Source organism: Hemitrygon akajei, unplaced genomic scaffold, assembly GCF_048418815.1.
Source record: "Hemitrygon akajei unplaced genomic scaffold, sHemAka1.3 Scf000098, whole genome shotgun sequence".
Taxonomy (NCBI): Eukaryota; Metazoa; Chordata; class Chondrichthyes; order Myliobatiformes; family Dasyatidae; genus Hemitrygon; species Hemitrygon akajei.
The window spans coordinates 625,496-769,674 of record NW_027331984.1 but is presented as its reverse complement, the minus strand read 5'-3'; positions in this window follow the sequence as shown (position 1 = coordinate 769,674).

Genomic DNA, 144,179 nt, shown 5'->3' with positions numbered 1-144,179 from the left:
TGTCTCACTGGAAGGTACCAATGCAGAACTCCACACAAATATGCATTTTTGCTGTACCCCTCCATAACCTCCCTGTCTCACTGGAACGTACCAACGCAGAACTCCACAGAAATATGCCCTGAACCTGTACCCTCCGTAGCCTCCCTGTCTCACTGGAACGTAACAATGCAGAACTCCACATAAAAATATGCCCTGAACCTGTACCCTCTGTAACCTCCCAGGCTCACTGGAACGTACCAATGCAGAACTCCACAGAAATATGCCCTGAACCTGTACCCTCCATAGACTCCCTGTCTCACTGGAACGTACCAATGCAGAACTCCACACAAATATGCCCTGAACCTGTAACCATCCATGACCTCCCTGTCTCACTGGAACATACCAATGCAGAACTCCACACAAATATGCCCTGAACCTGTACCCTTCATAAACTCCCTGTCTCACTGGAACTTACAAATGCAGAACTACACAAAAATATGCCCTGAACCTGTACCCCTCCATAACATCCCTGTCTCACTGGAACGTACCAATGCAGAACTCCACACAAATATGCCCTGAACCTGTACCCCTCCAAACCTCCCAGTATCACTGAACGCACCAATGCCGAACTCCACTCAAATATGCCCTGATCCTGTACCGTTCATAACCTCCCTGTGTCACTTGATCGTACCATTGCAGAACACCACAAAAATATGCCCTGAACCTGACCCCTCCATAACCTCCCTGTCTCACTGGAACGTACCAATGCAGAACTCCACACAAATATGCCCTGAACCTGTACCCTCCATAACCTCCCTGTCTCACTGGAACGTAACAATTCAGAGCTCCACACAAATATGCCCTGAACCTGTACCATCCATAACCTCCCTGTCTCACTGGAACGTACCAATGCAGAACTACACACAATATGCCCTGAACCTGTACCCCTCCATAACCTCCCAGTCTCACTGGAACCTACCAATGCAGAACTCCACACAAATAAGCCCTGAACCTGTACCCCGCCATAACCTCCCTGTCTCACTGGAACGTCCCAACACAGAACTCCACACAAATATGCCCTGAACCTGTACCCCTTCATAACCTACCAATCTCACTGGAACGTACCAATGCAGAACTCCACACAAATATTCCCTAATCCTGTCCCCTCCATAAACTCCCAGGCTCAGTGGAACGTACCAATGCAGAACTCCACAGAAATATGCCCTGAACCTGTACCCTCCATAGCCTCCCTGTCTCACTGGAACGTACCAATGCAGAACTCCACACAAATATGCCCTGAACCTGTACCCCTCCATAACCTCCCTGTCTCACTGGAACGTACCAATGCAGAACTCCACACTAATATGCCCTGAACCTGTACCCCGCCATAACCTCCCTGTCTCACTGGAACGTCCCAACACAGAACTCCACACAAATATGCCCTGAACCTGTACTCCTTCATAACCTACCAATCTCACTGGAACGTACCAATGCAGAACTACACACAAATATTCCCTGATCCTGTCCCCTCCATAAACTCCCAGGCTCAGTGGAACGTACCAATGCAGAACTCCACAGAAATATGCCCTGAACCTGTACACTCCATAGCCTCCCTGTCTCACTGGAACGTACCAATGCAGAACTCCACAAAAATATGCCCTGAACCTGTACCCCTCCATAACCTCCCTGTCTAACTGGAACGTACCAACGCAGAACTCCACACAAATATGCCCTGAACCTGTACCCCTTCATAACCTACCAATCTCACTGGAACGTACCAATGCAGAACTCCACACACATATTCCCTGATCCTGTACCCTCCATAAACTCCCAGGCTCACTGGAACGTACCAATGCAGAACTCCACAGAAATATGCCCTGAACCTGAACCCTCCATAGCCTCCTTGTCTCACTGGAACGTACCAATGCAGAACTCCACACAAATATGACCTGAACCTGTAACCATCCATGCCCTCCCTGTCTCACTGGAACATACCAACGCAAAACTCCACACAAATATGTCCTGAACCTGTACCCTCCATAACCTCCCTGTCTCACTGGAACATACCAATGCAGAACTCCACACAAATATGCCCTGAACCTGTACCCTTCATAAACTCCCTGTCTCACTGGAACTTCCCAATGCAGAACTACACACAAATATGCCCTGAACCTGTACCCCTCCATAACCACCCTGTCTCACTGGAACGTACCAATGCAGAACTCCACACAAATATGCCCCGAACCTGTACCCCTCCATAACCACCCTGTCTCACTGGAACCTACCAATGCAGAACTCCACACAAATAAGCCCTGAACCTGTACCCCGCCATAACCTCCCTGTCTCACTGGAACGTCCCAACACAGAACTCCACACAAATATGCCCTGAACCTGTACCCCTTCATAACCTACCAATCTCACTGGAACGTACCAATGCAGAACTCCACACAATTATTCCCTGATCCTGTCCCCTCCATAAACTCCCAGGCTCAGTGGAACGTACCAATGCAGAACTCCACAGAAATATGCCCTGAACCTGTACCCCTCCATAACATCCCTGTCTCACTGGAACGTACCAATGCAGAACTCCACACAAATATGCCCCGAACCTGTACCCCTCCATAACCACCCTGTCTCACTGGAACATACCAATGCAGAACTCCACACAAATATGCCCTTAATCTGTACCCTTCATAAACTCCCTGTCTCACTGGAACTTCCCAATGCAGAACTACACAAGAATATGCCCTGAACCTGTACCCCTCCATAACATCCCTGTCTCACTGGAACGTACCAATGCAGAACTCCACACAAATATGCCCCGAACCTGTACCCCTCCATAACCACCCTGTCTCACTGGAACCTACCAATGCAGAACTCCACACAAATAAGCCCTGAACCTGTACCCCGCCATAACCTCCCTGTCTCACTGGAACGTCCCAACACAGAACTCCACACAAATATGCCCTGAACCTGTACCCCTTCATAACCTACCAATCTCACTGGAACGTACCAATGCAGAACTCCACACAATTATTCCCTGATCCTGTCCCCTCCATAAACTCCCAGGCTCAGTGGAACGTACCAATGCAAAACTCCACAGAAATATGCCCTGAACCTGTACCCTCCATAGCCTCCCTGTCTCACTGGAACGTACCAATGCAGAACTCCACACAAATATGCCCTGAACCTGTACCCCTCCATAACCTCCCTGTCTCACTGGAACGTACCAATGCAGAACTCCACACTAATATGCCCTGAACCTGTACCCCGCCATAACCTCCCTGTCTCACTGGAACGTCCCAACACAGAACTCCACACAAATATGCCCTGAACCTGTACCCCTTCATAACCTACCAATCTCACTGGAACGTACCAATGCAGAACTCCACACAAATATTCCCTGATCCTGTCCACTCCATAAACTCCCAGGCTCAGTGGAACGTACCAATGCAGAACTCCACAGAAATATGCCCTGAACCTGTACACTCCATAGCCTCCCTGTCACACTGGAACGTACCAATGCAGAACTCCACAAAAATATGCCCTGAACCTGTACCCCTCCATAACCTCCCTGTCTAACTGGAACGTACCAACTCAGAACTCCACACAAATATGCCCTGAACCTGTACCCCTTCATAACCTACCAATCTCACTGGAACGTACCAATGCAGAACTCCACACAAATATTCCCTGATCCTGTACCCTCCATAACCTCCCAGGCTCACTGGAACGTACCAATGCAGAACTCCACAGAAATATGCCCTGAACCTGTACCCTCCATAGCCTCCTTGTCTCACTGGAACGTACCAATGCAGAACTCCACACAAATATGACCTGAACCTGTGACCATCCATGCCCTCCCTGTCTCACTGGAACATACCAATGCAAAACTCCACACAAATATGTCCTGATCCTGTACCCTCCATAACCTCCCTGTCTCACTGGAACATACCAATGCAGAACTCCACACAAATATGCCCTGAACCTGTACCCTTCATAAACTCCCTGTCTCACTGGAACTTACCAATGCAGAACTACACAAAAATATGCCCTGAACCTGTACCCCTCCATAACATCCCTGTCTCACTGGAACGTACCAATGCAGAACTCCACACAAATATGCCCCGAACCTGTACCCCTCCATAACCACACTGTCTCACTGGAACGTAGCAATGCAGAACTCCACACAAATATGCCCTGAACCTGTACCCCTCCATAACCTCCCAGTATCACTGGAACGCACCAATGCCGAATTCCACACAAATATTCCCTGATCCTGTACCCTCCATAACCTCCCAGGCTCACTGGAACGTACCAATGCAGAACTCCTCAGAAATATGCCCTGAACCTGTACCCTCCATAGCCTCCCTGTCTCACTGGAACGTACCAATGCAGAACTCCACAAAAATATGCCCTGAACCTGTACCCTCCATAACCTCCCTGTCTCACTGGAACGTACCAATGCAGAACTCCACACAAATATGCCCTGAACCTGTACCCCTTCATAACCTACCAATCTCACTGGAACTTACCAATGCAGAACTCCACACAAATATTCCCTGAACCTGTACCCTCCATAACCTCCCAGGCTCACTGGAACGTACCAATGCAGAACTCCTCAGAAATATGCCCTGAACCTGTACCCTCCATAGCCTCCTTGTCTCACTGGAACGTACCAATGCAGAACTCCACACAAATATGACCTGAACCTGTAACCATCCATGACCTCCCTGTCTCACTGGAACATACCAATGCAAAACTCCACACAAATATGTCCTGAACATGTACCCTCCATAACCTCCCTGTCTCACTGGAACATACCAATGCAGAACTCCACACAAATATGCCCTGAACCTGTACCCTTCATAAACTCCCTGTCTCACTGGAACTTACCAATGCAGAACTACACAAAAATATGCCCTGAACCTGTACCCCTCCATAACCTCCCAGTCTCACTGGAACGTACCAATGCAGAACTCCACACTAATATGCCCTGAACCTGTACCCCGCCATAACCTCCCTGTCTCACTGGAACGTCCCAACACAGAACTCCACACAAATATGTCCTGAACCTGTACCCCTTCATAACCTACCAATCTCACTGGAACGTACCAATGCAGAACTCCACACAAATATTCCCTGATCCTGTCCCCTCCATAAACTCCCAGGCTCAGTGGAACGTACCAATGCAGAAATCCACAGAAATATGCCCTGAACCTGTACACTCCATAGCCTCCGTGTCTCACTGGAACGTACCAATGCAGAACTCCACAAAAATATGCCCTGAACCTGTACCCCTCCATAACCTCCCTGTCTCACTGGAACGTACCAATGCAGAACTCCACACAAATATGCCCTGAACCTGTACCCCTTCATAACCTACCAATCTCACTGGAACGTACCAATGCAGAACTCCACACAAATATGTCCTGAACCTGTACCCTCCATAACCTCCCTGTCTCACTGGAACATACCAATGCAGAACTCCACACAAATATGCCCTGAACCTGTACCCTTCATAAACTCCCTGTCTCACTGGAACTTACCAATGCAGAACTACACAAAAATATGCCCTGAACCTGTACCCCTCCATAACATCCCTGTCTCACTGGAACGTACCAATGCAGAACTCCACACAAATATGCCCCGAAACTGTAACCCTCCATAACCACCCTGTCTCACTGGAACGTAGCAATGCAGAACTCCACACAAATATGCTCTGAACCTGTACCCCTCCATAACCTGCCTTTCTCACTGGAACGTACCAATGCAGAACTCGACACAAATATACTCTTAACCTGTACCCTCCATAACCTCCCTGCCTCACTGGAACGTACCAATGCAGAACTCCACACAAATATGCCCTGAACCTGTACCCCTCCATAACCTCCATGTCTCACTGGAAGTTACCAATGCAGAACTCCACACAAATATGCATTTTTGCTGTACCCCTCCATAACCTCCCTGTCTCACTGGAACGTACCAACGCAGAACTCCACAGAAATATGCCCTGAACCTGTACCCTCCGTAGCCTCCCTGTCTCACTGGAACGTAACAATGCAGAACTCCACACAAATATGCCCTGAACCTGTACCCCTTCATAACCTACCAATCTCACTGGAACGTACCAATGCAGAACACCACACAAATATTCCCTGATCCTGTACCCTCCATAACCTCCCAGTCTCACTGGAACGTACCAATGCAGAACTCCACAGAAATATGCCCTGAACCTGTACCTTCCATAGCCTCCCTGTCTCACTGGAACGTACCAATGCAGAACTCCACACAAATATGTCCTGAACCTGTAACCATCCATGACCTCCCTGTCTCACTGGAACATACCAATGCAGAACTCCGCACAAATATGCCCTGAACCTTTACCCTCCATAACCTCCCTGTCTCACTGGAACTTCCCAATGCAGAACTACACAAAAATATGCCCTGAACCTGTACCCCTCCATAACATCCCTGTCTCACTGGAACGTACCAATGCAGAACTCCACACAAATATGCCCCGAACCTGTACCTCTCCATAACCACCCTGTCTCACTGGAACCTACCAATGCAGAACTCCACACAAATAAGCCCTGAACCTGTACCCCGCCATAACCTCCCTGTCTCACTGGAACGTCCCAACACAGAACTCCACACAAATATGCCCTGAACCTGTACCCCTTCATAACTTACCAATCTCACTGCAACGTACCAATGCAGAACTCCACACAAATATTCCCTGGTCCTGTCCCCTCCATAAACTCCCAGGCTCAGTGGAACGTACCAATGCAAAACTCCACAGAAATATGCCCTGAACCTGTACCCTCCATAGCCTCCCTGTCTCACTGGAACGTACCAATGCAGAACTCCACACAAATATGCATTTTTGCTGTACCCCTCCATAACCTCCCTGTCTCACTGGAACGTACCAATGCAGAACTCCACAGAAATATGCCCTGAACCTGTACACTCCATAGCCTCCCTGTCTCACTGGAACGTACCAATGCAGAACTCCACAAAAATATGCCCTGAACCTGTACCCCTCCATAACCTCCCTGTCTAACTGGAACGTACCAACGCAGAACTCCACACAAATATGCCCTGAACCTGTACCCCTTCATAACCTACCAATCTCACTGGAACGTACCAATGCAGAACTCCACACAAATATTCCCTGACCTGTACCCTCCATAACCTCCCAGGCTCACTGGAACGTACCAATGCAGAACTCCACAGAAATATGCCCTGAACCTGTACCCTCCATAGCCTCCTTGTCTCACTGGAACGTACCAATGCAGAACTCCACACAAATATGACCTGAACCTGTGACCATCCATGCCCTCCCTGTCTCACTGGAACATACCAATGCAAAACTCCACACAAATATGTCCTGATCCTGTACCCTCCATAACCTCCCTGTCTCACTGGAACATACCAATGCAGAACTCCACACAAATATGCCCTGAACCTGTACCCTTCATAAACTCCCTGTCTCACTCGAACTTACCAATGCAGAACTACACAAAAATATGCCCTGAACCTGTACCCCTCCATAACATCCCTGTCTCACTGGAACGTACCAATGCAGAACTCCACACAAATATGCCCCGAACCTGTACCCCTCCATAACCACACTGTCTCACTGGAACGTAGCAATGCAGAACTCCACACAAATATGCCCTGAACCTGTACCCCTCCATAACCTCCCAGTATCACTGGAACGCACCAATGCCGAATTCCACACAAATATTCCCTGATCCTGTACCCTCCATAACCTCCCAGGCTCACTGGAACGTACCAATGCAGAACTCCTCAGAAATATGCCCTGAACCTGTACCCTCCATAGCCTCCCTGTCTCACTGGAACGTACCAATGCAGAACTCCACAAAAATATGCCCTGAACCTGTAGCCCTCCATAACCTCCCTGTCTCACTGGAACGTACCAATGCAGAACTCCACACAAATATGCCCTGAACCTGTACCCCTTCATAACCTACCAATCTCACTGGAACTTACCAATGCAGAACTCCACACAAATATTCCCTGAACCTGTACCCTCCATAACCTCCCAGGCTCACTGGAACGTACCAATGCAGAACTCCTCAGAAATATGTCCTGAACCTGTACCCTCCATAGCCTCCTTGTCTCACTGGAACGTACCAATGCAGAACTCCACACAAATATGACCTGAACCTGTAACCATCCATGACCTCCCTGTCTCACTGGAACATACCAATGCAGAACTACACAAAAATATGCCCTGAACCTGTACCCCTCCATAACCTCCCAGTCTCACTGGAACGTACCAATGCAGAACTCCACACTAATATGCCCTGAACCTGTACCCCGCCATAACCTCCCTGTCTCACTGGAAAGTCCCAACACAGAACTCCACACAAATATGTCCTGAACCTGTACCCCTTCATAACCTACCAATCTCACTGGAACGTACCAATGCAGAACTCCACACAAATATTCCCTGATCCTGTCCCCTCCATAAACTCCCAGGCTCAGTGGAACGTACCAATGCAGAAATCCACAGAAATATGCCCTGAACCTGTACACTCCATAGCCTCCCTGTCTCACTGGAACGTACCAATGCAGAAATCCACAAAAATATGCCCTGAACCTGTACCCCTCCATAACCTCCCTGTCTCACTGGAACGTACCAATGCAGAACTCCACACAAATATGCCCTGAACCTGTACCCCTTCATAACCTACCAATCTCACTGGAACGTACCAATGCAGAACTCCACACAAATATTCCCTGATCCTGTACCCTCCATAACCTCCCAGGCTCACTGGAACGTACCAATGCAGAACTCCTCAGAAATATGCCCTGAACCTGTACCCTCCATAGCCTCCTTGTCTCACTGGAACGTACCAATGCAGAACTCCACACAAATATGACCTGAACCTGTAACCATCCATGACCTCCCTGTCTCACTGGAACATACCAATGCAAAACTCCACACAAATATGTCCTGAACCTGTACCCTCCATAACCTCCCTGTCTCACTGGAACATACCAATGCAGAACTCCACACAAATATGCCCTGAACCTGTACCCTTCATAAACTCCCTGTCTCACTGGAACTTACCAATGCAGAACTACACAAAAATATGCCCTGAACCTGTACCCCTCCATAACATCCCTGTCTCACTGGAACGTACCAATGCAGAACTCCACACAAATATGCCCCGAAACTGTAACCCTCCATAACCACCCTGTCTCACTGGAACGTAGCAATGCAGAACTCCACACAAATATGCTCTGAACCTGTACCCCTCCATAACCTGCCTTTCTCACTGGAACGTACCAATGCAGAACTCGACACAAATATACTCTTAACCTGTACCCTCCATAACCTCCCTGCCTCACTGGAACGTACCAATGCAGAACTCCACACAAATATGCCCTGAACCTGTACCCCTCCATAACCTCCATGTCTCACTGGAAGTTACCAATGCAGAACTCCACACAAATATGCATTTTTGCTGTACCCCTCCATAACCTCCCTGTCTCACTGGAACGTACCAACGCAGAACTCCACAGAAATATGCCCTGAACCTGTACCCTCCGTAGCCTCCCTGTCTCACTGGAACGTACCAATGCAGAACACCACACAAATATTCCCTGATCCTGTACCCTCCATAACCTCCCAGTCTCACTGGAACGTACCAATGCAGAACTCCACAGAAATATGCCCTGAACCTGTACCTCTCCATAACCACCCTGTCTCACTGGAACCTACCAATGCAGAACTCCACACAAATAAGCCCTGAACCTGTACCCCGCCATAACCTCCCTGTCTCACTGGAACGTCCCAACACAGAACTCCACACAAATATGCCCTGAACCTGTACCCCTTCATAACTTACCAATCTCACTGCAACGTACCAATGCAGAACTCCACACAAATATTCCCTGGTCCTGTCCCCTCCATAAACTCCCAGGCTCAGTGGAACGTACCAATGCAAAACTCCACAGAAATATGCCCTGAACCTGTACCCTCCATAGCCTCCCTGTCTCACTGGAACGTACCAATGCAGAACTCCACACAAATATGCCCTGAACCTGTACCCCTCCATAACCTCCCTGTCTCACTGGAACGTACCAATGCAGAACTCCACACTAATATGCCCTGAACCTGTACCCCGCCATAACCTCCCTGTCTCACTGGAACGTCCCAACACAGAACTCCACACAAATATGCCCTGAACCTGTACCCCTTCATAACCTAGCAATCTCACTGGAACGTACCAATGCAGAACTACACACAAATATTCCCTGATCCTGTCCCCTCCATAAACTCCCAGGCTCAGTGGAACGTACCAATGCAGAACTCCACAGAAATATGCCCTGAACCTGTACACTCCATAGCCTCCCTGTCTCACTGGAACGTACCAATGAAGAACTCCACAAAAATAAGCCCTGAACCTGTACCCCTCCATAACCTCCCTGTCTAACTGGAACGTACCAACGCAGAACTCCACACAAATATGCCCTGAACCTGTACCCCTTCATAACCTACCAATCTCACTGGAACGTACCAATGCAGAACTCCACACAAATATTCCCTGATCCTGTACCCTCCATAACCTCCCAGGCTCACTGGAACGTACCAATGCAGAACTCCACAGAAATATGCCCTGAACCTGTACCCTCCATAGCCTCCTTGTCTCACTGGAACGTACCAATGCAGAACTCCACACAAATATGACCTGAACCTGTGACCATCCATGCCCTCCCTGTCTCACTGGAACATACCAATGCAAAACTCCACACAAATATGTCCTGAACCTGTACCCCTCGATAACCTCCCTGCCTCACTGGAACGTACCAATGCAGAACTCCACACAAATATGCCCTGAACCTGTACCCCTCCATAACCTCCATGTCTCACTGGAAGTTACCAATGCAGAACTCCACACAAATATGCATTTTTGCTGTACCCCTCCATAACCTCCCTGTCTCACTGGAACGTACCAACGCAGAACTCCACAGAAATATGCCCTGAACCTGTACCCTCTGTAGCCTCCCTGTCTCACTGGAACGTAACAATGCAGAACTCCACACAAATATGCCCTGAACCTGTACCCCTTCATAACCTACCAATCTCACTGGAACGTACCAATGCAGAACACCACACAAATATTCCCTGATCCTGTACCCTCCATAACCTCCCAGTCTCACTGGAACGTACCAATGCAGAACTCCACACAAATATGTCCTGAACCTGTACCCTCCATAACCTCCCTGTCTCACTGGAACATACCAATGCAGAACTCCACACAAATATGCCCTGAACCTGTACCCTTCATAAACTCCCTGTCTCACTGGAACTTACCAATGCAGAACTACACAAAAATATGCCCTGAACCTGTACCCCTCCATAACCTCCCAGTCTCACTGGAACGTACCAATGCAGAACTCCACACTAATATGCCCTGAACCTGTACCCCGCCATAACCTCCCTGTCTCACTGGAAAGTCCCAACACAGAACTCCACACAAATATGTCCTGAACCTGTACCCCTTCATAACCTACCAATCTCACTGGAACGTACCAATGCAGAACTCCACACAAATATTCCCTGATCCTGTCCCCTCCATAAACTCCCAGGCTCAGTGGAACGTACCAATGCAGAAATCCACAGAAATATGCCCTGAACCTGTACACTCCATAGCCTCCCTGTCTCACGGGAACGTACCAATGCAGAAATCCACAAAAATATGCCCTGAACCTGTACCCCTCCATAACCTCCCTGTCTCACTGGAACGTACCAATGCAGAACTCCACACAAATATGCCCTGAACCTGTACCCCTTCATAACCTACCAATCTCACTGGAACGTACCAATGCAGAACTCCACACAAATATTCCCTGATCCTGTACCCTCCATAACCTCCCAGGCTCACTGGAACGTACCAATGCAGAACTCCTCAGAAATATGCCCTGAACCTGTACCCTCCATAGCCTCCTTGTCTCACTGGAACGTACCAATGCAGAACTCCACACAAATATGACCTGAACCTGTAACCATCCATGACCTCCCTGTCTCACTGGAACATACCAATGCAAAACTCCACACAAATATGTCCTGAACCTGTACCCTCCATAACCTCCCTGTCTCACTGGAACATACCAATGCAGAACTCCACACAAATATGCCCTGAACCTGTACCCTTCATAAACTCCCTGTCTCACTGGAACTTACCAATGCAGAACTACACAAAAATATGCCCTGAACCTGTACCCCTCCATAACATCCCTGTCTCACTGGAACGTACCAATGCAGAACTCCACACAAATATGCCCCGAAACTGTAACCCTCCATAACCACCCTGTCTCACTGGAACGTAGCAATGCAGAACTCCACACAAATATGCTCTGAACCTGTACCCCTCCATAACCTGCCTTTCTCACTGGAACGTACCAATGCAGAACTCGACACAAATATACTCTTAACCTGTACCCTCCATAACCTCCCTGCCTCACTGGAACGTACCAATGCAGAACTCCACACAAATATGCCCTGAACCTGTACCCCTCCATAACCTCCATGTCTCACTGGAAGTTACCAATGCAGAACTCCACACAAATATGCATTTTTGCTGTACCCCTCCATAACCTCCCTGTCTCACTGGAACGTACCAACGCAGAACTCCACAGAAATATGCCCTGAACCTGTACCCTCCGTAGCCTCCCTGTCTCACTGGAACGTAACAATGCAGAACTCCACACAAATATGCCCTGAACCTGTACCCCTTCATAACCTACCAATCTCACTGGAACGTACCAATGCAGAACACCACACAAATATTCCCTGATCCTGTACCCTCCATAACCTCCCAGTCTCACTGGAACGTACCAATGCAGAACTCCACAGAAATATGCCCTGAACCTGTACCTCTCCATAACCACCCTGTCTCACTGGAACCTACCAATGCAGAACTCCACACAAATAAGCCCTGAACCTGTACCCCGCCATAACCTCCCTGTCTCACTGGAACGTCCCAACACAGAACTCCACACAAATATGCCCTGAACCTGTACCCCTTCATAACTTACCAATCTCACTGCAACGTACCAATGCAGAACTCCACACAAATATTCCCTGGTCCTGTCCCCTCCATAAACTCCCAGGCTCAGTGGAACGTACCAATGCAAAACTCCACAGAAATATGCCCTGAACCTGTACCCTCCATAGCCTCCCTGTCTCACTGGAACGTACCAATGCAGAACTCCACACAAATATGCCCTGAACCTGTACCCCTCCATAACCTCCCTGTCTCACTGGAACGTACCAATGCAGAACTCCACACTAATATGCCCTGAACCTGTACCCCGCCATAACCTCCCTGTCTCACTGGAACGTCCCAACACAGAACTCCACACAAATATGCCCTGAACCTGTACCCCTTCATAACCTACCAATCTCACTGGAACGTACCAATGCAGAACTACACACAAATATTCCCTGATCCTGTCCCCTCCATAAACTCCCAGGCTCAGTGGAACGTACCAATGCAGAACTCCACAGAAATATGCCCTGAACCTGTACACTCCATAGCCTCCCTGTCTCACTGGAACGTACCAATGAAGAACTCCACAAAAATATGCCCTGAACCTGTACCCCTCCATAACCTCCCTGTCTAACTGGAACGTACCAACGCAGAACTCCACACAAATATGCCCTGAACCTGTACCCCTTCATAACCTACCAATCTCACTGGAACGTACCAATGCAGAACTCCACACAAATATTCCCTGATCCTGTACCCTCCATAACCTCCCAGGCTCACTGGAACGTACCAATGCAGAACTCCACAGAAATATGCCCTGAACCTGTACCCTCCATAGCCTCCTTGTCTCACTGGAACGTACCAATGCAGAACTCCACACAAATATGACCTGAACCTGTGACCATCCATGCCCTCCCTGTCTTACTGGAACATACCAATGCAAAACTCCACACAAATATGTCCTGAACCTGTACCCCTCCATAACCTCCCTGCCTCACTGGAACGTACCAATGCAGAACTCCACACAAATATGCCCTGAACCTGTACCCCTCCATAACCTCCATGTCTCACTGGAAGTTACCAATGCAGAACTCCACACAAATATGCATTTTTGCTGTACCCCTCCATAACCTCCCTGTCTCACTGGAACGTACCAACGCAGAACTCCACAGAAATATGCCCTGAACCTGTACCCTCCGTAGTCTCCCTGTCTCACTGGAACGTAACAATGCAGAACTCCACACAAATATGCCCTGAACCTGTACCCCTTCATAACCTACCAATCTCACTGGAACGTACCAATGCAGAACACCACACAAATATTCCCTGATCCTGTACCCTCCATAACCTCCCAGTCTCACTGGAACGTACCAATGCAGAACTCCACAGAAATATGCCCTGAACCTGTACCTTCCATAGCCTCCCTGTCTCACTGGAACGTACCAATGCAGAACTCCACACAAATATGTCCTGAACCTGTAACCATCCATGACCTCCCTGTCTCACTGGAACATACCAATGCAGAACTCCGCACAAATATGCCCTGAACCTTTACCCTCCATAACCTCCCTGTCTCACTGGAACATACCAATGCAGATCTCCACACAAATATGCCCTGAACCTGTACCCTTCATAAACTCCCTGTCTCACTGGAACTTCCCAATGCAGAACTACACAAAAATATGCCCTGAACCTGTACCCCTCCATAACATCCCTGTCTCACTGGAACGTACCAATGCAGAACTCCACACAAATATGCCCCGAACCTGTACCTCTCCATAACCACCCTGTCTCACTGGAACCTACCAATGCAGAACTCCACACAAATAAGCCCTGAACCTGTACCCCGCCATAACCTCCCTGTCTCACTGGAACGTCCCAACACAGAACTCCACACAAATATGCCCTGAACCTGTACCCCTTCATAACTTACCAATCTCACTGCAACGTACCAATGCAGAACTCCACACAAATATTCCCTGGTCCTGTCCCCTCCATAAACTCCCAGGCTCAGTGGAACGTACCAATGCAAAACTCCACAGAAATATGCCCTGAACCTGTAACCTCCATAGCCTCCCTGTCTCACTGTAACGTACCAATGCAGAACTCCACACAAATATGCCCTGAACCTGTACCCCTCCATAACCTCCCTGTCTCACTGGAACGTACCAATGCAGAACTCCACACTAATATGCCCTGAACCTGTACCCCGCCATAACCTCCCTGTCTCACTGGAACGTCCCAACACAGAACTCCACACAAATATGCCCTGAACCTGTACCCCTTCATAACCTACCAATCTCACTGGAACGTACCAATGCAGAACTACACACAAATATTCCCTGATCATGTCCCCTCCATAAACTCCCAGGCTCAGTGGAACGTACCAATGCAGAACTCCACAGAAATATGCCCTGAACCTGTACACTCCATAGCCTCCCTGTCTCACTGGAACGTACCAATGCAGAACTCCACAAAAATATGCCCTGAACCTGTACCCCTCCATAACCTCCCTGTCTAACTGGAACGTACCAACGCAGAACTCCACACAAATATGCCCTGAACCTGTACCCCTTCATAACCTACCAATCTCACTGGAACGTACCAATGCAGAACTCCACACAAATATTCCCTGATCCTGTACCCTCCATAACCTCCCAGGCTCACTGGAACGTACCAATGCAGAACTCCACAGAAATATGCCCTGAACCTGTACCCTCCATAGCCTCCTTGTCTCACTGGAACGTACCAATGCAGAACTCCACACAAATATGACCTGAACCTGTGACCATCCATGCCCTCCCTGTCTCACTGGAACATACCAATGCAAAACTCCACACAAATATGTCCTGATCCTGTACCCTCCATAACCTCCCTGTCTCACTGGAACATACCAATGCAGAACTCCACACAAATATGCCCTGAACCTGTACCCTTCATAAACTCCCTGTCTCACTGGAACTTACCAATGCAGAACTACACAAAAATATGCCCTGAACCTGTACCCCTCCATAACATCCCTGTCTCACTGGAACGTACCAATGCAGAACTCCACACAAATATGCCCCGAACCTGTACCCCTCCATAACCACCCTGTCTCACTGGAACGTAGCAATGCAGAACTCCACACAAATATGCCCTGAACCTGTACCCCTCCATAACCTCCCAGTATCACTGGAACGCACCAATGCCGAACTCCACACAATTATTCCCTGATCCTGTACCCTCCATAACCTCCCAGGCTCACTGGAACGTACCAATGCAGAACTCCTCAGAAATATGCCCTGAACCTGTACCCTCCATAGCCTCCCTGTCTCACTGGAACGTACCAATGCAGAACTCCACAAAAATATGCCCTGAACCTGTACCCCTCCATAACCTCCCTGTCTCACTGGAACGTACCAATGCAGAACTCCACACAAATATGCCCTGAACCTGTACCTCTTCATAACCTCCCAGTCTCACTGGAACGTACCAATGCAGAACTCCACAGAAATATGCCCTGAACCTGTACCTTCCATAGCCTCCCTGTCTCACTGGAACGTACCAATGCAGAACTCCACACAAATATGTCCTGAACCTGTAACCATCCATGACCTCCCTGTCTCACTGGAACATACCAATGCAGAACTCCGCACAAATATGCCCTGAACCTTTACCCTCCATAACCTCCCTGTCTCACTGGAACATACCAATGCAGATCTCCACACAAATATGCCCTGAACCTGTACCCTTCATAAACTCCCTGTCTCACTGGAACTTCCCAATGCAGAACTACACAAAAATATGCCCTGAACCTGTACCCCTCCATAACATCCCTGTCTCACTGGAACGTACCAATGCAGAACTCCACACAAATATGCCCCGAACCTGTACCTCTCCATAACCACCCTGTCTCACTGGAACCTACCAATGCAGAACTCCACACAAATAAGCCCTGAACCTGTACCCCGCCATAACCTCCCTGTCTCACTGGAACGTCCCAACACAGAACTCCACACAAATATGCCCTGAACCTGTACCCCTTCATAACTTACCAATCTCACTGCAACGTACCAATGCAGAACTCCACACAAATATTCCCTGGTCCTGTCCCCTCCATAAACTCCCAGGCTCAGTGGAACGTACCAATGCAAAACTCCACAGAAATATGCCCTGAACCTGTACCCTCCATAGCCTCCCTGTCTCACTGGAACGTACCAATGCAGAACTCCACACAAATATGCCCTGAACCTGTACCCCTCCATAACCTCCCTGTCTCACTGGAACGTACCAATGCAGAACTCCACACTAATATGCCCTGAACCTGTACCCCGCCATAACCTCCCTGTCTCACTGGAACGTCCCAACACAGAACTCCACACAAATATGCCCTGAACCTGTACCCCTTCATAACCTACCAATCTCACTGGAACGTACCAATGCAGAACTACACACAAATATTCCCTGATCCTGTCCCCTCCATAAACTCCCAGGCTCAGTGGAACGTACCAATGCAGAACTCCACAGAAATATGCCCTGAACCTGTACACTCCATAGCCTCCCTGTCTCACTGGAACGTACCAATGCAGAACTCCACAAAAATATGCCCTGAACCTGTACCCCTCCATAACCTCCCTGTCTAACTGGAACGTACCAACGCAGAACTCCACACAAATATGCCCTGAACCTGTACCCCTTCATAACCTACCAATCTCACTGGAACGTACCAATGCAGAACTCCACACAAATATTCCCTGATCCTGTACCCTCCATAACCTCCCAGGCTCACTGGAACGTACCAATGCAGAACTCCACAGAAATATGCCCTGAACCTGTACCCTCCATAGCCTCCTTGTCTCACTGGAACGTACCAATGCAGAACTCCACACAAATATGACCTGAACCTGTAACCATCCATGCCCTCCCTGTCTCACTGGAACATACCAATGCAAAACTCCACACAAATATGTCCTGATCCTGTACCCTCCATAACCTCCCTGTCTCACTGGAACATACCAATGCAGAACTCCACACAAATATGCCCTGAACCTGTACCCTTCATAAACTCCCTGTCTCACTGGAACTTACCAATGCAGAACTACACAAAAATATGCCCTGAACCTGTACCCCTCCATAACATCCCTGTCTCAATGGAACGTACCAATGCAGAACTCCACACAAATATGCCCCGAACCTGTACCCCTCCATAACCACCCTGTCTCACTGGAACGTAGCAATGCAGAACTCCACACAAATATGCCCTGAACCTGTACCCCTCCATAACCTCCCAGTATCACTGGAACGCACCAATGCCGAACTCCACACAATTATTCCCTGATCCTGTACCCTCCATAACCTCCCAGGCTCACTGGAACGTACCAATGCAGAACTCCTCAGAAATATGCCCTGAACCTGTACCCTCCATAGCCTCCCTGTCTCACTGGAACGTACCAATGCAGAACTCCACAAAAATATGCCCTGAACCTGTACCCCTCCATAACCTCCCTGTCTCACTGGAACGTACCAATGCAGAACTCCACACAAATATGCCCTGAACCTGTACCTCTTCATAACCTACCAATCTCACTGGAACGTACCAATGCAGAACTCCACACAAATATTCCCTGAACCTGTACCCTCCATAACCACCCAGGCTCACTGGAACCTACCAATGCAGAACTCCTCAGAAATATGCCCTGAACCTGTACCCTCCATAGCCTCCTTGTCTCACTGGAACGTACCAATGCAGAACTCCACACAAATATGACCTGAACCTGTAACCATCCATGACCTCCCTGTCTCACTGGAACATACCAATGCAAAACTCCACACAAATATGTCCTGAACCTGTACCCTCCATAACCTCCCTGTCTCACTGGAACATACCAATGCAGAACTCCACACAAATATGCCCTGAACCTGTACCCTTCATAAACTCCCTGTCTCACTGGAACTTACCAATGCAGAACTACACAAAAATATGCCCTGAACCTGTACCCCTCCATAACCTCCATGTCTCACTGGAAGGTACCAATGCAGAACTCCACACAAATATGCATTTTTGCTGTACCCCTCCATAACCTCCCTGTCTCACTGGAACGTACCAACGCAGAACTCCACAGAAATATGCCCTGAACCTGTACCCTCCGTAGCCTCCCTGTCTCACTGGAACGTAACAATGCAGAACTCCACACAAATATGCCCTGAACCTGTACCCTCCATAACCTCCCTGTCTCACTGGAATGTACAAATGCAGAACTACACACAAATATGCCCTGAACCTGTACCCCTCCATAACCTCCCAGTCTCACTGGAACGTCCCAACACAGAACTCCACACAAATATGCCCTGAACCTGTACCCCTTCATAACCTACCAATCTCACTGGAACGTACCAATGCAGAACTCCACACAAATATTCCTGGATCCTGTCCCCTCCATAAACTCCCAGGCTCAGTGGAACGTACCAATGCAGAAATCCACAGAAATATGCCCTGAACCTGTACACTCCATAGCCTCCCTTTCTCACTGGAACGTACCAATGCAGAACTCCACAAAAATATGCCCTGAACCTGTACCCCTCCATAACCTCCCTGTCTCACTGGAACGTACCAATGCAGAACTCCACACAAATATGCCCTGAACCTGTACCCCTTCATAACCTACCAATCTCACTGGAACGTACCAATGCAGAACTCCACACAAATATTCCCTGATCCTGTACCCTCCATAACCTCCCAGGCTCACTGGAACGTACCAATGCAGAACTCCTCAGAAATATGCCCTGAACCTGTACCCTCCATAGCCTCCTTGTCTCACTGGAACGTACCAATGCAGAACTCCACACAAATATGACCTGAACCTGTAACCATCCATGACCTCCCTGTCTCACTGGAACATACCAATGCAAAACTCCACACAAATGTGTCCTGAACCTGTACCCTCCATAACCTCCCTGTCTCACTGGAACATACCAATGCAGAACTCCACACAAATATGCCCTGAACCTGTACCCTTCATAAACTCCCTGTCTCACTGGAACTTACCAATGCAGAACTACACAAAAATATGCCCTGAACCTGTACCCCTCCATAACATATCTGTCTCACTGGAACGTACCAATGCAGAACTCCACACAAATATGCCCCGACACTGTAACCCTCCATAACCACCCTGTCTCACTGGAACGTAGCAATGCAGAACTCCACACAAATATGCTCTGAACCTGTACCCCTCCATAACCTGCCTTTCTCACTGGAACGTACCAATGCAGAACTCGACACAAATATACTCTTAACCTGTACCCTCCATAACCTCCCTGCCTCACTGGAACGTACCAATGCAGAACTCCACACAAATATGCCCTGAACCTGTACCCCTTCATAACCTCCATGTCTCACTGGAAGGTACCAATGCAGAACTCCACACAAATATGCATTTTTGCTGTACCCCTCCATAACCTCCCTGTCTCACTGGAACGTACCAACGCAGAACTCCACAGAAATATGCCCTGAACCTGTACCCCCCGTAGCCTCCCTGTCTCACTGGAACGTAACAATGCAGAGCTCCACACAAATATGCCCTGAACCTGTACCCCTTCATAACCTACCAATCTCACTGGAACGTACCAATGCAGAACACCACACAAATATTCCCTGATCCTGTACCCTCCATAACCTCCCAGTCTCACTGGAACGTACCAATGCAGAACTCCACAGAAATATGCCCTGAACCTGTACCTTCCATAGCCTCCCTGTCTCACTGGAACGTACCAATGCAGAACTCCACACAAATATGTCCTGAACCTGTAACCATCCATGACCTCCCTGTCTCACTGGAACATACCAATGCAGAACTCCGCACAAATATGCCCTGAACCTGTACCCTCCATAACCTCCCTGTCTCACTGGAACATACCAATGCAGATCTCCACACAAATATGCCCTGAACCTGTACCCTTCATAAACTCCCTGTCTCACTGGAACTTACCAATGCAGAACTACACAAAAATATGCCCTGAACCTGTACCCCTCCATAACATCCCTGTCTCACTGGAACGTACCAATGCAGAACTCCACAGAAATATGCCCTGAACCTGCACCCCTCCATAACCTCCCTGTCTCACTGGAATGTACCGATGCAGATCTCCACACAAATATGCCCTGATCCTGTACCCTCCATAAACTCCCTGTCTTACTGGAACATTCCAATGCAGAACTCCACACAAATATGCCCTGAACCTGTACCCCGCCATAACCTCCCTGTCTCACTGGAACGTCCCAACACAGAACTCCACACAAATATGCCCTGAACCTGTACCCCTTCATAACCTACCAATCTCACTGGAACGTACCAATGCAGAACTCCCCACAAATATTCCCTGATCCTGTCCCCTCCATAAACTCCCAGGCTCAGTGGAACGTACCAATGCAGAACTCCACAGAAATATGCCCTGAACCTATACCCTCCATAGCCTCCCTGTCTCACTGGAACGTACCAATGCAGAACTCCACACAAATATGCCCTGAACCTGTACCCCTCCATAACCTCCCTGTCTCATTGGAACGTACCAATGCAGAACTCCACACAAATATGCCCTGAACCTGTACCCCTTCATAACCTACCAATCGCACTGGAACGTACCAATGCAGAACTCCACACAAATATGCCCTAAACCTGTAACCATCCATGACCTCCCTGTCTCACTGGAACGTACCAATGCAGAAATCCACACAAATATGCCCTTAACCTGTAACCATCCATGACCTCCCTGTCTCACTGGAACATACCAATGCAGAACTCCACACAAATATGCCCTACACCTGTACCCTCCATAGCCTCCCTGACTCACTGGAACGTACCAATGCAGAACTCCACACAAATATGCCCTGAACCTGTACCCCTCCATAACCTCCATGTCTCACTGGAAGGTACCAATGCAGAACTCCACACAAATATGCATTTTTGCTGTACCCCTCCATAACCTCCCTGTCTCACTGGAACGTACCAACGCAGAACTCCACAGAAATATGCCCTGAACCTGTACCCTCCGTAGCCTCCATGTCTCACTGGAACGTAACAATGCAGAACTCCACACAAATATGCCCTGAACCTGTACCCCTTCATAACCTACCAATCTCACTGGAACGTACCAATGCAGAACTCCACACAAATATTCCCTGATCCTGTACCCTCCATAACCTCCCAGACTCACTGGAACGTACCAATGCAGAACTCCTCAGAAATATGCCCTGAACCTGTACCCTCCATAGCCTCCTTGTCTCACTGGAACGTACCAATGCAGAACTCCACACAAATATGACCTGAACCTGTAACCATCCATGACCTCCCTGTCTCACTGGAACATACCAATGCAAAACTCCACACAAATATGCCCTGAACCTGTACCCCTCCATAACCTCCCAGTCTCACTGGAACGTACCAATGCAGAACTCCACACTAATATGCCCTGAACCTGTACCCCGCCATAACCTCCCTGTCTCACTGGAAGGTCCCAACACAGAACTCCACACAAATATGCCCTGAACCTGTACCCCTTCATAACCTACCAATCTCACTGGAACGTACCAATGCAGAACTCCACACAAATATTCCCTGATCCTGTCCCCTCCATAACCTCCCAGGCTCACTGGAACGTACCAATGCAGAACTCCTCAGAAATATGCCCTGAACCTGTACCCTCCATAGCCTCCTTGTCTCACTGGAACGTACCAATGCAGAACTCCACACAAATATGACCTGAACCTGTAACCATCCATGACCTCCCTGTCTCACTGGAACATACAAATGCAAAACTCCACACAAATATGTCCTGAACCTGTACCCTCCATAACCTCCCTGTCTCACTGGAACATTCCAATGCAGAACTCCACACAAATATGCCCTGAACCTGTACCCTTCATAACCTCCCTGTCTCACTGGAACTTACCAATGCAGAACTACACAAAAATATGCCGTGAACCTGTACCCCTCCATAACATATCTGTCTCACTGGAACGTACCAATGCAGAGCTCCACACAAATATGCCCCGAAACTGTAACCCTCCATAACCACCCTGTCTCACTGGAACGTAGCAATGCAGAACTCCACACAAATATGCTCTGAACCTGTACCCCTCCATAACCTGCCTTTCTCACTGGAACGTACCAATGCAGAACTCGACACAAATATACTTTTAACCTGTACCCTCCATAACCTCCCTGCCTCACTGGAACGTACCAATGCAGAACTCCACACAAATATGCCCTGAACCTGTACCCCTTCATAACCTCCATGTCTCACTGGAAGGTACCAATGCAGAACTCCACACAAATATGCATTTTTGCTGTACCCCTCCATAACCTCCCTGTCTCACTGGAACGTACCAACGCAGAACTCCACAGAAATATGCCCTGAACCTGTACCCTCCGTAGCCTCCCTGTCTCACTGGAACGTAACAATGCAGAGCTCCACACAAATATGCCCTGAACCTGTACCCCTTCATAACCTACCAATCTCACTGGAACGTACCAATGCAGAACACCACACAAATATTCCCTGATCCTGTACCCTCCATAACCTCCCAGTCTCACTGGAACGTACCAATGCAGAACTCCACAGAAATATGCCCTGAACCTGTACCTTCCATAGCCTCCCTGTCTCACTGGAACGTACCAATGCAGATCTCCACACAAATATGCCCTGATCCTGTACCCTCCATAGCCTCCCTGTCTTACTGGAACATTCCAATGCAGAACTCCACACAAATATGCCCTGAACCTGAACCCCGCCATAACCTCCCTGTCTCACTGGAACGTCCCAACACAGAACTCCACACAAATATGCCCTGAACCTGTACCCCTTCATAACCTACCAATCTCACTGGAACGTACCAATGCAGAACTCCCCACAAATATTCCCTGATCCTGTCCCCTCCATAAACTCCCAGGCTCAGTGGAACGTACCAATGCAGAACTCCACAGAAATATGCCCTGAAACTATACCCTCCATAGCCTCCCTGTCTCACTTGAACGTACCAATGCAGAACTCCACACAAATATGCCCTGAACCTGTACCCCTCCATAACCTCCCTGTCTCATTGGAACGTACCAATGCAGAACTCCACACATATATGCCCTGAACCTGTACCCCTTCATAACCTACCAATCTCACTGGAACGTACCAATGCAGAACTCCACACAAATATGCCCTAAACCTGTAACCATCCATGACCTCCCTGTCTCACTGGAACGTACCAATGCAGAAATCCACACAAATATGCCCTTAACCTGTAACCATCCATGACCTCCCTGTCTCACTGGAACATACCAATGCAGAACTCCACACAAATATGCCCTAAACCTGTACCCTCCATAGCCTCCCTGACTCACTGGAACGTACCAATGCAGAACTCCACACAAATATGCCCTGAACCTGTACCCCTCCATAACCTACATGTCTCACTGGAAGGTACCAATGCAGAACTCCACACAAATATGCATTTTTGCTGTACCCCTCCATAACCTCCCTGTCTCACTGGAACGTACCAACGCAGAACTCCACAGAAATATGCCCTGAACCTGTACCCTCCGTAGCCTCCATGTCTCACTGGAACGTAACAATGCAGAACTCCACACAAATATGCCCTGAACCTGTACCCCTTCATAACCTATCAATCTCACTGGAACGTACCAATGCAGAACTCCACACAAATATTCCCCGATCCTGTACCCTCCATAACCTCCCAGGCTCACTGGAACGTACCAATGCAGAACTCCTCAGAAATATGCCCTGAACCTGTACCCTCCATAGCCTCCTTGTCTCACTGGAACGTACCAATGCAGAACTCCACACAAATATGACCTGAACCTGTAACCATCCATGACCTCCCTGTCTCACTGGAACATACCAATGCAAAACTCCACACAAATATGCCCTGAACCTGTACCCCTCCATAACCTCCCAGTCTCACTGGAACGTACCAATGCAGAACTCCACACTAATATGCCCTGAACCTGTACCCCGCCATAACCACCCTGTCTCACTGGAACGTCCCAACACAGAACTCCACACAAATATGCCCTGAACCTGTACCCCTTCATAACCTACCAATCTCACTGGAACGTACCAATGCAGAACTCCACACAAATATTCCCTGATCCTGTCCCCTCCATAAACTCCCAGGCTCAGTGGAACGTACCAATGCAGAAATCCACAGAAATATGCCCTGAACCTGTACACTCCATAGCCTCCCTGTCTCACTGGAACGTACCGATGCAGAACTCCACAAAAATATGCCCTGAACCTGTACCCCTCCATAACCTCCCTGTCTCACTTGAGCGTACCAATGCAGAACTCCACACAAATATGCCCTGAACCTGTACCCCTTCATAACCTACCAATCTCACTGGAACGTACCAATGCAGAACTCCACACAAATATTCCCTGATCCTGTACCCTCCATAACCTCCCAGGCTCACTGGAACGTACCAATGCAGAACTCCTCAGAAATATGCCCTGAACCTGTACCCTCCATAGCCTCCTTGTCTCACTGGAACGTACCAATGCAGAACTCCACACAAATATGACCTGAACCTGTAACCATCCATGACCTCCCTGTCTCACTGGAACATACCAATGCAAACCTCCACACAAATATGTCCTGAACCTGTACCCTCCATAACCTCCCTGTCTCACTGGAACATAGCAATGCAGAACTCCACACAAATATGCCCTGAACCTGTACCCTTCATAAACTCCCTGTCTCACTGGAACTTACCAATGCAGAACTACACAAAAATATGCCCTGAACCTGTACCCCTCCATAACATCCCTGTCTCACTGGAACGTACCAATGCAGAACTCCACACAAATATGCCCCGAAACTGTACCCCTCCATAACCACCCTGTCTCACTGGAACGTAGCAATGCAGAACTCCACAGAAATATGCTCTGAACCTGTACCCCTCCATAACCTGCCTTTCTCACTGGAACGTACCAATGCAGAACTCGACACAAATATACTCTTAACCTGAACCCTCCATAACCTCCCTGCCTCACTGGAACGTACCAATGCACAACTCCACACAAATATGCCCTGAACCTGTACCCCTCCATAACCTCCATGTCTCACTGGAAGGTACCAATGCAGAACTCCACACAAATATGCATTTTTGCTGTACCCCTCCATAACCTCCCTGTCTTACTGGAACATTCCAATGCAGAACTCCACACAAATATGCCCTGAACCTGAACCCCGCCATAACCTCCCTGTCTCACTGGAACGTCCCAACACAGAACTCCACACAAATATGCCCTGAACCTGTACCCCTTCATAACCTACCAATCTCACTGGAACGTACCAATGCAGAACTCCCCACAAATATTCCCTGATCCTGTCCCCTCCATAAACTCCCAGGCTCAGTGGAACGTACCAATGCAGAACTCCACAGAAATATGCCCTGAACCTATACCCTCCATAGCCTCCCTGTCTCACTGGAACGTACCAATGCAGAACTCCACACAAATATGCCCTGAACCTGTACCCCTCCATAACCTCCCTGTCTCATTGGAACGTACCAATGCAGAACTCCACACATATATGCCCTGAACCTGTACCCCTTCATAACCTACCAATCTCACTGGAACGTACCAATGCAGAAATCCACACAAATATGCCCTTAACCTGTAACCATCCATGACCTCCCTGTCTCACTGGAACATACCAATGCAGAACTCCACACAAATATGCCCTAAACCTGTACCCTCCATAGCCTCCCTGACTCACTGGAACGTACCAATGCAGAACTCCACACAAATATGCCCTGAACCTGTACCCCTCCATAACCTACATGTCTCACTGGAAGGTACCAATGCAGAACTCCACACAAATATGCATTTTTGCTGTACCCCTCCATAACCTCCCTGTCTCACTGGAACGTACCAACGCAGAACTCCACAGAAATATGCCCTGAACCTGTACCCTCCGTAGCCTCCATGTCTCACTGGAACGTAACAATGCAGAACTCCACACAAATATGCCCTGAACCTGTACCCCTTCATAACCTATCAATCTCACTGGAACGTACCAATGCAGAACTCCTCAGAAATATGCCCTGAACCTGTACCCTCCATAGCCTCCTTGTCTCACTGGAACGTACCAATGCAGAACTCCACACAAATATGACCTGAACCTGTAACCATCCATGACCTCCCTGTCTCACTGGAACATACCAATGCAAAACTCCACACAAATATGCCCTGAACCTGTACCCCTCCATAACCTCCCAGTCTCACTGGAACGTACCAATGCAGAACTCCACACTAATATGCCCTGAACCTGTACCCCGCCATAACCTCCCTGTCTCACTGGAACGTCCCAACACAGAACTCCACACAAATATGCCCTGAACCTGTACCCCTTCATAACCTACCAATCTCACTGGAACGTACCAATGCAGAACTCCACACAAATATTCCCTGATCCTGTCCCCTCCATAAACTCCCAGGCTCAGTGGAACGTACCAATGCAGAAATCCACAGAAATATGCCCTGAACCTGTACACTCCATAGCCTCCCTGTCTCACTGGAACGTACCAATGCAGAACTCCACAAAAATATGCCCTGAACCTGTACCCCTCCATAACCTCCCTGTCTCACTTGAGCGTACCAATGCAGAACTCCACACAAATATGCCCTGAACCTGTACCCCTTCATAACCTACCAATCTCACTGGAACGTACCAATGCAGAACTCCACACAAATATTCCCTGATCCTGTACCCTCCATAACCTCCCAGGCTCACTGGAACGTACCAATGCAGAACTCCTCAGAAATATGCCCTGAACCTGTACCCTCCATAGCCTCCTTGTCTCACTGGAACGTACCAATGCAGAACTCCACACAAATATGACCTGAACCTGTAACCATCCATGACCTCCCTGTCTCACTGGAACATACCAATGCAAACCTCCACACAAATATGTCCTGAACCTGTACCCTCCATAACCTCCCTGTCTCACTGGAACATAGCAATGCAGAACTCCACACAAATATGCCCTGAACCTGTACCCTTCATAAACTCACTGTCTCACTGGAACTTACCAATGCAGAACTACACAAAAATATTCCCTGAACCTGTACCCCTCCATAACATCCCTGTCTCACTGGAACGTACCAATGCAGAACTCCACACAAATATGCCCCGAAACTGTACCCCTCCATAACCACCCTGTCTCACTGGAACGTAGCAATGCAGAACTCCACAGAAATATGCTCTGAACCTGTACCCCTCCATAACCTGCCTTTCTCACTGGAACGTACCAATGCAGAACTCGACACAAATATACTCTTAACCTGTACCCTCCATAACCTCCCTGCCTCACTGGAACGTACCAATGCACAACTCCACACAAATATGCCCTGAACCTGTACCCCTCCATAACCTCCATGTCTCACTGGAAGGTACCAATGCAGAACTCCACACAAATATGCATTTTTGCTGTACCCCTCCATAACCTCCCTGTCTCACTGGAACGTACCAACGCAGAACTCCACAGAAATATGCCCTGACCCTGTACCCTCCGTAGCCTCCCTGTCTCACTGGAACGTAACAATGCAGAACTCCACACAAATATGCCCTGAACCTGTACCCCTTCATAACCTACCAATCTCACTGGAACGTACCAATGCAGAACACCACACAAATATTCCCTGATCCTGTACCCTCCATAACCTCCCAGTCTCACTGGAACGTACCAATGCAGAACTCCACAGAAATATGCCCTGAACCTTTACCTTCCATAGCCTCCCTGTCTCACTGGAACGTACCAATGCAGAAATCAACACAAATATGTCCTGAACCTGTAACCATCCATGACCTCCCTGTCTCACTGGAACATACCAATGCAGAACTCCGCACAAATATGCCCTGAACCTGTACCCTCCATAACCTCCCTGTCTCACTGGAACATACCAATGCAGATCTCCACACAAATATGCCCTGAACCTGTACCCTTCATAAACTCCCTGTCTCACTGGAACTTACCAATGCAGAGCTACACAAAAATATGCCCTGAACCTGTACCCCTCCATAACATCCCTGTCTCACTGGAATGTACCAATGCAGAACTCCACACAAATATGCCCTGAACCTGTACCCCTCCATAACCTCCCTGTCTCACTGGAACGTACCAATGCAGAACTCCACAGAAATATGCCCTGAACCTGCACCCCTCCATAACCTCCCTGTCTCACTGGAATGTACCGATGCAGATCTCCACACAAATATGCCCTGATCCTGTACCCTCCATAACCTCCCTGTCTTACTGGAACATTCCAATGCAGAACTCCACACAAATATGCCCTGAACCTGTACCCCGCCATAAACTCCCTGTCTCACTGGAACGTCCCAACACAGAACTCCCCACAAATATTCCCTGATCCTGTCCCCTCCATAAACTCCCAGGCTCAGTGGAACGTACCAATGCAGAACTCCACAGAAATATGCCCTGAACCTATACCCTCCATAGCCTCCCTGTCTCACTGGAACGTACCAATGCAGAACTCCACACAAATATGCCCTGAACCTGTACCCCTCCATAACCTCCCTGTCTCATTGGAACGTACCAATGCAGAACTCCACAGAAATAGGCCCTGAACCTGTACCCCTTCATAACCTACCAATCTCACTGGAACGTACCAATGCAGAACTCCACACAAATATGCCCTAAACCTGTAACCATCCATGACCTCCCTGTCTCACTGGAACGTACCAATGCAGAACTCCACACAAATATGCCCTTAACCTGTAACCATCCATGACCTCCCTGTCTCACTGGAACATACCAATGCAGAACTCCACACAAATATGCCCTGAACCTGTACCCTCCATAGCCTCCCTGACTCACTGGAACGTACCAATGCAGAACTCCACACAAATATGCCCTGAACCTGTACCCCTCCATAACCTCCATGTCTCACTGGAAGGTACCAATGCAGAACTCCACACAAATATGCATTTTTGCTGTACCCCTCCATAACCTCCCTGTCTCACTGGAACGTACCAACGCAGAACTCCACAGAAATATGCCCTGAACCTGTACCCTCCGTAGCCTCCATGTCTCACTGGAACGTAACAATGCAGAACTCCACACAAATATGCCCTGAACCTGTACCCCTTCATAACCTACCAATCTCACTGGAACGTACCAATGCAGAACTCCACACAAATATTCCCTGATCCTGTACCCTCCATAACCTCTCAGGCTCACTGGAACGTACCAATGCAGAACTCCTCAGAAATATGCCCTGAACCTGTACCCTCCATAGCCTCCTTGTCTCACTGGAACGTAACAATGCAGAACTCCACACAAATATGACCTGAACCTGTAACCATCCATGACCTCCCTGTCTCACTGGAACATACCAATGCAAAACTCCACACAAATATGTCCTGAACCTGTACCCTCCATAACCCCCCTGTCTCACTGGAACATAACAATGCAGAACTCCACACAAATATGCCCTGAACCTGTACCCTTCATAAACTCCCTGTCTCACTGGAACTTACCAATGCAGAACTACACAAAAATATGCCCTGAACCTGTACCCCTCCATAACATCCCTGTCTCACTGGAACGTACCAATGCAGAACTCCACACAAATATGCCCCGAAACTGTACCCCTCCATAACCACCCTGTCTCACTGGAACGTAGCAATGCAGAACTCCACACAAATATGCTCTGAACCTGTACCCTTCCATAACCTGCCTTTCCCACTGGAACGTACCAATGCAGAACTCGACACAAATATACTCTTAACCTGTACCCTCCATAACCTCCCTGCCTCACTGGAACGTACCAATGCAGAACTCCACACAAATATGCCCTGAACCTGTACCCCTCCATAACCTCCATGTCTCACTGGAAGGTACCAATGCAGAACTCCACACAAATATGCATTTTTGCTGTACCCCTCCATAACCTCCCTGTCTCACTGGAATGTACCAACCCAGAACTCCACAGAAATATGCCCTGAACCTCTACCCTCCGTAGCCTCCCTGTCTCACTGGAACGTAACAATGCAGAACTCCACACAAATATGCCCTGAACCTGTACCCTCCATAACCTCCCTGTCTCACTGGAATGTACAAATGCAGAACTACACACAAATATGCCCTGAACCTGTACCCCTCCATAACCTCCCAGTCTCACTGGAACGTACCAATGCAGAACTCCACACTAATATGCCCTGAACCTGTACCCCGCCATAACCTCCCTGTCTCACTGGAACGTCCCAACACAGAACTCCACACAAATATGCCCTGAACCTGTACCCCTTCATAACCTACCAATCTCACTGGAACGTACCAATGCAGAACTCCACACAAATATTCCCTGATCCTGTCCCCTCCATAACCTCCCTGCCTCACTGGAAGGTACCAATGCAGAACTCCACACAAATATGCATTTTTGCTGAACCCCTCCATAACCTCCCTGTCTCACTGGAACGTACCAACGCAGAACTCCACACAAATATGCTCTGAACCTGTACCCCTCCATAACCTGCCTTTCTCACTGGAACGTACCAAAGCAGAACTCGACACAAATATACTCTTAACCTCTACCCTCCATAACCTCCCTGCCTCACTGGAAGGTACCAATGCAGAACTCCACACAAATATGCCCTGAACCTGTACCCCTCCATAACCTCCGTGTCTCACTGGAAGGTACCAATGCAGAACTCCACACAAATATGCATTTTTGCTGTACCCCTCCATAACCTCCCTGTCTCACTGGAACGTACCAACGCAGAACTCCACAGAAATATGCCCTGAACCTGTACCCTCCGTAGCCTCCCTGTCTCACTGGAACGTAACAATGCAGAACTCCACACAAATATGCCCTGAACCTGTACCCCTTCATAACCTACCAATCTCGCTGGAACGTACCAATGCAGAACACCACACAAATATTCCCTGATCCTGTACCCTCCATAACCTCCCAGTCTCACTGGAACGTACCAATGCAGAACTCCACAGAAATATGCCCTGAACCTGTACCTTCCATAGCCTCCCTGTCTCACTGGAACGTACCAATGCAGAACTCCACACAAATATGTCCTGAACCTGTAACCATCCATGACCTCCCAGTCTCACTGGAACATACCAATGCAGAACTCCGCACAAATATGCCCTGAACCTGTACCCTCCATAACCTCCCTGTCTCACTGGAACATACCAATGCAGATCTCCACACAAATATGCCCTGAACCTGTACCCTTCATAAACTCCCTGTCTCACTGGAACTTACCAATGCAGAACTACACAAAAATATGCCCTGAACCTGTACCCCTCCATAACATCCCTGTCTCACTGGAATGTACCAATGCAGAACTCCACACAAATATGCCCTGAACCTGTACCCCTCCATAACCTCCCTGTCTCACTGGAACGTACCAATGCAGAACTCCACAGAAATATGCCCTGAACCTGCACCCCTCCATAACCACCCTGTCTCACTGGAACGTCCCAACACAGAACTCCACACAAATATGCCCTGAACCTGTACCCCTTCATAACCTACCAATCTCACTGGAACGTACCAATGCAGAACTCCCCACAAATATTCCCTGATCCTGTCCCCTCCATAAACTCCCAGGCTCAGTGGAACGTACCAATGCAGAACTCCACAGAAATATGCCCTGAACCTATACCCTCCATAGCCTCCCTGTCTCATTGGAACGTACCAATGCAGAACTCCACACAAATATGCCTTGAACCTGTACCCCTTCATAACCTACCAATCTCACTGGAACGTACCAATGCAGAACTCCACACAAATATGCCCTAAACCTGTACCCTCCATAGCCTCCCTGACTCACTGGAACGTACCAATGCAGAACTCCACACAAATATGCCCTGAACCTGTACCCCTCCATAACCTCCATGTCTCACTGGAAGGTACCAATGCAGAACTCCACACAAATATGCATTTTTGCTGTACCCCTCCATAACCTCCCTGTCTCACTGGAACGTACCAACGCAGAACTCCACAGAAATATGCCCTGAACCTGTACCCTCCGTAGCCTCCATGTCTCACTGGAAAGTAACAATTCAGAACTCCACACAAATATGCCCTGAACCTGTAACCCTTCATAACCTACCAATCTCACTGGAACGTACCAATGCAGAATACCACACAAATATTCCCTGATCCTGTACCCTCCATAACCTCCCAGTCTCACTGGAACGTACCAATGCAGAACTCCACAGAAATATGCCCTGAACCTGTACCCTCCATAGCCTCCCTGTCTCACTGGAACGTACCAATGCAGAACTCCACACAAATATGTCCTGAACCTGTAACCATCCATGACCTCCCTGTCTCACTGGAACATACCAATGCAGAACTCCGCACAAATATGCCCTGAACCTGTACCCTCGATAACCTCCCTGTCTCACTGGAACATACCAATGCAGATCTCCACACAAATATGCCCTGAACCTGTACCCTTCATAAACTCCCTGTCTCACTGGAACTTCCCAATGCAGAACTACACAAAAATATGCCCTGAACCTGTACCCCTCCATAACATCCCTGTCTCACTGGAACGTACCAATGCAGAACTCCACACAAATATGCCCTGAACCTGTACCCCTCCATAACCTCCCTGTCTCACTGGAACGTACCAATGCAGAACTCCACACAAATATGCCCTGAACCTGTACCCCTTCATAACCTACCAATCTCACTGGAACGTACCAATGCAGAACTCCACACAAATATGCCCTAAACCTGTAACCATCCATGACCTCCCTGTCTCACTGGAACATACCAATGCAGAACTCCACACAAATATGCCCTGAACCTGTACCCTCCATAGCCTCCCTGACTCACTGGAACATACCAATGCAGAACTCCACACAAATATGCCCTGACCCTGTACCCTTCATAAACTCCCTGTCTCACTGGAACTTACCAATGCAGAACTACACAAAAATATGCCCTGAACCTGTACCCCTCCATAACCTCCCAGTCTCACTGGAACGTACCAATGCAGAACTCCACACTAATATGCCCTGAACCTGTACACTCCGTAGCCTCCCTGTCTCACTGGAACGTACCAATGCAGAACTCCACACAAATATGCCCTGAACCTGTACCCCTCCATAACCTCCCTGTCTAACTGGAACGTACCAATGCAGAACTCCACACAAATATGCCCTGAACCTGTACCCCTTTATAACCTACCAATCTCACTGGAACGTACCAATGCAGAACTCCACACAAATATTCCCTGATCCTGTACCCTCCATAACCTCCCAGGCTCACTGGAACGTACCAATGCAGAACTCCACAGAAATATGCCCTGAACCTGTACCCTCCATAGCCTCCTTGTCTCACTGGAACGTACCAATGCAGAACTCCACACAAATATGACCTGAACCTGTAACCATCCATGAACTCCCTGTCTCACTGGAACATACCAATGCAAAACTCCACACAAATATGTCCTGAACCTGTACCCTCCATAACCTCCCTGTCTCACTGGAACATACCAATGCAGAACTCCACACAAATATGCCCTGAACCTGTACCCCTCCATAACCTCTCTGTCTCACTGGAACGTACCAATGCAGAACTCCACACAAATATGCCCTGAACCTGTACCCCTTCATAACCTACCAATCTCACTGGAACGTACCAATGCAGAACTCCACACAAATATGCCCTAAACCTGTAACCATCCATGACCTCCCTGTCTCACTGGAACGTACCAATGCAGAACTCCACACAAATATGCCCTTAACCTGTAACCATCCATGACCTCCCTGTCTCACTGGAACATACCAATGCAGAACTCCACACAAATATGCCCTGAACCTGTACCCTCCATAGCCTCCCTGACTCACTGGAACGTACCAATGCAGAACTCCACACAAATATGCCCTGAACCTGTACCCCTCCATAACCTCCATGTCTCACTGGAAGGTACCAATGCAGAACTCCACACAAATATGCATTTTTGCTGTACCCCTCCATAACCTCCCTGTCTCACTGGAACGTACCAACGCAGAACTCCACAGAAATATGCCCTGAACCTGTACCCTCCGTAGCCTCCCTGTCTCACTGGAACGTAACAATGCAGAACTCCACACAAATATGCCCTGAACCTGTACCCCTTCATAACCTACCAATCTCACTGGAACGTACCAATGCAGAACACCACACAAATATTCCCTGATCCTGTACCCTCCATAACCTCCCAGTCTCACTGGAACGTTCCAATGCAGAACTGCACAGAAATATGCCCTGAACCTGTACCCTCCATAGCCTCCCTGTCTCACTGGAACGTACCAATGCAGAACTCCACACAAATATGTCCTGAACCTGTAACCATGCATGACCTCCCTGTCTCACTGGAACATACCAATGCAGAACTCCGCACAAATATGCCCTGAACCTGTACCCTCCATATCCTCCTTGTCTCACTGGAACATACCAATGCAGATCTCCACACAAATATGCCCTGAACCTGTACCCTTCATAAACTCCCTGTCTCACTGGAACTTACCAATGCAGAACTACACAAAAATATGCCCTGAACCTGTACCCCTCCATAAAATCCCTGTCTCACTGGAACGTACCAATGCAGAACTCCACACAAATATGCCCCGAACCTATACCCCTCCATAACCACCCTGTCTCACTGGAACGTAGCAATGCAGAACTCCACACAAATATGCCCTGAACCTGTACCCCTCCAAACCTCCCAGTATCACTGGAACGCACCAATGCCGAACTCCACTCAAATATGCCCTGATCCTGTACCGTTCATAACCTCCCTGTGTCAGTGGAACGTACCATTGCAGAACACCACACAAATATGCCCTGAACCTGTGCCCCTCCATAACCTCCCTGTCTCACTGGAACGTACCAATGCAGAACTCCACACAAATATGCCCTGAACCTGTACCCTCCATAACCTCCCTGTCTCACTGGAACCTACCAATGCAGAGCTCCACACAAATATGCCTTGAACCTGTACCCTCCATAACCTCCCTGTCTCACTGGAACGTACAAATGCAGAACTCCACACTAATATGCCCTGAACCTGTACACTCCATAGCCTCCCTGTCCCACTGGAACGTACCAATGCAGAACTCCACACAAATATGCCCTGAACCTGTACCCCTCCATAACCTCCCTGTCTAACTGGAACGTACCAATGCAGAACTCCACAGAAATATGCCCTGAACCTTTACCTTCCATAGCCTCCCTGTCTCACTGGAACGTACCAATGCAGAAATCAACACAAATATGTCCTGAACCTGTAACCATCCATGACCTCCCTGTCTCACTGGAACATACCAATGCAGAACTCCGCACAAATATGCCCTGAACCTGTACCCTCCATAACCTCCCTGTCTCACTGGAACATACCAATGCAGATCTCCACACAAATATGCCCTGAACCTGTACCCTTCATAAACTCCCTGTCTCACTGGAACTTACCAATGCAGAGCTACACAAAAATATGCCCTGAACCTGTACCCCTCCATAACATCCCTGTCTCACTGGAATGTACCAATGCAGAACTCCACACAAATATGCCCTGAACCTGTACCCCTCCATAACCTCCCTGTCTCACTGGAACGTACCAATGCAGAACTCCACAGAAATATGCCCTGAACCTGCACCCCTCCATAACCTCCCTGTCTCACTGGAATGTACCGATGCAGATCTCCACACAAATATGCCCTGATCCTGTACCCTCCATAACCTCCCTGTCTTACTGGAACATTCCAATGCAGAACTCCACACAAATATGCCCTGAACCTGTACCCCGCCATAAACTCCCTGTCTCACTGGAACGTCCCAACACAGAACTCCCCACAAATATTCCCTGATCCTGTCCCCTCCATAAACTCCCAGGCTCAGTGGAACGTACCAATGCAGAACTCCACAGAAATATGCCCTGAACCTATACCCTCCATAGCCTCCCTGTCTCACTGGAACGTACCAATGCAGAACTCCACACAAATATGCCCTGAACCTGTACCCCTCCATAACCTCCCTGTCTCATTGGAACGTACCAATGCAGAACTCCACAGAAATAGGCCCTGAACCTGTACCCCTTCATAACCTACCAATCTCACTGGAACGTACCAATGCAGAACTCCACACAAATATGCCCTAAACCTGTAACCATCCATGACCTCCCTGTCTCACTGGAACGTACCAATGCAGAACTCCACACAAATATGCCCTTAACCTGTAACCATCCATGACCTCCCTGTCTCACTGGAACATACCAATGCAGAACTCCACACAAATATGCCCTGAACCTGTACCCTCCATAGCCTCCCTGACTCACTGGAACGTACCAATGCAGAACTCCACACAAATATGCCCTGAACCTGTACCCCTCCATAACCTCCATGTCTCACTGGAAGGTACCAATGCAGAACTCCACACAAATATGCATTTTTGCTGTACCCCTCCATAACCTCCCTGTCTCACTGGAACGTACCAACGCAGAACTCCACAGAAATATGCCCTGAACCTGTACCCTCCGTAGCCTCCATGTCTCACTGGAACGTAACAATGCAGAACTCCACACAAATATGCCCTGAACCTGTACCCCTTCATAACCTACCAATCTCACTGGAACGTACCAATGCAGAACTCCACACAAATATTCCCTGATCCTGTACCCTCCATAACCTCTCAGGCTCACTGGAACGTACCAATGCAGAACTCCTCAGAAATATGACCTGAACCTGTAACCATCCATGACCTCCCTGTCTCACTGGAACATACCAATGCAAAACTCCACACAAATATGTCCTGAACCTGTACCCTCCATAACCCCCCTGTCTCACTGGAACATAACAATGCAGAACTCCACACAAATATGCCCTGAACCTGTACCCTTCATAAACTCCCTGTCTCACTGGAACTTACCAATGCAGAACTACACAAAAATATGCCCTGAACCTGTACCCCTCCATAACATCCCTGTCTCACTGGAACGTACCAATGCAGAACTCCACACAAATATGCCCCGAAACTGTACCCCTCCATAACCACCCTGTCTCACTGGAACGTAGCAATGCAGAACTCCACACAAATATGCTCTGAACCTGTACCCTTCCATAACCTGCCTTTCCCACTGGAACGTACCAATGCAGAACTCGACACAAATATACTCTTAACCTGTACCCTCCATAACCTCCCTGCCTCACTGGAACGTACCAATGCAGAACTCCACACAAATATGCCCTGAACCTGTACCCCTCCATAACCTCCATGTCTCACTGGAAGGTACCAATGCAGAACTCCACACAAATATGCATTTTTGCTGTACCCCTCCATAACCTCCCTGTCTCACTGGAATGTACCAACCCAGAACTCCACAGAAATATGCCCTGAACCTCTACCCTCCGTAGCCTCCCTGTCTCACTGGAACGTAACAATGCAGAACTCCACACAAATATGCCCTGAACCTGTACCCTCCATAACCTCCCTGTCTCACTGGAATGTACAAATGCAGAACTACACACAAATATGCCCTGAACCTGTACCCCTCCATAACCTCCCAGTCTCACTGGAACGTACCAATGCAGAACTCCACACTAATATGCCCTGAACCTGTACCCCGCCATAACCTCCCTGTCTCACTGGAACGTCCCAACACAGAACTCCACACAAATATGCCCTGAACCTGTACCCCTTCATAACCTACCAATCTCACTGGAACGTACCAATGCAGAACTCCACACAAATATTCCCTGATCCTGTCCCCTCCATAACCTCCCTGCCTCACTGGAAGGTACCAATGCAGAACTCCACACAAATATGCATTTTTGCTGAACCCCTCCATAACCTCCCTGTCTCACTGGAACGTACCAACGCAGAACTCCACACAAATATGCTCTGAACCTGTACCCCTCCATAACCTGCCTTTCTCACTGGAACGTACCAAAGCAGAACTCGACACAAATATACTCTTAACCTCTACCCTCCATAACCTACGTGCCTCACTGGAAGGTACCAATGCAGAACTCCACACAAATATGCCCTGAACCTGTACCCCTCCATAACCTCCGTGTCTCACTGGAAGGTACCAATGCAGAACTCCACACAAATATGCATTTTTGCTGTACCCCTCCATAACCTCCCTGTCTCACTGGAACGTACCAACGCAGAACTCCACAGAAATATGCCCTGAACCTGTACCCTCCGTAGCCTCCCTGTCTCACTGGAACGTAACAATGCAGAACTCCACACAAATATGCCCTGAACCTGTACCCCTTCATAACCTACCAATCTCGCTGGAACGTACCAATGCAGAACACCACACAAATATTCCCTGATCCTGTACCCTCCATAACCTCCCAGTCTCACTGGAACGTACCAATGCAGAACTCCACAGAAATATGCCCTGAACCTGTACCTTCCATAGCCTCCCTGTCTCACTGGAACGTACCAATGCAGAACTCCACACAAATATGTCCTGAACCTGTAACCATCCATGACCTCCCAGTCTCACTGGAACATACCAATGCAGAACTCCGCACAAATATGCCCTGAACCTGTACCCTCCATAACCTCCCTGTCTCACTGGAACATACCAATGCAGATCTCCACACAAATATGCCCTGAACCTGTACCCTTCATAAACTCCCTGTCTCACTGGAACTTACCAATGCAGAACTACACAAAAATATGCCCTGAACCTGTACCCCTCCATAACATCCCTGTCTCACTGGAATGTACCAATGCAGAACTCCACACAAATATGCCCTGAACCTGTACCCCTCCATAACCTCCCTGTCTCACTGGAACGTACCAATGCAGAACTCCACAGAAATATGCCCTGAACCTGCACCCCTCCATAACCACCCTGTCTCACTGGAACGTCCCAACACAGAACTCCACACAAATATGCCCTGAACCTGTACCCCTTCATAACCTACCAATCTCACTGGAACGTACCAATGCAGAACTCCCCACAAATATTCCCTGATCCTGTCCCCTCCATAAACTCCCAGGCTCAGTGGAACGTACCAATGCAGAACTCCACAGAAATATGCCCTGAACCTATACCCTCCATAGCCTCCCTGTCTCATTGGAACGTACCAATGCAGAACTCCACACAAATATGCCTTGAACCTGTACCCCTTCATAACCTACCAATCTCACTGGAACGTACCAATGCAGAACTCCACACAAATATGCCCTAAACCTGTACCCTCCATAGCCTCCCTGACTCACTGGAACGTACCAATGCAGAACTCCACACAAATATGCCCTGAACCTGTACCCCTCCATAACCTCCATGTCTCACTGGAAGGTACCAATGCAGAACTCCACACAAATATGCATTTTTGCTGTACCCCTCCATAACCTCCCTGTCTCACTGGAACGTACCAACGCAGAACTCCACAGAAATATGCCCTGAACCTGTACCCTCCGTAGCCTCCATGTCTCACTGGAAAGTAACAATTCAGAACTCCACACAAATATGCCCTGAACCTGTAACCCTTCATAACCTACCAATCTCACTGGAACGTACCAATGCAGAATACCACACAAATATTCCCTGATCCTGTACCCTCCATAACCTCCCAGTCTCACTGGAACGTACCAATGCAGAACTCCACAGAAATATGCCCTGAACCTGTACCCTCCATAGCCTCCCTGTCTCACTGGAACGTACCAATGCAGAACTCCACACAAATATGTCCTGAACCTGTAACCATCCATGACCTCCCTGTCTCACTGGAACATACCAATGCAGAACTCCGCACAAATATGCCCTGAACCTGTACCCTCGATAACCTCCCTGTCTCACTGGAACATACCAATGCAGATCTCCACACAAATATGCCCTGAACCTGTACCCTTCATAAACTCCCTGTCTCACTGGAACTTCCCAATGCAGAACTACACAAAAATATGCCCTGAACCTGTACCCCTCCATAACATCCCTGTCTCACTGGAACGTACCAATGCAGAACTCCACACAAATATGCCCTGAACCTGTACCCCTCCATAACCTCCCTGTCTCACTGGAACGTACCAATGCAGAACTCCACACAAATATGCCCTAAACCTGTAACCATCCATGACCTCCCTGTCTCACTGGAACATACCAATGCAGAACTCCACACAAATATGCCCTGAACCTGTACCCTCCATAGCCTCCCTGACTCACTGGAACATACCAATGCAGAACTCCACACAAATATGCCCTGACCCTGTACCCTTCATAAACTCCCTGTCTCACTGGAACATACCAATGCAGATCTCCACACAAATATGCCCTGAACCTGTACCCTTCATAAACTCCCTGTCTCACTGGAACTTCCCAATGCAGAACTACACAAAAATATGCCCTGAACCTGTACCCCTCCATAACATCCCTGTCTCACTGGAACGTACCAATGCAGAACTCCACACAAATATGCCCTGAACCTGTACCCCTCCATAACCTCCCTGTCTCACTGGAACGTACCAATGCAGAACTCCACACAAATATGCCCTGAACCTGTACCCCTTCATAACCTACCAATCTCACTGGAACGTACCAATGCAGAACTCCACACAAATATGCCCTAAACCTGTAACCATCCATGACCTCCCTGTCTCACTGGAACATACCAATGCAGAACTCCACACAAATATGCCCTGAACCTGTACCCTCCATAGCCTCCCTGACTCACTGGAACATACCAATGCAGAACTCCACACAAATATGCCCTGACCCTGTACCCTTCATAAACTCCCTGTCTCACTGGAACTTACCAATGCAGAACTACACAAAAATATGCCCTGAACCTGTACCCCTCCATAACCTCCCAGTCTCACTGGAACGTACCAATGCAGAACTCCACACTAATATGCCCTGAACCTGTACACTCCGTAGCCTCCCTGTCTCACTGGAACGTACCAATGCAGAACTCCACACAAATATGCCCTGAACCTGTACCCCTCCATAACCTCCCTGTCTAACTGGAACGTACCAATGCAGAACTCCACACAAATATGCCCTGAACCTGTACCCCTTTATAACCTACCAATCTCACTGGAACGTACCAATGCAGAACTCCACACAAATATTCCCTGATCCTGTACCCTCCATAACCTCCCAGGCTCACTGGAACGTACCAATGCAGAACTCCACAGAAATATGCCCTGAACCTGTACCCTCCATAGCCTCCTTGTCTCACTGGAACGTACCAATGCAGAACTCCACACAAATATGACCTGAACCTGTAACCATCCATGAACTCCCTGTCTCACTGGAACATACCAATGCAAAACTCCACACAAATATGTCCTGAACCTGTACCCTCCATAACCTCCCTGTCTCACTGGAACATACCAATGCAGAACTCCACACAAATATGCCCTGAACCTGTACCCCTCCATAACCTCTCTGTCTCACTGGAACGTACCAATGCAGAACTCCACACAAATATGCCCTGAACCTGTACCCCTTCATAACCTACCAATCTCACTGGAACGTACCAATGCAGAACTCCACACAAATATGCCCTAAACCTGTAACCATCCATGACCTCCCTGTCTCACTGGAACGTACCAATGCAGAACTCCACACAAATATGCCCTTAACCTGTAACCATCCATGACCTCCCTGTCTCACTGGAACATACCAATGCAGAACTCCACACAAATATGCCCTGAACCTGTACCCTCCATAGCCTCCCTGACTCACTGGAACGTACCAATGCAGAACTCCACACAAATATGCCCTGAACCTGTACCCCTCCATAACCTCCATGTCTCACTGGAAGGTACCAATGCAGAACTCCACACAAATATGCATTTTTGCTGTACCCCTCCATAACCTCCCTGTCTCACTGGAACGTACCAACGCAGAACTCCACAGAAATATGCCCTGAACCTGTACCCTCCGTAGCCTCCCTGTCTCACTGGAACGTAACAATGCAGAACTCCACACAAATATGCCCTGAACCTGTACCCCTTCATAACCTACCAATCTCACTGGAACGTACCAATGCAGAACACCACACAAATATTCCCTGATCCTGTACCCTCCATAACCTCCCAGTCTCACTGGAACGTTCCAATGCAGAACTGCACAGAAATATGCCCTGAACCTGTACCCTCCATAGCCTCCCTGTCTCACTGGAACGTACCAATGCAGAACTCCACACAAATATGTCCTGAACCTGTAACCATGCATGACCTCCCTGTCTCACTGGAACATACCAATGCAGAACTCCGCACAAATATGCCCTGAACCTGTACCCTCCATATCCTCCTTGTCTCACTGGAACATACCAATGCAGATCTCCACACAAATATGCCCTGAACCTGTACCCTTCATAAACTCCCTGTCTCACTGGAACTTACCAATGCAGAACTACACAAAAATATGCCCTGAACCTGTACCCCTCCATAAAATCCCTGTCTCACTGGAACGTACCAATGCAGAACTCCACACAAATATGCCCCGAACCTATACCCCTCCATAACCACCCTGTCTCACTGGAACGTAGCAATGCAGAACTCCACACAAATATGCCCTGAACCTGTACCCCTCCAAACCTCCCAGTATCACTGGAACGCACCAATGCCGAACTCCACTCAAATATGCCCTGATCCTGTACCGTTCATAACCTCCCTGTGTCAGTGGAACGTACCATTGCAGAACACCACACAAATATGCCCTGAACCTGTGCCCCTCCATAACCTCCCTGTCTCACTGGAACGTACCAATGCAGAACTCCACACAAATATGCCCTGAACCTGTACCCTCCATAACCTCCCTGTCTCACTGGAACCTACCAATGCAGAGCTCCACACAAATATGCCTTGAACCTGTACCCTCCATAACCTCCCTGTCTCACTGGAACGTACAAATGCAGAACTCCACACTAATATGCCCTGAACCTGTACACTCCATAGCCTCCCTGTCCCACTGGAACGTACCAATGCAGAACTCCACACAAATATGCCCTGAACCTGTACCCCTCCATAACCTCCCTGTCTAACTGGAACGTACCAATGCAGAACTCCACACAAATATGCCCTGAACCTGTACCCCTTTATAACCTACCAATCTCACTGGAACGTACCAATGAAGAACTCCACACAAATATTCCCTGATCCTGTACCCTCCATAACCTCCCAGGCTCACTGGAACGTACCAATGCAGAACTCCACAGAAATATGCCCTGAACCTGTACCCTCCATAGCCTCCCTGTCTCACTGGAACGTACCAATGCAGAACTCCACACAAATATGTCCTGAACCTGTAACCATCCATGACCTCCCTGTCTCACTGGAACATACCAATGCAGAACTCCGCACAAATATGCCCTGAACCTGTACCCTCCATAACCTCCCTGTCTCACTGGAACATACCAATGCAGATCTCCACACAAATATGCCCTGAACCTGTACCCTTCATAAACTCCCTGTCTCACTGGAACTTCCCAATGCAGAACTACACAAAAATATGCCCTGAACCTGTACCCCTCCATAACATCCCTGTCTCACTGGAACGTACCACTGCAGAACTCCACACAAATATGCCCTGAACCTGTACCCCTCCATAACCTCCCTGTCTCACTGGAACGTACCAATGCAGAACTCCACACAAATATGCCCTGAACCTGTACCCCTTCATAACCTACCAATCTCACTGGAACGTACCAATGCAGAACTCCACACAAATATGCCCTAAACCTGTAACCATCCATGACCTCCCTGTCTCACTGGAACATACCAATGCAGAACTCCACACAAATATGCCCTGAACCTGTAACCATCCATGACCTCCCTGTCTCACTGGAACATACCAATGCAGAACTCCACACAAATATGCCCTGAACCTGTACCCTCCTTAGCCTCCCTGACTCACTGGAACGTACCAATGCAGAACTCCACACAAATATGCCCTGAACCTGTACCCCTCCATAACCTCCATGTCTCACTGGAAGGTACCAATGCAGAACTCCACACAAATATGCATTTTTGCTGTACCACTCCATAACCTCCCTGTCTCACTGGAACGTACCAACGCAGAACTCCACAGAAATATGCCCTGAACCTGTACCCTCCGTAGCCTCCCTGTCTCACTGGAACGTAACAATGCAGAACTCCACACAAATATGCCCTGAACCTGTACCCCTTCATAACCTACCAATCTCACTGGAACGTACCAATGCAGAACACCACACAAATATTCCCTGATCCTGTACCCTCCATAACCTCCCAGTCTCACTGGAACGTTCCAATGCAGAACTCCACAGAAATATGCCCTGAACCTGTACCCTCCATAGCCTACCTGTCTCACTGGAACGTACCAATGCAGAACTCCACACAAATATGTCCTGAACCTGTAACCATCCATGACCTCCCTGTCTCACTGGAACATACCAATGCAGAACTCCGCACAAATATGCCCTGAACCTGTACCCTCCATATCCTCCCTGTCTCACTGGAACATACCAATGCAGATCTCCACACAAATATGCCCTGAACCTGTACCCTTCATAAACTCCCTGTCTCACTGGAACTTACCAATGCAGAACTACACAAAAATATGCCCTGAACCTGTACCCTCCATAAACTCCCTGTCTCACTGGAACCTACCAATGCAGAGCTCCACACAAATATGCCCTGAACCTGTACCCTCCATAACCTCCCTGTCTCACTGGAACGTACAAATGCAGAACTCCACACTAATATGCCCTGAACCTGTACACTCCATAGCCTCCCTGTCTCACTGGAACGTACCAATGCAGAACTCCACAAAAATATGCCCTGAACCTGTACCCCTCCATAACCTCCCTGTCTAACTGGAACGTACCAATGCAGAACTCCACACAAATATGCCCTGAACCTGTACCCCTTTATAACCTACCAATCTCACTGGAACGTACCAATGCAGAACTCCACACAAATATTCCCTGATCCTGTACCCTCCATAACCTCCCAGGCTCACTGGAACGTACCAATGCAGAACTCCACAGAAATATGCCCTGAACCTGTACCCTCCATAGCCTCCCTGTCTCACTGGAACGTACCAATGCAGAACTCCACACAAATATGTCCTGAACCTGTAACCATCCATGACCTCCCTGTCTCACTGGAACATACCAATGCAGAACTCCGCACAAATATGCCCTGAACCTGTTCCCTCCATAACCTCCCTGTCTCACTGGAACATACCAATGCAGATCTCCACACAAATATGCCCTGAACCTGTACCCATCATAAACTCCCTGTCTCACTGGAACTTCCCAATGCAGAACTACACAAAAATATGCCCTGAACCTGTACCCCTCCATAACATCCCTGTCTCACTGGAACGTACCAATGCAGAACTCCACACAAATATGCCCTGAACCTGTACCCCTCCATAACCTCCCTGTCTCACTGGAACGTACCAATGCAGAACTCCACACAAATATGCCCTTAACCTGTAACCATCCATGACCTCCCTGTCTCACTGGAACATACCAATGCAGAACTCCACACAAATATGCCCTGAACCTGTACCCTCCATAGCCCCCCTGACTCACTGGAACGTACCAATGCAGAACTCCACACAAATATGCCCTGAACCTGTACCCCTCCATAACCTCCATGTCTCACTGGAAGGTACCAATGCAGAACTCCACACTAATATGCCCTGAACCTGTACACTCCATAGCCTCCCTGTCTCACTGGAACGTACCAATGCAGAACTCCACACAAATATGCTCTTAACCTGTAACCATCCATGACCTCCCTGTCTCACTGGAACATACCAATGCAGAACTCCACACAAATATGCCCTGAACCTGTACCCTCCATAGCCTCCCTGACTCACTGGATCGTACCAATGCAGAACTCCACACAAATATGCCCTGAACCTGTACCCCTCCATAGCCTCCTTGTCTCACTGGAACGTACCAATGCAGAACTCCACACAAATATGACCTGAACCTGTAACCATCCATGACCTCCCTGTCTCACTGGAACATACCAATGCAGAACTCCGCACAAATATGCCCTGAACCTGTTCCCTCCATAGCCTCCCTGTCTCACTGGAACGTACCAATGCAGAACTCCACACAAATATGTCCTGAACCTGTAACCATCCATGACCTCCCTGTCTCACTGGAACATACCAATGCAGAACTCCGCACAAATATGCCCTGAACCTGTTCCCTCCATAACCTCCCTGTCTCACTGGAACATACCAATGCAGATCTCCACACAAATATGCCCTGAACCTGTACCCATCATAAACTCCCTGTCTCACTGGAACTTCCCAATGCAGAACTACACAAAAATATGCCCTGAACCTGTACCCCTCCATAACATCCCTGTCTCACTGGAACGTACCAATGCAGAACTCCACACAAATATGCCCTGAACCTGTACCCCTCCATAACCTCCCTGTCTCACTGGAACGTACCAATGCAGAACTCCACACAAATATGCCCTGAACCTGTACCCCTTCATAACCTACCAATCTCACTGGAACGTACCAATGCAGAACTCCACACAAATATGCCCTAAACCTGTAACCATCCATGACCTCCCTGTCTCACTGGAACGTACCAATGCAGAACTCCACACAAATATGCCCTGAACCTGTAACCATCCATGACCTCCCTGTCTCACTGGAACATACCAATGCAGAACTCCACACAAATATGCCCTGAACCTGTACCCTCCATAGCCCCCCTGACTCACTGGAACGTACCAATGCAGAACTCCACACAAATATGCCCTGAACCTGTACCCCTCCATAACCTCCATGTCTCACTGGAAGGTACCAATGCAGAACTCCACACTAATATGCCCTGAACCTGTACACTCCATAGCCTCCCTGTCTCACTGGAACGTACCAATGCAGAACTCCACACAAATATGCTCTTAACCTGTAACCATCCATGACCTCCCTGTCTCACTGGAACATACCAATGCAGAACTCCACACAAATATGCCCTGAACCTGTACCCTCCATAGCCTCCCTGACTCACTGGATCGTACCAATGCAGAACTCCACACAAATATGCCCTGAACCTGTACCCCTCCATAGCCTCCTTGTCTCACTGGAACGTACCAATGCAGAACTCCACACAAATATGACCTGAACCTGTAACCATCCATGACCTCCCTGTCTCACTGGAACATACCAATGCAAAACTCCACACAAATATGTCCTGAACCTGTACCCTTCATAACCTCCCTGTCTCACTGGAACATACCAATGCAGAACTCCACACAAATACGCCCTGAACCTGTACCCCTCCATAACCTCCCTGTCTCACTGGAACGTACCAATGCAGAACTCCACACAAATATGCCCTGAACCTGTACCCCTTCATAACCTACCAATCTCACTGGAACGTACCAATGCAGAACTCCACACAAATATGCCCTAAACCTGTAACCATCCATGACCTCCCTGTCTCACTGGAACGTACCAATGCAGAACTCCACACAAATATGCCCTTAACCTGTAACCATCCATGACCTCCCTGTCTCACTGGAACATACCAATGCAGAACTCCACACAAATATGCCCTGAACCTGTACCCTCCATAGCCTCCCTGACTCACTGGAACGTACCAATGCAGAACTCCACACAAATATGCCCTGACCCTGTACCCCTCCATAACCTCCATGTCTCACTGGAAGGTACCAATGCAGAACTCCACACAAATATGCATTTTTGCTGTACCCCTCCATAACCTCCCTGTCTCACTGGAACGTACCAACGCAGAACTCCACAGAAATATGCCCTGAACCTGTACCCTCCGTAGCCTCCCTGTCTCACTGGAACGTAACAATGCAGAACTCCACACAAATATGCCCTGAAGCTGTACCCCTTCATAACCTACCAATCTCACTGGAACGTACCAATGCAGAACTCCACACAAATATGCCCTTAACCTGTAACCATCCATGACCTCCCTGTCTCACTGGAACATACCAATGCAGAACTCCACACAAATATGCCCTGAACCTGTACCCTCCATAGCCTCCCTGACTCACTGGAACGTACCAATGCAGAACTCCACACAAATATGCCCTGAACCTGTACCCCTCCATAACCTCCATGTCTCACTGGAAGGTACCAATGCAGAACTCCACACAAATATGCATTTTTGCTGTACCCCTCCATAACCTCCCTGTCTCACTGGAACGTACCAACGCAGAACTCCACAGAAATATGCCCTGAACCTGTACCCTCCGTAGCCTCCCTGTTTCACTGGAACGTAACAATGCAGAACTCCACACAAATATGCCCTGAACCTGTACCCCTTCATAACCTACCAATCTCACTGGAACGTACCAATGCAGAACACCACACAAATATTCCCTGATCCTGTACCCTCCATAACCTCCCAGTCTCACTGGAACGTTCCAATGCAGAACTCCACAGAAATATGCCCTGAACCTGTACCCTCCATAGCCTCCCTGTCTCACTGGAACGTACCAATGCAGAACTCCACACAAATATGTCCTGAACCTGTAACCATCCATGACCTCCCTGTCTCACTGGAACATACCAATGCAGAACTCCGCACAAATATGCCCTGAACCTGTACCCTCCATATCCTCCTTGTCTCACTGGAACATACCAATGCAGATCTCCACACAAATATGCCCTGAACCTGTACCCTTCATAAACTCCCTGTCTCACTGGAACTTACCAATGCAGAACTACACAAAAATATGCCCTGAACCTGTACCCCTCCATAACATCCCTGTCTCACTGGAACGTACCAATGCAGAACTCCACACAAATATGCCCCGAACCTATACCCCTCCATAACCACCCTGTCTCACTGGAACGTAGCAATGCAGAACTCCACACAAATATGCCCTGAACCTGTACCCCTCCAAACCTCCCAGTATCACTGGAACGCACCAATGCCGAACTCCACTCAAATATGCCCTGATCCTGTACCGTTCATAACCTCCCTGTGTCAGTGGAACGTACCATTGCAGAACACCACACAAATATGCCCTGAACCTGTACCCCTCCATAACCTCCCTGTCTCACTGGAACGTACCAATGCAGAACTCCACACAAATATGCCCTGAACCTGTACCCTCCATAACCTCCCTGTCTCACTGGAACCTACCAATGCAGAGCTCCACCCAAATATGCCCTGAACCTGTACCCTCCATAACCTCCCTGTCTAACTGGAACGTACAAATGCAGAACTCCACACAAATATGCCCTGAACCTGTATCCCTTTATAACCTACCAATCTCACTGGAACGTACCAATGCAGAACTCCACACAAATATTCCCTGATCCTGTACCCTCCATAACCTCCCAGGCTCACTGGAACGTACCAATGCAGAACTCCACAGAAATATGCCCTGAACCTGTACCCTCCATAGCCTCCCTGTCTCACTGGAACGTACCAATGCAGAACTCCACACAAATATGTCCTGAACCTGTAACCATCCATGACCTCCCTGTCTCACTGGAACATACCAATGCAGAACTCCGCACAAATATGCCCTGAACCTGTACCCTCCATAACCTCCCTGTCTCACTGGAACATACCAATGCAGATCTCCACACAAATATGCCCTGAACCTGTACCCTTCATAAACTCCCTGTCTCACTGGAACTTCCCAATGCAGAACTCCACACAAATATGCCCTGAACCTGTACCCCTCCATAACCTCCCTGTCTCACTGGAACGTACCAATGCAGAACTCCACACAAATATGCCCTGAACCTGTACCCCTTCATAACCTACCAATCTCACTGGAACGTACCAATGCAGAACTCCACACAAATATGCCCTAAACCTGTAACCATCCATGACCTCCCTGTCTCACTGGAACGTACCAATGCAGAACTCCACACAAATATGCCCTTAACCTGTAACCATCCATGACCTCCCAGGCTCACTGGAACATACCAATGCAGAACTCCACACAAATATGCCCTGAACCTGTACCCTCCATAGCCTCCCTGACTCACTGGAACGTACCAATGCAGAACTCCACACAAATATGCCCTGAAGCTGTACCCCTCCATAGCCTCCTTGTCTCACTGGAACGTACCAATGCAGAACTCCACACAAATATGACCTGAACCTGTAACCATCCATGACCTCCCTGTCTCACTGGAACATACCAATGCAAAACTCCACACAAATATGTCCTGAACCTGTACCCTCCATAACCTCCCTGTCTCACTGGAACCTACCAATGCAGAGCTCCACACAAATATGCCCTGAACCTGTACCCTCCATAACCTCCCTGTCTAACTGGAACGTACAAATGCAGAACTCCACACAAATATGCCCTGAACCTGTACCCCTTTATAACCTACCAATCTCACTGGAACGTACCAATGCAGAACTCCACACAAATATTCCCTGATCCTGTACCCTCCATAACCTCCCAGGCTCACTGGAACGTACCAATGCAGAACTCCACAGAAATATGCCCTGAACCTGTACCCTCCATAGCCTCCCTGTCTCACTGGAACGTACCAATGCAGAACTCCACACAAATATGTCCTGAACCTGTAACCATCCATGACCTCCCTGTCTCACTGGAACATACCAATGCAGAACTCCGCACAAATATGCCCTGAACCTGTACCCTTCATAAACTCCCTGTCTCACTGGAACTTCCCAATGCAGAACTACACAAAAATATGCCCTGAACCTGTACCCCTCCATAACATCCCTGTCTCACTGGAACGTACCAATGCAGAACTCCACACAAATATGCCCTGAACCTGTACCCCTCCATAACCTCCCTGTCTCACTGGAACGTACCAATGCAGAACTCCACACAAATATGCCCTGAACCTGTACCCCTTCATAACCTACCAATCTCACTGGAACGTACCAATGCAGAACTCCACACAAATATGCCCTAAACCTGTAACCATCCATGACCTCCCTGTCTCACTGGAACGTACCAATGCAGAACTCCACACAAATATGCCCTTAACCTGTAACCATCCATGACCTCCCTGTCTCACTGGAACATACCAATGCAGAACTCCACACAAATATGCCCTGAACCTGTACCCTCCATAGCCTCCCTGACTCACTGGAACGTACCAATGCAGATCTCCACACAAATATGCCCTGAACCTGTACCCCTCCATAACCTCCATGTCTCACTGGAAGGTACCAATGCAGAACTCCACACAAATATGCATTTTTGCTGTACCCCTCCATAACCTCCCTGTCTCACTGGAACGTACCAACGCAGAACTCCACAGAAATATGCCCTGAACCTGTACCCTCCGTAGCCTCCCTGTCTCACTGGAACGTAACAATGCAGAACTCCACACAAATATGCCCTGAACCTGTACCCCTTCATAACCTACCAATCTCACCGGAACGTACCAATGCAGAACACCACACAAATATTCCCTGATCCTGTACCCTCCATAACCTCCCAGTCTCACTGGAACGTTCCAATGCAGAACTCCACAGAAATATGCCCTGAACCTGTACCCTCCATAGCCTACCTGTCTCACTGGAACGTACCAATGCAGAACTCCACACAAATATGCCCTGAACCTGTACCCCTTCATAACCTACCAATCTCACTGGAACGTACCAATGCAGAACTCCACACAAATATGCCCTAAACCTGTAACCATCCATGACCTCCCTGTCTCACTGGAACGTACCAATGCAGAACTCCACACAAATATGCCCTTAACCTGTAACCATCCATGACCTCCCAGGCTCACTGGAACATACCAATGCAGAACTCCACACAAATATGCCCTGAACCTGTACCCTCCATAGCCTCCCTGACTCACTGGAACGTACCAATGCAGAACTCCACACAAATATGCCCTGAACCTGTACCCCTCCATAGCCTCCTTGTCTCACTGGAACGTACCAATGCAGAACTCCACACAAATATGACCTGAACCTGTAACCATCCATGACCTCCCTGTCTCACTGGAACATACCAATGCAAAACTCCACACAAATATGTCCTGAACCTGTACCCTCCATAACCTCCCTGTCTCACTGGAACATACCAATGCAGAACTCCACACAAATACGCCCTGAACCTGTACCCCTCCATAACCTCCCTGTCTCACTGGAACGTACCAATGCAGAACTCCACACAAATATGCCCTGAACCTGTACCCCTTCATAACCTACCAATCTCACTGGAACGTACCAATGCAGAACTCCACACAAATATGCCCTAAACCTGTAACCATCCATGACCTCCCTGTCTCACTGGAACGTACCAATGCAGAACTCCACACAAATATGCCCTGAACCTGTACCCCTCCATAACCTCCATGTCTCACTGGAAGGTACCAATGCAGAACTCCACACAAATATGCCCCGAACCTATACCCCTCCATAACCACCCTGTCTCACTGGAACGTAGCAATGCAGAACTCCACACAAATATGCCCTGAACCTGTACCCCTCCAAACTTCCCAGTATCACTGGAACGCACCAATGCCGAACTCCACTCAAATATGCCCTGATCCTGTACCGTTCATAACCTCCCTGTGTCAGTGGAACGTACCATTGCAGAACACCACACAAATATGCCCTGAACCTGTACCCCTCCATAACCTCCCTGTCTCACTGGAACGTACCAATGCAGAACTCCACACAAATATGCCCTGAACCTGTACCCTCCATAACCTCCCTGTCTCACTGGAACCTACCAATGCAGAGCTCCACACAAATATGCCCTGAACCTGTACCCTCCATAACCTCCCTGTCTAACTGGAACGTACAAATGCAGAACTCCACACAAATATGTCCTGAACCTGTACCCCTTTATAACCTACCAATCTCACTGGAACGTACCAATGCAGAACTCCACACAAATATTCCCTGATCCTGTACCCTCCATAACCTCCCAGGCTCACTGGAACGTACCAATGCAGAACTCCACAGAAATATGCCCTGAACCTGTACCCTCCATAGCCTCCCTGTCTCACTGGAACGTACCAATGCAGAACTCCACACAAATATGTCCTGAACCTGTAACCATCCATGACCTCCCTGTCTCACTGGAACATACCAATGCAGAACTCCGCACAAATATGCCCTGAACCTGTACCCTTCATAAACTCCCTGTCTCACTGGAACTTCCCAATGCAGAACTACACAAAAATATGCCCTGAACCTGTACCCCTCCATAACATCCCTGTCTCACTGGAACGTACCAATGCAGAACTCCACACAAATATGCCCTGAACCTGTACCCCTCCATAACCTCCCTGTCTCACTGGAACGTACCAATGCAGAACTCCACACAAATATGCCCTGAACCTGTACCCCTTCATAACCTACCAATCTCACTGGAACGTACCAATGCAGAACTCCACACAAATATGCCCTAAACCTGTAACCATCCATGACCTCCCTGTCTCACTGGAACGTACCAATGCAGAACTCCACACAAATATGCCCTGAACCTGTACCCCTTCATAACCTACCATTCTCGCTGGAACGTACCAATGCAGAACTCCACACAAATATGCCCTAAACCTGTAACCATCCATGACCTCCCTGTCTCACTGGAACGTACCAATGCAGAACTCCACACAAATATGCCCTTAACCTGTAACCATCCATGACCTCCCTGTCTCACTGGAACATACCAATGCAGAACTCCACACAAATATGCCCTGAACCTGTACCCTCCATAGCCTCCCTGACTCACTGGAACGTACCAATGCAGATCTCCACACAAATATGCCCTGAACCTGTACCCCTCCATAACCTCCATGTCTCACTGGAAGGTACCAATGCAGAACTCCACACAAATATGCATTTTTGCTGTACCCCTCCATAACCTCCCTGTCTCACTGGAACGTACCAACGCAGAACTCCACAGAAATATGCCCTGAACCTGTACCCTCCGTAGCCTCCCTGTCTCACTGGAACGTAACAATGCAGAACTCCACACAAATATGCCCTGAACCTGTACCCCTTCATAACCTACCAATCTCACCGGAACGTACCAATGCAGAACACCACACAAATATTCCCTGATCCTGTACCCTCCATAACCTCCCAGTCTCACTGGAACGTTCCAATGCAGAACTCCACAGAAATATGCCCTGAACCTGTACCCTCCATAGCCTACCTGTCTCACTGGAACGTACCAATGCAGAACTCCACACAAATATGCCCTGAACCTGTACCCCTTCATAACCTACCAATCTCACTGGAACGTACCAATGCAGAACTCCACACAAATATGCCCTAAACCTGTAACCATCCATGACCTCCCTGTCTCACTGGAACGTACCAATGCAGAACTCCACACAAATATGCCCTTAACCTGTAACCATCCATGACCTCCCAGGCTCACTGGAACATACCAATGCAGAACTCCACACAAATATGCCCTGAACCTGTACCCTCCATAGCCTCCCTGACTCACTGGAACGTACCAATGCAGAACTCCACACAAATATGCCCTGAACCTGTACCCCTCCATAGCCTCCTTGTCTCACTGGAACGTACCAATGCAGAACTCCACACAAATATGACCTGAACCTGTAACCATCCATGACCTCCCTGTCTCACTGGAACATACCAATGCAAAACTCCACACAAATATGTCCTGAACCTGTACCCTCCATAACCTCCCTGTCTCACTGGAACATACCAATGCAGAACTCCACACAAATACGCCCTGAACCTGTACCCCTCCATAACCTCCCTGTCTCACTGGAACGTACCAATGCAGAACTCCACACAAATATGCCCTGAACCTGTACCCCTTCATAACCTACCAATCTCACTGGAACGTACCAATGCAGAACTCCACACAAATATGCCCTAAACCTGTAACCATCCATGACCTCCCTGTCTCACTGGAACGTACCAATGCAGAACTCCACACAAATATGCCCTGAACCTGTACCCCTCCATAACCTCCATGTCTCACTGGAAGGTACCAATGCAGAACTCCACACAAATATGCCCCGAACCTATACCCCTCCATAACCACCCTGTCTCACTGGAACGTAGCAATGCAGAACTCCACACAAATATGCCCTGAACCTGTACCCCTCCAAACCTCCCAGTATCACTGGAACGCACCAATGCCGAACTCCACTCAAATATGCCCTGATCCTGTACCGTTCATAACCTCCCTGTGTCAGTGGAACGTACCATTGCAGAACACCACACAAATATGCCCTGAACCTGTACCCCTCCATAACCTCCCTGTCTCACTGGAACGTACCAATGCAGAACTCCACACAAATATGCCCTGAACCTGTGCCCTCCATAACCTCCCTGTCTCACTGGAACCTACCAATGCAGAGCTCCACACAAATATGCCCTGAACCTGTACCCTCCATAACCTCCCTGTCTAACTGGAACGTACAAATGCAGAACTCCACACAAATATGCCCTGAACCTGTACCCCTTTATAACCTACCAATCTCACTGGAACGTACCAATGCAGAACTCCACACAAATATTCCCTGATCCTGTACCCTCCATAACCTCCCAGGCTCACTGGAACGTACCAATGCAGAACTCCACAGAAATATGCCCTGAACCTGTACCCTCCATAGCCTCCCTGTCTCACTGGAACGTACCAATGCAGAACTCCACACAAATATGTCCTGAACCTGTAACCATCCATGACCTCCCTGTCTCACTGGAACATACCAATGCAGAACTCCGCACAAATATGCCCTGAACCTGTACCCTTCATAAACTCCCTGTCTCACTGGAACTTCCCAATGCAGAACTACACAAAAATATGCCCTGAACCTGTACCCCTCCATAACATCCCTGTCTCACTGGAACGTACCAATGCAGAACTCCACACAAATATGCCCTGAACCTGTACCCCTCCATAACCTCCCTGTCTCACTGGAACGTACCAATGCAGAACTCCACACAAATATGCCCTGAACCTGTACCCCTTCATAACCTACCAATCTCACTGGAACGTACCAATGCAGAACTCCACACAAATATGCCCTAAACCTGTAACCATCCATGACCTCCCTGTCTCACTGGAACGTACCAATGCAGAACTCCACACAAATATGCCCTGAACCTGTACCCCTTCATAACCTACCAATCTCACTGGAACGTACCAATGCAGAACTCCACACAAATATGCCCTAAACCTGTAACCATCCATGACCTCCCTGTCTCACTGGAACGTACCAATGCAGAACTCCACACAAATATGCCCTTAACCTGTAACCATCCATGACCTCCCTGTCTCACTGGAACATACCAATGCAGAACTCCACACAAATATGCCCTGAACCTGTACCCTCCATAGCCTCCCTGACTCACTGGAACGTACCAATGCAGATCTCCACACAAATATGCCCTGAACCTGTACCCCTCCATAACCTCCATGTCTCACTGGAAGGTACCAATGCAGAACTCCACACAAATATGCATTTTTGCTGTACCCCTCCATAACCTCCCTGTCTCACTGGAACGTACCAACGCAGAACTCCACAGAAATATGCCCTGAACCTGTACCCTCCGTAGCCTCCCTGTCTCACTGGAACGTAACAATGCAGAACTCCACACAAATATGCCCTGAACCTGTACCCCTTCATAACCTACCAATCTCACCGGAACGTACCAATGCAGAACACCACACAAATATTCCCTGATCCTGTACCCTCCATAACCTCCCAGTCTCACTGGAACGTTCCAATGCAGAACTCCACAGAAATATGCCCTGAACCTGTACCCTCCATAGCCTACCTGTCTCACTGGAACGTACCAATGCAGAACTCCACACAAATATGCCCTGAACCTGTACCCCTTCATAACCTACCAATCTCACTGGAACGTACCAATGCAGAACTCCACACAAATATGCCCTAAACCTGTAAACATCCATGACCTCCCTGTCTCACTGGAACGTACCAATGCAGAACTCCACACAAATATGCCCTTAACCTGTAACCATCCATGACCTCCCAGGCTCACTGGAACATACCAATGCAGAACTCCACACAAATATGCCCTGAACCTGTACCCTCCATAGCCTCCCTGACTCACTGGAACGTACCAATGCAGAACTCCACACAAATATGCCCTGAACCTGTACCCCTCCATAGCCTCCTTGTCTCACTGGAACGTACCAATGCAGAACTCCACACAAATATGACCTGAACCTGTAACCATCCATGACCTCCCTGTCTCACTGGAACATACCAATGCAAAACTCCACACAAATATGTCCTGAACCTGTACCCTCCATAACCTCCCTGTCTCACTGGAACATACCAATGCAGAACTCCACACAAATACGCCCTGAACCTGTACCCCTCCATAACCTCCCTGTCTCACTGGAACGTACCAATGCAGAACTCCACACAAATATGCCCTGAACCTGTACCCCTTCATAACCTACCAATCTCACTGGAACGTACCAATGCAGAACTCCACACAAATATGCCCTAAACCTGTAACCATCCATGACCTCCCTGTCTCACTGGAACGTACCAATGCAGAACTCCACACAAATATGCCCTGAACCTGTACCCCTCCATAACCTCCATGTCTCACTGGAAGGTACCAATGCAGAACTCCACACAAATATGCCCCGAACCTATACCCCTCCATAACCACCCTGTCTCACTGGAACGTAGCAATGCAGAACTCCACACAAATATGCCCTGAACCTGTACCCCTCCAAACCTCCCAGTATCACTGGAACGCACCAATGCCGAACTCCACTCAAATATGCCCTGATCCTGTACCGTTCATAACCTCCCTGTGTCAGTGGAACGTACCATTGCAGAACACCACACAAATATGCCCTGAACCTGTACCCCTCCATAACCTCCCTGTCTCACTGGAACGTACCAATGCAGAACTCCACACAAATATGCCCTGAACCTGTACCCTCCATAACCTCCCTGTCTCACTGGAACCTACCAATGCAGAGCTCCACACAAATATGCCCTGAACCTGTACCCTCCATAACCTCCCTGTCTAACTGGAACGTACAAATGCAGAACTCCACACAAATATGCCCTGAACCTGTACCCCTTTATAACCTACCAATCTCACTGGAACGTACCAATGCAGAACTCCACACAAATATTCCCTGATCCTGTACCCTCCATAACCTCCCAGGCTCACTGGAACGTACCAATGCAGAACTCCACAGAAATATGCCCTGAACCTGTACCCTCCATAGCCTCCCTGTCTCACTGGAACGTACCAATGCAGAACTCCACACAAATATGTCCTGAACCTGTAACCATCCATGACCTCCCTGTCTCACTGGAACATACCAATGCAGAACTCCGCACAAATATGCCCTGAACCTGTACCCTTCATAAACTCCCTGTCTCACTGGAACTTCCCAATGCAGAACTACACAAAAATATGCCCTGAACCTGTACCCCTCCATAACATCCCTGTCTCACTGGAACGTACCAATGCAGAACTCCACACAAATATGCCCTAAACCTGTAACCATCCATGACCTCCCTGTCTCACTGGAACGTACCAATGCAGAACTCCACACAAATATGCCCTTAACCTGTAACCATCCATGACCTCCCTGTCTCACTGGAACATACCAATGCAGAACTCCACACAAATATGCCCTGAACCTGTACCCTCCATAGCCTCCCTGACTCACTGGAACGTACCAATGCAGAACTCCACACAAATATGCCCTGAACCTGTACCCCTCCATAACCTCCATGTCTCACTGGAAGGTACCAATGCAGAACTCCACACAAATATGCATTTTTGCTGTACCCCTCCATAACCTCCCTGTCTCACTGGAACGTACCAACGCAGAACTCCACAGAAATATGCCCTGAACCTGTACCCTCCGTAGCCTCCCTGTCTCACTGGAACGTAACAATGCAGAACTCCACACAAATATGCCCTGAACCTGTACCCCTTCATAACCTACCAATCTCACTGGAACGTACCAATGCAGAACACCACACAAATATTCCCTGATCCTGTACCCTCCATAACCTCCCAGTCTCACTGGAACGTTCCAATGCAGAACTCCACAGAAATATGCCCTGAACCTGTACCCTCCATAGCCTACCTGTCTCACTGGAACGTACCAATGCAGAACTCCACACAAATATGTCCTGAACCTGTAACCATCCATGACCTCCCTGTCTCACTGGAACATACCAATGCAGAACTCCGCACAAATATGCCCTGAACCTGTACCCTCCATATCCTCCCTGTCTCACTGGAACATACCAATGCAGATCTCCACACAAATATGCCCTGAACCTGTACCCTTCATAAACTCCCTGTCTCACTGGAACTTACCAATGCAGAACTACACAAAAATATGCCCTGAACCTGTACCCTCCATAACCTCCCTGTCTCACTGGAACCTACCAATGCAGAGCTCCACACAAATATGCCCTGAACCTGTACCCTCCATAACCTCCCTGTCTCACTGGAACGTACAAATGCAGAACTCCACACTAATATGCCCTGAACCTGTACACTCCATAGCCTCCCTGTCTCACTGGAACGTACCAATGCAGAACACCACACAAATATTCCCTGATCCTGTACCCTCCATAACCTCCCAGTCTCACTGGAACGTTCCAATGCAGAACTCCACAGGAATATGCCCTGAACCTGTACCCTCCATTGCCTACCTGTCTCACTGGAACGTACCAATGCAGAACTCCACACAAATATGTCCTGAACCTGTAACCATCCATGACCTCCCTGTCTCACTGGAACATACCAATGCAGAACTCCGCACAAATATGCCCTGAACCTGTACCCTCCATAACCTCCCTGTCTCACTGGAACGTACAAATGCAGAACTCCACACTAATATGCCCTGAACCTGTACACTCCATAGCCTCCCTGTCTCACTGGAACGTACCAATGCAGAACTCCACAAAAATATGCCCTGAACCTGTACCCCTCCATAACCTCCCTGTCTAACTGGAACGTACCAATGCAGAACTCCACACAAATATGCCCTGAACCTGTACCCCTTTATAACCTACCAATCTCACTGGAACGTACCAATGCAGAACTCCACACAAATATTCCCTGATCCTGTACCCTCCATAACCTCCCAGGCTCACTGGAACGTACCAATGCAGAACTCCACAGAAATATGCCCTGAACCTGTACCCTCCATAGCCTCCCTGTCTCACTGGAACGTACCAATGTAGAACTCCACACAAATATGTCCTGAACCTGTAACCATCCATGACCTCCCTGTCTCACTGGAACATACCAATGCAGAACTCCGCACAAATATGCCCTGAAACTGTACCCTCCATAACCTCCCTGTCTCACTGGAACATACCAATGCAGATCTCCACACAAATATGCCCTGAACCTGTACCCATCATAAACTCCCTGTCTCACTGGAACTTCCCAATGCAGAACTACACAAAAATATGCCCTGAACCTGTACCCCTCCATAACATCCCTGTCTCACTGGAACGTACCAATGCAGAACTCCACACAAATATGCCCTGAACCTGTACCCCTTCATAACCTACCAATCTCACTGGAACGTACCAATGCAGAACTCCACACAAATATGCCCTAAACCTGTAACCATCCATGACCTCCCTGTCTCACTGGAACGTACCAATGCAGAACTCCACACAAATATGCCCTGAACCTGTACCCCTTCATAACCTACCATTCTCGCTGGAACGTACCAATGCAGAACTCCACACAAATATGCCCTAAACCTGTAACCATCCATGACCTCCCTGTCTCACTGGAACGTACCAATGCAGAACTCCACACAAATATGCCCTTAACCTGTAACCATCCATGACCTCCCTGTCTCACTGGAACATACCAATGCAGAACTCCACACAAATATGCCCTGAACCTGTACCCTCCATAGCCTCCCTGACTCACTGGAACGTACCAATGCAGATCTCCACACAAATATGCCCTGAACCTGTACCCCTCCATAACCTCCATGTCTCACTGGAAGGTACCAATGCAGAACTCCACACAAATATGCATTTTTGCTGTACCCCTCCATAACCTCCCTGTCTCACTGGAACGTACCAACGCAGAACTCCACAGAAATATGCCCTGAACCTGTACCCTCCGTAGCCTCCCTGTCTCACTGGAACGTAACAATGCAGAACTCCACACAAATATGCCCTGAACCTGTACCCCTTCATAACCTACCAATCTCACCGGAACGTACCAATGCAGAACACCACACAAATATTCCCTGATCCTGTACCCTCCATAACCTCCCAGTCTCACTGGAACGTTCCAATGCAGAACTCCACAGAAATATGCCCTGAACCTGTACCCTCCATAGCCTACCTGTCTCACTGGAACGTACCAATGCAGAACTCCACACAAATATGCCCTGAACCTGTACCCCTTCATAACCTACCAATCTCACTGGAACGTACCAATGCAGAACTCCACACAAATATGCCCTAAACCTGTAACCATCCATGACCTCCCTGTCTCACTGGAACGTACCAATGCAGAACTCCACACAAATATGCCCTTAACCTGTAACCATCCATGACCTCCCAGGCTCACTGGAACATACCAATGCAGAACTCCACACAAATATGCCCTGAACCTGTACCCTCCATAGCCTCCCTGACTCACTGGAACGTACCAATGCAGAACTCCACACAAATATGCCCTGAACCTGTACCCCTCCATAGCCTCCTTGTCTCACTGGAACGTACCAATGCAGAACTCCACACAAATATGACCTGAACCTGTAACCATCCATGACCTCCCTGTCTCACTGGAACATACCAATGCAAAACTCCACACAAATATGTCCTGAACCTGTACCCTCCATAACCTCCCTGTCTCACTGGAACATACCAATGCAGAACTCCACACAAATACGCCCTGAACCTGTACCCCTCCATAACCTCCCTGTCTCACTGGAACGTACCAATGCAGAACTCCACACAAATATGCCCTGAACCTGTACCCCTTCATAACCTACCAATCTCACTGGAACGTACCAATGCAGAACTCCACACAAATATGCCCTAAACCTGTAACCATCCATGACCTCCCTGTCTCACTGGAACGTACCAATGCAGAACTCCACACAAATATGCCCTGAACCTGTACCCCTCCATAACCTCCATGTCTCACTGGAAGGTACCAATGCAGAACTCCACACAAATATGCCCCGAACCTATACCCCTCCATAACCACCCTGTCTCACTGGAACGTAGCAATGCAGAACTCCACACAAATATGCCCTGAACCTGTACCCCTCCAAACCTCCCAGTATCACTGGAACGCACCAATGCCGAACTCCACTCAAATATGCCCTGATCCTGTACCGTTCATAACCTCCCTGTGTCAGTGGAACGTACCATTGCAGAACACCACACAAATATGCCCTGAACCTGTACCCCTCCATAACCTCCCTGTCTCACTGGAACGTACCAATGCAGAACTCCACACAAATATGCCCTGAACCTGTGCCCTCCATAACCTCCCTGTCTCACTGGAACCTACCAATGCAGAGCTCCACACAAATATGCCCTGAACCTGTACCCTCCATAACCTCCCTGTCTAACTGGAACGTACAAATGCAGAACTCCACACAAATATGCCCTGAACCTGTACCCCTTTATAACCTACCAATCTCACTGGAACGTACCAATGCAGAACTCCACACAAATATTCCCTGATCCTGTACCCTCCATAACCTCCCAGGCTCACTGGAACGTACCAATGCAGAACTCCACAGAAATATGCCCTGAACCTGTACCCTCCATAGCCTCCCTGTCTCACTGGAACGTACCAATGCAGAACTCCACACAAATATGTCCTGAACCTGTAACCATCCATGACCTCCCTGTCTCACTGGAACATACCAATGCAGAACTCCGCACAAATATGCCCTGAACCTGTACCCTTCATAAACTCCCTGTCTCACTGGAACTTCCCAATGCAGAACTACACAAAAATATGCCCTGAACCTGTACCCCTCCATAACATCCCTGTCTCACTGGAACGTACCAATGCAGAACTCCACACAAATATGCCCTGAACCTGTACCCCTCCATAACCTCCCTGTCTCACTGGAACGTACCAATGCAGAACTCCACACAAATATGCCCTGAACCTGTACCCCTTCATAACCTACCAATCTCACTGGAACGTACCAATGCAGAACTCCACACAAATATGCCCTAAACCTGTAACCATCCATGACCTCCCTGTCTCACTGGAACGTACCAATGCAGAACTCCACACAAATATGCCCTGAACCTGTACCCCTTCATAACCTACCAATCTCACTGGAACGTACCAATGCAGAACTCCACACAAATATGCCCTAAACCTGTAACCATCCATGACCTCCCTGTCTCACTGGAACGTACCAATGCAGAACTCCACACAAATATGCCCTTAACCTGTAACCATCCATGACCTCCCTGTCTCACTGGAACATACCAATGCAGAACTCCACACAAATATGCCCTGAACCTGTACCCTCCATAGCCTCCCTGACTCACTGGAACGTACCAATGCAGATCTCCACACAAATATGCCCTGAACCTGTACCCCTCCATAACCTCCATGTCTCACTGGAAGGTACCAATGCAGAACTCCACACAAATATGCATTTTTGCTGTACCCCTCCATAACCTCCCTGTCTCACTGGAACGTACCAACGCAGAACTCCACAGAAATATGCCCTGAACCTGTACCCTCCGTAGCCTCCCTGTCTCACTGGAACGTAACAATGCAGAACTCCACACAAATATGCCCTGAACCTGTACCCCTTCATAACCTACCAATCTCACCGGAACGTACCAATGCAGAACACCACACAAATATTCCCTGATCCTGTACCCTCCATAACCTCCCAGTCTCACTGGAACGTTCCAATGCAGAACTCCACAGAAATATGCCCTGAACCTGTACCCTCCATAGCCTACCTGTCTCACTGGAACGTACCAATGCAGAACTCCACACAAATATGCCCTGAACCTGTACCCCTTCATAACCTACCAATCTCACTGGAACGTACCAATGCAGAACTCCACACAAATATGCCCTAAACCTGTAAACATCCATGACCTCCCTGTCTCACTGGAACGTACCAATGCAGAACTCCACACAAATATGCCCTTAACCTGTAACCATCCATGACCTCCCAGGCTCACTGGAACATACCAATGCAGAACTCCACACAAATATGCCCTGAACCTGTACCCTCCATAGCCTCCCTGACTCACTGGAACGTACCAATGCAGAACTCCACACAAATATGCCCTGAACCTGTACCCCTCCATAGCCTCCTTGTCTCACTGGAACGTACCAATGCAGAACTCCACACAAATATGACCTGAACCTGTAACCATCCATGACCTCCCTGTCTCACTGGAACATACCAATGCAAAACTCCACACAAATATGTCCTGAACCTGTACCCTCCATAACCTCCCTGTCTCACTGGAACATACCAATGCAGAACTCCACACAAATACGCCCTGAACCTGTACCCCTCCATAACCTCCCTGTCTCACTGGAACGTACCAATGCAGAACTCCACACAAATATGCCCTGAACCTGTACCCCTTCATAACCTACCAATCTCACTGGAACGTACCAATGCAGAACTCCACACAAATATGCCCTAAACCTGTAACCATCCATGACCTCCCTGTCTCACTGGAACGTACCAATGCAGAACTCCACACAAATATGCCCTGAACCTGTACCCCTCCATAACCTCCATGTCTCACTGGAAGGTACCAATGCAGAACTCCACACAAATATGCCCCGAACCTATACCCCTCCATAACCACCCTGTCTCACTGGAACGTAGCAATGCAGAACTCCACACAAATATGCCCTGAACCTGTACCCCTCCAAACCTCCCAGTATCACTGGAACGCACCAATGCCGAACTCCACTCAAATATGCCCTGATCCTGTACCGTTCATAACCTCCCTGTGTCAGTGGAACGTACCATTGCAGAACACCACACAAATATGCCCTGAACCTGTACCCCTCCATAACCTCCCTGTCTCACTGGAACGTACCAATGCAGAACTCCACACAAATATGCCCTGAACCTGTACCCTCCATAACCTCCCTGTCTCACTGGAACCTACCAATGCAGAGCTCCACACAAATATGCCCTGAACCTGTACCCTCCATAACCTCCCTGTCTAACTGGAACGTACAAATGCAGAACTCCACACAAATATGCCCTGAACCTGTACCCCTTTATAACCTACCAATCTCACTGGAACGTACCAATGCAGAACTCCACACAAATATTCCCTGATCCTGTACCCTCCATAACCTCCCAGGCTCACTGGAACGTACCAATGCAGAACTCCACAGAAATATGCCCTGAACCTGTACCCTCCATAGCCTCCCTGTCTCACTGGAACGTACCAATGCAGAACTCCACACAAATATGTCCTGAACCTGTAACCATCCATGACCTCCCTGTCTCACTGGAACATACCAATGCAGAACTCCGCACAAATATGCCCTGAACCTGTACCCTTCATAAACTCCCTGTCTCACTGGAACTTCCCAATGCAGAACTACACAAAAATATGCCCTGAACCTGTACCCCTCCATAACATCCCTGTCTCACTGGAACGTACCAATGCAGAACTCCACACAAATATGCCCTAAACCTGTAACCATCCATGACCTCCCTGTCTCACTGGAACGTACCAATGCAGAACTCCACACAAATATGCCCTTAACCTGTAACCATCCATGACCTCCCTGTCTCACTGGAACATACCAATGCAGAACTCCACACAAATATGCCCTGAACCTGTACCCTCCATAGCCTCCCTGACTCACTGGAACGTACCAATGCAGAACTCCACACAAATATGCCCTGAACCTGTACCCCTCCATAACCTCCATGTCTCACTGGAAGGTACCAATGCAGAACTCCACACAAATATGCATTTTTGCTGTACCCCTCCATAACCTCCCTGTCTCACTGGAACGTACCAACGCAGAACTCCACAGAAATATGCCCTGAACCTGTACCCTCCGTAGCCTCCCTGTCTCACTGGAACGTAACAATGCAGAACTCCACACAAATATGCCCTGAACCTGTACCCCTTCATAACCTACCAATCTCACTGGAACGTACCAATGCAGAACACCACACAAATATTCCCTGATCCTGTACCCTCCATAACCTCCCAGTCTCACTGGAACGTTCCAATGCAGAACTCTACAGAAATATGCCCTGAACCTGTACCCTCCATAGCCTACCTGTCTCACTGGAACGTACCAATGCAGAACTCCACACAAATATGTCCTGAACCTGTAACCATCCATGACCTCCCTGTCTCACTGGAACATACCAATGCAGAACTCCGCACAAATATGCCCTGAACCTGTACCCTCCATATCCTCCCTGTCTCACTGGAACATACCAATGCAGATCTCCACACAAATATGCCCTGAACCTGTACCCTTCATAAACTCCCTGTCTCACTGGAACTTACCAATGCAGAACTACACAAAAATATGCCCTGAACCTGTACCCTCCATAACCTCCCTGTCTCACTGGAACCTACCAATGCAGAGCTCCACACAAATATGCCCTGAACCTGTACCCTCCATAACCTCCCTGTCTCACTGGAACGTACAAATGCAGAACTCCACACTAATATGCCCTGAACCTGTACACTCCATAGCCTCCCTGTCTCACTGGAACGTACCAATGCAGAACACCACACAAATATTCCCTGATCCTGTACCCTCCATAACCTCCCAGTCTCACTGGAACGTTCCAATGCAGAACTCCACAGGAATATGCCCTGAACCTGTACCCTCCATTGCCTACCTGTCTCACTGGAACGTACCAATGCAGAACTCCACACAAATATGTCCTGAACCTGTAACCATCCATGACCTCCCTGTCTCACTGGAACATACCAATGCAGAACTCCGCACAAATATGCCCTGAACCTGTACCCTCCATAACCTCCCTGTCTCACTGGAACGTACAAATGCAGAACTCCACACTAATATGCCCTGAACCTGTACACTCCATAGCCTCCCTGTCTCACTGGAACGTACCAATGCAGAACTCCACAAAAATATGCCCTGAACCTGTACCCCTCCATAACCTCCCTGTCTAACTGGAACGTACCAATGCAGAACTCCACACAAATATGCCCTGAACCTGTACCCCTTTATAACCTACCAATCTCACTGGAACGTACCAATGCAGAACTCCACACAAATATTCCCTGATCCTGTACCCTCCATAACCTCCCAGGCTCACTGGAACGTACCAATGCAGAACTCCACAGAAATATGCCCTGAACCTGTACCCTCCATAGCCTCCCTGTCTCACTGGAACGTACCAATGTAGAACTCCACACAAATATGTCCTGAACCTGTAACCATCCATGACCTCCCTGTCTCACTGGAACATACCAATGCAGAACTCCGCACAAATATGCCCTGAAACTGTACCCTCCATAACCTCCCTGTCTCACTGGAACATACCAATGCAGATCTCCACACAAATATGCCCTGAACCTGTACCCATCATAAACTCCCTGTCTCACTGGAACTTCCCAATGCAGAACTACACAAAAATATGCCCTGAACCTGTACCCCTCCATAACATCCCTGTCTCACTGGAACGTACCAATGCAGAACTCCACACAAATATGCCCTGAACCTGTACCCCTCCATAACCTCCCTGTCTCACTGGAACGTACCAATGCAGAACTCCACACAAATATGCCCTGAACCTGTACCCCTTCATAACCTACCAATCTCACTGGAACGTACCAATGCAGAACTCCACACAAATATGCCCTAAACCTGTAACCATCCATGACCTCCCTGTCTCACTGGAACGTACCAATGCAGAACTCCACACAAATATGCCCTTAACCTGTAACCATCCATGACCTCCCTGTCTCACTGGAACATACCAATGCAGAACTCCACACAAATATGCCCTGAACCTGTACCCTCCATAGCCTCCCTGACTCACTGGAACGTACCAATGCAGAACTCCACACAAATATGCCCTGAACCTGTACCCCTCCATAACCTCCATGTCTCACTGGAAGGTACAAATGCAGAACTCCACACAAATATGCATTTTTGCTGTACCCCTCCATAACCTCCCTGTCTCACTGGAACGTACCAACGCAGAACTCCACAGAAATATGCCCTGAACCTGTACCCTCCGTAGCCTCCCTGTCTCACTGGAACGTAACAATGCAGAACTCCACACAAATATGCCCTGAACCTGTACCCCTTCATAACCTACCAATCTCACTGGAACGTACCAATGCAGAACACCACACAAATATTCCCTGATCCTGTACCCTCCATAAACTCCCAGTCTCACTGGAACGTTCCAATGCAGAACTCCACAGAAATATGCCCTGAACCTGTACCCTCCATAGCCTACCTGTCTCACTGGAACGTACCAATGCAGAACTCCACACAAATATGTCCTGAACCTGTAACCATCCATGACCTCCCTGTCTCACTGGAACATACCAATGCAGAACTCCGCACAAATATGCCCTGAACCTGTACCCTCCATATCCTCCCTGTCTCACTGGAACATACCAATGCAGATCTCCACACAAATATGCCCTGAACCTGTACCCTTCATAAACTCCCTGTCTCACTGGAACTTACCAATGCAGAACTACACAAAAATATGCCCTGAACCTGTACCCCTCCATAAAATCCCTGTCTCACTGGAACGTACCAATGCAGAACTCCACACAAATATGCCCCGAACCTGTACCCCTCCATAACCACCCTGTCTCACTGGAACGTAGCAATGCAGAACTCCACACAAATATGCCCTGAACCTGTACCCCTCCAAACCTCCCAGTATCACTGGAACGCACCAGTGCCGAACTCCACTCAAATATGCCCTGATCCTGTTCCGTTCATAACCTCCCTGTGTCAGTGGAACGTACCATTGCAGAACACCACAAAAATATGCCCTGAACCTGTACCCCTCCATAACCTCCCTGTTCCACTGGAACGTACCAATGCAGAACTCCACACAAATATGCCCTGAACCTGTACCCTCCATAACCTCCCTGTCTCACTGGAACCTACCAATGCAGAGCTCCACACAAATATGCCCTGAACCTGTACCCTCCATAACCTCCCTGTCTCACTGGAACGTACAAATGCAGAACTACACACAAATATGCCCTGAACCTGTACCCCTCCATAACCTCCCAGTCTCACTGGAACGTACCAATGCAGAACTCCACACTAATATGCCCTGAACCTGTACACTCCATAGCCTCCCTGTCTCACTGGAACGTACCAATGCAGAACTCCACAAAAATATGCCCTGAACCTGTACCCCTCCATAACCTCCCTGTCTAACTGGAACGTACCAATGCAGAACTCCACACAAATATGCCCTGAACCTGTACCCCTTTATAACCTACCAATCTCACTGGAACGTACCAATGCAGAACTCCACACAAATATTCCCTGATCCTGTACCCTCCATAACCTCCCAGGCTCACTGGAACGTACCAATGCAGAACTCCACAGAAATATGCCCTGAACCTGTACCCTCCATAGCCTCCTTGTCTCACTGGAACGTACCAATGCGGAACTCCACACAAATATGACCTGAACCTGTAACCATCCATGACCTCCCTGTCTCACTGGAACATACCAATGCAGAACTACACAAAAATATGCCCTGAACCTGTACCCCTCCATAACATCCCTGTCTCACTGGAACGTACCAATGCAGAACTCCACACAAATATGCCCTGAACCTGTACCCCTCCATAACCTCCCTGTCTCACTGGAACGTACCAATGCAGAACTCCACACAAATATGCCCTGAACCTGTACCCCTTCATAACCTACCAATCTCACTGGAACGTACCAATGCAGAACTCCACACAAATATGCCCTAAACCTGTAACCATCCATGACCTCCCTGTCTCACTGGAACGTACCAATGCAGAACTCCACACAAATATGCCCTTAACCTGTAACCATCCATGACCTCCCTGTCTCACTGGAACATACCAATGCAGAACTCCACACAAATATGCCCTGAACCTGTACCCTCCATAGCCTCCCTGACTCACTGGAACGTACCAATGCAGAACTCCACACAAATATGCCCTGAACCTGTACCCCTCCATAACCTCCATGTCTCACTGGAAGGTACCAATGCAGAACTCCACACAAATATGCATTTTTGCTGTACCCCTCCATAACCTCCCTGTCTCACTGGAACGTACCAACGCAGAACTCCACAGAAATATGCCCTGAACCTGTACCCTCCGTAGCCTCCCTGTCTCACTGGAACGTAACAATGCAGAACTCCACACAAATATGCCCTGAACCTGTACCCCTTCATAACCTACCAATCTCACTGGAACGTACCAATGCAGAACACCACACAAATATTCCCTGATCCTGTACCCTCCGTAAACTCCCAGTCTCACTGGAACGTTCCAATGCAGAACTCCACAGAAATATGCCCTGAACCTGTACCCTCCATAGCCTACCTGTCTCACTGGAACGTACCAATGCAGAACTCCACACAAATATGTCCTGAACCTGTAACCATCCATAGCCTACCTGTCTCACTGGAACGTACCAATGCAGAACTCCACACAAATATGTCCTGAACCTGTAACCTCCATGACCTCCCTGTCTCACTGGAACATACCAATGCAGATCTCCACACAAATATGCCCTGAACCTGTACCCTTCATAAACTCCCTGTCTCACTGGAACTTCCCAATGCAGAACTACACAAAAATATGCCCTGAACCTGTACCCCTCCATAAAATCCCTGTCTCACTGGAACGTACCAATGCAGAACTCCACACAAATATGCCCCGAACCTGTACCCCTCCATAACCTCCCTGTTCCACTGGAACGTACCAATGCAGAACTCCACACAAATATGCCCTGAACCTGTACCCTCCATAACCTCCCTGTCTCACTGGAACCTACCAATGCAGAGCTCCACACAAATATGCCCTGAACCTGTACCCTCCATAACCTCCCTGTCTCACTGGAACGTACAAATGCAGAACTACACACAAATATGCCCTGAACCTGTACCCCTCCATAACCTCCCAGTCTCACTGGAACGTACCAATGCAGAACTCCACAAAAATATGCCCTGAACCTGTACCCCTCCATAACCTCCCTGTCTAACTGGAACGTACCAATGCAGAACTCCACACAAATATGCCCTGAACCTGTACCCCTTCATAACCTACCAATCTCACTGGAACGTACCAATGCAGAACTCCACACAAATATTCCCTGATCCTGTACCCTCCATAACCTCCCAGGCTCACTGGAACGTACCAATGCAGAACTCCACAGAAATATGCCCTGAACCTGTACCCTCCATAGCCTCCTTGTCTCACTGGAACGTACCAATGCGGAACTCCACACAAATATGACCTGAACCTGTAACCATCCATGACCTCCCTGTCTCACTGGAACATACCAATGCAAAACTCCACACAAATATGTCCTGAACCTGTACCCTCCATAAACTCCCTGTCTCACTGGAACATACCAATGCAGAACTCCACACAAATATGCCCTGAACCTGTACCCCTCCATAACCTCCCTGTCTCACTGGAACGTACCAATGCAGAACTCCACACAAATATGCCCTGAACCTGTACCCCTTCATAACCTACCAATCTCACTGGAAAGTACCAATGCAGAACTCCACACAAATATCACCTAAACCTGTAACCATCCATGACCTCCCTGTCTCACTGGAACGTACCAATGCAGAACTCCACACAAATATGCCCTTAACCTGTAACCATCCATGACCTCCCTGTCTCACTGGAACATACCAATGCAGAACTCCACACAAATATGCCCTGAACCTGTACCCTCCATAGCCTCCCTGACTCACTGGAACGTACCAATGCAGAACTCCACACAAATATGCCCTGAACCTGTACCCCTCCATAACCTCCATGTCTCACTGGAATGTACCAATGCAGAACTCCACACAAATATGCATTTTTGCTGTACCCCTCCATAACCTCCCTGTCTCACTGGAACGTACCAACGCAGAACTCCACAGAAATATGCCCTGAACCTGTACCCTCCGTAGCCTCCCTGTCTCACTGGAACGTAACAATGCAGAACTCCACACAAATATGCCCTGAACCTGTACCCCTTCATAACCTACCAATCTCACTGGAACGTACCAATGCAGAACACCACACAAATATTCCCTGATCCTGTAACCATCCATGACCTCCCTGTCTCACTGGAACATAGCAATGCAGAACTCCGCACAAATATGCCCTGAACCTGTACCCTCCATATCCTCCTTGTCTCACTGGAACATACCAATGCAGATCTCCACACAAATATGCCCTGAAACCGTACCCTTCATAAACTCCCTGTCACACTGGAACTTACCAATGCAGAACTCCACACAAATATGCCCCGAACCTGTACCCCTCCATAACCACCCTGTCTCACTGGAACGTAGCAATGCAGAACTCCACACAAATATGCCCTGAACCTGTACCCCTCGAAACCTCCCAGTATCACTGGAACGCACCAATGCCGAACTCCACTCAAATATGCCCTGATCCTGTACCGTTCATAACCTCCCTGTGTCAGTGGAACGTACCATTGCAGAACACCACACAAATATGCCCTGAACCTGTACCCCTCCATAACCTCCCTGTCTCACTGGAACGTACCAATGCAGAACTCCACACAAATATGCCCTGAACCTGTACCCTCCATAACCTCCCTGTCTCACTGGAACCTACCAATGCAGAGCTCCACACAAATATGCCCTGAACCTGTACCCTCCATAACCTCCCTGTCTCACTGGAACGTACAAATGCAGAACTCCACACTAATATGCCCTGAACCTGTACACTCCATAGCCTCCCTGTCTCACTGGAACGTACCAATGCAGAACTCCACAAAAATATGGCCTGAACCTGTACCCCTCCATAACCTCCCTGTCTAACTGGAACGTACCAATGCAGAACTCCACACAAATATGCCCTGAACCTGTACCCCTTTATAACCTACCAATCTCACTGGAACGTACCAATGCAGAATTCCACACAAATATTCCCTGATCCTGTACCCTCCATAACCTCCCAGGCTCACTGGAACGTACCAATGCAGAACTCCACAGAAATATGCCCTGAACCTGTACCCTCCATAGCCTCCTTGTCTCACTGGAACGTACCAATGCAGAACTCCACACAAATATGACCTGAACCTGTAACCATCCATGACCTCCCTGTCTCACTGGAACATACCAATGCAGAACTCCACACAAATATGCCCTGAACCTGTACCCTCCATAGCCTCCCTGACTCACTGGAACGTACCAATGCAGAACTCCACACAAATATGCCCTGAACCTGTACCCCTCCATAACCTCCATGTCTACCTGGAAGGTACCAATGCAGAACTCCACACAAATATGCATTTTTGCTGTACCCCTCCATAACCTCCCTTTCTCACTGGAACGTACCAACGCAGAACTCCACAGAAATATGCCCTGAACCTGTACCCTCCGTAGCCTCCCTGTCTCACTGGAACGTAACAATGCAGAACTCCACACAAATATGCCCTGAACCTGTACCCCTTCATAACCTACCAATCTCACTGGAACGTACCAATGCAGAACACCACACAAATATTCCCTGATCCTGTACCCTCCATAACCTCCCAGTCTCACTGGAACGTTCCAATGCAGAACTCCACAGAAATATGCCCTGAACCTGTACCCTCCATAGCCTCCCTGTCTCACTGGAACGTACCAATGCAGAACTCCACACAAATATGTCCTGAACCTGTAACCATCCATGACCTCCCTGTCTCACTGGAACATACCAATGCAGAACTCCGCACAAATATGCCCTGAACCTGTACCCTCCATATCCTCCCTGTCTCACTGGAACATACCAAAGAAGATCTCCACACAAATATGCCCTGAACCTGTACCCTTCATAAACTCCCTGTCTCACTGGAACTTACCAATGCAGAACTACACAAAAATATGCCCTGAACCTGTACCCCTCCATAACATCCCTGTCTCACTGGAACGTACCAATGCAGAACTCCACACAAATATGCCCCGAACCTGTACCCCTCCATAACCACCCTGTCTCACTGGAACGTAGCAATGCAGAACTCCACACAAATATGCCCTGAACCTGTACCCCTCCAAACCTAACAGTATCACTGGAACGCACCAATGCCGAACTCCACTCAAATATGCCCTGATCCTGTACCGTTCATAACCTCCCTGTGTCAGTGGAACGTACCATTGCAGAACACCACACAAATATGCCCTGAACCTGTACCCCTCCATAACCTCCCTGTCTCACTGGAACGTACCAATGCAGAACTCCACACAAATATGCCCTGAACCTGTGCCCTCCATAACCTCCCTGTCTCACTGGAACCTACCAATGCAGAGCTCCACACAAATATGCCCTGAACCTGTACCCTCCATAACCTCCCTGTCTCACTGGAACGTACAAATGCAGAACTACACACAAATATGCCCTGAACCTGTACCCCTCCATAACCTCCCAGTCTCACTGGAACGTACCAATGCAGAACTCCACACTAATATGCCCTGAACCTGTACACTCCATAGCCTCCCTGTCTCACTGGAACGTACCAATGCAGAACTCCACAAAAATATGCCCTGAACCTGTACCCCTCCATAACCTCCCTGTCTAACTGGAACGTACCAATGCAGAACTCCACACAAATATGCCCTGAACCTGTACCCCTTTATAACCTACCAATCTCACTGGAACGTACCAATGCAGAACTCCACACAAATATTCCCTGATCCTGTACCCTCCATAACCTCCCAGGCTCACTGGAACGTACCAATGCAGAACTCCACAGAAATATGCCCTGAACCTGTACCCTCCATAGCCTCCTTGTCTCACTGGAACGTACCAATGCTGAACTCCACACAAATATGACCTGAACCTGTAACCATCCATGACCTCCCTGTCTCACTGGAACATACCAATGCAAAACTCCACACAAATATGTCCTGAACCTGTACCCTCCATAACCTCCCTGTCTCACTGGAACATACCAATGCAGAACTCCACACAAATATGCCCTGAACCTGTACCCCTCCATAACCTCCCTGTCTCACTGGAACGTACCAATGCAGAACTCCACACAAATATGCCCTGAACCTGTACCCCTTCATAACCTACCAATCTCACTGGAACGTACCAATGCAGAACTCCACACAAATATGCCCTAAACCTGTAACCATCCATGACCTCCCTGTCTCACTGGAACGTACCCATGCAGAACTCCACACAAATATGCCCTGAACCTGTACCCTCCATAGCCTCCCTGACTCACTGGAACGTACCAATGCAGAACTCCACACAAATATGCCCTGACCCTGTACCCTTCATAAACTCCCTGTCTCACTGGAACTTACCAATGCAGAACTACACAAAAATATGCCCTGAACCTGTACCCCTCCATAAAATCCCTGTCTCACTGGAACGTACCAATGCAGAACTCCACACAAATATGCCCCGAACCTGTACCCCTCCATAACCACCCTGTCTCACTGGAACGTAGCAATGCAGAACTCCACACAAATATGCCCTGAACCTGTACCCCTCCATAACCTCCCAGTCTCACTGGAACGTACCAATGCAGAACTCCACACTAATATGCCCTGAACCTGTACACTCCGTAGCCTCCCTGTCTCACTGGAACGTACCAATGCAGAACTCCACAAAAATATGCCCTGAACCTGTACCCCTCCATAACCTCCCTGTCTAACTGGAACGTACCAATGCAGAACTCCACACAAATATGCCCTGAACCTGTACCCCTTTATAACCTACCAATCTCACTGGAACGTACCAATGCAGAACTCCACACAAATATTCCCTGATCCTGTACCCTCCATAACCTCCCAGGCTCACTGGAACGTACCAATGCAGAACTCCACAGAAATATGCCCTGAACCTGTACCCTCCATAGCCTCCTTGTCTCACTGGAACGTACCAATGCAGAACTCCACACAAATATGACCTGAACCTGTAACCATCCATGAACTCCCTGTCTCACTGGAACATACCAATGCAAAACTCCACACAAATATGTCCTGAACCTGTACCCTCCATAACCTCCCTGTCTCACTGGAACATACCAATGCAGAACTCCACACAAATATGCCCTGAACCTGTACCCCTCCATAACCTCCCTGTCTCACTGGAACGTACCAATGCAGAACTCCACACAAATATGCCCTGAACCTGTACCCCTTCATAACCTACCAATCTCACTGGAACGTACCAATGCAGAACTCCACACAAATATGCCCTTAACCTGTAACCATCCATGACCTCCCTGTCTCACTGGAACATACCAATGCAGAACTCCACACAAATATGCCCTGAACCTGTACCCTCCATAGCCTCCCTGACTCACTGGAACGTACCAATGCAGAACTCCACACAAATATGCCCTGAACCTGTACCCCTCCATAACCTCCATGTCTCACTGGAAGGTACCAATGCAGAACTCCACACAAATATGCATTTTTGCTGTACCCCTCCATAACCTCCCTGTCTCACTGGAACGTACCAACGCAAAACTCCACAGAAATATGCCCTGAACCTGTACCCTCCGTAGCCTCCCTGTCTCACTGGAACGTAACAATGCAGAACTCCACACAAATATGCCCTGAACCTGTACCCCTTCATAACCTACCAATCTCACTGGAACGTACCAATGCAGAACACCACACAAATATTCCCTGATCCTGTACCCTCCATAACCTCCCAGTCTCACTGGAACGTTCCAATGCAGAACTGCACAGAAATATGCCCTGAACCTGTACCCTCCATAGCCTCCCTGTCTCACTGGAACGTACCAATGCAGAACTCCACACAAATATGTCCTGAACCTGTAACCATCCATGACATCCCTGTCTCACTGGAACATACCAATGCAGAACTCCGCACAAATATGCCCTGAACCTGTACCCTCCATATCCTCCTTGTCTCACTGGAACATACCAATGCAGATCTCCACACAAATATGCCCTGAACCTGTACCCTTCATAAACTCCCTGTCTCACTGGAACTTACCAATGCAGAACTACACAAAAATATGCCCTGAACCTGTACCCCTCCATAAAATCCCTGTCTCACTGGAACGTACCAATGCAGAACTCCACACAAATATGCCCCGAACCTATACCCCTCCATAACCACCCTGTCTCACTGGAACGTAGCAATGCAGAACTCCACACAAATATGCCCTGAACCTGTACCCCTCCAAACCTCCCAGTATCACTGGAACGCACCAATGCCGAACTCCACTCAAATATGCCCTGATCCTGTACCGTTCATAACCTCCCTGTGTCAGTGGAACGTACCATTGCAGAACACCACACAAATATGCCCTGAACCTGTACCCCTCCATAACCTCCCTGTCTCACTGGAACGTACCAATGCAGAACTCCACACAAATATGCCCTGAACCTGTACCCTCCATAACCTCCCTGTCTCACTGGAACCTACCAATGCAGAGCTCCACACAAATATGCCCTGAACCTGTACCCTCCATAACCTCCCTGTCTCACTGGAACGTACAAATGCAGAACTCCACACTAATATGCCCTGAACCTGTACACTCCATAGCCTCCCTGTCTCACTGGAACGTACCAATGCAGAACTCCACACAAATATGCCCTGAACCTGTACCCCTCCATAACCTCCCTGTCTAACTGGAACGTACCAATGCAGAACTCCACACAAATATGCCCTGAACCTGTACCCCTTTATAACCTACCAATCTCACTGGAACGTACCAATGCAGAACTCCACACAAATATTCCCTGATCCTGTACCCTTCATAAACTCCCTGTCTCACTGGAACTTCCCAATGCAGAACTACACAAAAATATGCCCTGAACCTGTACCCCTCCATAACATCCCTGTCTCACTGGAACGTACCACTGCAGAACTCCACACAAATATGCCCTGAACCTGTACCCCTCCATAACCTCCCTGTCTCACTGGAACGTACCAATGCAGAACTCCACACAAATATGCCCTGAACCTGTACCCCTTCATAACCTACCAATCTCACTGGAACGTACCAATGCAGAACTCCACACAAATATGCCCTAAACCTGTAACCATCCATGACCTCCCTGTCTCACTGGAACATACCAATGCAGAACTCCACACAAATATGCCCTGAACCTGTAACCATCCATGACCTCCCTGTCTCACTGGAACATACCAATGCAGAACTCCACACAAATATGCCCTGAACCTGTACCCTCCATAGCCTCCCTGACTCACTAGAACGTACCAATGCAGAACTCCACACAAATATGCCCTGAACCTGTACCCCTCCATAACCTCCATGTCTCACTGGAAGGTACCAATGCAGAACTCCACACAAATATGCATTTTTGCTGTACCACTCCATAACCTCCCTGTCTCACTGGAACGTACCAACGCAGAACTCCACAGAAATATGCCCTGAACCTGTACCCTCCGTAGCCTCCCTGTCTCACTGGAACGTAACAATGCAGAACTCCACACAAATATGCCCTGAACCTGTACCCCTTCATAACCTACCAATCTCACTGGAACGTACCAATGCAGAACACCACACAAATATTCCCTGATCCTGTACCCTCCATAACCTCCCAGTCTCACTGGAACGTTCCAATGCAGAACTCCACAGAAATATGCCCTGAACCTGTACCCTCCATAGCCTACCTGTCTCACTGGAACGTACCAATGCAGAACTCCACACAAATATGTCCTGAACCTGTAACCATCCATGACCTCCCTGTCTCACTGGAACATACCAATGCAGAACTCCGCACAAATATGCCCTGAACCTGTACCCTCCATATCCTCCCTGTCTCACTGGAACATACCAATGCAGATCTCCACACAGATATGCCCTGAACCTGTACCCTTCATAAACTCCCTGTCTCACTGGAACTTACCAATGCAGAACTACACAAAAATATGCCCTGAACCTGTACCCTCCATAAACTCCCTGTCTCACTGGAACCTACCAATGCAGAGCTCCACACAAATATGCCCTGAACCTGTACCCTCCATAACCTCCCTGTCTCACTGGAACGTACAAATGCAGAACTCCACACTAATATGCCCTGAACCTGTACACTCCATAGCCTCCCTGTCTCACTGGAACGTACCAATGCAGAACTCCACAAAAATATGCCCTGAACCTGTACCCCTCCATAACCTCCCTGTCTAACTGGAACGTACCAATGCAGAACTCCACACAAATATGCCCTGAACCTGTACCCCTTTATAACCTACCAATCTCACTGGAACGTACCAATGCAGAACTCCACACAAATATTCCCTGATCCTGTACCCTCCATAACCTCCCAGGCTCACTGGAACGTACCAATGCAGAACTCCACAGAAATATGCCCTGAACCTGTACCCTCCATAGCCTCCCTGTCTCACTGGAACGTACCAATGCAGAACTCCACACAAATATGTCCTGAACCTGTAACCATCCATGACCTCCCTGTCTCACTGGAACATACCAATGCAGAACTCCGCACAAATATGCCCTGAACCTGTTCCCTCCATAACCTCCCTGTCTCACTGGAACATACCAATGCAGATCTCCACACAAATATGCCCTGAACCTGTACCCATCATAAACTCCCTGTCTCACTGGAACTTCCCAATGCAGAACTACACAAAAATATGCCCTGAACCTGTACCCCTCCATAACATCCCTGTCTCACTGGAACGTACCAATGCAGAACTCCACACAAATATGCCCTGAACCTGTACCCCTCCATAACCTCCCTGTCTCACTGGAACGTACCAATGCAGAACTCCACACAAATATGCCCTGAACCTGTACCCCTTCATAACCTACCAATCTCACTGGAACGTACCAATGCAGAACTCCACACAAATATGCCCTAAACCTGTAACCATCCATGACCTCCCTGTCTCCCTGGAACGTACCAATGCAGAACTCCACACAAATATGCCCTTAACCTGTAACCATCCATGACCTCCCTGTCTCACTGGAACATACCAATGCAGAACTCCACACAAATATGCCCTGAACCTGTACCCTCCATAGCCTCCCTGACTCACTGGAACGTACCAATGCAGAACTCCACACAAATATGCCCTGAACCTGTACCCCTCCATAACCTCCATGTCTCACTGGAAGGTACCAATGCAGAACTCCACACTAATATGCCCTGAACCTGTACACTCCATAGCCTCCCTGTCTCACTGGAACGTACCAATGCAGAACTCCACAAAAATATGCCCTGAACCTGTACCCCTCCATAACCTCCCTGTCTAACTGGAACGTACCAATGCAGAACTCCACACAAATATGCCCTGAACCTGTACCCCTTTATAACCTACCAATCTCACTGGAACGTACCAATGCAGAACTCCACACAAATATTCCCTGATCCTGTACCCTCCATAACCTCCCAGGCTCACTGGAACGTACCAATGCAGAACTCCACAGAAATATGCCCTGAACCTGTACCCTCCATAGCCTCCTTGTCTCACTGGAACGTACCACTGCAGAACTCCACACAAATATGACCTGAACCTGTAACCATCCATGACCTCCCTGTCTCACTGGAACATACCAATGCAAAACTCCACACAAATATGTCCTGAACCTGTACCCTCCATAACCTCCCTGTCTCACTGGAACATACCAATGCAGAACTCCACACAAATATGCCCTGAACCTGTACCCCTCCATAACCTCCTTGTCTCACTGGAACGTACCAATGCAGAACTCCACACAAATATGACCTGAACCTGTAACCATCCATGACCTCCCTGTCTCACTGGAACGTACCAATGCAGAACTCCACACAAATATGCCCTTAACCTGTAACCATCCATGACCTTCCTGTCTCACTGGAACATACCAATGCAGAACTCCACACAAATATGCCCTGAACCTGTACCCTCCATAGCCTCCCTGACTCACTGGATCGTACCAATGCAGAACTCCACACAAATATGCCCTGAACCTGTACCCCTCCATAGCCTCCTTGTCTCACTGGAACGTACCAATGCAGAACTCCACACAAATATGACCTGAACCTGTAACCATCCATGACCTCCCTGTCTCACTGGAACATACCAATGCAAAACTCCACACAAATATGTCCTGAACCTGTACCCTTCATAACCTCCCTGTCTCACTGGAACATACCAATGCAGAACTCCACACAAATACGCCCTGAACCTGTACCCCTCCATAACCTCCCTGTCTCACTGGAACGTACCAATGCAGAACTCCACACAAATATGCCCTGAACCTGTACCCCTTCATAACCTACCAATCTCACTGGAACGTACCAATGCAGAACTCCACACAAATATGCCCTAAACCTGTAACCATCCATGACCTCCCTGTCTCACTGGAACGTACCAATGCAGAACTCCACACAAATATGCCCTTAACCTGTAACCATCCATGACCTCCCTGTCTCACTGGAACATACCAATGCAGAACTCCACACAAATATGCCCTGAACCTGTACCCTCCATAGCCTCCCTGACTCACTGGAACGTACCAATGCAGAACTCCACACAAATATGCCCTGAACCTGTACCCCTCCATAACCTCCATGTCTCACTGGAAGGTACCAATGCAGAACTCCACACAAATATGCATTTTTGCTGTACCCCTCCATAACCTCCCTGTCTCACTGGAACGTACCAACGCAGAACTCCACAGAAATATGCCCTGAACCTGTACCCTCCGTAGCCTCCCTGTCTCACTGGAACGTAACAATGCAGAACTCCACACAAATATGCCCTGAACCTGTACCCCTTCATAACCTACCAATCTCACTGGAACGTACCAATGCAGAACACCACACAAATATTCCCTGATCCTGTACCCTCCATAACCTCCCAGTCTCACTGGAACGTTCCAATGCAGAACTCCACAGAAATATGCCCTGAACCTGTACCCTCCATAGCCTCCCTGTCTCACTGGAACGTACCAATGCAGAACTCCACACAAATATGTCCTGAACCTGTAACCATCCATGACCTCCCTGTCTCACTGGAACATACCAATGCAGAATTCCGCACAAATATGCCCTGAACCTGTACCATCCATATCCTCCTTGTCTCACTGGAACATACCAATGCAGATCTCCACACAAATATGCCCTGAACCTGTACCCTTCATAAACTCCCTGTCTCACTGGAACTTACCAATGCAGAACTACACAAAAATATGCCCTGAACCTGTACCCCTCCATAACATCCCTGTCTCACTGGAACGTACCAATGCAGAACTCCACACAAATATGCCCCGAACCTATACCCCTCCATAACCACCCTGTCTCACTGGAACGTAGCAATGCAGAACTCCACACAAATATGCCCTGAACCTGTACCCCTCCAAACCTCCCAGTATCACTGGAACGCACCAATGCCGAACTCCACTCAAATATGCCCTGATCCTGTACCGTTCATAACCTCCCTGTGTCAGTGGAACGTACCATTGCAGAACACCACACAAATATGTCCTGAACCTGTAACCATCCATGACCTCCCTGTCTCACTGGAACATACCAATGCAGAACTCCGCACAAATATGCCCTGAACCTGTTCCCTCCATAACCTCCCTGTCTCACTGGAACATACCAATGCAGATCTCCACACAAATATGCCCTGAACCTGTACCCATCATAAACTCCCTGTCTCACTGGAACTTCCCAATGCAGAACTACACAAAAATATGCCCTGAACCTGTACCCCTCCATAACATCCCTGTCTCACTGGAACGTATGAATGCAGAACTCCACACAAATATGCCCTGAACCTGTACCCCTCCATAACCTCCCTGTCTCACTGGAACGTACCAATGCAGAACTCCACACAAATATGCCCTGAACCTGTACCCCTTCATAACCTACCAATCTCACTGGAACGTACCAATGCAGAACTCCACACAAATATGCCCTAAACCTGTAACCATCCATGACCTCCCTGTCTCACTGGAACGTACCAATGCAGAACTCCACACATATATGCCCTGAACCTGTACCCCTCCATAACCTCCATGTCTCACTGGAAGGTACCAATGCAGAACTCCACACTAATATGCCCTGAACCTGTACACTCCATAGCCTCCCTGTCTCACTGGAACGTACCAATGCAGAACTCCACAAAAATATGCCCTGAACCTGTACCCCTCCATAACCTCCCTGTCTAACTGGAACGTACCAATGCAGAACTCCACACAAATATGCCCTGAACCTGTACCCCTTTATAACCTACCAATCTCACTGGAACGTACCAATGCAGAACTCCACACAAATATTCCCTGATCCTGTACCCTCCATAACCTCCCAGGCTCACTGGAACGTACCAATGCAGAACTCCACAGAAATATGCCCTGAACCTGTACCCTCCATAGCCTCCTTGTCTCACTGGAACGTAGCACTGCAGAACTCCACACAAATATGACCTGAACCTGTAACCATCCATGACCTCCCTGTCTCACTAGAACATACCAATGCAAAACTCCACACAAATATGTCCTGAACCTGTACCCTCCATAACCTCCCTGTCTCACTGGAACATACCAATGCAGAACTCCACACAAATATGCCCTGAACCTGTACCCCTCCATAACCTCCCTGTCTCACTGGAACGTACCAATGCAGAACTCCACACAAATATGCCCTGAACCTGTACCCCTTCATAACCTACCAATCTCACTGGAACGTACCAATGCAGAACTCCACACAAATATGACCTGAACCTGTAACCATCCATGACCTCCCTGTCTCACTGGAACATACCAATGCAAAACTCCACACAAATATGTCCTGAACCTGTACCCTTCATAACCTCCCTGTCTCACTGGAACATACCAATGCAGAACTCCACACAAATACGCCCTGAACCTGTACCCCTCCATAACCTCCCTGTCTCACTGGAACGTACCAATGCAGAACTCCACACAAATATGCCCTGAACCTGTACCCCTTCATAACCTACCAATCTCACTGGAACGTACCAATGCAGAACTCCACACAAATATGCCCTAAACCTGTAACCATCCATGACCTCCCTGTCTCACTGGAACGTACCAATGCAGAACTCCACACAAATATGCCCTTAACCTGTAACCATCCATGACCTCCCTGTCTCACTGGAACATACCAATGCAGAACTCCACACAAATATGCCCTGAACCTGTACCCTCCATAGCCTCCCTGACTCACTGGAACGTACCAATGCAGAACTCCACACAAATATGCCCTGAACCTGTACCCCTCCATAACCTCCATGTCTCACTGGAAGGTACCAATGCAGAACTCCACACAAATATGCATTTTTGCTGTACCCCTCCATAACCTCCCTGTCTCACTGGAACGTACCAACGCAGAACTCCACAGAAATATGCCCTGAACCTGTACCCTCCGTAGCCTCCCTGTCTCACTGGAACGTAACAATGCAGAACTCCACACAAATATGCCCTGAACCTGTACCCCTTCATAACCTACCAATCTCACTGGAACGTACCAATGCAGAACACCACACAAATATTCCCTGATCCTGTACCCTCCATAACCTCCCAGTCTCACTGGAACGTTCCAATGCAGAACTCCACAGAAATATGCCCTGAACCTGTACCCTCCATAGCCTCCCTGTCTCACTGGAACGTACCAATGCAGAACTCCACACAAATATGTCCTGAACCTGTAACCATCCATGACCTCCCTGTCTCACTGGAACATACCAATGCAGAATTCCGCACAAATATGCCCTGAACCTGTACCCTCCATATCCTCCTTGTCTCACTGGAACATACCAATGCAGATCTCCACACAAATATGCCCTGAACCTGTACCCTTCATAAACTCCCTGTCTCACTGGAACTTACCAATGCAGAACTACACAAAAATATGCCCTGAACCTGTACCCCTCCATAACATCCCTGTCTCACTGGAACGTACCAATGCAGAACTCCACACAAATATGCCCCGAACCTATACCCCTCCATAACCACCCTGTCTCACTGGAACGTAGCAATGCAGAACTCCACACAAATATGCCCTGAACCTGTACCCCTCCAAACCTCCCAGTATCACTGGAACGCACCAATGCCGAACTCCACTCAAATATGCCCTGATCCTGTACCGTTCATAACCTCCCTGTGTCAGTGGAACGTACCATTGCAGAACACCACACAAATATGCCCTGAACCTGTACCCCTCCATAACCTCCCTGTCTCACTGGAACGTACCAATGCAGAACTCCACACAAATATGCCCTGAACCTGTACCCTCCATAACCTCCCTGTCTCACTGGAACCTACCAATGCAGAGCTCCACCCAAATATGCCCTGAACCTGTACCCTCCATAACCTCCCTGTCTAACTGGAACGTACAAATGCAGAACTCCACACAAATATGCCCTGAACCTGTACCCCTTTATAACCTACCAATCTCACTGGAACGTACCAATGCAGAACTCCACACAAATATTCCCTGATCCTGTACCCTCCATAACCTCCCAGGCTCACTGGAACGTACCAATGCAGAACACCACAGAAATATGCCCTGAACCTGTACCCTCCATAGCCTCCCTGTCTCACTGGAACGTACCAATGCAGAACTCCACTCAAATATGCCCTGATCCTGTACCGTTCATAACCTCCCTGTGTCAGTGGAACGTACCATTGCAGAACACCACACAAATATGCCCTGAACCTGTACCCCTCCATAACCTCCCTGTCTCACTGGAACGTACCAATGCAGAACTCCACACAAATATGCCCTGAACCTGTACCCTCCATAACCTCCCTGTCTCACTGGAACCTACCAATGCAGAGCTCCACACAAATATGCCCTGAACCTGTACCCTCCATAACCTCCCTGTCTCACTGGAACGTACAAATGCAGAACTCCACACTAATATGCCCTGAACCTGTACACTCCATAGCCTCCCTGTCTCACTGGAACGTACCAATGCAGAACTCCACACAAATATGCCCTGAACCTGTACCCCTCCATAACCTCCCTGTCTAACTGGAACGTACCAATGCAGAACTCCACACAAATATGCCGTGAACCTGTACCCCTTTATAACCTACCAATCTCACTGGAACGTACCAATGCAGAACTCCACACAAATATTCCCTGATCCTGTACCCTCCATAACCTCCCAGGCTCACTGGAACGTACCAATGCAGAACTCCACAGAAATATGCCCTGAACCTGTACCCTCCATAGCCTCCCTGTCTCACTGGAACGTACCAATGCAGAACTCCACACAAATATGTCCTGAACCTGTAACCATCCATGACCTCCCTGTCTCACTGGAACATACCAATGCCGAACTCCGCACAAATATGCCCTGAACCTGTACCCTCCATAACCTCCCTGTCTCACTGGAACATACCAATGCAGATCTCCACACAAATATGCCCTGAACCTGTACCCTTCATAAACTCCCTGTCTCACTGGAACTTCCCAATGCAGAACTACACAAAAATATGCCCTGAACCTGTACCCCTCCATAACATCCCTGTCTCACTGGAACGTACCACTGCAGAACTCCACACAAATATGCCCTGAACCTGTACCCCTCCATAACCTCCCTGTCTCACTGGAACGTACCAATGCAGAACTCCACACAAATATGCCCTAAACCTGTAACCATCCATGACCTCCCTGTCTCACTGGAACGTACCAATGCAGAACTCCACACAAATATGCCCTGAACCTGTAACCATCCATGACCTCCCTGTCTCACTGGAACATACCAATGCAGAACTCCACACAAATATGCCCTGAACCTGTACCCTCCATAGCCTCCCTGACTCACTAGAACGTACCAATGCAGAACTCCACACAAATATGCCCTGAACCTGTACCCCTCCATAACCTCCATGTCTCACTGGAAGGTACCAATGCAGAACTCCACACAAATATGCATTTTTGCTGTACCACTCCATAACCTCCCTGTCTCACTGGAACGTACCAACGCAGAACTCCACAGAAATATGCCCTGAACCTGTACCCTCCGTAGCCTCCCTGTCTCACTGGAACGTAACAATGCAGAACTCCACACAAATATGCCCTGAACCTGTACCCCTTCATAACCTACCAATCTCACTGGAACGTACCAATGCAGAACACCACACAAATATTCCCTGATCCTGTACCCTCCATAACCTCCCAGTCTCACTGGAACGTTCCAATGCAGAACTCCACAGAAATATGCCCTGAACCTGTACCCTCCATAGCCTACCTGTCTCACTGGAACGTACCAATGCAGAACTCCACACAAATATGTCCTGAACCTGTAACCATCCATGACCTCCCTGTCTCACTGGAACATACCAATGCAGAACTCCGCACAAATATGCCCTGAACCTGTACCCTCCATATCCTCCCTGTCTCACTGGAACATACCAATGCAGATCTCCACACAAATATGCCCTGAACCTGTACCCTTCATAAACTCCCTGTCTCACTGGAACTTACCAATGCAGAACTACACAAAAATATGCCCTGAACCTGTACCCTCCATAAACTCCCTGTCTCACTGGAACCTACCAATGCAGAGCTCCACACAAATATGCCCTGAACCTGTACCCTCCATAACCTCCCTGTCTCACTGGAACGTACAAATGCAGAACTCCACACTAATATGCCCTGAACCTGTACACTCCATAGCCACTCTGTCTCACTGGAACGTACCAATGCAGAACTCCACAAAAATATGCCCTGAACCTGTACCCCTCCATAACCTCCCTATCTAACTGGAACGTACCAATGCAGAACTCCACACAAATATGCCCTGAACCTGTACCCCTTTATAACCTACCAATCTCACTGGAACGTACCAATGCAGAACTCCACACAAATATTCCCTGATCCTGTACCCTCCATAACCTCCCAGGCTCACTGGAACGTACCAATGCAGAACTCCACAGAAATATGCCCTGAACCTGTACCCTCCATAGCCTCCCTGTCTCACTGGAACGTACCAATGCAGAACTCCACACAAATATGTCCTGAACCTGTAACCATCCATGACCTCCCTGTCTCACTGGAACATACCAATGCAGAACTCCGCACAAATATGCCCTGAACCTGTTCCCTCCATAACCTCCCTGTCTCACTGGAACATACCAATGCAGATCTCCACACAAATATGCCCTGAACCTGTACCCATCATAAACTCCCTGTCTCACTGGAACTTCCCAATGCAGAACTACACAAAAATATGCCCTGAACCTGTACCCCTCCATAACATCCCTGTCTCACTGGAACGTACCCACGCAGAACTCCACACAAATATGCCCTGAACCTGTACCCCTCCATAACCTCCCTGTCTCACTGGAACGTACCAATGCAGAACTCCACACAAATATGCCCTGAACCTGTACCCCTTCATAACCTACCAATCTCACTGGAACGTACCAATGCAGAACTCCACACAAATATGCCCTAAACCTGTAACCATCCATGACCTCCCTGTCTCACTGGAACGTACCAATGCAGAACTCCACACAAATATGCCCTTAACCTGTAACCATCCATGACCTCCCTGTCTCACTGGAACATACCAATGCAGAACTCCACACAAATATGCCCTGAACCTGTACCCTCCATAGCCTCCCTGACTCACTGGAACGTACCAATGCAGAACTCCACACAAATATGCCCTGAACCTGTACCCCTCCATAACCTCCATGTCTCACTGGAAGGTACCAATGCAGAACTCCACACTAATATGCCCTGAACCTGTACACTCCATAGCCTCCCTGTCTCACTGGAACGTACCAATGCAGAACTCCACAAAAATATGCCCTGAACCTGTACCCCTCCATAACCTCCCTGTCTAACTGGAACGTACCAATGCAGAACTCCACACAAATATGCCCTGAACCTGTACCCCTTTATAAACTACCAATCTCACTGGAACGTACCAATGCAGAACTCCACACAAATATTCCCTGATCCTGTACCCTCCATAACCTCCCAGGCTCACTGGAACGTACCAATGCAGAACTCCACAGAAATATGCCCTGAACCTGTACCCTCCATAGCCTCCTTGTCTCACTGGAACGTACCACTGCAGAACTCCACACAAATATGACCTGAACCTGTAACCATCCATGACCTCCCTGTCTCACTGGAACATACCAATGCAAAACTCCACACAAATATGTCCTGAACCTGTACCCTCCATAACCTCCCTGTCTCACTGGAACATACCAATGCAGAACTCCACACAAATATGCCCTGAACCTGTACCCCTCCATAACCTCCCTGTCTCACTGGAACGTACCAATGCAGAACTCCACACAAATATGCCCTGAACCTGTACCCCTTCATAACCTACCAATCTCACTGGAACGTACCAATGCAGAACTCCACACAAATATGCCCTAAACCTGTAACCATCCATGACCTCCCTGTCTCACTGGAACATACCAATGCAGAACTCCACACAAATATGCCCTGAACCTGTACCCTCCATAGCCTCCCTGACTCACTGGATCGTACCAATGCAGAACTCCACACAAATATGCCCTTTACCTGTACCCCTCCATAGCCTCCTTGTCTCACTGGAACGTACCAATGCAGAACTCCACACAAATATGACCTGAACCTGTAACCATCCATGACCTCCCTGTCTCACTGGAACATACCAATGCAAAACTCCACACAAATATGTCCTGAACCTGTACCCTTCATAACCTCCCTGTCTCACTGGAACATCCCAATGCAGAACTCCACACAACTACGCCCTGAACCTGTTCCCCTCCATAACCTCCCTGTCTCACTGGAACGTACCAATGCAGAACTCCACACAAATATGCCCTGAACCTGTACCCCTTCATAACCTACCAATCACACTGGAACGTACCAATGCAGAACTCCACACAAATATGCCCTAAACCTGTAACCATCCATGACCTCCCTGTCTCACTGGAACGTACCAATGCAGAACTCCACACAAATATGCCCTTAACCTGTAACCATCCATGACCTCCCTGTCTCACTGGAACATACCAATGCAGAACTCCACACAAATATGCATTTTTGCTGTACCACTCCATAACCTCCCTGTCTCACTGGAACGTACCAACGCAGAACTCCACAGAAATATGCCCTGAACCTGTACCCTCCGTAGCCTCCCTGTCTCACTGGAACGTAACAATGCAGAACTCCACACAAATATGCCCTGAACCTGTACCCCTTCATAACCTACCAATCTCACTGGAACGTACCAATGCAGAACACCACACAAATATTCCCTGATCCTGTACCCTCCATAACCTCCCAGTCTCACTGGAACGTTCCAATGCAGAACTCCACAGAAATATGCCCTGAACCTGTACCCTCCATAGCCTACCTGTCTCACTGGAACGTACCAATGCAGAACTCCACACAAATATGTCCTGAACCTGTAACCATCCATGACCTCCCTGTCTCACTGGAACATACCAATGCAGAACTCCGCACAAATATGCCCTGAACCTGTACCCTCCATATCCTCCCTGTCTCACTGGAACATACCAATGCAGATCTCCACACAAATATGCCCTGAACCTGTACCCTTCATAAACTCCCTGTCTCACTGGAACTTACCAATGCAGAACTACACAAAAATATGCCCTGAACCTGTACCCTCCATAAACTCCCTGTCTCACTGGAACCTACCAATGCAGAGCTCCACACAAATATGCCCTGAACCTGTACCCTCCATAACCTCCCTGTCTCACTGGAACGTACAAATGCAGAACTCCACACTAATATGCCCTGAACCTGTACACTCCATAGCCACTCTGTCTCACTGGAACGTACCAATGCAGAACTCCACAAAAATATGCCCTGAACCTGTACCCCTCCATAACCTCCCTATCTAACTGGAACGTACCAATGCAGAACTCCACACAAATATGCCCTGAACCTGTACCCCTTTATAACCTACCAATCTCACTGGAACGTACCAATGCAGAACTCCACACAAATATTCCCTGATCCTGTACCCTCCATAACCTCCCAGGCTCACTGGAACGTACCAATGCAGAACTCCACAGAAATATGCCCTGAACCTGTACCCTCCATAGCCTCCCTGTCTCACTGGAACGTACCAATGCAGAACTCCACACAAATATGTCCTGAACCTGTAACCATCCATGACCTCCCTGTCTCACTGGAACATACCAATGCAGAACTCCGCACAAATATGCCCTGAACCTGTTCCCTCCATAACCTCCCTGTCTCACTGGAACATACCAATGCAGATCTCCACACAAATATGCCCTGAACCTGTACCCATCATAAACTCCCTGTCTCACTGGAACTTCCCAATGCAGAACTACACAAAAATATGCCCTGAACCTGTACCCCTCCATAACATCCCTGTCTCACTGGAACGTACCCACGCAGAACTCCACACAAATATGCCCTGAACCTGTACCCCTCCATAACCTCCCTGTCTCACTGGAACGTACCAATGCAGAACTCCACACAAATATGCCCTGAACCTGTACCCCTTCATAACCTACCAATCTCACTGGAACGTACCAATGCAGAACTCCACACAAATATGCCCTAAACCTGTAACCATCCATGACCTCCCTGTCTCACTGGAACGTACCAATGCAGAACTCCACACAAATATGCCCTTAACCTGTAACCATCCATGACCTCCCTGTCTCACTGGAACATACCAATGCAGAACTCCACACAAATATGCCCTGAACCTGTACCCTCCATAGCCTCCCTGACTCACTGGAACGTACCAATGCAGAACTCCACACAAATATGCCCTGAACCTGTACCCCTCCATAACCTCCATGTCTCACTGGAAGGTACCAATGCAGAACTCCACACTAATATGCCCTGAACCTGTACACTCCATAGCCTCCCTGTCTCACTGGAACGTACCAATGCAGAACTCCACAAAAATATGCCCTGAACCTGTACCCCTCCATAACCTCCCTGTCTAACTGGAACGTACCAATGCAGAACTCCACACAAATATGCCCTGAACCTGTACCCCTTTATAAACTACCAATCTCACTGGAACGTACCAATGCAGAACTCCACACAAATATTCCCTGATCCTGTACCCTCCATAACCTCCCAGGCTCACTGGAACGTACCAATGCAGAACTCCACAGAAATATGCCCTGAACCTGTACCCTCCATAGCCTCCTTGTCTCACTGGAACGTACCACTGCAGAACTCCACACAAATATGACCTGAACCTGTAACCATCCATGACCTCCCTGTCTCACTGGAACATACCAATGCAAAACTCCACACAAATATGTCCTGAACCTGTACCCTCCATAACCTCCCTGTCTCACTGGAACATACCAATGCAGAACTCCACACAAATATGCCCTGAACCTGTACCCCTCCATAACCTCCCTGTCTCACTGGAACGTACCAATGCAGAACTCCACACAAATATGCCCTGAACCTGTACCCCTTCATAACCTACCAATCTCACTGGAACGTACCAATGCAGAACTCCACACAAATATGCCCTAAACCTGTAACCATCCATGACCTCCCTGTCTCACTGGAACATACCAATGCAGAACTCCACACAAATATGCCCTGAACCTGTACCCTCCATAGCCTCCCTGACTCACTGGATCGTACCAATGCAGAACTCCACACAAATATGCCCTTTACCTGTACCCCTCCATAGCCTCCTTGTCTCACTGGAACGTACCAATGCAGAACTCCACACAAATATGACCTGAACCTGTAACCATCCATGACCTCCCTGTCTCACTGGAACATACCAATGCAAAACTCCACACAAATATGTCCTGAACCTGTACCCTTCATAACCTCCCTGTCTCACTGGAACATCCCAATGCAGAACTCCACACAACTACGCCCTGAACCTGTTCCCCTCCATAACCTCCCTGTCTCACTGGAACGTACCAATGCAGAACTCCACACAAATATGCCCTGAACCTGTACCCCTTCATAACCTACCAATCACACTGGAACGTACCAATGCAGAACTCCACACAAATATGCCCTAAACCTGTAACCATCCATGACCTCCCTGTCTCACTGGAACGTACCAATGCAGAACTCCACACAAATATGCCCTTAACCTGTAACCATCCATGACCTCCCTGTCTCACTGGAACATACCAATGCAGAACTCCACACAAATATGCCCTGAACCTGTACCCTCCATAGCCTCCCTGACTCACTGGAACGTACCAATGCAGAACTCCACACAAATATGCCCTGAACCTGTACCCCTCCATAACCTCCATGTCTCACTGGAAGGTACCAATGCAGAACTCCACACAAATATGCATTTTTGCTGTACCCCTCCATAACCTCCCTGTCTCACTGGAACGTACCAACGCAGAACTCCACAGAAATATGCCCTGAACCTGTACCCTCCGTAGCCTCCCTGTCTCACTGGAACGTAACAATGCAGAACTCCACACAAATATGCCCTGAACCTGTACCCCTTCATAACCTACCAATCTCACTGGAACGTACCAATGCAGAACACCACACAAATATTCCCTGATCCTGTACCCTCCATAACCTCCCAGTCTCACTGGAACGTTCCAATGCAGAACTCCACAGAAATATGCCCTGAACCTGTACCCTCCATAGCCTCCCTGTCTCACTGGAACGTACCAATGCAGAACTCCACACAAATATGTCCTGAACCTGTAACCATCCATGACCTCCCTGTCTCACTGGAACATACCAATGCAGAACTCCGCACAAATATGCCCTGAACCTGTACCCTCCATATCCTCCTTGTCTCACTGGAACATACCAATGCAGATCTCCACACAAATATGCCCTGAACCTGTACCCTTCATAAACTCCCTGTCTCACTGGAACTTACCAATGCAGAACTACACAAAAATATGCCCTGAACCTGTACCCCTCCATAACATCCCTGTCTCACTGGAACGTACCAATGCAGAACTCCACACAAATATGCCCCGAACCTATACCCCTCCATAACCACCCTGTCTCACTGGAACGTAGCAATGCAGAACTCCACACAAATATGCCCTGAACCTGTACCCCTCCAAACCTCCCAGTATCACTGGAACGCACCAATGCCGAACTCCACTCAAATATGCCCTGAACCTGTACCCCTTTATAACCTACCAATCTCACTGGAACGTACCAATGCAGAACTCCACACAAATATTCCCTGATCCTGTACCCTCCATAACCTCCCAGGCTCACTGGAACGTACCAATGCAGAACTCCACAGAAATATGCCCTGAACCTGTACCCTCCATAGCCTCCCTGTCTCACTGGAACGTACCAATGCAGAACTCCACACAAATATGTCCTGAACCTGTAACCATCCATGACCTCCCTGTCTCACTGGAACATACCAATGCAGAACTCCGCACAAATATGCCCTGAACCTGTACCCTCCATAACCTCCCTGTCTCACTGGAACATACCAATGCAGATCTCCACACAAATATGCCCTGAACCTGTACACTTCATAAACTCCCTGTCTCACTGGAACTTCCCAATGCAGAACTACACAAAAATATGCCCTGAACCTGTACCCCTCCATAACATCCCTGTCTCACTGGAACGTACCAATGCAGAACTCCACACAAATATGCCCTGAACCTGTACCCCTCCATAACCTCCCTGTCTCACTGGAACGTACCAATGCAGAACTCCACACAAATATGCCCTGAACCTGTACCCCTTCATAACCTACCAATCTCACTGGAACGTACCAATGCAGAACTCCACACAAATATGCCCTAAACCTGTAACCATCCATGACCTCCCTGTCTCACTGGAACGTACCAATGCAGAACTCCACACAAATATGCCCTTAACCTGTAACCATCCATGACATCCCAGGCTCACTGGAACATACCAATGCAGAACTCCACACAAATATGCCCTGAACCTGTACCCTCCATAGCCTCCCTGACTCACTGGAACGTACCAATGCAGAACTCCACACAAATATGCCCTGAACCTGTACCCCTCCATAGCCTCCTTGTCTCACTGGAACGTACCAATGCAGAACTCCACACAAATATGACCTGAACCTGTAACCATCCATGACCTCCCTGTCTCACTGGAACATACCAATGCAAAACTCCACACAAATATGTCCTGAACCTGTACCCTCCATAACTTCCCTGTCTCACTGGAACATACCAATGCAGAACTCCACACAAATACGCCCTGAACATGTACCCCTCCATAACCTCCCTGTCTCACTGGAACGTACCAATGCAGAACTCCACACAAATATGCCCTGAACCTGTACCCCTTCATAACCTACCAATCTCACTGGAACGTACCAATGCAGAACTCCACACAAATATGCCCTAAACCTGTAACCATCCATGACCTCCCTGTCTCACTGGAACGTACCAATGCAGAACTCCACACAAATATGCCCTTAACCTGTAACCATCCATGACCTCCCTGTCTCACTGGAACATACCAATGCAGAACTCCACACAAATATGCCCTGAACCTGTACCCTCCATAGCCTCCCTGACTCACTGGAACGTACCAATGCAGAACTCCACACAAATATGCCCTGAACCTGTACCCCTCCATAACCTCCATGTCTCACTGGAAGGTACCAATGCAGAACTCCACACAAATATGCCCCGAACCTATACCCCTCCATAACCACCCTGTCTCACTGGAACGTAGCAATGCAGAACTCCACACAAATATGCCCTGAACCTGTACCCCTCCAAACCTCCCAGTATCACTGGAACGCACCAATGCCGAACTCCACTCAAATATGCCCTGATCCTGTACCGTTCATAACCTCCCTGTGTCAGTGGAACGTACCATTGCAGAACACCACACAAATATGCCCTGAACCTGTACCCCTCCATAACCTCCCTGTCTCACTGGAACGTACCAATGCAGAACTCCACACAAATATGCCCTGAACCTGTACCCTCCATAACCTCCCTGTCTCACTGGAACCTACCAATGCAGAGCTCCACACAAATATGCCCTGAACCTGTACCCTCCATAACCTCCCTGTCTAACTGGAACGTACAAATGCAGAACTCCACACAAATATGCCCTGAACCTGTACCCCTTTATAACCTACCAATCTCACTGGAACGTACCAATGCAGAACTCCACACAAATATTCCCTGATCCTGTACCCTCCATAACCTCCCAGGCTCACTGGAACGTACCAATGCAGAACTCCACAGAAATATGCCCTGAACCTGTACCCTCCATAGCCTCCCTGTCTCACTGGAACGTACCAATGCAGAACTCCACACAAATATGTCCTGAACCTGTAACCATCCATGACCTCCCTGTCTCACTGGAACATACCAATGCAGAACTCCGCACAAATATGCCCTGAACCTGTACCCTTCATAAACTCCCTGTCTCACTGGAACTTCCCAATGCAGAACTACACAAAAATATGCCCTGAACCTGTACCCCTCCATAACATCCCTGTCTCACTGGAACGTACCAATGCAGAACTCCACACAAATATGCCCTGAACCTGTACCCCTCCATAACCTCCCTGTCTCACTGGAACGTACCAATGCAGAACTCCACACAAATATGCCCTGAACCTGTACCCCTTCATAACCTACCAATCTCACTGGAACGTACCAATGCAGAACTCCACACAAATATGCCCTAAACCTGTAACCATCCATGACCTCCCTGTCTCACTGGAACGTACCAATGCAGAACTCCACACAAATATGCCCTTAACCTGTAACCATCCATGACCTCCCTGTCTCACTGGAACATACCAATGCAGAACTCCACACAAATATGCCCTGAACCTGTACCCTCCATAGCCTCCCTGACTCACTGGAACGTACCAATGCAGAACTCCACACAAATATGCCCTGAACCTGTACCCCTCCATAACCTCCATGTCTCACTGGAAGGTACCAATGCAGAACTCCACACAAATATGCATTTTTGCTGTAACCCTCCATAACCTCCCTGTCTCACTGGAACGTACCAACGCAGAACTCCACAGAAATATGCCCTGAACCTGTACCCTCCGTAGCCTCCCTGTCTCACTGGAACGTAACAATGCAGAACTCCACACAAATATGCTCTGAACCTGTACCCCTTCATAACCTACCAATCTCACTGGAACGTACCAATGCAGAACACCACACAAATATTCCCTGATCCTGTACCCTCCATAACCTCCCAGTCTCACTGGAACGTTCCAATGCAGAACCCCACAGAAATATGCCCTGAACCTGTACCCTCCATAGCCTACCTGTCTCACTGGAACGTACCAATGCAGAACTCCACACAAATATGCCCTGAACCTGTACCCCTTCATAACCTACCAATCTCACTGGAACGTACCAATGCAGAACTCCACACAAATATGCCCTAAACCTGTAACCATCCATGACCTCCCTGTCTCACTGGAACGTACCAATGCAGAACTCCACACAAATATGCCCTTAACCTGTAACCATCCATGACCTCCCAGGCTCACTGGAACATACCAATGCAGAACTCCACACAAATATGCCCTGAACCTGTACCCTCCATAGCCTCCCTGACTCACTGGAACGTACCAATGCAGAACTCCACACAAATATGCCCTGAACCTGTACCCCTCCATAGCCTCCTTGTCTCACTGGAACGTACCAATGCAGAACTCCACACAAATATGACCTGAACCTGTAACCATCCATGACCTCCCTGTCTCACTGGAACATACCAATGCAAAACTCCACACAAATATGTCCTGAACCTGTACCCTCCATAACCTCCCTGTCTCACTGGAACATACCAATGCAGAACTCCACACAAATACGCCCTGAACCTGTACCCCTCCATAACCTCCCTGTCTCACTGGAACGTACCAATGCAGAACTCCACACAAATATGCCCTGAACCTGTACCCCTTCATAACCTACCAATCTCACTGGAACGTACCAATGCAGAACTCCACACAAATATGCCCTAAACCTGTAACCATCCATGACCTCCCTGTCTCACTGGAACGTACCAATGCAGAACTCCACACAAATATGCCCTTAACCTGTAACCATCCATGACCTCCCTGTCTCACTGGAACATACCAATGCAGAACTCCACACAAATACGCCCTGAACCTGTACCCCTCCATAACCTCCCTGTCTCACTGGAACGTACCAATGCAGAACTCCACACAAATATGCCCTGAACCTGTACCCCTTCATAACCTACCAATCTCACTGGAACGTACCAATGCAGAACTCCACACAAATATGCCCTAAACCTGTAACCATCCATGACCTCCCTGTCTCACTGGAACGTACCAATGCAGAACTCCACACAAATATTCCCTTAACCTGTAACCATCCATGACCTCCCTGTCTCACTGGAACGTACCAATGCAGAACTCCACACAAATATGCCCTTAACCTGTACCCTCCATAGCCTCCCTGACTCACTGGAACGTACCAATGCAGAACTCCACACAAATATGCCCTGAACCTGTACCCCTCCATAACCTCCATGTCTCACTGGAAGGTACCAATGCAGAACTCCACACAAATATGCCCCGAACCTATACCCCTCCATAACCACCCTGTCTCACTGGAACGTAGCAATGCAGAACTCCACACAAATATGCCCTGAACCTGTACCCCTCCAAACCTCCCAGTATCACTGGAACGCACCAATGCCGAACTCCACTCAAATATGCCCTGATCCTGTACCGTTCATAACCTCCCTGTGTCAGTGGAACGTACCATTGCAGAACACCACACAAATATGCCCTGAACCTGTACCCCTCCATAACCTCCCTGTCTCACTGGAACGTACCAATGCAGAACTCCACACAAATATGCCCTGAACCTGTACCCTCCATAACCTCCCTGTCTCACTGGAACCTACCAATGCAGAGCTCCACACAAATATGCCCTGAACCTGTACCCTCCATAACCTCCCTGTCTAACTGGAACGTACAAATGCAGAACTCCACACAAATATGCCCTGAACCTGTACCCCTTTATAACCTACCAATCTCACTGGAACGTACCAATGCAGAACTCCACACAAATATTCCCTGATCCTGTACCCTCCATAACCTCCCAGGCTCACTGGAACGTACCAATGCAGAACTCCACAGAAATATGCCCTGAACCTGTACCCTCCATAGCCTCCCTGTCTCACTGGAACGTACCAATGCAGAACTCCACACAAATATGTCCTGAACCTGTAACCATCCATGACCTCCCTGTCTCACTGGAACATACCAATGCAGAACTCCGCACAAATATGCCCTGAACCTGTACCCTTCATAAACTCCCTGTCTCACTGGAACTTCCCAATGCAGAACTACACAAAAATATGCCCTGAACCTGTACCCCTCCATAACATCCCTGTCTCACTGGAACGTACCAATGCAGAACTCCACACAAATATGCCCTGAACCTGTACCCCTCCATAACCTCCCTGTCTCACTGGAACGTACCAATGCAGAACTCCACACAATTATGCCCTGAACCTGTACCCCTTCATAACCTACCAATCTCACTGGAACGTACCAATGCAGAACTCCACACAAATATGCCCTAAACCTGTAACCATCCATGACCTCCCTGTCTCACTTTAACGTACCAATGCAGAACTCCACACAAATATGCCCTTAACCTGTAACCATCCATGACCTCCCTGTCTCACTGGAACATACCAATGCAGAACTCCACACAAATATGCCCTGAACCTGTACCCTCCATAGCCTCCCTGACTCACTGGAACGTACCAATGCAGAACTCCACACAAATATGCCCTGAACCTGTACCCCTCCATAACCTCCATGTCTCACTGGAAGGTACCAATGCAGAACTCCACACAAATATGCATTTTTGCTGTAACCCTCCATAACCTCCCTGTCTCACTGGAACGTACCAACGCAGAACTCCACAGAAATATGCCCTGAACCTGTACCCTCCGTAGCCTCCCTGTCTCACTGGAACGTAACAATGCAGAACTCCACACAAATATGCCCTGAACCTGTACCCCTTCATAACCTACCAATCTCACTGGAACGTACCAATGCAGAACACCACACAAATATTCCCTGATCCTGTACCCTCCATAACCTCCCAGTCTCACTGGAACGTTCCAATGCAGAACTCCACAGAAATATGCCCTGAACCTGTACCCTCCATAGCCTACCTGTCTCACTGGAACGTACCAATGCAGAACTCCACACAAATATGTCCTGAACCTGTAACCATCCATGACCTCCCTGTCTCACTGGAACATACCAATGCAGAACTCCGCACAAATATGCCCTGAACCTGTACCCTTCATAAACTCCCTGTCTCACTGGAACTTACCAATGCAGAACTACACAAAAATATGCCCTGAACCTGTACCCTCCATAACCTCCCTGTCTCACTGGAACCTACCAATGCAGAGCTCCACACAAATATGCCCTGAACCTGTACCCTCCATAACCTCCCTGTCTCACTGGAACGTACAAATGCAGAACTCCACACTAATATGCCCTGAACCTGTACACTCCATAGCCTCCCTGTCTCACTGGAACGTACCAATGCAGAACACCACACAAATATTCCCTGATCCTGTACCCTCCATAACCTCCCAGTCTCACTGGAACGTTCCAATGCAGAACTCCACAGGAATATGCCCTGAACCTGTACCCTCCATAGCCTCCCTGACTCACTGGAACGTACCAATGCAGAACTCCACACAAATATGCCCTGAACCTGTACCCCTCCATAGCCTCCTTGTCTCACTGGAACGTACCAATGCAGAACTCCACACAAATATGACCTGAACCTGTAACCATCCATGACCTCCCTGTCTCACTGGAACATACCAATGCAAAACTCCACACAAATATGTCCTGAACCTGTACCCTCCATAACTTCCCTGTCTCACTGGAACATACCAATGCAGAACTCCACACAAATACGCCCTGAACCTGTACCCCTCCATAACCTCCCTGTCTCACTGGAACGTACCAATGCAGAACTCCACACAAATATGCCCTGAACCTGTACCCCTTCATAACCTACCAATCTCACTGGAACGTACCAATGCAGAACTCCACACAAATATGCCCTAAACCTGTAACCATCCATGACCTCCCTGTCTCACTGGAACGTACCAATGCAGAACTCCACACAAATATGCCCTTAACCTGTAACCATCCATGACCTCCCTGTCTCACTGGAACATACCAATGCAGAACTCCACACAAATATGCCCTGAACCTGTACCCTCCATAGCCTCCCTGACTCACTGGAACGTACCAATGCAGAACTCCACAGAAATATGCCCTGAACCTGTACCCCTCCATAACCTCCATGTCTCACTGGAAGGTACCAATGCAGAACTCCACACAAATATGCCCCGAACCTATACCCCTCCATAACCACCCTGTCTCACTGGAACGTAGCAATGCAGAACTCCACACAAATATGCCCTGAACCTGTACCCCTCCAAACCTCCCAGTATCACTGGAACGCACCAATGCCGAACTCCACTCAAATATGCCCTGATCCTGTACCGTTCATAACCTCCCTGTGTCAGTGGAACGTACCATTGCAGAACACCACACAAATATGCCCTGAACCTGTACCCCTCCATAACCTCCCTGTCTCACTGGAACGTACCAATGCAGAACTCCACACAAATATGCCCTGAACCTGTACCCTCCATAACCTCCCTGTCTCACTGGAACCTACCAATGCAGAGCTCCACACAAATATGCCCTGAACCTGTACCCTCCATAACCTCCCTGTCTAACTGGAACGTACAAATGCAGAACTCCACACAAATATGCCCTGAACCTGTACCCCTTTATAACCTACCAATCTCACTGGAACGTACCAATGCAGAACTCCACACAAATATTCCCTGATCCTCTACCCTCCATAACCTCCCAGGCTCACTGGAACGTACCAATGCAGAACTCCACAGAAATATGCCCTGAACCTGTACCCTCCATAGCCTCCCTGTCTCACTGGAACGTACCAATGCAGAACTCCACACAAATATGTCCTGAACCTGTAACCATCCATGACCTCCCTGTCTCACTGGAACATACCAATGCAGAACTCCGCACAAATATGCCCTGAACCTGTACCCTTCATAAACTCCCTGTCTCACTGGAACTTCCCAATGCAGAACTACACAAAAATATGCCCTGAACCTGTACCCCTCCATAACATCCCTGTCTCACTGGAACGTACCAATGCAGAACTCCACACAAATATGCCCTGAACCTGTACCCCTCCATAACCTCCCTGTCTCACTGGAACGTACCAATGCAGAACTCCACACAAATATGCCCTGAACCTGTACCCCTTCATAACCTACCAATCTCACTGGAACGTACCAATGCAGAACTCCACACAAATATGCCCTAAACCTGTAACCATCCATGACCTCCCTGTCTCACTGGAACGTACCAATGCAGAACTCCACACAAATATGCCCTTAACCTGTAACCATCCATGACCTCCCTGTCTCACTGGAACATACCAATGCAGAACTCCACACAAATATGCCCTGAACCTGTACCCTCCATAGCCTCCCTGACTCACTGGAACGTACCAATGCAGAACTCCACACAAATATGCCCTGAACCTGTACCCCTCCATAACCTCCATGTCTCACTGGAAGGTACCAATGCAGAACTCCACACAAATATGCATTTTTGCTGTAACCCTCCATAACCTCCCTGTCTCACTGGAACGTACCAACGCAGAACTCCACAGAAATATGCCCTGAACCTGTACCCTCCGTAGCCTCCCTGTCTCACTGGAACGTAACAATGCAGAACTCCACACAAATATGCTCTGAACCTGTACCCCTTCATAACCTACCAATCTCACTGGAACGTACCAATGCAGAACACCACACAAATATTCCCTGATCCTGTACCCTCCATAACCTCCCAGTCTCACTGGAACGTTCCAATGCAGAACCCCACAGAAATATGCCCTGAACCTGTACCCTCCATAGCCTACCTGTCTCACTGGAACGTACCAATGCAGAACTCCACACAAATATGCCCTGAACCTGTACCCCTTCATAACCTACCAATCTCACTGGAACGTACCAATGCAGAACTCCACACAAATATGCCCTAAACCTGTAACCATCCATGACCTCCCTGTCTCACTGGAACGTACCAATGCAGAACTCCACACAAATATGCCCTTAACCTGTAACCATCCATGACCTCCCAGGCTCACTGGAACATACCAATGCAGAACTCCACACAAATATGCCCTGAACCTGTACCCTCCATAGCCTCCCTGACTCACTGGAACGTACCAATGCAGAACTCCACACAAATATGCCCTGAACCTGTACCCCTCCATAGCCTCCTTGTCTCACTGGAACGTACCAATGCAGAACTCCACACAAATATGACCTGAACCTGTAACCATCCATGACCTCCCTGTCTCACTGGAACATACCAATGCAAAACTCCACACAAATATGTCCTGAACCTGTACCCTCCATAACCTCCCTGTCTCACTGGAACATACCAATGCAGAACTCCACACAAATACGCCCTGAACCTGTACCCCTCCATAACCTCCCTGTCTCACTGGAACGTACCAATGCAGAACTCCACACAAATATGCCCTGAACCTGTACCCCTTCATAACCTACCAATCTCACTGGAACGTACCAATGCAGAACTCCACACAAATATGCCCTAAACCTGTAACCATCCATGACCTCCCTGTCTCACTGGAACGTACCAATGCAGAACTCCACACAAATATGCCCTTAACCTGTAACCATCCATGACCTCCCTGTCTCACTGGAACATACCAATGCAGAACTCCACACAAATACGCCCTGAACCTGTACCCCTCCATAACCTCCCTGTCTCACTGGAACGTACCAATGCAGAACTCCACACAAATATGCCCTGAACCTGTACCCCTTCATAACCTACCAATCTCACTGGAACGTACCAATGCAGAACTCCACACAAATATGCCCTAAACCTGTAACCATCCATGACCTCCCTGTCTCACTGGAACGTACCAATGCAGAACTCCACACAAATATGCCCTTAACCTGTAACCATCCATGACCTCCCTGTCTCACTGGAACGTACCAATGCAGAACTCCACACAAATATGCCCTTAACCTGTACCCTCCATAGCCTCCCTGACTCACTGGAACGTACCAATGCAGAACTCCACACAAATATGCCCTGAACCTGTACCCCTCCATAACCTCCATGTCTCACTGGAAGGTACCAATGCAGAACTCCACACAAATATGCCCCGAACCTATACCCCTCCATAACCACCCTGTCTCACTGGAACGTAGCAATGCAGAACTCCACACAAATATGCCCTGAACCTGTACCCCTCCAAACCTCCCAGTATCACTGGAACGCACCAATGCCGAACTCCACTCAAATATGCCCTGATCCTGTACCGTTCATAACCTCCCTGTGTCAGTGGAACGTACCATTGCAGAACACCACACAAATATGCCCTGAACCTGTACCCCTCCATAACCTCCCTGTCTCACTGGAACGTACCAATGCAGAACTCCACACAAATATGCCCTGAACCTGTACCCTCCATAACCTCCCTGTCTCACTGGAACCTACCAATGCAGAGCTCCACACAAATATGCCCTGAACCTGTACCCTCCATAACCTCCCTGTCTAACTGGAACGTACAAATGCAGAACTCCACACAAATATGCCCTGAACCTGTACCCCTTTATAACCTACCAATCTCACTGGAACGTACCAATGCAGAACTCCACACAAATATTCCCTGATCCTGTACCCTCCATAACCTCCCAGGCTCACTGGAACGTACCAATGCAGAACTCCACAGAAATATGCCCTGAACCTGTACCCTCCATAGCCTCCCTGTCTCACTGGAACGTACCAATGCAGAACTCCACACAAATATGTCCTGAACCTGTAACCATCCATGACCTCCCTGTCTCACTGGAACATACCAATGCAGAACTCCGCACAAATATGCCCTGAACCTGTACCCTTCATAAACTCCCTGTCTCACTGGAACTTCCCAATGCAGAACTACACAAAAATATGCCCTGAACCTGTACCCCTCCATAACATCCCTGTCTCACTGGAACGTACCAATGCAGAACTCCACACAAATATGCCCTGAACCTGTACCCCTCCATAACCTCCCTGTCTCACTGGAACGTACCAATGCAGAACTCCACACAATTATGCCCTGAACCTGTACCCCTTCATAACCTACCAATCTCACTGGAACGTACCAATGCAGAACTCCACACAAATATGCCCTAAACCTGTAACCATCCATGACCTCCCTGTCTCACTGGAACGTACCAATGCAGAACTCCACACAAATATGCCCTTAACCTGTAACCATCCATGACCTCCCTGTCTCACTGGAACATACCAATGCAGAACTCCACACAAATATGCCCTGAACCTGTACCCTCCATAGCCTCCCTGACTCACTGGAACGTACCAATGCAGAACTCCACACAAATATGCCCTGAACCTGTACCCCTCCATAACCTCCATGTCTCACTGGAAGGTACCAATGCAGAACTCCACACAAATATGCATTTTTGCTGTACCCCTCCATAACCTCCCTGTCTCACTGGAACGTACCAACGCAGAACTCCACAGAAATATGCCCTGAACCTGTACCCTCCGTAGCCTCCCTGTCTCACTGGAACGTAACAATGCAGAACTCCACACAAATATGCCCTGAACCTGTACCCCTTCATAACCTACCAATCTCACTGGAACGTACCAATGCAGAACACCACAGAAATATGCCCTGAACCTGTACCCTCCATAGCCTACCTGTCTCACTGGAACGTACCAATGCAGAACTCCACACAAATATGTCCTGAACCTGTAACCATCCATGACCTCCCTGTCTCACTGGAACATACCAATGCAGAACTCCGCACAAATATGCCCTGAACCTGTACCCTTCATAAACTCCCTGTCTCACTGGAACTTACCAATGCAGAACTACACAAAAATATGCCCTGAACCTGTACCCTCCATAACCTCCCTGTCTCACTGGAACCTACCAATGCAGAGCTCCACACAAATATGCCCTGAACCTGTACCCTCCATAACCTCCCTGTCTCACTGGAACGTACAAATGCAGAACTCCACACTAATATGCCCTGAACCTGTACACTCCATAGCCTCCCTGTCTCACTGGAACGTACCAATGCAGAACACCACACAAATATTCCCTGATCCTGTACCCTCCATAACCTCCCAGTCTCACTGGAACGTTCCAATGCAGAACTCCACAGGAATATGCCCTGAACCTGTACCCTCCATAGCCTACCTGTCTCACTGGAACGTACCAATGCAGAACTCCACACAAATATGTCCTGAACCTGTAACCATCCATGACCTCCCGGTCTCACTGGAACATACCAATGCAGAACTCCGCACAAATATGCCCTGAACCTGTACCCTCCATATCCTCCCTGTCTCACTGGAACATACCAATGCAGATCTCCACACAAATATGCCCTGAACCTGTACCCTTCATAAACTCCGTCTCACTGGAACTTACCAATGCAGAACTACACAAAAATATGCCCTGAACGTGTACCCTCCATAACCTCCCTGTCTCACTGGAACCTACCACTGCAGAGCTCCACACAAATATGCCCTGAACCTGTACCCTCCATAACCTCCCTGTCTCACTGGAACGTACAAATGCAGAACTCCACACTAATATGCCCTGAACCTGTACACTCCATAGCCTCCCTGTCTCACTGGAACGTACCAATGCAGAACTCCACAAAAATATGCCCTGAACCTGTACCCCTCCATAACCTCCCTGTCTAACTGGAACGTACCAATGCAGAACTCCACACAAATATGCCCTGAACCTGTACCCCTTTATAACCTACCAATCTCACTGGAACGTACCAATGCAGAACTCCACACAAATATTCCCTGATCCTGTACCCTCCATAACCTCCCAGGCTCACTGGAACGTACCAATGCAGAACTCCACAGAAATATGCCCTGAACCTGTACCCTCCATAGCCTCCCTGTCTCACTGGAACGTACCAATGCAGAACTCCACACAAATATGTCCTGAACCTGTAACCATCCATGACCTCCCTGTCTCACTGGAACATACCAATGCAGAACTCCGCACAAATATGCCCTGAACCTGTACCCTCCATAACCTCCCTGTCTCACTGGAACATACCAATGCAGATCTCCACACAAATATGCCCTGAACCTGTACCCATCATAAACTCCCTGTCTCACTGGAACTTCCCAATGCAGAACTACACAAAAATATGCCCTGAACCTGTACCCCTCCATAACATCCCTGTCTCACTGGAACGTACCAATGCAGAACTCCACACAAATATGCCCTGAACCTGTACCCCTCCATAACCTCCCTGTCTCACTGGAACGTACCAATGCAGAACTCCACACAAATATGCCCTTAACCTGTAACCATCCATGACCTCCCTGTCTCACTGGAACATACCAATGCAGAACTCCACACAAATATGCCCTGAACCTGTACCCTCCATAGCCTCCCTGACTCACTGGAACGTACCAATGCAGAACTCCACACAAATATGCCCTGAACCTGTACCCCTCCATAACCTCCATGTCTCACTGGAACGTAACAATGCAGAACTCCACACAAATATGCCCTGAACCTGTACCCCTTCATAACCTACCAATCTCACTGGAACGTACCAATGCAGAACACCACACAAATATTCCCTGATCCTGTACCCTCCATAAACTCCCAGTCTCACTGGAACGTTCCAATGCAGAACTCCACAGAAATATGCCCTGAACCTGTACCCTCCATAGCCTACCTCTCTCACTGGAACGTACCAATGCAGAACTCCACACAAATATGTCCTGAACCTGTAACCATCCATGACCTCCCTGTCTCACTGGAACATACCAATGCAGAACTCCGCACAAATATGCCCTGAACCTGTACCCTCCATATCCTCCCTGTCTCACTGGAACATACCAATGCAGATCTCCACACAAATATGCCCTGAACCTGTACCCTTCATAAACTCCCTGTCTCACTGGAACTTACCAATGCAGAACAACACAAAAATATGCCCTGAACCTGTACCCCTCCATAAAATCCCTGTCTCACTGGAACGTACCAATGCAGAACTCCACACAAATATGCCCTGAACCTGTACCCCTCCATAACCACCCTGTCTCACTGGAACGTAGCAATGCAGAACTCCACACAAATATGCCCTGAACCTGTACCCCTCCAAACCTCCCAGTATCACTGGAACGCACCAGTGCCGAACTCCACTCAAATATGCCCTGATCCTGTACCGTTCATAACCTCCCTGTGTCAGTGGAACGTACCATTGCAGAACACCACAAAAATATGCCCTGAACCTGTACCCCTCCATAACCTCCCTGTTCCACTGGAACGTACCAATGCAGAACTCCACACAAATATGCCCTGAACCTGTACCCTCCATAACCTCCCTGTCTCACTGGAACCTACCAATGCAGAGCTCCACACAAATATGCCCTGAACCTGTACCCTCCATAACCTCCCTGTCTCACTGGAACGTACAAATGCAGAACTACACACAAATATGCCCTGAACCTGTACCCCTCCATAACCTCCCAGTCTCACTGGAACGTACCAATGCAGAACTCCACACTAATATGCCCTGAACCTGTACACTCCATAGCCTCCCTGTCTCACTGGAACGTACCAATGCAGAACTCCACAAAAATATGCCCTGAACCTGTACCCCTCCATAACCTCCCTGTCTAACTGGAACGTACCAATGCAGAACTCCACACAAATATGCCCTGAACCTGTACCCCTTTATAACCTACCAATCTCACTGGAACGTACCAATGCAGAACTCCACACAAATATTCCCTGATCCTGTACCCTCCATAACCTCCCAGGCTCACTGGAACGTACCAATGCAGAACTCCACAGAAATATGCCCTGAACCTGTACCCTCCATAGCCTCCTTGTCTCACTGGAACGTACCAATGCGGAACTCCACACAAATATGACCTGAACCTGTAACCATCCATGACCTCCCTGTCTCACTGGAACATACCAATGCAGAACTACACAAAAATATGCCCTGAACCTGTACCCCTCCATAACATCCCTGTCTCACTGGAACGTACCAATGCAGAACTCCACACAAATATGCCCTGAACCTGTACCCCTCCATAACCTCCCTGTCTCACTGGAACGTACCAATGCAGAACTCCACACAAATATGCCCTGAACCTGTACCCCTTCATAACCTACCAATCTCACTGGAACGTACCAATGCAGAACTCCACACAAATATGCCCTAAACCTGTAACCATCCATGACCTCCCTGTCTCACTGGAACGTACCAATGCAGAACTCCACACAAATATGCCCTTAACCTGTAACCATCCATGACCTCCCTGTCTCACTGGAACATACCAATGCAGAACTCCACACAAATATGCCCTGAACCTGTACCCTCCATAGCCTCCCTGACTCACTGGAACGTACCAATGCAGAACTCCACACAAATATGCCCTGAACCTGTACCCCTCCATAACCTCCATGTCTCACTGGAAGGTACCAATGCAGAACTCCACACAAATATGCATTTTTGCTGTACCCCTCCATAACCTCCCTGTCTCACTGGAACGTACCAACGCAGAACTCCACAGAAATATGCCCTGAACCTGTACCCTCCGTAGCCTCCCTGTCTCACTGGAACGTAACAATGCAGAACTCCACACAAATATGCCCTGAACCTGTACCCCTTCATAACCTACCAATCTCACTGGAACGTACCAATGCAGAACACCACACAAATATTCCCTGATCCTGTACCCTCCATAAACTCCCAGTCTCACTGGAACGTTCCAATGCAGAACTCCACAGAAATATGCCCTGAACCTGTACCCTCCATAGCCTACCTGTCTCACTGGAACGTACCAATGCAGAACTCCACACAAATATGTCCTGAACCTGTAACCATCCATGACCTCCCTGTCTCACTGGAACATACCAATGCAGAACTCCGCACAAATATGCCCTGAACCTGTACCCTCCATATCCTCCCTGTCTCACTGGAACATACCAATGCAGATCTCCACACAAATATGCCCTGAACCTGTACCCTTCATAAACTCCCTGTCTCACTGGAACTTACCAATGCAGAACTACACAAAAATATGCCCTGAACCTGTACCCCTCCATAAAATCCCTGTCTCACTGGAACGTACCAATGCAGAACTCCACACAAATATGCCCCGAACCTGTACCCCTCCATAACCACCCTGTCTCACTGGAACGTAGCAATGCAGAACTCCACACAAATATGCCCTGAACCTGTACCCCTCCAAACCTCCCAGTATCACTGGAACGCACCAGTGCCGAACTCCACTCAAATATGCCCTGATCCTGTACCGTTCATAACCTCCCTGTGTCAGTGGAACGTACCATTGCAGAACACCACAAAAATATGCCCTGAACCTGTACCCCTCCATAACCTCCCTGTTCCACTGGAACGTACCAATGCAGAACTCCACACAAATATGCCCTGAACCTGTACCCTCCATAACCTCCCTGTCTCACTGGAACCTACCAATGCAGAGCTCCACACAAATATGCCCTGAACCTGTACCCTCCATAACCTCCCTGTCTCACTGGAACGTACAAATGCAGAACTACACACAAATATGCCCTGAACCTGTACCCCTCCATAACCTCCCAGTCTCACTGGAACGTACCAATGCAGAACTCCACACTAATATGCCCTGAACCTGTACACTCCATAGCCTCCCTGTCTCACTGGAACGTACCAATGCAGAACTCCACAAAAATATGCCCTGAACCTGTACCCCTCCATAACCTCCCTGTCTAACTGGAACGTACCAATGCTGAACTCCACACAAATATGCCCTGAACCTGTACCCCTTTATAACCTACCAATCTCACTGGAACGTACCAATGCAGAACTCCACACAAATATTCCCTGATCCTGTACCCTCCATAACCTCCCAGGCTCACTGGAACGTACCAATGCAGAACTCCACAGAAATATGCCCTGAACCTGTACCCTCCATAGCCTCCTTGTCTCACTGGAACGTACCAATGCGGAACTCCACACAAATATGACCTGAACCTGTAACCATCCATGACCTCCCTGTCTCACTGGAACATACCAATGCAAAACTCCACACAAATATGTCCTGAACCTGTACCCTCCATAATCTCCCTGTCTCACTGGAACATACCAATGCAGAACTCCACACAAATATGCCCTGAACCTGTACCCCTCCATAACCTCCCTGTCTCACTGGAACGTACCAATGCAGAACTCCACACAAATATGCCCTGAACCTGTACCCCTTCATAACCTACCAATCTCACTGGAACGTACCAATGCAGAACTCCACACAAATATGCCCTGAACCTGTACCCTCCGTAGCCTCCCTGTCTCACTGGAACGTACCAACGCAGAACTCCACAGAAATATGCCCTGAACCTGTACCCTCCGTAGCCTCCCTGTCTCACTGGAACGTAACAATGCAGAACTCCACACAAATATGCCCTGAACCTGTACCCCTTCATAACCTACCAATCTCACTGGAACGTACCAATGCAGAACACCACACAAATATTCCCTGATCCTGTAACCATCCATGACCTCCCTGTCTCACTGGAACATACCAATGCAGAACTCCGCACAAATATGCCCTGAACCTGTACCATCCATATCCTCCTTGTCTCACTGGAACATACCAATGCAGATCTCCACACAAATATGCCCTGAAACTGTACCCTTCATAAACTCCCTGTCTCACTGGAACTTACCAATGCAGAACTCCACACAAATATGCCCCGAACCTGTACCCCTCCATAACCACCCTGTCTCACTGGAACGTAGCAATGCAGAACTCCACACAAATATGCCCTGAACCTGTACCCCTCGAAACCTCCCAGTATCACTGGAACGCACCAATGCCGAACTCCACTCAAATATGCCCTGATCCTGTACCGTTCATAACCTCCCTGTGTCAGTGGAACGTACCATTGCAGAACACCACACAAATATGCCCTGAACCTGTACCCCTCCATAACCTCCCTGTCTCACTGGAACGTACCAATGCAGAACTCCACACAAATATGCCCTGAACCTGTACCCTCCATAACCTCCCTGTCTCACTGGAACCTACCAATGCAGAGCTCCACACAAATATGCCCTGAACCTGTACCCTCCATAACCTCCCTGTCTCACTGGAACGTACAAATGCAGAACTCCACACTAATATGCCCTGAACCTGTACACTCCATAGCCTCCCTGTCTCACTGGAACGTACCAATGCAGAACTCCACAAAAATATGCCCTGAACCTGTACCCCTCCATAACCTCCCTGTCTAACTGGAACGTACCAATGCAGAACTCCACACAAATATGCCCTGAACCTGTACCCCTTTATAACCTACCAATCTCACTGGAACGTACCAATGCAGAACTCCACACAAATATTCCCTGATCCTGTACCCTCCATAACCTCCCAGGCTCACTGGAACGTACCAATGCAGAACTCCACAGAAATATGCCCTGAACCTGTACCCTCCATAGCCTCCTTGTCTCACTGGAACGTACCAATGCAGAACTCCACACAAATATGACCTGAACCTGTAACCATCCATGACCTCCCTGTCACACTGGAACGTACCAATGCAGAACTCCACACAAATATGCCCTGAACCTGTACCCTCCATAGCCTCCCTGACTCACTGGAACGTACCAATGCAGAACTCCACACAAATATGCCCTGAACCTGTACCCCTCCATAACCTCCATGTCTACCTGGAAGGTACCAATGCAGAACTCCACAGAAATATGCCCTGAACCTGTACCCTCCATAGCCTACCTGTCTCACTGGAACGTACCAATGCAGAACTCCACACAAATATGTCCTGAACCTGTAACCATCCATGACCTCCCTGTCTCACTGGAACATACCAATGCAGAACTCCGCACAAATATGCCCTGAACCTGTACCCTCCATATCCTCCCTGTCTCACTGGAACATACCAATGCAGATCTCCACACAAATATGCCCTGAACCTGTACCCTTCATAAACTCCCTGTCTCACTGGAACTTACCAATGCAGAACTACACAAAAATATGCCCTGAACCTGTACCCCTCCATAAAATCCCTGTCTCACTGGAACGTACCAATGCAGAACTCCACACAAATATGCCCCGAACCTGTACCCCTCCATAACCACCCTGTCTCACTGGAACGTAGCAATGCAGAACTCCACACAAATATGCCCTGAACCTGTACCCCTCCAAACCTCCCAGTATCACTGGAACGCACCAGTGCCGAACTCCACTCAAATATGCCCTGATCCTGTACCGTTCATAACCTCCCTGTGTCAGTGGAACGTACCATTGCAGAACACCACAAAAATATGCCCTGAACCTGTACCCCTCCATAACCTCCCTGTTCCACTGGAACGTACCAATGCAGAACTCCACACAAATATGCCCTGAACCTGTACCCTCCATAACCTCCCTGTCTCACTGGAACCTACCAATGCAGAGCTCCACACAAATATGCCCTGAACCTGTACCCTCCATAACCTCCCTGTCTCACTGGAACGTACAAATGCAGAACTACACACAAATATGCCCTGAACCTGTACCCCTCCATAACCTCCCAGTCTCACTGGAACGTACCAATGCAGAACTCCACACTAATATGCCCTGAACCTGTACACTCCATAGCCTCCCTGTCTCACTGGAACGTACCAATGCAGAACTCCACAAAAATATGCCCTGAACCTGTACCCCTCCATAACCTCCCTGTCTAACTGGAACGTACCAATGCTGAACTCCACACAAATATGCCCTGAACCTGTACCCCTTTATAACCTACCAATCTCACTGGAACGTACCAATGCAGAACTCCACACAAATATTCCCTGATCCTGTACCCTCCATAACCTCCCAGGCTCACTGGAACGTACCAATGCAGAACTCCACAGAAATATGCCCTGAACCTGTACCCTCCATAGCCTCCTTGTCTCACTGGAACGTACCAATGCGGAACTCCACACAAATATGACCTGAACCTGTAACCATCCATGACCTCCCTGTCTCACTGGAACATACCAATGCAAAACTCCACACAAATATGTCCTGAACCTGTACCCTCCATAATCTCCCTGTCTCACTGGAACATACCAATGCAGAACTCCACACAAATATGCCCTGAACCTGTACCCCTCCATAACCTCCCTGTCTCACTGGAACGTACCAATGCAGAACTCCACACAAATATGCCCTGAACCTGTACCCCTTCATAACCTACCAATCTCACTGGAACGTACCAATGCAGAACTCCACACAAATATGCCCTGAACCTGTACCCTCCGTAGCCTCCCTGTCTCACTGGAACGTACCAACGCAGAACTCCACAGAAATATGCCCTGAACCTGTACCCTCCGTAGCCTCCCTGTCTCACTGGAACGTAACAATGCAGAACTCCACACAAATATGCCCTGAACCTGTACCCCTTCATAACCTACCAATCTCACTGGAACGTACCAATGCAGAACACCACACAAATATTCCCTGATCCTGTAACCATCCATGACCTCCCTGTCTCACTGGAACATACCAATGCAGAACTCCGCACAAATATGCCCTGAACCTGTACCATCCATATCCTCCTTGTCTCACTGGAACATACCAATGCAGATCTCCACACAAATATGCCCTGAAACTGTACCCTTCATAAACTCCCTGTCTCACTGGAACTTACCAATGCAGAACTCCACACAAATATGCCCCGAACCTGTACCCCTCCATAACCACCCTGTCTCACTGGAACGTAGCAATGCAGAACTCCACACAAATATGCCCTGAACCTGTACCCCTCGAAACCTCCCAGTATCACTGGAACGCACCAATGCCGAACTCCACTCAAATATGCCCTGATCCTGTACCGTTCATAACCTCCCTGTGTCAGTGGAACGTACCATTGCAGAACACCACACAAATATGCCCTGAACCTGTACCCCTCCATAACCTCCCTGTCTCACTGGAACGTACCAATGCAGAACTCCACACAAATATGCCCTGAACCTGTACCCTCCATAACCTCCCTGTCTCACTGGAACCTACCAATGCAGAGCTCCACACAAATATGCCCTGAACCTGTACCCTCCATAACCTCCCTGTCTCACTGGAACGTACAAATGCAGAACTCCACACTAATATGCCCTGAACCTGTACACTCCATAGCCTCCCTGTCTCACTGGAACGTACCAATGCAGAACTCCACAAAAATATGCCCTGAACCTGTACCCCTCCATAACCTCCCTGTCTAACTGGAACGTACCAATGCAGAACTCCACACAAATATGCCCTGAACCTGTACCCCTTTATAACCTACCAATCTCACTGGAACGTACCAATGCAGAACTCCACACAAATATTCCCTGATCCTGTACCCTCCATAACCTCCCAGGCTCACTGGAACGTACCAATGCAGAACTCCACAGAAATATGCCCTGAACCTGTACCCTCCATAGCCTCCTTGTCTCACTGGAACGTACCAATGCAGAACTCCACACAAATATGACCTGAACCTGTAACCATCCATGACCTCCCTGTCTCACTGGAACGTACCAATGCAGAACTCCACACAAATATGCCCTGAACCTGTACCCTCCATAGCCTCCCTGACTCACTGGAACGTACCAATGCAGAACTCCACACAAATATGCCCTGAACCTGTACCCCTCCATAACCTCCATGTCTACCTGGAAGGTACCAATGCAGAACTCCACACAAATATGCATTTTTGCTGTACCCCTCCATAACCTCCCTGTCTCACTGGAACGTACCAACGCAGAACTCCACAGAAATATGCCCTGAACCTGTACCCTCCGTAGCCTCCCTGTCTCTCTGGAACGTAACAATGCAGAACTCCACACAAATATGCCCTGAACCTGTACCCCTTCATAACCTACCAATCTCACTGGAACGTACCAATGCAGAACACCACACAAATATTCCCTGATCCTGTAACCATCCATGACCTCCCAGTCTCACTGGAACGTTCCAATGCAGAACTCCACAGAAATATGCCCTGAAACTGTACCCTCCATAGCCTCCCTGTCTCACTGGAACGTACCAATGCAGAACTCCACACAAATATGTCCTGAACCTGTAACCATCCATGACCTCCCTGTCTCACTGGAACATACCAATGCAGAACTCCGCACAAATATGCCCTGAACCTGTACCCTCCATATCCTCCCTGTCTCACTGGAACATACCAAAGAAGATCTCCACACAAATATGCCCTGAACCTGTACCCTTCATAAACTCCCTGTCTCACTGGAACTTACCAATGCAGAACTACACAAAAATATGCCCTGAACCTGTACCCCTCCATAACATCCCTGTCTCACTGGAACGTACCAATGCAGAACTCCACACAAATATGCCCCGAACCTGTACCCCTCCATAACCACCCTGTCTCACTGGAACGTAGCAATGCAGAACTCCACACAAATATGCCCTGAACCTGTACCCCTCCAAACCTACCAGTATCACTGGAACGCACCAATGCCGAACTCCACTCAAATATGCCCTGATCCTGTACCGTTCATAACCTCCCTGTGTCAGTGGAACGTACCATTGCAGAACACCACACAAATATGCCCTGAACCTGTACCCCTCCATAACCTCCCTGTCTCACTGGAACGTACCAATGCAGAACTCCACACAAATATGCCCTGAACCTGTGCCCTCCATAACCTCCCTGTCTCACTGGAACCTACCAATGCAGAGCTCCACACAAATATGCCCTGAACCTGTACCCTCCATAACCTCCCTGTCTCACTGGAACGTACAAATGCAGAACTACACACAAATATGCCCTGAACCTGTACCCCTCCATAACCTCCCAGTCTCACTGGAACGTACCAATGCAGAACTCCACACTAATATGCCCTGAACCTGTACACTCCATAGCCTCCCTGTCTCACTGGAACGTACCAATGCAGAACTCCACAAAAATATGCCCTGAACCTGTACCCCTCCATAACCTCCCTGTCTAACTGGAACGTACCAATGCAGAACTCCACACAAATATGCCCTGAACCTGTACCCCTTTATAACCTACCAATCTCACTGGAACGTACCAATGCAGAACTCCACACAAATATTCCCTGATCCTGTACCCTCCATAACCTCCCAGGCTCACTGGAACGTACCAATGCAGAACTCCACAGAAATATGCCCTGAACCTGTACCATCCATAGCCTCCTTGTCTCACTGGAACGTACCAATGCAGAACTCCACACAAATATGACCTGAACCTGTAACCATCCATGACCTCCCTGTCTCACTGGAACATACCAATGCAAAACTCCACACAAATATGTCCTGAACCTGTACCCTCCATAACCTCCCTGTCTCACTGGAACATACCAATGCAGAACTCCACACAAATATGCCCTGAACCTGTACCCCTCCATAACCTCCCTGTCTCACTGGAACGTACCAATGCAGAACTCCACACAAATATGCCCTGAACCTGTACCCCTTCATAACCTACCAATCTCACTGGAACGTACCAATGCAGAACTCCACACAAATATGCCCTAAACCTGTAACCATCCATGACCTCCCTGTCTCACTGGAACGTACCCATGCAGAACTCCACACAAATATGCCCTTAACCTGTAACCATCCATGACCTTCCTGTCTCACTGGAACATACCAATGCAGAACTCCACACAAATATGCCCTGAACCTGTACCCTCCATAGCCACCCTGACTCACTGGAACGTACCAATGCAGAACTCCACACAAATATGCCCTGAACCTGTACCCCTCCATAACCTCCATGTCTCACTGGAAGGTACCAATGCAGAACTCCACACAAATATGCATTTTTGCTGTACCCCTCCATAACCTCCCTGTCTCACTGGAACGTACCAACGCAGAACTCAACAGAAATATGCCCTGAACCTGTACCCTCCGTAGCCTCCCTGTCTCACTGGAACGTAACAATGCAGCACTCCACACAAATATGCCCTGAACCTGTACCCCTTCATAACCTACCAATCTCACTGGAACGTACAAATGCAGAACACCACACAAATATTCCCTGATCCTGTACCCTCCATAACCTCCCAGTCTCACTGGAACGTTCCAATGCAGAACTCCACAGAAATATGCCCTGAACCTGTACCCTCCATAGCCTCCCTGTCTCACTGGAACGTACCAATGCAGAACTCCACACAAATATGCCCTGAACCTGTACCCTTCATAAACTCCCTGTCTCACTGGAACTTACCAATGCAGAACTACACAAAAATATGCCCTGAACCTGTACACCTCCATAACATCCCTGTCTCACTGGAACGTACCAATGCAGAACTCCACACAAATATGCCACGAACCTGTACCCCTCCATAACCACCCTGTCTCACTGGAACGTAGCAATGCAGAACTCCACACAAATATGCCCTGAACCTGTACCCCTCCAAACCTCCCAGTATCACTGGAACGCACCAATGCCGAACTCCACTCAAATATGCCCTGATCCTGTACCGTTCATAACCTCCCTGTGTCAGTGGAACGTACCATTGCAGAACACCACACAAATATGCCCTGAACCTGTACCCCATCCATAACCTCCCTGTCTCACTGGAACGTACCAATGCAGAACTCCACACAAATATGCCCTGAACCTGTGCCCTCCATAACCTCCCTGTCTCACTGGAACCTACCAATGCAGAGCTCCACACAAATATGCCCTGAACCGGTACCCCTCCATAACCTCCCTGTCTCACTGGAACGTACCAATGCAGAACTCCACACAAATATGCCCTGAACCTGTACCCCTTCATAACCTCCCTGTCTCACTGGAACATACCAATGCAGAACTCCGCACAAATATGCCCTGAACCTGTACCCTCCATAACCTCCCTGTCTCACTGGAACGTACAAATGCAGAACTACACACAAATATGCCCTGAACCTGTACCCCTCCATAACCTCCCAGTCTCACTGGAACGTACCAATGCAGAACTCCACACAAATATGCCCTGAACCTGTACCCCTTTATAACCTACCAATCTCACTGGAACGTACCAATGCAGAACTCCACACAAATATTCCCTGATCCTGTACCCTCCATAACCTCCCAGGCTCACTGGAACGTACCAATGCAGAACTCCACAGAAATATGCCCTGAACCTGTACCCTCCATAGCCTCCTTGTCTCACTGGAACGTACCAATGCAGAACTCCACACAAATATGACCTGAACCTGTAACCATCCATGACCTCCCTGTCTCACTGGAACATACCAATGCAAAACTCCACACAAATATGTCCTGAACCTGTACCCTCCATAACCTCCCTGTCTCACTGGAACATACCAATGCAGAACTCCACACAAATATGCCCTGAACCTGTACCCCTCCATAACCTCCCTGTCTCACTGGAACGTACCAATGCAGAACTCCACACAAATATGCCCTGAACCTGTACCCCTTCATAACCTACCAATCTCACTGGAACGTACCAATGCAGAACTCCACACAAATATGCCCTAAACCTGTAACCATCCATGACCTCCCTGTCTCACTGGAACGTACCAATGCAGAACTCCACACAAATATGCCCTGAACCTGTACCCTCCATAGCCTCCCTGACTCACTGGAACGTACCAATGCAGAACTCCACACAAATATGCCCTGAACCTGTACCCCTCCATAACCTCCATGTCTCACTGGAAGGTACCAATGCAGAACTCCACACAAATATGCATTTTTACTGTACCCCTCCATAACCTCCCTGTCTCACTGGAACGTACCAACGCAGAACTCCACAGAAATATGCCCTGAACCTGTACCATCCGTAGCCTCCCTGTCTCACTGGAACGTAACAATGCAGAACTCCACACAAATATGCCCTGAACCTGTACCCCTTCATAACCTACCAATCTCACTGGAACGTACCAATGCAGAACACCACACAAATATTCCCTGATCCTGTACCCTCCATAACCTCCCAGTCTCACTGGAACGTTCCAATGCAGAACTCCACAGAAATATGCCCTGAACCTGTACCCTCTATAGCCTCCCTGTCTCACTGGAACGTACCAATGCAGAACTCCACACAAATATGTCCTGAACCTGTAACCATCCATGACCTCCCTGTCTCACTGGAACATACCAATGCAGAACTCCGCACAAATATGCCCTGAACCTGTACCCTCCATATCCTCCCTGTCTCACTGGAAAATACCAATGCAGATCTCCACACAAATATGCCCTGAACCTGTACCCTACATAAACTCCCTGTCTCACTGGAACTTACCAATGCAGAACTACACAAAAATATGCCCTGAACCTGTACCCCTCCATAGCCTCCCTGACTCACTGGAACGTACCAATGCAGAACTCCACACAAATATGCCCTGAACCTGTACCCTCCATAGCCCCCCTGTCTCACTGGAACGTACCAATGCAGAACTCCACACAAATATGTCCTGAACCTGTAACCATCCATGACCTCCCTGTCTCACTGGAACATACCAATGCAGAACTCCGCACAAATATGCCCTGAACCTGTACCCTCCATAACCTCCCTGTCTCACTGGAACGTACAAATGCAGAACTACACACAAATATGCCCTGAACCTGTACCCCTCCATAACCTCCCAGTCTCACTGGAACGTACCAATGCAGAACTCCACACTAATATGCCCTGAACCTGTACACTCCATAGCCTCCCTGTCTCACTGGAACGTACCAATGCAGAACTCCACAAAAATATGCCCTGAACCTGTACCCCTCCATAACCTCCCTGTCTAACTGGAATGTACCAATGCAGAACTCCACACAAATATGCCCTGAACCTGTACCCCTTTATAACCTACCAATCTCACTGGAACGTACCAATGCAGAACTCCACACAAATATTCCCTGATCCTGTACCCTCCATAACCTCCCAGGCTCACTGGAACGTACCAATGCAGAACTCCACAGAAATATGCCCTGAACCTGTACCCTCCATAGCCTCCTTGTCTCACTGGAACGTACCAATGCAGAACTCCACACAAATATGACCTGAACCTGTAACCATCCATGACCTCCCTGTCTCACTGGAACATACCAATGCAAAACTCCACACAAATATGTCCTGAACCTGTACCCTCCATAACCTCCCTGTCTCACTGGAACATACCAATGCAGAACTCCACACAAATATGCCCTGAACCTGTACCCCTCCATAACCTCCCTGTCTCACTGGAACGTACCAATGCAGAACTCCACACAAATATGCCCTGAACCTGTACCCCTTCATAACCTACCAATCTCACTGGAACGTACCAATGCAGAACTCCACACAAATATGCCCTTAACCTGTAACCATCCATGACCTCCCTGTCTCACTGGAACGTACCAATGCAGAACTCCACACAAATATGCCCTTAACCTGTAAAGATCCATGACCTCCCTGTCTCACTGGAACATACCAATGCAGAATTCCACACAAATATGCCCTGAAACTGTACCCTCCATAGCCTCCCTGACTCACTGGAACGTACCAATGCAGAACTCCACACAAATATGCCCTGAACCTGTACCCCTCCATAACCTCCATGTCTCACTGGAAGGTACCAATGCAGAACTCCACACAAATATGCATTTTTACTGTACCCCTCCATAACCTCCCTGTCTCACTGGAACGTACCAACGCAGAACTCCTCAGAAATATGCCCTGAACCTGTACCCTCCGTAGCCTCCCTGTCTCACTGGAACGTAACAATGCAGAACTCCACACAAATATGCTCTGAACCTGTACCCCTTCATAACCTACCAATCTCACTGGAACGTACCAATGCAGAACACCACACAAATATTCCCTGATCCTGTACCCTCCATAACCTCCCAGTCTCACTGGAACGTTCCAATGCAGAACTCCACAGAAATATGCCCTGAACCTGTACCCTCTATAGCCTCCCTGTCTCACTGGAACGTACCAATGCAGAACTCCACACAAATATGTCCTGAACCTGTAACCATCCATGACCTCCCAGTATCACTGGAACGCAACAATGCCGAACTCCACTCAAATATGCCCTGATCCTGTACCGTTCATAACCGCCCTGTGTCAGTGGAACGTACCATTGCAGAACACCACACAAATATGCCCTGAACCTGTACCCCTCCATAACCTCCCTGTCTCACTGGAACGTACCAATGCAGAACTCCACACAAATATGCCCTGAACCTGTACCCTCCATAACCTCCCTGTCTCACTGGAACCTACCAATGCAGAGCTCCACACAAATATGCCCTGAACCTGTACCCTCCATAACCTCCCTGTCTCACTGGAACGTACAAATGCAGAACTCCACACTAATATGCCCTGAACCTGTACACTCCATAGCCTCCCTGTCTCACTGGAACGTACCAATGCAGAACTCCACAAAAATATGCCCTGAACCTGTACCCCTCCAAACCTCCCAGTATCACTGGAACGCACCAATGCCGAACTCCACTCAAATATGCCCTGATCCTGTACCGTTCATAACCTCCCTGTGTCAGTGGAACGTACCATTGCAGAACACCACACAAATATGCCCTGAACCTGTACCCCTCCATAACCTCCCTGTCTCACTGGAACGTACCAATGCAGAACTCCACACAAATATGCCCTGAACCTGTGCCCTCCATAACCTCCCTGTCTCACTGGAACCTACCAATGCAGAGCTCCACACAAATATGCCCTGAACCTGTACCCTCCATAACCTCCCTGTCTCACTGGAACGTACAAATGCAGAACTACACACAAATATGCCCTGAACCTGTACCCCTCCATAACCTCCCAGTCTCACTGGAACGTACCAATGCAGAACTCCACACTAATATGCCCTGAACCTGTACACTCCATAGCCTCCCTGTCTCACTGGAACGTACCAATGCAGAACTCCACAAAAATATGCCCTGAACCTGTACCCCTCCATAACCTCCCTGTCTAACTGGAACGTACCAATGCAGAACTCCACACAAATATGCCCTGAACCTGTACCCCTTTATAACCTACCAATCTCACTGGAACGTACCAATGCAGAACTCCACACAAATATTCCCTGATCCTGTACCCTCCATAACCTCCCAGGCTCACTGGAACGTACCAATGCAGAACTCCACAGAAATATGCCCTGAACCTGTACCCTCCATAGCCTCCTTGTCTCACTGGAACGTACCAATGCAGAACTCCACACAAATATGCCCTGAACCTGTAACCATCCATGACCTCCCTGTCTCACTGGAACATACCAATGCAAAACTCCACACAAATATGTCCTGAACCTGTACCCTCCATAACCTCCCTGTCTCACTGGAACATACCAATGCAGAACTCCACACAAATATGCCCTGAACCTGTACCCCTCCATAACCTCCTTGTCTCACTGGAACGTACCAATGCAGAACTCCACACAAATATGCCCTAAACATGTAACCATCCATGACCTCCCTGTCTCACTGGAACGTACCAATGCAGAACTCCACACAAATATGCCCTGAACCTGTACCCTCCATAGCCTCCCTGACTCACTGGAACGTACCAATGCAGAACTCCACACAAATATGCCCTGAACCTGTACCCTCCATAGCCTCCCTGTCTCACTGGAACGTACCAATGCAGAACTCCACACAAATATGTCCTGAACCTGTACCCCTCCATAACCTCCCTGTCTCACTGGAACATACCAATGCAGAACTCCGCACAAATATGCCCTGAACCTGTACCCTCCATATCCTCCCTGTCTCACTGGAACATACCAATGCAGATCTCCACACAAATATGCCCTGAACCTGTACCCTTCATAAACTCCCTGTCTCACTGGAACTTACCAATGCAGAACTACACAAAAATATGCCCTGAACCTGTACCCCTCCATAACATCCCTGTCTCACTGGAACGTACCAATGCAGAACTCCACACAAATATGCCCCGAACCTGTACCCCTCCATAACCACCCTGTCTCACTGGAACGTAGCAATGCAGAACTCCACACAAATATGCCCTGAACCTGTACCCCTCCAAACCTCCCAGTATCACTGGAACGCACCAATGCCGAACTCCACTCAAATATGCCCTGATCCTGTACCGTTCATAACCTCCCTGTGTCAGTGGAACGTACCATTGCAGAACACCACACAAATATGCCCTGAACCTGTACCCCTCCATAACCTCCCTGTCTCACTGGAACGTACCAATGCAGAACTCCACACAAATATGCCCTGAACCTGTGCCCTCCATAACCTCCCTGTCTCACTGGAACCTACCAATGCAGAGCTCCACACAAATATGCCCTGAACCTGTACCCTCCATAACCTCCCTGTCTCACTGGAACGTACAAATGCAGAACTACACACAAATATGCCCTGAACCTGTACCCCTCCATAACCTCCCAGTCTCACTGGAACGTACCAATGCAGAACTCCACACTAATATGCCCTGAACCTGTACACTCCATAGCCTCCCTGTCTCACTGGAACGTACCAATGCAGAACTCCACAAAAATATGCCCTGAACCTGTACCCCTCCATAACCTCCCTGTCTAACTGGAACGTACCAATGCAGAACTCCACACAAATATGCCCTGAACCTGTACCCGTTTATAACCTACCAATCTCACTGGAACGTACCAATGCCGAACTCCACACAAATATTCCCTGATCCTGTACCCTCCATAACCTCCCAGGCTCACTGGAACGTACCAATGCAGAACTCCACAGAAATATGCCCTGAACCTGTACCCTCCATAGCCTCCTTGTCTCACTGGAACGTACCAATGCAGAACTCCACACAAATATGAGCTGAACCTGTAACCATCGATGACCTCCCTGTCTCACTGGAACATACCAATGCAAAACTCCACACAAATATGTCCTGAACCTGTACCCTCCATAACCTCCCTGTCTCACTGGAACATACCAATGCAGAACTCCACACAAATATGCCCTGAACCTGTACCCCTCCATAACCTCCCTGTCTCACTGGAACGTACCAATGCAGAACTCCACACAAATATGCCCTGAACCTGTACCCCTTCATAACCTCCCTGTCTCACTGGAACGTACCAATGCAGAACTCCACACAAATATGCCCTGAACCTGTACCCCTTCATAACCTACCAATCTCACTGGAACGTACCAATGCAGAACACCACACAAATATGCCCTTAACCTGTAAACATCCATGACCTCCCTGTCTCACTGGAACATACCAATGCAGAACTCCACACAAATATGCCCTGAACCTGTACCCTCCATAGCCTCCCTGACTCACTGGAACGTACCAATGCAGAACTCCACACAAATATGCCCTGAACCTGTACCCTCCATAGCCCCCCTGTCTCACTGGAACGTACCAATGCAGAACTCCACACAAATATGCCCTGAACCTGTAACCATCCATGACCTCCCTGTCTCACTGGAACATACCAATGCAGAACTCCGCACAAATATGCCCTGAACCTGTACCCTCCATAACCTCCCTGTCTCACTGGAACGTACAAATGCAGAACTACACACAAATATGCCCTGAACCTGTACCCCTCCATAACCTCCCAGTCTCACTGGAACGTACCAATGCAGAACTCCACACTAATATGCCCTGAACCTGTACACTCCATAGACTCCCTGTCTCACTGGAACGTACCAATGCAGAACTCCACAAAAATATGCCCTGAACCTGTACCCCTCCATAACCTCCCTGTCTAACTGGAACGTACCAATGCAGAACTCCACACAAATATGCCCTGAACCTGTACCCCTTTATAACCTACCAATCTCACTGGAACGTACCAATGCAGAACTCCACACAAATATTCCCTGATCCTGTACCCTCCATAACCTCCCAGGCTCACTGGAACGTACCAATGCAGAACTCCACAGAAATATGCCCTGAACCTGTACCCTCCATAGCCTCCTTGTCTCACTGGAACGTACCAATGCAGAACTCCACACAAATATGACCTGAACCTGTAACCATCCATGAACTCCCTGTCTCACTGGAACATACGAATGCAAAACTCCACACAAATATGTCCTGAACCTGTACCCTCCATAACCTCCCTGTCTCACTGGAACATACCAATGCAGAACTCCACACAAATATGCCCTGAACCTGTACCCCTCCATAACCTCCCTGTCTCACTGGAACGTACCAATGCAGAACTCCACACAAATATGCCCTGAACCTGTACCCCTTCATAACCTACCAATCTCACTGGAACGTACCAATGCAGAACTCCACACAAATATGCCCTAAACCTGTAACCATCCATGACCTCCCTGTCTCACTGGAACGTACCAATGCAGAACTCCACACAAATATGCCCTGAACCTGTACCCTCCATAACCTCCCTGTCTCACTGGAACGTACCAATGCAGAACTCCACACAAATATGCCCTTAACCTGTAAACATCCATGACCTCCCTGTCTCACTGGAACGTACCAATGCAGAACTCCACACAAATATGCCCTGAACCTGTACCCTCCATAGCCTCCCTGACTCACTGGAACGTACCAATGCAGAACTCCACACAAATATGCCCTGAACCTGTACCCCTCCATAACCTCCATGTCTCACTGGAAGGTACCAATGCAGAACTCCACACAAATATGCATTTTTACTGTACCCCTCCATAACCTCCCTGTCTCACTGGAACGTACCAACGCAGAACTCCACAGAAATATGCCCTGAACCTGTACCCTCCGTAGCCTCCCTGTCTCACTGGAACGTAACAATGCAGAACTCCACACAAATATGCCCTGAACCTGTACCCCTTCATAACCTACCAATCTCACTGGAACGTACCAATGCAGAACACCACACAAATATTCCCTGATCCTGTACCCTCCATAACCTCCCAGTCTCACTGGAACGTTCCAATGCAGAACTCCACAGAAATATGCCCTGAACCTGTACCCTCTATAGCCTCCCTGTCTCACTGGAACGTACCAATGCAGAACTCCACACAAATATGTCCTGAACCTGTACCCTCCATAGCCTCCCTGTCTCACTGGAACATACCAATGCAGAACTCCGCACAAATATGCCCTGAACCTGTACCCTCCATATCCTCCCTGTCTCACTGGAACGTACCAATGCAGATCTCCACACAAATATGCCCTGAACCTGTACCCTTCATAAACTCCCTGTCTCACTGGAACTTACCAATGCAGAACTACACAAAAATATGCCCTGAACCTGTACCCCTCCATAACATCCCTGTCTCACTGGAACGTACCAATGCAGAACTCCACACAAATATGCCCCGAACCTGTACCCCTCCATAACCACCCTGTCTCACTGGAACGTAGCAATGCAGAACTCCACACAAATATGCCCTGAACCTGTACCCCTCCAAACCTCCCAGTATCACTGGAACGCACCAATGCCGAACTCCACTCAAATATGCCCTGATCCTGTACCGTTCATAACCGCCCTGTGTCAGTGGAACGTACCATTGCAGAACACCACACAAATATGCCCTGAACCTGTACCCCTCCATAACCTCCCTGTCTCACTGGAACGTACCAATGCAGAACTCCACACAAATATGCCCTGAACCTGTACCCTCCATAACCTCCCTGTCTCACTGGAACCTACCAATGCAGAGCTCCACACAAATATGCCCTGAACCTGTACCCTCCATAAACTCCCTGTCTCACTGGAACGTACAAATGCAGAACTCCACACTAATATGCCCTGAACCTGTACACTCCATAGCCTCCCTGTCTCACTGGAACGTACCAATGCAGAACTCCACAAAAATATGCCCTGAACCTGTACCCCTCCACACCTCCCAGTATCACTGGAACGCACCAATGCCGAACTCCACTCAAATATGCCCTGATCCTGTACCGTTCATAACCTCCCTGTGTCAGTGGAACGTACCATTGCAGAACACCACACAAATATACCCTGAACCTGTACCCCTCCATAACCTCCCTGTCTCACTGGAACGTACCAATGCAGAACTCCACACAAATATGCCCTGAACCTGTGCCCTCCATAACCTCCCTGTCTCACTGGAACCTACCAATGCAGAGCTCCACACAAATATGCCCTGAACCTGTACCCTCCATAACCTCCCTGTCTCACTGGAACGTACAAATGCAGAACTACACACAAATATGCCCTGAACCTGTACCCCTCCATAACCTCCCAGTCTCACTGGAACGTACCAATGCAGAACTCCACACTAATATGCCCTGAACCTGTACACTCCATAGCCTCCCTGTCTCACTGGAACGTACCAATGCAGAACTCCACAAAAATATGCCCTGAACCTGTACCCCTCCATAACCTCCCTGTCTAACTGGAACGTACCAATGCAGAACTCCACACAAATATGCCCTGAACCTGTACCCCTTTATAACCTACCAATCTCACTGGAACGTACCAATGCAGAACTCCACACAAATATTCCCTGATCCTGTACCCTCCATAACCTCCCAGGCTCACTGGAACGTACCAATGCTGAACTCCACAGAAATATGCCCTGAACCTGTACCCTCCATAGCCTCCTTGTCTCACTGGAACGTACCAATGCAGAACTCCACACAAATATGACCTGAACCTGTAACCATCCATGACCTCCCTGTCTCACTGGAACATACCAATGCAAAACTCCACACAAATATGTCCTGAACCTATACCCTCCATAACCTCCCTGTCTCACTGGAACATACCAATGCAGAACTCCACACAAATATGCCCTGAACCTGTACCCCTCCATAACCTCCCTGTCTCACTGGAACGTACCAATGCAGAACTCCACACAATGATGAAATAATTGGTTACTTGGGGAAAGAAATAAATGCATACACCAAAGTTATTACGAACTCCGTGGAGCGTGTGGGGATCTTCCAATATCCAGGCATTCCTTTTTTTTTTCTCTTTCTTTTTTTTTAGGGATGTTAGGGGGGAGGGGTTAAGGGGAGGGGGGCTGGGTAACATTTTTTTTTCTCATACACTTTTATTTTGTAACTATTTGAAAACAATAAAAAAAGTTTAAAAAAAAAAAAAAAAAAGAATAAAAAGGCAAATATGCCCTGAACCTGTACCCCTCCATAACATCCCTGTCTAACTGGAACGTACCAATGCAGAACTCCACACAAATATGCCCTAAACCTGTAACCATCCATGACCTCCCTGTCTCACTGGAACGTACCAATGCAGAACTCCACACAAATATGCCCTTAACCTGTAAACATCCATGACCTCCCTGTCTCACTGGAACATACCAATGCAGAACTCCACAATAATATGCCCTGAACATGTACCCTCCATAGCCTCCCTGACTCACTGGAACGTACCAATGCAGAACTCCACACAAATATGCCCTGAACCTGTACCCTCCATAGCCTCCCATCTCACTGGAACGTACCAATGCAGAACTCCACACAAATATGTCCTGAACCTGTAACCATCCATGACCTCCCTGTCTCACTGGAACATACCAATGCAGAACTCCGCACAAATATGCCCTGAACCTGTACCCTCCATATCCTCCCTGTCTCACTGGAACATACCAATGCAGATCTCCACACAAATATGCCCTGAACCTGTACCCTTCATAAACTCCCTGTCTCACTGGAACTTACCAATGCAGAACTACACAAAAATATGCCCTGAACCTGTACCCCTCCATAACATCCCTGTCTCACTGGAACGTACCAATGCAGAACTCCACACAAATATGCCCCGAACCTGTACCCCTCCATAACCACCCTGTCTCACTGGAACGTAGCAATGCAGAACTCCACACAAATATGCCCTGAACCTGTACCCCTCCAAACCTCCCAGTATCACTGGAACGCACCAATGCCGAACTCCACTCAAATATGCCCTGATCCTGTACCGTTCATAACCTCCCTGTGTCAGTGGAACGTACCATTGCAGAACACCACACAAATATGCCCTGAACCTGTACCCCTCCATAACCTCCCTGTCTCACTGGAACGTACCAATGCAGAACTCCACACAAATATGCCCTGAACCTGTGCCCTCCATAACCTCCCTGTCTCACTGGAACCTACCAATGCAGAGCTCCACACAAATATGCCCTGAACCTGTACCCTCCATAACCTCCCTGTCTCACTGGAACGTACAAATGCAGAACTACACACAAATATGCCCTGAACCTGTACCCCTCCATAACCTCCCAGTCTCACTGGAACGTACCAATGCAGAACTCCACACTAATATGCCCTGAACCTGTACACTCCATAGCCTCCCTGTCTCACTGGAACGTACCAATGCAGAACTCCACAAAAATATGCCCTGAACCTGTACCCCTCCATAACCTCCCTGTCTAACTGGAACGTACCAATGCAGAACTCCACACAAATATGCCCTGAACCTGTACCCCTTTATAACCTACCAATCTCACTGGAACGTACCAATGCAGAACTCCACACAAATATTCCCTGATCCTGTACCCTCCATAACCTCCCAGGCTCACTGGAACGTACCAATGCAGAACTCCACACAAATATGCCCTGAACCTGTACCCTCCATAGCCTCCTTGTCTCACTGGAACGTACCAATGCAGAACTCCACACAAATATGACCTGAACCTGTAACCATCCATGACCTCCCTGTCTCACTGGAACATACCAATGCAAAACTCCACACAAATATGTCCTGAACCTGTACCCTCCATAACCTCCCTGTCTCACTGGAACATACCAATGCAGAACTCCACACAAATATGCCCTGAACCTGTACCCCTCCATAACCTCCCTGTCTCACTGGAACGTACCAATGCAGAACTCCACACAAATATGCCCTGAACCTGTACCCCTTCATAACCTACCAATCTCACTGGAACGTACCAATGCAGAACTCCACACAAATATGCCCTAAACCTGTAACCATCCATGACCTCCCTGTCTCACTGGAACGTACCAATGCAGAACTCCACACAAATATGCACTTAACCTGTAAACATCCATGACCTCCCTGTCTCACTGGAACATACCAATGCAGAACTCCACACAAATATGCCCTGAACCTGTACCCTCCATAGCCTCCCTGACTCACTGGAACGTACCAATGCAGAACTCCACACAAATATGCCCTGAACCTGTACCCCTCCATAACCTCCATGTCTCACTGGAAGGTACCAATGCAGAACTCCACACAAATATGCATTTTTACTGTAACCCTCCATAACCTCCCTGTCTCACTGGATCGTACCAACGCAGAACTCCACAGAAATATGCCCTGAACCTGTACCCTCCGTAGCCTCCCAGTCTCACTGGAACGTAACAATGCAGAACTCCACACAAATATGCCCTGAACCTGTACCCCTTCATAACCTACCAATCTCACTGGAACGTACCAATGCAGAACACCACACAAATATTCCCTGATCCTGTACCCTCCATAACCTCCCAGTCTCATTGGAACGTTCCAATGCAGAACTCCACATAAATATGCCCTGAACCTGTACCCTCCATAGCCTCCCTGTCTCACTGGAACGTACCAATGCAGAACTCCACACAAATATGTCCTGAACCTGTAACCATCCATGACCTCCCTGTCTCACTGGAACATACCAATGCAGAACTCCGCACAAATATGCCCTGAACCTGTACCCTCCGTAGCCTCCCTGTCTCACTGGAACGTAACAATGCAGAACTCCACACAAATATGCCCTGAACCTGTACCCCTTCATAAACTCCCTGTCTCACTGGAACTTACCAATGCAGAACTACACAAAAATATGCCCTGAACCTGTACCCCTCCATAACATCCCTGTCTCACTGGAACGTACCAATGCAGAACTCCACACAAATATGCCCCGAACCTGTACCCCTCCATAACCACCCTGTCTCACTGGAACGTAGCAATGCAGAACTCCACACAAATATGCCCTGAACCTGTACCCCTCCAAACCTCCCAGTATCACTGGAACGCACCAATGCCGAACTCCACTCAAATATGCCCTGATCCTGTACCGTTCATATCCTCCCTGTGTCAGTGGAACGTACCATTGCAGAACACCACACAAATATGCCCTAAACCTGTACCCTCCATAACCTCCCTGTCTCACTGGAACCTACCAATGCAGAGCTCCACACAAATATGCCCTGAACCTGTACCCTCCATAACCTCCCTGTATCACTGGAACGTACAAATGCAGAACTCCACACTAATATGCCCTGAACCTGTACACTCCATAGCCTCCCTGTCTCACTGGAACGTACCAATGCAGAACTCCACAAAAATATGCCCTGAACCTGTACCCCTCCATAACCTCCCTGTCTAACTGGAACGTACCAATGCAGAATTCCACACAAATATGCCCTGAACCTGTACCCCTTTATAACCTACCAATCTCACTGGAACGTACCAATGCAGAACTCCACACAAATATTCCCTGATCCTGTACCCTCCATAACCTCCCAGGCTCACTGGAACGTACCAATGCAGAACTCCACAGAAATATGCCCTGAACCTGTACCCTCCATAGCCTCCTTGTCTCACTGGAACGTACCAATGCAGAACTCCACACAAATATGACCTGAACCTTAACCATCCATGACCTCCCTGTCTCACTGGAACATACCAATGCAAAACTCCACACAAATATGTCCTGAACCTGTACCCTCCATAACCTCCCTGTCTCTCTGGAACATTCCAATGCAGAACACCACACAAATATGCCCTGAACCTGTACCCCTCCATAACCTCCCTGTCTCACTGGAACGTACCAATGCAGAACTCCACACAAATATGCCCTGAACCTGTACCCCTTCATAACCTACCAATCTCACTGGAACGTACCAATGCAGAACTCCACACAAATATGCCCTAAACCTGTAACCATCCATGACCTCCCTGTCTCACTGGAACGTACCAATGCAGAACTCCACACAAATATGCCCTTAACCTGTAACCATCCATGACCTCCCTGTCTCACTGGAACATACCAATGCAGAACTCCACAATAATATGCCCTGCACCTGTACCCTCCATAGCCTCCCTGACTCACTGGAACGTACCAATGCAGAACTCCACACAAATATGCCCTGAACCTGTACCCCTCCATAACCTCCATGTCTCACTGGAAGGTACCAATGCAGAACTCCACACAAATATGCATTTTTGCTGTACCCCTCCATAACCTCCCTGTCTCACTGGAACGTACCAACGCAGAACTCCACAGAAATATGCCCTGAACCTGTACCCTCCGTAGCCTCCCTGTCTCACTGGAACGTAACAATGCAGAACTCCACACAAATATGCCCTGAACCTGTACCCCTTCATAACCTACCAATCTCACTGGAACGTACCAATGCAGAACACCACACAAATATTCCCTGATCCTGTACCCTCCATAACCTCCCAGTCTCATTGGAACGTTCCAATGCAGAACTCCACAGAAATATGCCCTGAACCTGTACCCTCCATAGCCTCCCTGTCTCACTGGAACGTACCAATGCAGAACTCCACACAAATATGTCCTGAACCTGTAACCATCCATGACCTCCCTGTCTCACTGGAACATACCAATGCAGAACTCCGCACAAATATGCCCTGAACCTGTACCCTCCGTAGCCTCCCTGTCTCACTGGAACGTAACAATGCAGAACTCCACACAAATATGCCCTGAACCTGTACCCCTTCATAACCTACCAATCTCACTGGAACGTACCAATGCAGAACTCCACACAAATATGCCCTAAACCTGTAACCATCCATGACCTCCCTGTCTCACTGGAACGTACCAATGCAGAACTCCACACAAATATGCCCTTAACCTGTAACCATCCATGACCTCCCTGTCTCACTGGAACATACCAATGCAGAACTCCACAATAATATGCCCTGCACCTGTACCCTCCATAGCCTCCCTGACTCACTGGAACGTACCAATGCAGAACTCCACACAAATATGCCCTGAACCTGTACCCCTCCATAACCTCCATGTCTCACTGGAAGGTACCAATGCAGAACTCCACACAAATATGCATTTTTTCTGTACCCCTCCATAACATCCCTGTCTCACTGGAACGTACCAATGCAGAACTCCACACAAATATGCCCCGAACCTGTACCCCTCCATAACCACCCTGTCTCACTGGAACGTAGCAATGCAGAACTCCACACAAATATGCCCTGAACCTGTACCCCTCCAAACCTCCCAGTATCACTGGAACGCACCAATGCCGAACTCCACTCAAATATGCCCTGATCCTGTACCGTTCATAACCTCCCTGTGTCAGTGGAACGTACCATTGCAGAACACCACACAAATATGCCCTGAACCTGTACCCTCCATAACCTCCCTGTCTCACTGGAACCTACCAATGCAGAGCTCCACACAAATATGCCCTGAACCTGTACCCTCCATAACCTCCCTGTATCACTGGAACGTACAAATGCAGAACTCCACACTAATATGCCCTGAACCTGTACACTCCATAGCCTCCCTGTCTCACTGGAACGTACCAATGCAGAACTCCACAAAAATATGCCCTGAACCTGTACCCCTCCATAACCTCCCTGTCTAACTGGAACGTACCAATGCAGAACTCCACACAAATATGCCCTGAACCTGTACCCCTTTATAACCTACCAATCTCACTGGAACGTACCAATGCAGAACTCCACACAAATATTCCCTGATCCTGTACCCTCCATAACCTCCCAGGCTCACTGGAACGTACCAATGCAGAACTCCACAGAAATATGCCCTGAACCTGTACCCTCCATAGCCTCCTTGTCTCACTGGAACGTACCAATGCAGAACTCCACACAAATATGACCTGAACCTTAACCATCCATGACCTCCCTGTCTCACTGGAACATACCAATGCAAAACTCCACACAAATATGTCCTGAACCTGTACCCTCCATAACCTCCCTGTCTCACTGGAACATTCCAATGCAGAACACCACACAAATATGCCCTGAACCTGTACCCCTCCATAACCTCCCTGTCTCACTGGAACGTACCAATGCAGAACTCCACACAAATATGCCCTGAACCTGTACCCCTTCATAACCTACCAATCTCACTGGAACGTACCAATGCAGAACTCCACACAAATATGCCCTAAACCTGTAACCATCCATGACCTCCCTGTCTCACTGGAACGTACCAATGCAGAACTCCACACAAATATGCCCTTAACCTGTAACCATCCATGACCTCCCTGTCTCACTGGAACATACCAATGCAGAACTCCACAATAATATGCCCTGAACCTGTACCCTCCATAGCCTCCCTGACTCACTGGAACGTACCAATGCAGAACTCCACACAAATATGCCCTGAACCTGTACCCCTCCATAACCTCCATGTCTCACTGGAAGGTACCAATGCAGAACTCCACACAAATATGCATTTTTGCTGTACCCCTCCATAACCTCCCTGTCTCACTGGAACGTACCAACGCAGAACTCCACAGAAATATGCCCTGAACCTGTACCCTCCGTAGCCTCCCTGTCTCACTGGAACGTAACAATGCAGAACTTCACACAAATATGCCCTGAACCTGTACCCCTTCATAACCTACCAATCTCACTGGAACGTACCAATGCAGAACACCACACAAATATTCCCTGATCCTGTACCCTGCATAACCTCCCAGTGTCACTGGAACGTTCCAATGCAGAACTCCACAGAAATATGCCCTGAACCTGTACCATCCATAGCCTCCCTGTCTCACTGGAACGTACCAATGCAGAACTCCACACAAATATGTCCTGAACCTGTAACCATCCATGACCTCCCTGTCTCACTGGAACATACCAATGCAGAACTCCGCACAAATATGCCCTGAACCTGTACCCTCCATATCCTCCCTGTCTCACTGGAACATACCAATGCAGATCTCCACACAAATATGCCCTGAACCTGTACCCTTCATAAACTCCCTGTCTCACTGGAACTTACCAATGCAGAACTACACAAAAATATGCCCTGAACCTGTACCCCTCCATAACATCCCTGTCTCAATGGAACGTACCAATGCAGAACTCCACACAAATATGCCCCGAACCTGTACCCCTCCATAACCACCCTGTCTCACTGGAACGTAGCAATGCAGAACTCCACACAAATATGCCCTGAACCTGTACCCCTCCAAACCTCCCAGTATCACTGGAACGCACCAATGCCGACCTCCACTCAAATATGCCCTGATCCTGTACCGTTCATAACCTCCCTGTGTCAGTGGAACGTACCATTGCAGAACACCACACAAATATGCCCTGAACCTGTACCCCTCCATAACCTCCCTGTCTCACTGGAACGTACCAATGCAGAACTCCACACAAATATGCCCTGAACCTGTACCCTCCATAACCTCCCTGTCTCACTGGAACCTACCAATGCAGAGCTCCACACAAATATGCCCTGAACCTGTACCCTCCATAACCTCCCTGTCTCACTGGAACGTACAAATGCAGAACTCCACACTAATATGCCCTGAACCTGTACACTCCATAGCCTCCCTGTCTCACTGGAACGTACCAATGCAGAACTCCACACAAATATACCCTGAACCTGTACCCCTTTATAACCTACCAATCTCACTGGAACGTACCATTGCAGAACTCCACACAAATATTCCCTGATCCTGTACCCTCCATAACCTCCCAGGCTCACTGGAACGTACCAATGCAGAACTCCACAGAAATATGCCCTGAACCTGTACCCTCCATAGCCTCCTTGTCTCACTGGAACGTACCAATGCAGAACTCCACACAAACATGACCTGAACCTGTAACCCTCCATAACCTCCCTGTCTCACTGGAACATACCAATGCAGAACTCCACACAAATATGCCCTGAACCTGTACCCTTCATAAACTCCTTGTCTCACTGGAACTTACCAATGCAGAACTACACAAAAATATGCCCTGAACCTGTACCCCTCCATAACATCCCTGTCTCACTGGAACGTACCAATGCAGAACTCCACACAAATATGCCCCGAACCTGTACCCCTCCATAACCACCCTGTCTCACTGGAACGTAGCAATGCAGAACTCCACACAAATATGCACTGAACCTGTACCCCTCCATAACCTCCCAGTATCACTGGAACGCACCAATGCCGAACTCCACTCAAATATGCCCTGATCATGTACCGTTCATAACCTCCCTGTGTCACTGGAACGTACCATTGCAGAACTCCACACAAATATGCCCAGAACCTGTACCCCTCCATAACCTCCCTGTCTCACTGGAACGTACCAATGCAGAACTCCACAGAAATATGCCCTGAACCTGTACCCCTCCATAACCTCCCTGTCTCACTGGAACGTACCAATGCAGATCTCCACACAAATATGCCCTGAACCTGTACCCCTCCATAACCTCCCTGTCTCATTGGATCGTAGCAATGCAGAACTCCACACAAATATGCCCTGAACCTGTACCCCTCCAAACCTCCCAGTATCACTGGAACGCACCAATGCGGAACTCCACTCAAATATGCCCTGATCCTGTACCGTTCATAACCTCCCTGTGTCAGTGGTACGTACCATTGCAGAACACCACACAAATATGCCCTGAACCTGTACCCCTCCATAACCTACCTGTCTCACTGGAACGTACCAATGCAGAACTACACACAAATATGCCCTGAACCTGTACCCCTCCATAACCTCCCAGTCTCACTGGAAGGTACCAATGCAGAACTCCACACTAATATGCCCTGAACCTGTACCACGCCATAACCTCCCTGTCTCACTGGAACGTCCCAACACAGAACTCCACACAAATATGCCCTGAACCTGTACCCCTTCATAACCTACCAATCTCACTGGAACGTACCAATGCAGAACTCCACACAAATATTCCCTGATCCTGTCCCCTCCATAAACTCCCAGGCTCAGTGGAACGTACCAATGCAGAACTCCACACAAATATGCCCTGAACCTGTACACTCCATAGCCTCCCTGTCTCACTGGAACGTACCAATGCAGAACTCCACAAAAATATGCCCTGAACCTGTACCCCTCCATAACCTCCCTGTCTCACTGGAACGTACCAATGCAGAACTCCACACAAATATTCCCTGAACCTGTACCCCTCCATAACCTCCCTGTCTCACTGGGACGTAACAATGCGAACTCCACACAAATATGCTCTGAACCTGTACCCCTCCATAACCTGCCTTTCTCACTGGAACGTACCAATGCAGAACTCCACACAAATATCCTCTTAACCTGTACCCTCCATAAACTCCCTGCCTCACTGGAATGTACCAATGCAGAACTCCACACAAATATGCCCTGAACCTGTACCCCTCCATAACCTCCCTGTCTCACTGGAACGTACCAATGCAGAACTCCACACAAATATGCCCAGAACCTGTACCCCTCCATAACCTCCCTGTCTCACTGGCACGTATCAATGCAGAACTCCTCACAAATATGCCCTGAACCTGTACCCTCGATAATCTCCCTGTCTCACTGGAACATACCAATGCCGAACTCCACACAAATATGCCCTCAACCTCTACCCCTCCATAACTACCCAGTATCACTGGGACGTAACAATGCGAACTCCACACAAATATGCTCTGATCCTGTACCCTCCATAACCTCCCTGTCTTACGGAACGTTCCAATGCAGATCTCCACACAAATATGCCCTGAACCTGTACCCCTCCATAACCTCCCTGTCTCATTGGAACGTACCAATGCAGAACTCCACACAAATATGCCCTGTTCCTGTACCCCTCCATAACATCCCTGTCTCACTGGAACATACCAATGCAAAACTCCACACAAATATGTCCTGAACCTGTACCCTCCATAACCTCCCTGTCTCACTGGAACGTACCAATGCAGAACTCCACAGAAATATTCCCTGAACCTGTACCCTCCGAGGCCTCCCTGTCTCACTGAACGTACCAATGCAGAACTCCACACAAAAATGCCCAGAACCTGTACCCCTCCATAACCTCCCTGTCTCACTGGAACGTATCAATGCAGAACTCCTCACAAATATGCCCTGAACCTGTACCCTAGATAATTTCCCTGTCTCACTGGAACATACCAATGCCGAACTCCACACAAATATGTCCTCAACCTCTACCCCTCCATAACTACCCAGTATCACTGGGACGTAACAATGCGAACTCCACACAAATATGCCCTGAACCTGTACCCCTTCATAACCTACCAATCTCACTGGAACGTACCAATGCAGAACTCCACACAAATATGCCCTAAACCTGTAACCATCCATGACCTCCCTGTCTCACTGGAACGTACCAATGCAGAACTCCACACAAATATGCCCTAAACCTGTAACCATCCATGACCTCCCTGTCTCACTGGAACGTACCAATGCAGAACTCCACACAAATATGCACTTAACCTGTAAACATCCATGACCTCCCTGTCTCACTGGAACATACCAATGCAGAACTCCACACAAATATGCCCTAAACCTGTAACCATCCATGACCTCCCTGTCTCACTGGAACATACCAATGCAGAACTCCACACAAAAATGCCCTGAACCTGTACCCTCCATAGCCTCCCTGACTCACTGGAACGTACCAATGCAGAACTCCACACAAATATGCCCTGAACCTGTACCCCTCCATAACCTCCATGTCTCACTGGAAGGTACCAATGCAGAACTCCACACAAATATGCCCTGAACCTGTACCCCTCCATAACCTCCATGTCTCACTGGAAGGTACCAATGCAGAACTCCACACAAATATGCATTTTTACTGTAACCCTCCATAACCTCCCTGTCTCACTGGATCGTACCAACGCAGAACTCCACAGAAATATGCCCTGAACCTGTACCCTCCGTAGCCTCCCTGTCTCACTGGAACGTAACAATGCAGAACTCCACACAAATATGCCCTGAACCTGTACCCCTTCATAACCTACCAATCTCACTGGAACGTACCAATGCAGAACACCACACAAATATTCCCTGATCCTGTACCCTCCATAACCTCCCAGTCTCATTGGAACGTTCCAATGCAGAACTCCACAGAAATATGCCCTGAACCTGTACCCTCCATAGCCTCCCTGTCTCACTGGAACGTACCAATGCAGAACTCCACACAAATATGTCCTGAACCTGTAACCAACCATGACCTCCCTGTCTCACTGGAACATACCAATGCAGAACTCCGCACAAATATGCCCTGAACCTGTACCCTCCATATCCTCCCTGTCTCACTGGAACATACCAATGCAGATCTCCACACAAATATGCCCTTAACCTGTCCCCTTCATAAACTCCCTGTCTCACTGGAACTTACCAATGCAGAACTGCACAAAAATATGCCCTGAACCTGTACCCCTCCATAACATCCCTGTCTCACTGGAACGTACCAATGCAGAACTCCACACAAATATGCCCCGAACCTGTACCCCTCCATAACCACCCTGTCTCACTGGAACGTAGCAATGCAGAACTCCACACAAATATGCCCTGAACCTGTACCCCTCCAAACCTCCCAGTATCACTGGAACGCACCAATGCCGAACTCCACTCAAATATGCCCTGATCCTGTACCGTTCATAACCTCCCTGTGTCAGTGGAACGTACCATTGCAGAACACCACACAAATATGCCCTGAACCTGTACCCTCCATAACCTCCCTGTCTCACTGGAACGTACAAATGCAGAACTCCACACTAATATGCCCTGAACCTGTACACTCCATAGCCTCCCTGTCTCACTGGAACGTACCAATGCAGAACTCCACAAAAATATGCCCTGAACCTGTACCCCTCCATAACCTCCCTGTCTAACTGGAACGTACCAATGCAGAACTCCACACAAATATGCCCTGAACCTGTACCCCTTTATAACCTACCAATCTCACTGGAACGTACCAATGCAGAACTCCACACAAATATTCCCTGATCCTGTACCCTCCATAACCTCCCAGGCTCACTGGAACGTACCAATGCAGAACTCCACAGAAATATGCCCTGAACCTGTACCCTCCATAGCCTCCTTGTCTCACTGGAACGTACCAATGCAGAACTCCACACAAATATGACCTGAACCTTAACCATCCATGACCTCCCTGTCTCACTGGAACATACCAATGCAAAACTCCACACAAATATGTCCTGAACCTGTACCCTCCATAACCTCCCTGTCTCACTGGAACATTCCAATGCAGAACACCACACAAATATGCCCTGAACCTGTACCCCTCCATAACCTCCCTGTCTCACTGGAACGTACCAATGCAGAACTCCACACAAATATGCCCTGAACCTGTACCCCTTCATAACCTACCAATCTCACTGGAACGTACCAATGCAGAACTCCACACAAATATGCCCTAAACCTGTAACCATCCATGACCTCCCTGTCTCACTGGAACGTACCAATGCAGAACTCCACACAAATATGCCCTTAACCTGTAACCATCCATGACCTCCCTGTCTCACTGGAACATACCAATGCAGAACTCCACAATAATATGCCCTGAACCTGTACCCTCCATAGCCTCCCTGACTCACTGGAACGTACCAATGCAGAACTCCACACAAATATGCCCTGAACCTGTACCCCTCCATAACCTCCATGTCTCACTGGAAGGTACCAATGCAGAACTCCACACAAATATGCATTTTTGCTGTACCCCTCCATAACCTCCCTGTCTCACTGGAACGTACCAACGCAGAACTCCACAGAAATATGCCCTGAACCTGTACCCTCCGTAGCCTCCCTGTCTCACTGGAACGTAACAATGCAGAACTCCACACAAATATGCCCTGAACCTGTACCCCTTCATAACCTACCAATCTCACTGGAACGTACCAATGCAGAACACCACACAAATATTCCCTGATCCTGTACCCTCCATAACCTCCCAGTGTCACTGGAACGTTCCAATGCAGAACTCCACAGAAATATGCCCTGAACCTGTACCATCCATAGCCTCCCTGTCTCACTGGAACGTACCAATGCAGAACTCCACACAAATATGTCCTGAACCTGTAACCATCCATGACCTCCCTGTCTCACTGGAACATACCAATGCAGAACTCCGCACAAATATGCCCTGAACCTGTACCCTCCATATCCTCCCTGTCTCACTGGAACATACCAATGCAGATCTCCACACAAATATGCCCTGAACCTGTACCCTTCATAAACTCCCTGTCTCACTGGAACTTACCAATGCAGAACTACACAAAAATATGCCCTGAACCTGTACCCCTCCATAACATCCCTGTCTCAATGGAACGTACCAATGCAGAACTCCACACAAATATGCCCCGAACCTGTACCCCTCCATAACCACCCTGTCTCACTGGAACGTAGCGATGCAGAACTCCACACAAATATGCCCTGAACCTGTACCCCTCCAAACCTCCCAGTATCACTGGAACGCACCAATGCCGACCTCCACTCAAATATGCCCTGATCCTGTACCGTTCATAACCTCCCTGTGTCAGTGGAACGTACCATTGCAGAACACCACACAAATATGCCCTGAACCTGTACCCCTCCATAACCTCCCTGTCTCACTGGAACGTACCAATGCAGAACTCCACACAAATATGCCCTGAACCTGTACCCTCCATAACCTCCCTGTCTCACTGGAACCTACCAATGCAGAGCTCCACACAAATATGCCCTGAACCTGTACCCTCCATAACCTCCCTGTCTCACTGGAACGTACAAATGCAGAACTCCACACTAATATGCCCTGAACCTGTACACTCCATAGCCTCCCTGTCTCACTGGAACGTACCAATGCAGAACTCCACACAAATATGCCCTGAACCTGTACCCCTTTATAACCTACCAATCTCACTGGAACGTACCATTGCAGAACTCCACACAAATATTCCCTGATCCTGTACCCTCCATAACCTCCCAGGCTCACTGGAACGTACCAATGCAGAACTCCACAGAAATATGCCCTGAACCTGTACCCTCCATAGCCTCCTTGTCTC